At 41.7% G+C, this 143699-nt stretch overlaps 9 protein-coding genes and 1 long non-coding RNA gene across 17 annotated transcripts in view; 6 read left to right on the top strand and 4 right to left on the bottom strand.

Annotated features, from left to right (window-relative positions):
- bdkrb2 (bradykinin receptor B2) overlaps positions 1–2561 on the top strand; it is a 6915-nt gene extending 4354 nt beyond the window's left edge. Inside the window, exon 2 of the mRNA XM_058090039.2 lies at positions 1–2561. This exon is cut by the window's left edge and continues 663 nt beyond it. Within this exon, the coding sequence (XP_057946022.2) occupies positions 1–379 (379 nt within the window). The 3' untranslated portion in view covers positions 380–2561.
- Positions 2562–5037: 2476 nt separating this feature from the next.
- bdkrb1 (bradykinin receptor B1) lies at positions 5038–9372 on the top strand. The gene is made up of 2 exons (XM_058090038.2): positions 5038–5118; positions 8159–9372. The coding sequence occupies exon 2, from the start codon at positions 8162–8164 to the stop codon at positions 9245–9247; it is 1086 nt and encodes a 361-aa protein (XP_057946021.2). The 5' UTR covers positions 5038–5118; positions 8159–8161; the 3' UTR covers positions 9248–9372.
- A 1568-nt stretch (positions 9373–10940) lies between these two features.
- LOC131140010 (uncharacterized) lies at positions 10941–13527 on the top strand. Its single transcript, XM_058090043.2, has 2 exons — positions 10941–11377; positions 12271–13527. Exons 1-2 carry the CDS (start codon positions 11182–11184, stop codon positions 13047–13049), a joined length of 975 nt encoding a protein of 324 aa, XP_057946026.2. The 5' UTR covers positions 10941–11181; the 3' UTR covers positions 13050–13527.
- A 2018-nt stretch (positions 13528–15545) lies between these two features.
- On the top strand, positions 15546–17925 carry LOC131140664 (uncharacterized). The gene is made up of 2 exons (XM_058091298.2): positions 15546–15882; positions 16408–17925. Exons 1-2 carry the CDS (start codon positions 15687–15689, stop codon positions 17250–17252), a joined length of 1041 nt encoding a protein of 346 aa, XP_057947281.2. The 5' UTR covers positions 15546–15686; the 3' UTR covers positions 17253–17925.
- Positions 17926–18500: 575 nt separating this feature from the next.
- On the bottom strand, positions 18501–21106 carry LOC131140665 (uncharacterized). The gene is made up of 3 exons (XR_013629746.1): positions 21005–21106; positions 20819–20908; positions 18501–19665 (listed from the first exon to the last, which is right to left on the bottom strand). It is a non-coding gene; the product is annotated as an uncharacterized LOC131140665 (long non-coding RNA).
- A 6373-nt stretch (positions 21107–27479) lies between these two features.
- On the bottom strand, positions 27480–56759 carry kcnk10b (potassium channel, subfamily K, member 10b). 3 transcript variants are annotated; one of them, XM_078796371.1, is made up of 7 exons: positions 56566–56759; positions 47075–47496; positions 34576–34693; positions 32217–32377; positions 31934–32126; positions 31715–31857; positions 27480–29849 (listed from the first exon to the last, which is right to left on the bottom strand). In XM_078796371.1, the coding sequence occupies exons 1-7, from the start codon at positions 56615–56617 to the stop codon at positions 29223–29225; spliced, it is 1716 nt and encodes a 571-aa protein (XP_078652497.1). In that variant the 5' UTR covers positions 56618–56759; the 3' UTR covers positions 27480–29222. The 3 variants fall into 3 exon arrangements, with proteins under 3 accessions (XP_078652497.1, XP_057947389.2, XP_057947388.2); XM_058091406.2 differs by lacking the exon at positions 56566–56759 and adding an exon at positions 51644–51791; XM_058091405.2 differs by lacking the exon at positions 56566–56759 and adding an exon at positions 51155–51621.
- Positions 55487–59857, top strand: spata7 (spermatogenesis associated 7). Of its 2 annotated transcripts, XM_058091539.2 has the most exons (12): positions 55487–55714; positions 56099–56161; positions 56241–56330; positions 56413–56460; positions 56629–56732; positions 57324–57781; positions 57859–57904; positions 57988–58070; positions 58131–58187; positions 58263–58340; positions 58784–58841; positions 58910–59857. In XM_058091539.2, exons 1-12 carry the CDS (start codon positions 55675–55677, stop codon positions 59387–59389), a joined length of 1605 nt encoding a protein of 534 aa, XP_057947522.2. In that variant the 5' UTR covers positions 55487–55674; the 3' UTR covers positions 59390–59857. The 2 variants fall into 2 exon arrangements, with proteins under 2 accessions (XP_057947522.2, XP_057947523.2); XM_058091540.2 differs by lacking the exon at positions 55487–55714 and having other exon boundaries at positions 56143–56161; positions 56413–56536.
- A 561-nt stretch (positions 59858–60418) lies between these two features.
- Positions 60419–75347, top strand: ptpn21 (protein tyrosine phosphatase non-receptor type 21). 5 transcript variants are annotated; one of them, XM_058091536.2, is made up of 20 exons: positions 60419–60526; positions 61312–61593; positions 66060–66229; positions 66509–66606; positions 67348–67415; positions 67503–67573; positions 67986–68073; positions 68160–68248; positions 68478–68565; positions 68765–68844; positions 68933–69037; positions 69765–69825; positions 69904–69985; positions 70054–71594; positions 72087–72227; positions 72496–72714; positions 73084–73212; positions 74180–74414; positions 74493–74650; positions 74760–75347. In XM_058091536.2, the coding sequence occupies exons 2-20, from the start codon at positions 61414–61416 to the stop codon at positions 74886–74888; spliced, it is 3732 nt and encodes a 1243-aa protein (XP_057947519.2). In that variant the 5' UTR covers positions 60419–60526; positions 61312–61413; the 3' UTR covers positions 74889–75347. The 5 variants fall into 5 exon arrangements, with proteins under 5 accessions (XP_057947519.2, XP_057947517.2, XP_057947515.2 ...); XM_058091534.2 differs by having other exon boundaries at positions 60420–60611; XM_058091532.2 differs by having other exon boundaries at positions 60420–60621.
- A 149-nt stretch (positions 75348–75496) lies between these two features.
- fam98b (family with sequence similarity 98 member B) lies at positions 75497–80270 on the bottom strand. Its single transcript, XM_058091543.2, has 8 exons — positions 80081–80270; positions 79812–79960; positions 79623–79736; positions 78369–78544; positions 78227–78307; positions 78043–78159; positions 76985–77152; positions 75497–76167 (listed from the first exon to the last, which is right to left on the bottom strand). Exons 1-8 carry the CDS (start codon positions 80116–80118, stop codon positions 75913–75915), a joined length of 1098 nt encoding a protein of 365 aa, XP_057947526.2. The 5' UTR covers positions 80119–80270; the 3' UTR covers positions 75497–75912.
- Positions 80271–83815: 3545 nt separating this feature from the next.
- spred1 (sprouty related EVH1 domain containing 1) lies at positions 83816–125642 on the bottom strand. The gene is made up of 6 exons (XM_058091542.2): positions 124919–125642; positions 108001–108280; positions 98193–98361; positions 93482–93528; positions 88545–88700; positions 83816–87453 (listed from the first exon to the last, which is right to left on the bottom strand). Exons 1-6 carry the CDS (start codon positions 124948–124950, stop codon positions 86755–86757), a joined length of 1383 nt encoding a protein of 460 aa, XP_057947525.1. The 5' UTR covers positions 124951–125642; the 3' UTR covers positions 83816–86754.
- Between the last annotated feature and the right edge of the window lie 18057 nt (positions 125643–143699).

The following is a 143699-nucleotide window of genomic DNA, read 5'->3' as shown; positions in this document are numbered from 1 at the left end:
AGCGTTAAAGAAACAGTCTGTTGCCAGGTTCAACGCGGAGAAGAGTGAGCAGAAGGCCACGACACTGGTGCTGGTAGTCCTTGTGGCCTTCCTTATCTGCTGGGTCCCTCTTCACTTCATCACCGTGCTGGATGTGCTCCATAGAATCAACGTCATTAGAGGATGTCACCTTGAAGCGGCCATAGCAATTTGCAACCAGATCTTCGCTTACTTGGCTTTCTTCAACAGCGTCATCAACCCCATCTTGTACGTCATTGTTGGGAAAAATTTTCGGAAAAAGGTTCAGGAAGTGTGCAAGCAGTGGGCCGGCAGTACAGTGACTACGGCATCCACACGTTCAAATACCTCAGCAACACTGAGGACTATCATATCAGGGTAACTTCAGGTACAAAAATATCTTAGTAGAACTCTCATTCCAGTCACAGTGGTATGGGAAAAACTGGAAAACTGGAAAGAACGACTGCAAACCAAAAAAACTACAGTAGTCTTACAAATGTATATTCCAAAGTGCTAAACTATATGATTTATTTATCATAAGATGACACATTGTAGCAACCAAACAGGCACAGCAACATTTCTGTCGTAAGTTTAGGTGTTGCTAAGCGGAATTTCTGGGACTGTCATTAGGTTTCCTTGGCAGCAGAGAAAGGACTTGATTATCAGAAAATAACAAAAAAAAAAAAATTCTATGAAATTCAAATGCTATCCCTATTATAAATTGTCAGAAGGTGTGAATTAGTGGTTATTTGTCTATACGTATCCTGCAAAGTCAGCTGGAGTAGGTTCCAGCTAACCACTAACCCTTATGAGGATATGTAGTACAGAAAATTAATGGATGAAATATGGAAAAATCACAAATTGTCAAAATGTTAAAACTACTAACCACGTTATAATACTTCAATCTAGCAAATGTTCTCACTTTGTCCTGTCTCTTTTGTACCTGCTTCTTAACTTGTGGGGTCCAGAATGTAAATAGATACTGCTGTGCTAAAGTTAGCATGTTAATGATCTACTAGTGCGATGTAAAAGCTGCTTGGTTGCTGTAAAATACATACAATTTTAAGTGTCAAAACTACTAGCCACTTTGTAATACTTCAATCTAGCAAATGTTCTCACTTTGTCATGTTTTTTTTACCTGCTTCTTAATTTGTAGTGTCCAGAATGTAAATAGATACTGCTGTGCTAAAGTTAGCATGCTAATGAGCTACTAGTGCGATGTAAAACTTGCTTGGTTGCTGTAAAATACATACAATTTTAAAAGTGTCAAAACTACTAACCACTTTGTAATACTTCAATCCAGCAAATGTTCTCACTTTGTCCTGTCATTTTGTACCTGCTTCTTAACTTGTGCTGTCCAGAATGTAAATAGATGCTGTTGTGCGAAAGTTAGCATGCTAATGAGCTACTAGCGCCATGTAAAACTTGCTTGGTTGCTGTAAAATACATACAATTTTAAGAGTCAAAACTACTAGCCACTTTATAATACTTCAATGTAGCAAATGTCCTCACTTTGTCCCGTCTTTTTTGTATCTGCTTCGTAATTTGTAGTGTCCAGAATGTAAATAAATGTTGTTGTGCTAAAGTTAGCATGCTAATGTGTGATATAAAAGATGCTTGGTTGCTGTAAAATACATACAATTTTAAGTGTCAAAACTACTAGCCACTTTGTAATACTTCAATCCAGCAAATGTTCTCACTTTGTCCTGTGTCTTTTGTACCTGCTTCTTAACTTGTAGTATCCAGAATGTAAATAGATGTTGTTGTGCTAAAGTTAGCATGCTAATGTGCGATATAAAAGCTGCTTGGTTGCTGTAAAATACATACAATTTTAAAAGTGCCCAAAATTCCCACTTTAAATGGCATGGGTGAAGAAATTAAAGAATCAAAGGCCCACTCATTTTTTAAAAACACTTTTAAACCATAAGTTGAAAAGCAGAGAACTAATGACTGCTGTTTTTTTTGGCTTTTCTGACTCACTGTCCACTGACAGTTTCCAGTGTTGACGCACCATCACGTCTTTTTTTTTTTTCCTTTCAGTTGTCTCGTGTTGCTTTTTTTTTTTTTATTTCCCTGCACTACACCGCAAATAAGCAGCCCACTCAATGTTGACTCAGAGGTTTGTGGGAGGGTGCATACACAGACACACAAAATAAAGTCAAGACAGACCATTAAAGACAGCCAGGCTTTAACCACCACATTGTGAGTGTTTAAATTTGTACCACTGGTGTAGATAAGGTGACCTCAAACAATACAAAAATGCCAAATATATGTATTGTTTGTTTACTGCTGGTATTTTTGATTGTGCTAACATGCATTCTTCCTGTGTGTGTACCATAAAGTACAATTGTGTTTTAGTGTTTGTGTGAGATGAAATATTAAATTATATACACGTTGCAAGCATCCATGTGTGCAATTTAACAATCAGACTATTTATTATTCAAATCATGATGGAAATTAAATAAATGGATTCGAGCTGTCTGCACAATTTAAAAGGATATTTTGGATTTATTTGATTAATGTTCAAATTTGTGTATATCTGTAAAATAATTACAATAAAATGGTCGTGTTTTTTCAAAATAATTTGTCATTCATTTAGTGGGTATTATGGTTAATTATATATATATATATACAGTCTGGAATATAGAATATAGAACTGGAGGTAGCAGAGATGAGGATGCTGAGGTTCTCATTGGGAGTGACCAGGATGGATAGGATCAGGAAGGAGTACATCATGTTAGAGGCCTTGGAGATAAAGTCAGAGAGGCCAGACTGAGATGGTTTGGACATGTCCAGAGGAGAGATAGTGAATATATTGGTAGAAGGATGCTGCGTTTAGAGCTGGATTGGATGGAAGGGAAAAGCCATCAGAGAAAGAAGAAGAAAAAGAAGAAGATATATATATATATATATATATATATATATATATATATATATATATATATATTGTGTCATTACTGCCACCTGGTGAGCAGAATACTCCATATCACTTGTATTTCAATATGTTTTGAATATATGTTACATGAATATGTTTTCAATCTTACTGTGACATTGCGAGGGATGACCTGTATGTATTTTTAACATATTAATTAATTCATTCATTAATTCATTCTCACGAGGGTAGCGGGGGTGCTGGAGCCTATCCCAGCTGTCTTTGGGCGAGAGGCGGGTTTCACCCTGGACTGGTCGCCAGCCAATCACAGGGCACATATAGACAAACAACCATTCACACTCACATTCATACCTATGGACAATTTGGAGTGGCCAATTAACCTAGCATGTTTTTGGAATGTGGGAGGAAACCGGAGTACCCAGAGAAAACCCACGCATGCACGGGGAGAACATGCAAACTCCACACAGAGATGGTCGAGGGTGGGATTGAACCCTGGTCTCCTAGCAGTGAGGTATGCGCGCTAACCACATGACCGCTGTGCAGCCCAACGTATTAATTGATTATAAAAAAAGGATTAAGTACACCATACAGAGGTTATGTTTTTATCTGTTTGTGTTTGAAATAACTTGAATTGAAACATTTATTTAGAAGGCACTTTACAATGGAGCAAATGCAATCAATGCCATAAAACCATAAAACATATACAATCCAAGACTTATACAGTTAAAATAACTAAACAAAAAAAATGGAATTAAACATTATAACCAAGTTTTGGGCGGCTGCAGGCAGGGAGTTCTAAAGGAAACTAAAGGTTCTGTCGCCCCAGGAACAGCGTGTTGTTATTGAAGGTGGGGACAGGAGGTTAGAGTCAGAGGATACGGACGGAAAGTGTAGGAGGACATTGAGGTAGCCACGTTATGTAATAGTTTGAAAGTGAGTTGCAGGATTTCAAACTGTATACGGTATTGGACAGAAAGGCAGTGGAGGTTTTGGAGGTTAGGGGTGATGTGAAGTCTGTAGAAAATACTGTTAGAGTAATCAAGTCTGTGGTGATGAAAGCAGTAGAAAAGGAGAGGGATGAGTGAAGATGGGCGATGTTTTTTAGATGAAAAAAGGCAGCTCGGGTTATCTGTCTGACGTGGCATTCAAAGGACAGGGTGCTGTCAAGGAAAAGGCCAAGATTTCGAACACGGGGTGAAGGAGAAATGGAGGTACAGACGATGAGAGGGGGAAAGTCGTTGTCTGTATTGGTGAATAACTATGATGATATCACATTTGTCACAGTTTAATTTGAAAGAGTTATTTTATTTTGAAAAGGTGAGTGTGGTGATGCATGAAATTGGCGACCGTGACACATAACTCCACAAAAAATGGTCAGAGCCCTTGGAAAAGAAAGACAGGTTCTACAAAATAGCAAAAACTGACCCAAAAACTGTAGGATTATTATTTTGGTGTGAATGACAATATGGGGGAATTATGGCTCTTGGAGGAAGTCTGGGCTTTCAGAGTGCATCTCTACTTCAATCTATAATGAATAAATTAAATTAAATCAGCCATAATATGACAAATTTATTCATTGCATATATTAACTTCCTAAAAGACTCCTAAATATATTCAAAATGTTAGTATATTTAATGTTTTTAAATGCTATATTATTTTTAAGTACTGTATAACATATTTATACATTGTTTCATTACACCTAATTATGAATGAAAAGTTTGTTTCTATAAAATATCTTACAATTTTAAAATGTCTGATTTATAATGAATAACTGTAATTCTACATATAATATACATACAACTTTGGAAAATAGTTTCAATCTGCATTATCGCCACCAGATGTCGCCAACCTGCACACACTAGAGCACTTTAAACTGACAGTTAACGCACATTTCACATAAAGTGTTGCGCATTGACGTGACTGCAATGATGACCACGAGGAAAATAATAACTTCCTAATTGTCATAATAGTCAATACAAGCTCCAAATATTCTTGATGGTTTGTTTAAGTGAGGATTTGCACCATGAACTTTTTTTTTCCATTTAGGGGCCTGCAGTAATTCACTAGCTGGTTTAGGCCAGCTGGTCATAAACAAGCTGATGTGTTGAGGGTGTGCAAGAATGCTGCTCTATATACAAAACGCTCACAGCTCGGCTCGCTCCTTACACACACATACACACACACACACACACACACACATTTGAGCGCTGTGATCAGTGTGGACCACGGTAAGAACTTTAAATGTTACATTCTCGTCATTTAAGGCTCTCTGATGAGTCAGGCAGAGTCAGCATATTTATCTAAAAAGAGACGGCATGATTCAGTCATCTGGTAAATATTTTTAACTTCAAACTAGAAGATAATGTTGATAATGCTGACAGTTTCCTCCTATTTTTTTTCATGCGTGTTCTGCATGAAAAGCATATATTTTTTTTAAATGGCTGCACTGCGGTAGTAAAGCGCGGGTGTCCAAAGTGCGTACCGGGGCCATGTGTAGCTTGTAGTTGTTTTTTTTTTATTGGCCTGCGGCACATTATAAAAATATAACTAAACAAAAGAGCTAATCAAACGGGAAAAAACTAGCAGTGATTTCGCAGAATAATAATAATAAGAAGAAGAATAACATCAAAATATTAAGAGAAAAAGTTGTCATTTTATGAAAATAAAGTTGTAGTATTATGAGGAAAAAATAAAAATTTTAGTAGCATAAAGGTGAAATATTACAGAAAAACACTGTGATACTATGGGAGACAAAAAAACGACTTTTGGAAAATTCAGTTAGAATTATATAAAAAATAAAGTCATAATATTATGGGAATAAAGTCATATTATTACCCACAAAATTACAAATATCATTAAGAAGAAATTTCAAATATTTGAAAAATATAAAAAATAATAAATATAAGAAAAAAATACAAAAATGGGGAGGAACGTACGAGGAAAGTATGTTACCTGGAGATTACAGTGAACATGACAACATGGAATGTCTAAAAAATTTTGCAGTACAATGCTATATAGCTATTCATGTAAGAAATTAGCTGATTTTAGTTATTATCAAGAAAACCATGGAAATGACTAGATATATGTTCTGAAATTACAATCATACAAGCTATTTTCATTGTCATTGTAATTTGTTTGTTTCAAGCATTAAATTGAGCAAATAAACTGAAGAAACAAGGCCGGTCTAATCATTTTTAGATGACTGTATTCATAAACTGTAACTTCTTAGCACATCTACTAAAGTGACCCTTGCATGCCTTCATTTTTAGCTGGAAAAAGCCGCAACTGGAAAGTAACGCGCGATCCCCAGATGACCCCTCAGTCCTGCCAATGTATACTTCAAACAAAATGGCTCCAAACAGAGCACAGACCTCCTCCGAGTTTCTTTTATCTGGCCGTATGCTCCCTAGACACTTCCACTGTGAGAGCTGTCAAACAGCAAAGATAAAAAAAAAATCAAAAATCATGACGTGATGTATTTTTGCTCTACGTCCAGGGTAGCAGGGTAGTTTCTGTGTCATGGAAAATGATATAAGATGATAGGAATGAAGGGAAATGACTACCATTTTTATTCTGAAGTGGGAGGAATGATTCCCTCATGACTCAAGCGGTGAAAATGGAAAGTCATTTATTCAACAAAATCCCGAAAATTGCGTAGAAACTGATAGCAGAAACGTCATGGAGTTATGGATTTGTGTTTGTATGGGATTCTACCATTGCTTCCATTTCCAATGTTGTCATTTGGAAATTATTATTCAGACCAAAGTAAACCAAAATGGTGGAACAAAGTACAGTTGTCCCTCGCCACGTCATGCTTCCTATTTCACAGCTTTATTCTATCACGGTTTTTCAAACTATATTAATTCATAAATTGGCACTATAGTATTGGCATTACTAGTCCAAAAATATTCATTTTCTACCGCTTATCCTCACGAGGGTCGGGCAAGAGGCGGGGTACACCCTGGACTGGTCGCCAGCCAATCACAGGGCACATATAGACAAACAACCATTCACACTCACATTCATACCTATGGACAATTTGGAGTCACCAATTAACCTAGCATGTTTTTGGAATGTGGGAGGAAACCGGAGTACCCGGAGAAAACCCACGCATGCACGGGGAGAACATGCAAACTCCACGCTAACCACTCGACGTGCAGCCCTTCCCCAGTCAATATTATGTCTTGTTTTCTTGTGTTGTGTCTACTGTATTGGGTAACATAGGGGTGTTATTTCATATCTAGACGGCTCTAATAATGTTCAAAAACATATTTAGAAGGTCCCAAACAAGTTTCCAATATTGATTTTTAAATACGAAAAACAATTAACTGCGATAAATGAGGGGTGACTATATTTGTGTTGGTATATGTCTGTACTTAGCACGCTAGTTCCTAGACCAGGGGTCTCAAACTCAATTTACTTGGGGGCCACTGGAGCTAGGGTCTGGGCAAGGCTGGGCCGCATCAGGTTTTCCAAAAAAAAAAAACGCATTTATTAAAAACAGAAAAATATACAAACTTTTTCAGTGCTTTGGTTCCGATTTTCTACAAGAAAAGCTCTGATAAAACATTCCACTGTTCTCAAATATCTTGATTTTTATTTTTCTGCACAAAATAAGATGAAAAATAAATAAACAAATCAAGAATAATGAATATCAATTAATCAGTAATAAATAAATATAATAATAATAAAACAGCAAATAATAAAAACTTTACTAGACAAATTATTTTTTTCAGATTAAAATGAACAAAGCATTATTAGAGCCCTGTAGACATGACAAAACACGACTATAGTCACATTTATACTTTTTTTTATTTACAACATATTGCGCAACTGCAGGGTCTTGAGACATATGCTAACTCGCAAACTAGAGAGCTAGCGACCTAAACGGTAGCCTTCAAGTTATTTCCTTTAAACTTAAATAGCCAAAAACTTACCACTTCCACACGGATAGGGAGGATAACTATTAACAGTTATTTAACCTTTAACATGAACATTAATCAAACGTAATAATTTTTTCTGGGTACATGATACCATACAGCATCCATATCAAACTTGCGCGGGCCGCACTAACATTAATCTTTCATATCAAGGTGGGGGCCTCAAACTTGTGTCCTGCAGGCCACATTTGGCCCGCGGGCCGCGTGTTTGAGACCCCTGTCCTAGACGATGTCTGAAAATGGACACATTCTTGTGTTCATATTTGGAGTTCCTTTGTCTTTTCCTTTTTTGGTATAACATAATAACTGATGTTGTGTCATTCTGTAGAACATGGAGCCAGTGACGACAGTGAAGCTTGTGACAACAGAGGTTCCTCCGTGGTTTGAAAACAGCAGCTCGCCCCTCAAGTCAGACTATCTCACGTCCGGCGAGTTTGCCACCATCCGCCTCATGGTCCCGCCGTACATCTTCACCGTCTCTGTGTTCGGCCTCCTCTTGAACACTTTTGTCCTGTGCGTTTTCCTCGCGCACAAAGATCGAATGACCGTGGCGGAGGTCTACCTGAGCAACCTGGCTCTGGCCGACTTCACCCTCTTGTGCGGTCTCCCCTTCTGGGGCGCCAACATCCTCAACGGCTACAACTGGCTGTATGGAGACACTTTGTGCAAAATGGTCAACTGCATCATCACGGTGAACTTCTACACCAGCATCTACACCCTGGTCATGATAAGCATCGATCGCTATCTGGCGATTGTGATGACTATGAAGGCGAGGTGGCTTCGACGGACGCGGCACGCCAAGGTCATCTGCGTCTTCCTGTGGATATTGGGGTTCTCGCTCAGCACACCGACACTGCTGCACAGAAAGGTGACGTACGTTGAAGAATTCCAGATGACTGCCTGTGTGCTGGATTATAGCAGGTCCTGGAGGTTAGCCAATCATCTTCTTCTGAACATCGTTGGCTTTGTCACGCCTGCTCTGGCGATTGTCTTCAGCAGCAGATCTATAATCAAGTCTTTAGCTCGAAGGAAGGATAATGTAGGTCTTCATGATGTCAACGACACAAAGGCCTCCATGTTGCTCTATGCCGTCACTGTGCTCTTCGTCATCTGCTGGGGACCCTTTCAGGTCTTCACCTTCCTTGAAACACTCTGCGAAGTCCACGTGCTGGATGTCAAACTGTGGTCCCACACTTTGAACGTAGGAGGACAGATTTCCGCCTATCTGGGATTCCTTAACAGTGCCCTGAATCCTCTGCTGTACGTCCTATCAGGGCAATACTTCAGGAAGAAAGTTTGTGCCATCTACAGGAGGACACTACATCAGCGTAGAGGATCGGATATGACCACCTATCAACGTTCTGTCGTGTCCACGTACATTCAGAGACCTGAGCAGATAAAGCCTGTCGTCATTTAGGCTGTTGGATAAACAAAGCGCTCCGTTTTGGCAAATAAATAAGGATGCAAAATGACAGGATTGTAACGTCAACAAAACTCTAAATCACGGTGCAGCCTGACAATCGTAACTTAAAGGGTCCTTGACATGATTCATCAACTTTGTTGTACATTGTTTGAAATTATGTATGGTTTTTAAAACCAAAACGGACTAGCTATCGCAGTTCAGCCTCATTCCGGAAGTGAAACCATCAGGGTGACACCACTCAGCTTAAGTAAACAAGAACAAAATAGTAATCATGCCAAAATGTTGTGTTGCTGCTGGATGTTTATATTATCCCAGTAATACTGTAAGGAAGGTTTAAGTAAGTGCAGAGAGCAAGAGACAAATGGATGCCCACCTCAAATTCTGTCCTTAATAGTGATCACTTCACCGTTGATTTCTTCAAAAGCAACACCTTTACAAGAAGCATTTGGCTTCAAAGTACGGTATAAACGCAGTTTGAAAAGGGCTGCTATTCCGCTGATACAAAAACCAAGGAAGAATGTCCACTGCATCAAAGTCATGTCTTGTTTACATAATGTCTTCTAAACACTATTCCACTATAGCGACAAGGCTGCAAAGCATACATACATATACATACATACATATACATATTATATAAACATCTTTTCACAGTACAATATACTGTATTAGCACACCAAGGAGCCAAGTTTGCGCCACAAATATATGTAAAGTCATATGAAATGGGAGGGGAAAAAATCATGTTGTAGGATTTTCCTTCTAGGTTTGTCACTCCCAAAAATCAGAGCTGCACTTTAGTGTCTGTAAACTGTACTCAATAGTATTTTGTGTATTATTACTATTAACTTGCATGTTATGTTTGTTTGTTATGTTATGTTTTGGGTCATATACATTTTTGAATAAAAAATGTTGAAAATGAACATGCCTAAAAATGGACTGTTCTTTTCCAACGCAAATAGTTTACCAAATACAAAATAATAAACTACTTCCAAATTGCAACAAAGAGCATTCAGAGAACATTCTTGAGCAACTATAAGTAAAACTACATTGTGCAAACTGTATAAAGTTTCAAAATTTGATATTTTACTTGTCTGCATTGAGCACAAACTAAGACACTGAAAGGAAAAAAAAGGTCAGAATTAGGAGAGAGAATAGTCGAAATTGCGACTTAAATTTTTGAAATGTTTAAATAAAAAGACATAATTGTTACATATGTGCCATGTGAAGAATGCAGTTTTTTTCATAATTGTATCTAATGATTTAGACTTTTAACCCCATAGTTATGACTTTCCTATTTCATAATTATGAACTTTTTATATTGTGAGCACAATAGCAGAAAAAATACTAAATGAATTAAAATAGCATTCGTCATCATGGTGACAGTGAGGTAGTCTGTCGTTTGGCCACTAGATGGGAGTGTTGCTCATTGAGTGTGTGTCATTTGTGTGTCTATTGAAGTGGCTGGTTAGTTAGCCTGTCGGTTCGTGTTTAGCTTCTTTTATCTTTTCCTGCTCTTGGTCTGTCTATCACTACTTTTAGTTTACACAGAATGGGTATTGTCCATGTTTCATCTGTGTTGACATGAGTTCTATCTCCACACTCTATAGGTCAAGTATGTAATGACACTTCCACACCAGAGGAGACGCAGTAATGCACTAGAATGTAGCTATGTTACCGGAAGTAGTAAAAAAAGGAAAACAGTTAGCATGTAGTGTGGTGTCTTAAGTCGGCGTCAGTTCCTTCATTTTTGTGTGTGTACTTTTGTTTGTCGAATAACAAACTCCACATTATTCATTCCTAATGTCATGATAACATCGTCTCGATGAACGATGAAGCTTGTTCCGGTAGCTTCGCCAGTTAGCTGCTAGCTAGGAGGCGCGGACATTAGCCACACTTAGCTAAACAGAAAATCAGGTGCTGTGATTGAGTGAATGATGTGTAAAGTGCAAATGCTGAGAGCGTTGGTGAACCAACGACTAACCGCGGCTGTAGAAGAAATATTTGTAGTGTTAGAAAGAACGATAGCAGAGTACGAGCAGGAACTTTGTCGAACAAAAGAAGAGAACGAGCGACAACGTCAACTACTGGACACCGTTTTCAAGAAGCCTCGCGAGTTACACAGAACAGGTTTGTCTAATACATGCCTGCTACCATTAGCAACTTTACTGAGGAGAGGAGCATTGTCAATCATTGTATGGACATCAAAGAAGATGAAACGTAGACTGTTGTAAGAAAAACACGAGAAGGTATAACTGACAAGGATACAACAGATGTGATATTTAGAGGCGGTAATGAAAGCACAAACATTGGGAACACTGATGTAGGTCAGGCACACAGCAATCACAGAAAGCGACAGAGCCATGTTAGATGTCCAAGAAACGCCATACCTGCAGCTGTGTTGGTGTTACTTTCCTCAAGGCAGGAAGTGACTTGTGTAGTTGCAGGACCGGCAACTGCTCCTTAGGTAGTCCACTTAATCTGTGGTGGAATAAAATCACTTTTTGGGGCTGCATATTCAGCCTTTCAGTGCTGAATTAAGGATTTGAGTCTCGGAACATTCATTCATTTTCTACTGCGATGGTCGCAGGGACCGGGGCCTATCCCAGCTGTCTTCGGGCGAGAGGCGGGGTACACCCTGGACTGGTCCCCAGCCAATCACAGGGCACATGTAGACAAACAACCATTCACACTCACATTCATACCTATGGACAATTTGGTGTCGCTAATTAACCTAGCATGTTTTTGGTATGTGGGAGGTACCCGGAGAAAACCCACACATGCACAGGGAGAACATGCAAACTCCACACACAGATGGCCGAGGGTGGGATTGAACTCGGGTCTCCTAGCTGTGAGGTAGTCTCAAAACAGTAAAAACAAAAAGCCAAACCTGAATAAAAACACGGGAAGTCCAGAGCTCGAAGCCACCGTTTGCACATGCCCTGCCATCTTGAGCAAATGTCTGCTGTAGCTGAGCAAAGCTTGACTTTTCTAAAACTTGTTTGCCTTTTTGTGTCCTGCAGATGGCAATGAAGAACAGCAGGGGTGGAGCTCCAGGGTGGCACAAGAGGAGCCACAGTCCCCCCACATTAAAGAGGAAAAGGAGGATCACATTCAGGAGCTTGAAGTTGTGGAGGAGATCACAAAGATTGGTGTCCCTGTGAAGAGTGAAGATAAAGACAAAGTTCAAAGAGTGGAGAAGAGAGAGGTTGAGCCTCCGAGCAGCAGCTCAACTCAACAAATGACAACCAAAGCTGATGGAGACCACTGCGAAGGATCACAAGCAGAACGCCGCTTTGCTTCACAATCAGATAGTGATAACACATCACACTATTCTGACGCTGCTGATATGACATGTCACTCTGACAACACAGGCTGGAAATGCTCTCAGTGTAACAAAACGTTTAATCACCGTAGTTATCTGGAAAGGCACATGAGGAGTCACACTGGAGAGAAACCATTTGTGTGCTCGGTTTGTGGCACAAGATGCTCTCAGAAAGCAGATTTGAAAATACACACAAGAATACACACTGGAGAGAAACCGTTTTCCTGTTCAGTGTGTGGTGTAGGTTTTGTACGCAGACAGCATTTGAAAAGACACATGAGGACACACACAAGGGAAAATACATATTCCTGTTCAAGCTGCAACAAAACATTTTGTGAACGAACAACACTTGTGGTACACATGAGAAGACACACTGGCGAAAAAGTGTTTAGTTGCAGTGTGTGTGATGAAAAATTCTCTTATAAATACCAGATTAACAATCATAAGTGTGCTGGAGAGAACAGCAGCCATAAATAAAGCAGCAGAATTAAACGTCAAACATGTGATGGCATTTTGTGTGTGTGTGTGTAACACAAGCTTCTACTATTTAAACACAATTTAAATTTAAATGGGAAAAATCTGTAACAGATTTAATTGGAATGCAAGCTTGATCAAGAAGACACTGAAAAGCCGCTCTGTTATTAGCCATTAGCATGGTGAGCAAGCGAGTCTAAGTCTATTTCCTTTCAGCCGGTGAGTTTTCCTGCTCTCGTCCACTTTCCTCTGTTTTCACTGCTTTTGAGTTGTTGAGTGGCTCTTGCCCATGCATTTGTTGTTGATATAAGCTGGACAATTTTCATCTGGCAATTAACCAAACATGCATGTTTTTGGAATGTGGGAAGAAGCCAGAGTACGTGGAGGAAAAACCACGCACGTTTGGGGAGAATATGCAAACTCCACACAGAGATGCCCAACAGAGAGTCAAACCCAGATCTTCCTGGAAATTAGATCTTTTTTTTTTTTTTTCAAAATAATAAAACAAATGATGAACAATTAATTCCACAGTGATGATGACATGATAACAGGGCAGCAACTCATGATTATTTTTTTAGTCGATTAATTCAAGGCTTTTTGTTTCGATTAAACGAGTAACCGGTTAGGGCCATTCATTCATTCATTTTCTACCGCTTTTCCTCATGAGGGTCGCGGGGGTGCTGGAGCCTATCCCAGCTGTCTTTGGGCGAGAGGCGGGGTACACCCTGGACTGGTCGCCAGCCAATCACAGAGCACATATAGACAAACAACCATTCATACTCACATTCATACCTATGGACAATTTGGAGTCACCAATTAACCTAGCATGTTTTTGGAAACCGGAGTACCCGGAGAAAAACCACGCATGCACGGGGAGAACATGAAACATTTTATGTGTGTATGGGTTTGGCATTTTCTGCGTGAGGCCAGAGGGAAAGGTGCTCCTGTATTGGTGCCCATGGAAAGAGTGAAGATAATGAAGACAAAGATCAACATGAGAAGAGAGAGGCGAAACGTCCAAGCATCACCTCAACACAACACATGACAACAGAAGCTGACATAGACCACTGTGTAGCATCACAAGCAGACAGCCTCTTAGCTTCAGTATCAGATAGTGATGACACAACGTCACACTATCCTGAGGGTGATGATGACTACTCCACAGCTGATATGATATATGTCACACTGACAACAAAACCCGGAAGATTCTCTCAGAAAGAGGATTTGAAAATACACACAAGAATACACACTGGAGAGAAAGTATTTAGTTGTAGTGTGCATGATGGAAAATTATCTTGAGTACCAGGTTAACAATCACAAATGTGCTTGTGAGAACAGCTGTAGAACTGTACACAAGAATATTGATTATTATTAGAATATTTATTATAAATATTATTTATCTCTATCGCGATCACTCTCTGAGTTAACATAGAATAAGCTACATGGTCCTTGTTGAATACTCTAGTACAGTAGGCGGCGGTATGCACCTTAGTCCCACAACCCGCCATTAAAAAAGACGAATTTACCCTGGTTAGCAAGCCAGTCTGTTAGCATTTGTGTTCTTTTTCCTGCTCTTGTCCGCTCTCTTCAGTCTGTCTACCACCGCGTTTAGTTTACACAAAATTGAATTGTCCATTGATCATTTACCACAGGGGTCTCAAACACGCGGCCCGCGGGACAAATGTGGCCCCCAGGACACTAGTTTGAGGCCCCCGCCTTGATATGAAAGTTTAATGTTAGTGCGGCTCGCGCAAGTTTGATATGGATGCTGTATGGTATCATGTACTCAGAAAAAATTATACGTTTGATTAATGTTCATGTTAAAGGTTAAATAACTGTTAATAGTTATCCTCCCTATCCGTGTGGAAGTGGTAAGTTTTTGGCTTTTTAAGTTTAAAGGAAATAACTTGGAGGCTACCGTTTAGGTCGCTAGCTCTCTAGTTTGCGAGTTAGCATGTGTCTCAAGACCCTGCAGTTGCGCAATATGTTGTAAATAAAAAAGTATAAATGTGACTATAGTCTTGTTTTGTCATGTCTACAGGGCTCTAATAATGCTTTGTTCATTTTCATCTGAAAAAAATAATTTGTCTACCCACCAACTATATGTGGTTTCTTAAGTTTTTATTATTTGGTGTTTTATTATTATTATTATATTTATTTATTTATTACTGATTGATTGATTTTCTTTATTTTTCATCTTATTTTGTGTAGAAAAAAAAAGATATTTGAGAATAGTGGAATGTTTTATCAGAGCTTTTCTTGTAGAAAATCTGAACAAAAGCAAAGTTTATTCATTTTTCTGTTTTTAATAAATGCGTTTTTTGTTTTTGTTTTTTTTGGAAAACCTGATGCGGCCCAGCCTCGCCCAGACCCTAGCTCCAGTGGCCCCCAAGTAAATTGAGTGTGAGACCCCTGATTTACCACATAGCTCAAATGTGCCATGACACCTCCACACCTGAGGGAGGCAGTAATGCGCTACAAGGTAACTACCGGAAGTAGTCAGCAAAGAAAGGACAACACCGAGAAAGCAGTTTTACGTCCGCGTTGGATCTTCTAGGACTCTCTTCGCCGGTTAGCTGCTACGTTAACGGACGTTAACACATCATTCGGCTGGAGTGTAAAGTGCTGTGATTGTGTAAAATGGATAAAGTACAAGTGCTGAGAGCGTTGGTCTACCAGCGATTAACTGCGGCTGTTGACGAAATATTTGTAGTGTTCGAAAGCACGCTAGCGAAGTACGAGGAGGAACTTTCTCGAACAAAAGAAGAGAACGAGCGGCAACGTCAACTACTAGACACACTTCTCAAGAAGCCCCAGCCTATGTTGCACAGAGCAGGTTTGTTTACTTTTAACTCACATGTTTACTAAATGTTATTTGATCATTCACATGAAAGAGTTCAACAGTGCGGCACACAGTCAGACATGAGTCATTTAGCAACTGACGTGTGTATGTAGCCTTCCCCCGGTCAGGGGTCTCAAACTCGGAGGGGTGTGTCGCAGGACGTATTGGGAATAGGGCCGGGAAACCTGGTGTACTCATGATAATGAGGACCAGTGGTATAGAAAATGGGTGGAATTTTCCAGCATATTTTAACCACAATACAACCAGCAGTGCCGCACATAGAATGAGACTTCTTTTAGTTCAACATGCATGTCAACAGGATTTTAGTTTCGGTGTCCGACAAACATAACATCTCATGTCTCAGAAATCAGAAATAAACATTTAGTATCATATGATAGTAGTGACGTATTAACCGGAAAGAGACAGAGTAAGAATATTGAAAGTGGACACACGTTGCCGACTTGTGACTGAACAAAGCTGGACTTTTCCAAAGATTGTTTGTCTTCTTGTGTTCTGCAGATGTCAGTGAAGAAGATTCTCCCACCAAACAGCAGGAGTGGCGCTCCAGGGTGGAGCAAGAGGAGCCAGCGCCCTCCCACGTTAAAGAGGAAAAGGAACAGCCTCAGCCCCTCTACGTTAAAAAGGAAGAGGAGGAACTTGAAGGACTAGAGCAGTTCCCGGTAATTGGTGTCATTGTGAAGAGTGAAGATGATGAAGACAAAGGTCAAAGTGAGAAGAAGAGAAAGATGGAGCCTTCCAGCAGCAGCTCAACACAACACATGAAAACAGAAGCTGATGGAGACGGCTGTGCAGACGGCCTCTTAGCTTCACTATCCGATAGTGACGACACAACGTCACACTATCCTGACACTGATGATGAAGAATCTAAAGCTGATATGGCATGTCACGCTGACAGCACACGAAGGAAATGCTCTCTGTGTGACAAAACCTTTTTTGACAGGAGCACTATGAAAAGACATATGAGGAGTCACACGGGAGAGAAACCGTTTTGCTGCCTATTTTGCAGCAAAACATTCGCTCTGAAGGCAAATTTGAAAATGCACACACAAATACACACCGGAGAGAAACCGTTTTCCTGTTCAGTGTGTGGTGTAGATTTTGCACGCAGTCAGCATTTGAAAAGACACATGAGAACACACACAAAGGAAAAAACATATTCCTGTTCAAGCTGCAACAAAACATTTTGTGAACGAACAACGCTTCAAGTACACATGAGAAGACACACTGGTGAGAAAGTGTTCAGCTGTAGTGTGTGTGATAAAAAATTCTTTTATAAGTACCAGGTTAAGAATCACAAGTGTGCTGGTGAGAACAGCAGTAAACTGCAGAACTTGATAATATAGTCACTAATTATTTGATAACACCGTTTACCAGTGTTCACAATTTGTAACGAAAACTACAAGAAGAGAAGCATGAATGACATAAATATACTGACAGTCAATAGAAACTGTGATTTATTGTGGATCTTGGTGCTCGTGTTGTCACTTTCATTGCACATTGGTTGGTGTCTGTGTAAAAGTGGAGCAAATACACATTACGGATTACTCAGTGAGTGTGACTGGTTTTGGAAGCCTATAAAGCCCCAAAAAGGCCAGCATTGTTAGTCCAGTGAACGGCATCATGCCACATCTATCACGTCACCATGGGCACTGCGTACGTAGGAGGCCGGTTTGAGCTACAGTGATATATTTTATATTTTAAACAAATGATTCATATGAGGAAAAGTCCAGTTTCGAGTTTCAAAATAAACATGTCGAAAAATATTGTCTCGACATTTCTATTGACTGTCAGTGTACATCAATGCATTTTAGAGTGAAAGTTGTGATGGTGGTTGATGATTCTAACTCTTTGTAAATATTTACATGGTGCTCTATGAGCAAAATCGGCCATGGATGACAAAGCAATTACATAACGCTTGTCACAAAGGATTTTTTTTAAGAACAAAATAAGCAGAATATAAGTACAAGATGTATAATTTTAAAAAGTGGTTTATGAGAATAAAAGTGCATGAAAGAATACTGTGGTCAATTAAGAGCAAAAACAACATTATTGCAACCTTGGGTATCCTGAACAGCATCTTTATGAATGATTCTCAGAAGGCAAATACCTTCAATGAAATGTAAAAAAGGACAATATATAGTTATAGGCTTTTATAACTACCATGTAAATATTAGACCAAACATGGAAGAAATGATACCAAACTCTTTGCCGGATGTGGAATGGAATAGACTTGATCTCCCTTCCTGGCATGACAGATGAGGAAATCATTTGTTATATTTTATTTATTTTTGAGAGAGTGCAAATTATTGAACAGTCAGCTGTACTACAGCTACTGTAAACGAAATGAAACATTCATTTATTCATTTCTACCGCTTATCCTCTCGAGGGTCGCGGGCGTGCTGGAGCCTATCCCAGCTGTCTTCGGGCAAGAGGCGGGGTACACCCTGGACTGGTCGCCAGCCAACCACAGGGCACATATAGACAAACAACCATTCACACTCACATTCATACCTATGGACAATTTGGAGTCGCCAATTAGCATGTTTTTGGAATGTGGGAGGAAACCGGAGTACCCGGAGAAAACCCACACATGCACGGGGAGAAAATGCAAACTCCACACAGGGATGGCCGAGGGTGGAATAGGGTGAAAATGAATGCAAGTTCAAAATATGACACTGATGTAATGACAGAGGATTTTGATCAAGGATTATTATAGATTTATTTTTTTTGGAGTGACCAGACCGATGCAATAATTGCTGTGTGCAAATATCATTCAGTGTAGGAACATTTATCAGAATTGGTTTTCAGTAGAATTTTACTTGCTGTTTGCTGTGAGTTTTTTGTGTTCTTCAACTTGTCTACATTGTCAAGTTCCGCAATGCCTAGGAACATATTTGTCCACTCCAGTTTTATGTTGGTTTTTTTTGTTGTTGGTGGTGGTGTACAACAAGGAAATAGTTTTTTGTTCCACACTGGACATGCATGCAGGATTTAAAGATCCACTGCTGTTAGGGCTGATATGAGCATGGCTCAAAATCACATCTCATTTGACATTGTGATTAAATCCAAATAGAAAACATCGACTGATGGTCATGACATTGATTTGAAAAAAAGTTTCAAAAGACTGGAGACAAACACCAGTTTCTTTATTGCTACAATTTTCCTAAATCATTGAAAAGCTATCCAACAAATTGTTAGATTTAAAAATAAGAATGAATTATTCATGGACAGTCAGTATGGATACAGAGACAACATTTCAACTCTGATGATACTCATCGAAATAACCTAATAAATCGGATTGGGGTTAGTTGTAGAGGGCTATGGATCGAAATAACCAAATAAATTGCTATAAATCACAAACAGTGTGCAGGTTGAGTATTTATCTAACAAAAGCATTTGGTACAATCATTCATTTTCCTTATCCTCATGAGAGTTGCCGGCATGCTGGAGCCTATCCCAGCTGTCTTCGGGCGAGAGGCGGGGTACACCGTGCACTGGTCGCCAGCCAATCACAGGGCACATATAGACAAACAACCATTCACACTCACATTCATACCTATGGACAATTTGGAGTCGCCAGTTAACCTAGCATGTTTTTGGAATGTGGGAGGAAACCGGAGTACCCGGAGAAAACCCACGCATGCACAGGGAGAACATGCAAACTGCACACAGAGATGCCCCAGGGTGGAATCAAACTCAGGTCTCCCAAGCTGTTTGGCCTGCGCGCGAACAAATTGTCCGCCGTGCTGCATTGTCCTAAAAATCAATTGGTGTGGTATCAGAGGTTTCATTTTGAACTGAGCAAAACAAAGCAAGCTTAAATATATCTTGTGGAGTACCCCAGGGGTCAATACCGGGACCAAAGTTGTTCAACCTATATTTAAATGACATCCGTAAAGTCACATACGCACTAAAGTTGATCATATCTGAAATATTGTATAGAGATACATATGTGGAAATAACTACGTACATAAGTACAATTCATTCACTAACTGGAATACAAAGTATAATCCACAGTGGGAAACTGTGAGCTTCTGTGTAGTGTCTTCATCTTCCTGTTAATTTACACACACATGCATTATTGGCATCACGACAGAGGAGCCATGTTAGTGAAGCCACCTGTTTCATTCGTTGTCCATGGATTAAGGAATCCGTATTGGGACGCTGATGCATCGTGTCTACAGTGATACATTCAGGGAACAAGTCAAGGCGTGGCTAAAGGAAAGCTAACACGCAATACGTGACAATTCATACCAACCACCTGCCGCTATACAAAAACCTTTGTGCAGTACTTCAGAGCATCCTCCAGTGCCTTTCCCACCCAAAGTACAGGACATACAACATGATGTGCAACCTCCACCTCCTCCAAAAGAGAGCTGCTGAGAATTTGTAGGCTTTGGCTGCATGACAACAGTTTAAAGGAAACACTGAGCAGGAGGCGTGAACAATTTACATTGGACATAGTAATAGCTAAAGAAATGGCAAAACTGGTATCAATACACAAAGCAGCATTTGCAGTAAGTCCAGGTCAAAACTTTCAGATGGAATGAAACCACACAATTGGCTACTTTTATGTCAATGGGTGACACAGCAGATCCCAAATACCACCAGTTCCTAATGTATCCAGTCTCTTTGTAAAACACCCACACCATTCCCATGCGCAATCACGGAACATAAGGGACACAAAGAAAGAGCAAAATGCATTGATATTATATTACGACTTTTGTGGAAACAAGAGTCAAAATCCTGACTGATCCTGTATTTGGTAACATATGTGAACACCTCAATATGGTAATGACAATAAATCACAAGGTGCAGTTAGTTAAAGCTCCATGCCCCTGCTCTAGAGGAGGACACATTCAGGAAGCGTGTGTAGAGTTGGGAAAGATAGCACTAAAGGACCAGATACCTTTCTTGAAGTAGACCGCCTTCTGCTGTGGCTGTCTGCAAAGGGCACATCAGCAAGGAATGCAGAAGAGGACCTCGTTTTAAGTGCGGCCTGGAACATACATTGTAAATGATTTGGATCAGACAGAGAAAAGCATTGTATCTACAGCCAACACCATAGTTGCAAGTAGTCTTACACGGGCCTTACCTCAAGTCAATGCAGGGATCAACCTGTTGATGGGGACTAATATCCCCAACGCCATTGAGCCGCTGGTGGTAATTTGCAGCATGGATAATGGGCTGTACAATACGGTGACCCTGCAACAGTAAACACGGTGTCCATCATAAATCTGGATGAGTTGTGGCAACAGCAGTTCAGGAATGACTTCCGCGAGTCCACAATAGATGACTTTCCAAAGTTCCTGGAGTTGGTCACCACATCCAGGGCCGTTATAATTAAAATAATCTGAATGTGCCCCCCTCTCCTCCTAATACAGTAAGAAACAAAATAGCCACATTTTAGAAATTGGTACTCTTAATTGTGATCACCAGCATGATACACATGATGGTGTGCATTATGTAATACAGGCTTAGATATCTGAAAAAATATAAATACACACACTTATACATACTTCATAAATGTTCTAGTCGATTATTGTGCTAAAAATTATGTTGCACAAAATGGCTTAACATCCATTCTATTACTATAATGATATCTGTAATTCACATTTCAACCACTAGATGGTACTCAAGTATAGTGGACCTGTGTGAGACACATGAGGGAGACAGAAATTGCCTGTATGAATTGAGATAAGCCACCGTTAGCTTCCGAGTCAGACCACTGCTACACAAGTAATGATGACAATTGAAATAAATAACTGCATAATTATGGTGACTCCAAATTGTCTATAGGTATGAATGTGAGTGTGAATGGTTGTTTGTCTATATGTGCCCTGTGATTGGCTGGCGACCTGTCCGGGGTGTACCCCGCCTTGTTGCTTCTTCCTAACATGCATTAATATAGAAACACAAAATATTATGTCCTGTAACTAGCAGGCCCCGGTACACAGTGTACCCCACCGAAGCCCTAAGTTTTCTGGAATAGGCTCCAGTCACCCATGATTACTACGGAATATTATGATTGTGTACTGTGTCTCGGATAGGAGTGAGTAGTGATGGCTTGATAAGGAGGGTGTGTACATTGGTAAACCTCACTCCCTCGGCCTTAAGAGCTGACCTGAATGCAGAGTCAACAGTCAGGGCTTTTGGCCCATTCCATGTTAGACAGTTGGGTTACATGCAGTCATTACAGTCATGATATATTTATGATAAATGTACTTACACCGCTTTGACTCCTACAGTTCGATAATGGAATAGGTTGTCAATCGGTTGAGAGAAGAGGTCATGAAGGCGGGGTACCCTGGACAGCAGCCAATCACAGGCAGCTCTGCCAAAACACTTTTCTCACACGCACACAGAAAGGCAAAACTCATTTTGCAGATGTGAAAAGGGCAGATTATCTATTTCCCAGCATTCTTTGCTGTAGTTGAAATGATCACTTTTGAATGACTTGTGCAATTTAAGGTGTTAATTTGTATAGACAGGGTGTAATAGTTAATGTGTTGCTGTGTTTAGTTACATACAACTACATTATTTTGATTTTTGGGCTTAATCTGGCACCCTTATTATTTCGTGCTGTATATGTTTCCATTTTAGAGGAGTGGTTTATACCGGAATAAATACTTAATTATGCCGATCACTGAAAGCACTTAGTTTAATAGTGTCTGTGAGGCGGGGCCAACTCTATGCTGTTTTCCAAATGGTTATTTCCGTGTGCCGGATGAAATTCCATCACACACAGGCCAGATTTGGTCCCGGACCTGAGTTTGACAACCTCAGATCACGTAAACTTTTTCTGCAGATGGAACAGGGAAATGGTTTCTCGTCCATGTGCCTTTTCATGTGTCTTTAGAGTTAACCGGTTCCTGTGATCATGCAGCTAAAAGGTTTCTCTCCAATGTGTACTGTGTTTCAACAGTGAACAATGATCTGTAAAACATTTGCTACAGGCTGAGCAGGTGAAAGGTTTCTCCCCAGTGTGTATTCTCATGTGTGCTGTCAAAGTTGCCTTTTGTGAGGCGTGACAACAAACTGAGCAGATGCATGGTTTTTCTCTTGTGTGGACCCTCATGTGCGTTTCCTAAGATGACTTGCAATTAAACACTTTTCCACATTGAGAGCATTTCCAGTTTCTGTCAGCGTGACATCTTGTGTGTGTCATCAGAGATTTCTTGTCACCAAAAGTTTTGTCACACTGAGAGCATTCCCAGTGTTGTCAGTGTGACATGTAATATCAGCTCTGGAGTCTTCATCAGTGTCAGCACAATGTGACGTGTCACCATTATCTAATTGTGGCGCTAAGAGGCTATCTGCTTCTCATCCTTCACAAAGGTCTCCATGGGCTTCTGTTATGTTGTTGTGGGTGTGGGTGTGGTGGGGGGTGGTCCTTCACTGCGATCTGCAGGACACAAGTCGACATACCCATGCTTTAGAAAAGTGACAACTAAGAATGATACTGTATCTTGTAGGAACAATGGACAACTACAAACACTCAATACGTGTGTGGGTCCTACTTGCTAGCTGTGTACAAGACATATAATAAGAGAGCTTGTCGCTGCTAAACATGTGCGAATGAGAAGTCAACAAACCTGCTATATGTACCTTAAAGGGGGACTTCTTGAAAATAGTGTCCAGTAGTTGACGTTGTCGCTCGTTCTCCTCTTTTGTTCGAGAAAGTTCCCCCTCGTACTTTCGATAACTTCCGGGTCGCTTTGATAGCGGAAGCTAACAAGTATACTACTAGCCCGAGACGAATTCTGTACGAAAAATGTGTTGATTATTCTTTTACATGACCGATATGTGTACATAATAAAGAAGAGTGAACGCAATAATTGGGATTAATCAGCCACGCCATTTTGCTGCGGTAACCCCCCCACCCCCTCTTTTAAATGTACTGCCGGTATTGCAGCATTATAGTAGTCCCGCCTCCCTCAGGTGAGGAGGTGTCATTACAGTTTACTTTTCAGTTGAGCTGTCACTCAGCACACTCAGAATGTTCTCTTTTAATTTAATCACACATCATAGTTTTAATTGATAATATTTTGAACTCTCATTTTTATGATTTATGTTAATAAAAATAATAATTAAATTTATTAATTTTTAAAGTGTACTGTAATAGACTTTTTTTTTTTACTTTTTTACTGCAAGTAAATGTAATTATTGTTTAGATTTTTTTCTTTTGAGGGTCAAACTTCATGAAAATCTTAAGCAATATCATCAAATCCCTCTCTGTATCATACCACTACTTATTAATATATCACCTCATTCTTACCTTTCTTACCTTGTGTACCAATGATGGTGGTCTGTTCTATCTGCTATTTAGTCCAATGTCTTCTTCAGGTCCAATACCAGTTCACATGTAAGCGCACATGCTTTAGCCTCTTTCATAATTAGATAGGCTTGACAGAGTCCCGCCTCTACTCCCTCCATCCTTTCCACTCATCCATCTCACATAATGTGGTTCACTCGCCAAAGCACCTGCATCAGCACAACCTGGGGCCCCCACCTCGGCAGTATTCTCGTCACCTTCCACTGTCCTTGACTCTTCAGCAGACATCCATCTTTGTATGCGGAGATGAGAGATAAGCGAGGATCAATGCATTTTTGTCACGGAATGCAAGCGATCGACGGCATGACTGTTATCTCCATGTGTGACCACCATGATCCGTCTATGGAAACGTGGCTAAATTAACACTAGGATCAATGAAAGTAGTATTGTACTGAAACAAAACAAAGACACATCCCCACCATATGACAAGGATTCATCCAACAGGATGCTAGAAATGCAGACATGGACATTAACATTTTATTATAGGATAAGGAAGAGTCTTCCGATGGTGGTGCAATAAAGGAAAGTGAAAAGCTGTGACCATCATCAAGGATAAAGATGGTGTCTGCTCCTATGAAATGGACTGTGTATTGAGCCGTCGTCCTCCCGATAAACCTGTCTCTCCTTCCATTGCAACGCCCCTTCCAGTTCAGTGTGAAAGACTGAGATAATGGATAAAGTCTTTTTTATCTATCCGTCCGTCCCTCCCTCCCTCCCTCCATCCATCCATCCATCCATCCATCCATCTATCTATCTATCTATCTATCTATCTATCTATCTATCTATCTATCTATCTAGCCGTCCATCCATCCATCCGTCCGTCCCTCCCTCCCTCTCTCTCTCTATCTATCTATCTGTCCGTCCATCCGTCCGTCCGTCCATCCATCCATCCATCTATCTATCTATCTATCTATCTATCTATCTATCTATCTATCTATCTATCTATCTATCTATCTATCTATCTACTATCTATCTACTTGAGTGAAAGCATTTGATGTGCGATATAGATCATTCTGAGCTCCCTCCTCCCACCTGCAATCTGACATGCTCCTCCTGTCACTCACTGCATTCACACCTCTTCATCATCTTCATCTTCACACCAGCTGCTGGTTCCAGCACCGGAGCCTGCGGGATGTGAAAAGGGGAACGCTGCAAACGAAGTGAGAAGGCGAGTAATTTCGGCTCACTTTAGCTGCCTGTCATCAAAGTTAACACACTTTATAAAAGGGTGAACTTATTTTTACACCTGCATAACTTATTCAAAACTGCTTTTATGGTGGTACCGCTTTGTCTCTGGAAGAGATGATTTCCATCATTTAAGATGGGAAACCAGATGTTCAACCCGAGAGGTTCCTATACCTTAACGACCGAGCAGTCACAGGTTGATTAATGGGCAGATAGACGGACACAAAGCAAAGAGAGGTCACATCCACCTTGAAAGAGAATACATCCTTTTCTATTACTATTCTATTTATCATCCACCCTCCTTTGACCGTCCCTCCCACCTCCCATTTGTGGTGGGGTGCAGCCAGCTGGCTCTCTGTATGAGGTGCCTCGCACATTTGGGTACACGTGACCGTGGCTGCATGAAGACCTCACGGCCGGCCTGCTAATTACATAACAGTGAATTATGTCATTTTAGCAGGATATTGCATATTCAGAAAAATGCAATGCAATGCATGCAAAAATGGAACTGAAGTCTGCAGAAAGTAATAGTAATAAAAAATTCATTTAAATACTGTATTTTGTGTTCAGTCGTTTTGTCATTGAGTAATATTTAATTGTGATGATGATATGAAACATTTAAATGCGACAAACAAGTAAAAAAAAATAAGAAATCAGGAAGGGGGCAAATACGTTTTCACACCACTGTGGAACATATAATTAATATCAATTATATAACATCAATAAATGTTTCTTTTTGTGTGCTGGAAGACAACCAAGATGTTTTTAACTGACAATTTTGTTGTGTTGTTGGCTAAAATTGACTTTTAAAGTGAATATAAGCAAAAAGAAAGTGACAATGTGTCAACATTTACATTTCATTTTGCCATCTTTATTATTTAACCCCAAAAAAGGCACTGGATACATTTAATGTGAAATGTTCATAAAATATTCACCACAAATAATTGATCATCACAGGTCATGGTCAGGATGAGGTTCTAACCGTTAGTGTCAATTTGCACTTTTGGAACAGCAACAATCCAATTCAAATTGAACTTCCTTTTATGCGTATTTGGCCGAAGTAAAAGTATCACAATAAAACATAAAAAAATCTTCCAGTATAGGGACATTTGTATTTTCATACAAACGAGCAAACTAAGACAGAATCAACAGCGCCTCTGATGGCTGCAGTCAGTAGTGCACTCTGTCAATGATGATTATACCCAACCCTAATCCCGTATTAAACATAACACTGTGCTGAACTGTGATCATTTCTTTACAGTAGAATAAAAAAATGCAAGTGCTCGACTCATTAAAGGTCCCCTATTATGCAAACGTGACGTCATCAAGGACCCCATGCCCCTCGCTAGATGAGCCCACCCTGTTTCTACATCCGCCACTTCACTCACAGCTTTGTATAGGCCTGTCACCATCATCAAATCAAAACAAACTCTGCCTTTTATCGGCCTCTATATATCGACATGTGCATGCACGTTTGTTTTTCACCTCTCTAACGTACAGGGTGGATGACAACCTGGGCACATTGTTGGGTTCTATTGCGGAGTGAGTGAAACCTCCTGTCAGTCATTCAGTCTCTTTGTCCTCAGCCACGCGCTAGCGAGTGTACTGCTTACAAGTTTGTGTGCTACACAATCGAATACTTTCCTCATGCCTGTTGGGTATAAAACACAATCTATCAAACGCTAAGACAGTGAAATAAATAATACCAAATGGTGGAACTTAACATTTCAGTGAAGTACAACACCTCCTGGTGCATCAAACACATTTTGCTGCATCCGGCATATGTACTTTGATCAAACGTTACACCTCATTAAACGAAAAACAGCGTTGCCTAAAGTGATTCAATGAAGTGTATATTTGCAGCTGGCATCTGCATGGAAAAATTGAAGTCTATTGCTTTTGATATGGTGTACAGTATCTTATGACACATATTATCATTACCTTTAGTCGCCAGCCAATCACAGGGCACATATAGACAAACGACCATTCACACTCACATTCATACCTATGGACAATTTGGAGTCAGCATGTTTTTGGAATGTGTGAGGAAACCCAACCATGCACGGTGAGAACATGTTGACATATTATGTTGACATTAATATAATAAATTAATGTAATAATTTGCAATAATTTGGCTGCAATAATTTGTAGGATAATTATTGTCCAATTAGTTATCGTGACAGGCCTAGCTTTGTAAAAAAAAAATTGTTTTTAAAAAGCTTCACTACAGGGCGGCACGGTGTTCGAGTGGTTAGCACGCATACCTCACAGCGAGGAGACCAGGGTTCAATTCCACCCTCGGCCATCTCTGTGTGGAGTTTGCATGTTCTCCCCATGCATGCGTGGGTTTTCTCCGGGTACTCCGGTTTCCTCCCACATTCCAAAAACATGCTAGGTTAATTGGCGACTCCAAATTGTCCATAGGTATGAATGTGAGTGTGAATGGTTGTTTGTCTACATGTGCCCTGTGATTGGTGTACCTCGCCTCTTGCCCGAAGACAGCTGGGATAGGCTCCAGCACCCTTCACGACCCTTATGAGGAAAAAGCGGTAGAAAATGAATGAATGAATGAAGCTTCGCTACACATCTTAAAATAAATGAGAGTCACTTACAGATGTGGAAGCTATAAGTTTAATTTTGTTTTTCTTCAGCGTGATGTTGCTGTTAGCGCTGTAGCTCACATAACTATGCTAGTGTTGCAAACGCCTTAATGTTAAGTTGATGCCATATATGTCATATATGGTTTGAACAAGTGTAGCACTACAGTGTTAGTATATGTAAAAAGTGGATAAAGTGCTCGGAGGCGTGGACAAACAGTAGTGTTAAAGCTACAGACACACAAAACAACAGGGCTTACTTTTGTCTAAATTCCAGCATCATGGCTAGAATTCCATCCATCCATTCATCTTCCTCCGCTTATCCAAGCTCAGGGTGTGGAGGCAACAGCCTAAGCACCAAAGCTCAGACTACCCACATCTGTCTCCTCTCAATGTGGTTCAACTCCAAATTTCTCCCAATGACAACACTTGAACTCACCATCTTGTCCTTTCCATCACTACCCATAGCTAATGACCTAATACCTGAATATGGTCAAAGAAAGATTTGGGGCTTTAAATACACTGTTGTGAGACTTGGTTGAAAAATAGTATAATACGGGACCTTTAAGACAAAATAATAGACAAAAAAAACATGCTTGATAGTTGGGGCGGAAAAAAATCACATTCATTCATTAATCACATAAAAAAAACAATCTGAATGTGGCTGGTTAAAAAAGAAGCGTATTTCATACAGCGGCTCTTCTTGGATAACCAATTGGTGATTAGTGAATAATTCTTCATTTCATTGATCCATCCGTTTTTCGTCATTCCGCCATGACTTTCAGCAGTAGCAGTCTAAAAATAGACACACAAAGATGGACGCCTTCTTGCCCCTGTTTGTGTTTGTGTGGAAAAATGCTAACTGTGTGAGCAGAAGCTAGCTAACGTTGAGATGAAAGCCTGCCGTTGTGAGGTATTAAGACGACAGCCTCTTTACGTACATATGTCTCTTTTGGTGGTTTTGGCAGCAGGTTTTTCTTCCTATGGCTTTATGGCACGATGACTGAGATTCCCAAAAAGCAAACTGAGGAAACAAAAAGGCACATTTCTTCAACGGTATCTTATTGGGACTCCTCAAGGGTACGACTTAAGCACCCTTGATTTGTCCACCAGTTGGGAGCATACCTGTGTACGTTTTGGCCCTGGAATAGAAACAGTTTTTGGAGTAGTATCGGACTCCATGTGGACCTCCATGTTTAACCTCCAGTGTTCTCCCGCTGTTTGCACCCATTCAGTTTGGCTCGCTCCACAGAGTACTGAGACAGGTTGTTCAAACTGGTGTTGCGCTCTTTTGGTTCCTCCTCCGGCTCTCCGTCCTCTCCCACGTCCTCGCCTCGTTCTTCGTCCACTACGGCGCTCCCATTGCTAACGCTGACGCTAGCGCGTCTGGAGTCCCCCGGGATGTTCCTACGGATGTTCTTACCACGCCTGGCTAGCTTGGTCAGTGACCCAAAGCGCAGATTGAAGAGGTTCTCCTCCGAGGATGAAGACGTCTGCGGTGTTTGCTCGCCACCGTGGTGCTCGTACGACTCGCAGGCCCCCTTCATGCGCAGGTTATTCAGCTTGGTGTCGATGCTCTCCTGGGAAGAGGTCTTGAAGCGGCCCGCGTCCAGGCTAGCGAACACGGCTCTCTTCTCGGGGGACAGCATATCCAAGGAGTGGGCCCGCTGCTCCAGGCCCAGCTGGCGGCGTTCCATGCTGCGGATGGTGGCGGCCCGCTGGAGCTTGTCATGGATCTCCACACTCAGGCGCCGCCGCGTTTCTCGGAACTCTGCTCGAACGTTCGCTTTCCATTCGGCTGCGTGAGCTTTGATCTCTCCAACCTGGGGAAGATTTCAGAATCACTTTGTTAAACTGTGACCTATCTTGGGTTTAGTGCAATAAGGTTAAATTCAAAATAAAGTTAGCAGAATATGCAGGGCAATTATTGTTTCACCTTCTTCCTGGATTGATTAAGCTTTGCTTCTTCCTACTCCTTCTTGTGTGACGTTTACTGTGATTGTGTGCACGTTCAGGAGGAATTAAACCAGAACCATACATTCTTGCACCCGTTGCTGACCAATAAGAGATGAGAGCAAGTGAAACGGCCTTTGTTAGGTTTCTGATGGACAAAAGAATGAAAATAAAGTTCTTTTTTCCTCCACTTCTGCACCCCTCGTCAATGCCAACCACGTTGTGTGGCAAAGAGAGGAAGTGCTTCCAGAGCTGGGGGCAACTACGGAAGCCCGGGAGGAGCAGAAGTGAAAGGATAAAATAAACACACATACAAAGAAAGCAATGAAAATAGAGCAAACAACATAAGAAAAATAAATAACTCATTGAGATAAAATTCACACAATAACTAAATAATAATAAATTCACGCATTTAGAAAACAAATAATAAAGTGCATTTTTAACTCCGTTACACCAGGTCACATGGTTTGCCGTGACCAACAAAAAGCCTGCTACCTGCTACCATTGTCACTGGTCTGACAGTAATTCTGTCACGTTCCGGCTTGATTGCTTTACAGTTCGACCCCAGGATGCAGAGATGAGGACCCAATATCAGGTAAAAATGTATTTATCGGAGATGCAGCAGAACAACGCACTAGTATGTCCAAAAGAAAAAACAACAATGACCTAACAACAAAAGCAAGCGCGCACCTGAACTAAATAGACGTCACAGAAAATGGGAAACAGGTGTGGGGAGATAATGGAAAGCAACGGAAAACAGAACAGAGCAACACAGGAAGTAAATACAAAATAAGGGCATGAACTAGGAACTGAGGAAAACTAAGCTGTCACGAGGGGGTGAAGCCCAATCGTGACAAATTCTATACTGATGAGACAATAGCCGCTGTAGAAAGTGTGCTATCCAGAAAATCAATGCTCCCATGTGTGTCTAGTTATGTCTTATTTATGTCTACCATGTCATATTTTCTGTTATTATTTCTCTTATTTTGAACAATATGAGTGTATAGATGACTATAGGGTTGTTATTTCACAAAGCCAAAACAAACATGTCTGCCGTGTTACTTACCTGTCGTCGTGAGAGTGATATAGTTTAATGGTAATGGTAATGGTAATGGTAATGGTAATGGTAATGGTTTAATTTCATTTGAACATGCATCAGATTACAATTGAGTGCATCCCATAATCAGTTCACAGTTCCACATGTCCAAAAGGAGTAGGAAGAAGCAAAGCTTATTAAATCCTACCCCTCCATCTGGTACTTTTACAATCAGTAACTGTTACATTTGTTCACTTCCTGCTTTCCATAATACAGTTTAGGGTTTTTTTTTTATAATGCACCTCGTACCGAAGTACAAGGTGATATGAGCATCCAATGACATAATGTGTACCATAGTAAGTGTCAATATAGTGATATATATAGCACATCATGACTGGTTCAAGACTCTTCATCCTTGTATTTAGCAAACATCAACTGCTTGTATTGTTTCTTGAATTGGCTCATCGTTGTGCATTGTTTGAGGTCCTTACTCAATCCATTCCATAGTTTGATTCCACATACTGAAATGCTATGGCTAGCATAACGTAGTCCTAGCATAGAAGTGTTTCAAATGTACTTCTTCCCTGAGATCATATTTCCCCTCTCTTGTAGAAATAAAATATGTTTTGTTGTTTAGAAACAGTTCTACACATGAATACTGTGACAGGTGTGGTATAAAGAAGGGACGCAATCAAATACCTCTTCTTTGGTCTTTTTGGACAGCACTCGAAGCCAGTCCCCAATCATGCTGAGAACGGCTGCAAAGTAGGCCAAACCCACCAAAATCCAGAACCACACCAGTGGCTTGTACCACTTCATATACTCAATCCTGCGGTTTCCACCTGGAAGAAAAATGACAAAAAAAAACAGTGAAGATGTGATGACTGAGACGGCAGCGTCGGTATGTTGGATACACACCAGCCACATAGTCGCCTATTCCCACCGTGGTGAGCGTGATGACCACAAAGTAGATGGCCTCCAGCGTGGTCCAGCCCTCGATATGTTTAAAGATGACAGCCGGGACAGTGACGAAGACGATACAGCCGGCAAAGATGAAGAGGATGGTGGATGTCACCAGTATCTTTGTCTGGCTGATCTGTTTGTGTTTTTGCTGAGGAAGAAACGAGAGGAATTTGTAACTGTAATAAAAGCGTCACTCAAGCCGCCAGTGTGTTGATTTGCTTTTTGTTTGAATACTCACTCTGAAGATCTTCTCTGCTCTTAAGATACTTTTAACAAAGATGGTGCCGAGTTGGTCTCCGATCCCGGCCAGCAGGAAACCAAAGAGCGGGATGCCAAATATGGCGTAAAGGATGCAGAAGATCTTCCCGCCCTCAGTGCTGGGAGCAATGTTTCCATAACCTGTTCACACCAGGAAATCAGAAAAAAGTATAGTCACCTTTACTCTTGTATTACCCAATATAGCAAATATAATTAAAAACAGAAAATAAGACTAGTCTTACAGGTCTAGTGGTTAGCACGCAGACCTCACAGCTAGGAGACCAGGGTTCAATTCCAAACCCTGGAGTTTGCATGTTCTCCTCGTGCATGTGTGGGTTTTCTCCGAATACTCCGGTTTCCTCCCACATTCCAAAAACATGCTAGGTTAATTGGCCACTCCAAATTGTCCGAGTCCCGAGTTCAATTCCACCCTCGGCCATCTCTGTGTGGAGTTTGCATGTTCTCCCCGTGCATGCGTGGGTTTTCTTCCCACATTCCAAAAACATGCTAGGTTAATTGGCGACTCCAAATTGTCCATAGGTATGAATGTGAGTGTGAATGGTTGTTTGTCTATATGTGCCCTGTGATTGGTTGGCGACCAGTCCAGGGTGTACCCCGCCTCTCGCCCGAAGACAGCTGGGATAGGCTCCAGCACCCTCGTGAGGAAAAGCGGTAGAAAATGAATGAATGAATGAAGACATATCAGACATAATTGAGACAAAACATCAACTCACATGTTTTCCCCCATAAATGTAACATTACTGACATCTAGTGACCAGAGTTGTAGTTCATTGAAAAGGCATAATTTAGGCCAAGAATACGTAAAATTAACTTAAATGCATATTTTTGATGAATACTAGGATATGACAGTTGACTTGAATTGGCAATTTCTATTTATTTCTACAATCTTACACTCTTCTCTGCACTCTGTGTTTATGCTACCGGCCCCACCTTCACCCACCTGACAGAAGGTCTCATCAAAATCTGATCAAAATCGGCTGACACTGATCACATAGATCACAAGTGTCAATTTTTTTAATGTATTTATGATGAGTGCTATTGGCCAGGGGTGCCACATAAGGAGACAAGTTAGGCCGGTGCCAAGGGCCCCTGACTGCGAGGGGTCTCGCCAGGGTCTAGCCATATATTAATATTTTAATATATGACATTTTTCTTTTATATATAACCCAAAAAGCAGGATATTTCTATGTGCTTTCACACATATGTTGAGTACAAAATAGTAACAGGACAACACATCATGGCCGGAGAAGTGAATGTGAAGGTGTTTAACTTCTCACCCGTGTCCTTGCATTGAGGAATAACCTTACACACAGGCAATCAAACCTCTTGTCCAGCTCTGACACTACCTCCAAAAGACAGAAAAATAGCTGGCTTCACCAGCTATTCCGTATTATATGCTTAGTTTATACTTTTAAACTAAGTAAAGCTGATTAAATATTGGACTTTTTGTGCAAAACATGACATTTGTCTGGCAATAGCTTGTTTTTATGAAGCAAAATATCATATTTTAGTGGCAAAATATTACTTTTATTTATTTTAATTCATATTTAATTAATTAATTTAATTAATATTTACTTTTATTACTACAGCTCTGACACTACCTCCAAAAGACAGAAAAATAGCTGGCTTCACCTGCTATTCTGTATTATATACTTAGTTTATACTTTTAAACTAAGTAAAGCTGATTAAATATTGGACTTTTTGTGCAAAACATGACATTTGTCTGGCAATAGCTTGTTTTTATGAAGCAAATTATCATATTTTAGTGGCAAAATAATACTTATTTGTGTTTTTGTGGCAAAACTCGACATTTATGTTGTTAAAAATTGAACTCCGTGTGGAAATATGTGCGTGAAAACACTAATACTCTACACCAGCTTTTGCTGCAAGTTGTTTGTCTAACGCAGGGGTCACCAACCCGTCATCGCGAGCCACTAGTCCATCTTGGTCGCAAGAATATTATTTTAAAAATGCATTAGTGCCCTTCCCTCCAAGAGAGCGACTAACAAAGATAAATTAACTAACACAGTAAATTAAGAGCAATAAAAGGCTATAAAGGAGATGTAAAGGCGCTCTAAAAGGTATAAAACGTAGGGGGGCTATTAAGGCTATGATGATGTCATTATGCAACATCATCAATAGACGTACTTATGTAACAATTCCTTGGAGGAAATGGTCGCTGCTAAATAAGATCAGGGAGGTTAATTGAGTTGTCCTTAAGGACATTCATTGTTGACGGAGATATCAGCTAAACTTTTGTGATAACATTATGTTCAATACCAGGTTCATTGTCTTATTGTCTGGCTTATTTTACGTACCGATGGTTGTGATGACCGTTCCAGCAAAGAAGAAGGCACTGCCCAAGTCCCAATAACTGGAATTGTAGGACGTGTCTCCAATGGGACTCACGCCAGCACTCACGGCGTCAATGGAATGCTGGAAACACATAAAAAATGTATTGATTTGAATGTAAAGGTCGATAAACAAACTTAACTGCAGTTTATTGGAAGTAAGGCATTTATTTGTACAGATGTTTTGACTAATAGCTAGAATACATCATAATTTATCGCTCTCACTGCTAATACAGCCTTTGACAGGTACTTGTCAATCATCTAATGTGGAGCCATGAAATATTCAACAACGTACTAACGTCCGCGCTTGTGGTTGATTTGTGTGAACTTAGGTCTGGTTGCCTGTTTCCACGGCAACATACGCCTTGCCACTCAAGCTCAAATTAAATAATACTGAAATACTGCAATACTGTAGCAAAAGCTGCATTTTCAGACAAAATATTACAGTTCTGTGTGAAAATATTACCATTTTGTAGCACAATATTGTACAATATTACAATAATATAATATTATTTTGCATTATTATGGCAAAAAATTATTATATCTATTTATTACAAATTTAATATTATGCTTTTCTGTTGGAATTCTGTTGAAAACTGTATTTTATTTAAAATAAGTTGCATTGAATGGTAAAACATTACAATATTGTGCAAAAAAAGGATGTACTTTTCAGGGGAAGTGTTGCATTTTTGGACCAAAAAACCTAGCTTTGCATCGAAATATTCCAATTTAGTTGAAAACATTTCATTTTGTGGCACAATATTGGAATAGTGTGGCCAAATTGGGTATTATTAACACCAAATATATTTTGTTTGACAAAACATTTTCTTGGTGTATGCAATGCTGTATTTTTAAGATGAAATATAGCATTTCTTTGTTAAAGAAATGCAGTATTATTCTATTGCACAGACTATATCATTTAATTGAACGATATATAATGTTTGTTGCATGTCTTGCTACTAAATCTTGTGCCAATGTGATAACATTGAATGTACCACTCCCACACTCAGACAACCCCCACACATTATGTGCAAGCTGCTTTGAGAGATACTACATTATAAAATATGGATCTCCTCTTGTGACATACATTTCAAAGCAAAGAGTTAGCAATTCAATGCACAGTGCCGTACATGCCTACTTGTTATGCATATTATATATGCATGCCATGACCTCAAATCCATTTGTGTGACTACAATGAGCCAACAGCAGCAATGCTATTTTGTAGCTTAATTATATAATAAACCCCAAATAACCTATTTCTGGAGTGGAGCGAGAGCTATAAATAGCCTTGCAATGTATCTGAATACTTCATGAGGTGCTCTATTTATAGCCATCGTCTGTCCACCAGCCAAGATGTCAGAAAAAAAAATTCCTCCTCTATGCACGTGCACTTTGGAGGCACGAGGACTACCGAAGGACTTCTTGCTTTTGTTTTGCACACGCTGCAGCTCCACTTCGCACTCTTGTTGCCAAGCGATCACGACGTGCTGCTGGGGACTGTTGCGCTTGCCTATAATGCGGAGTATCAGAGTGTCTTTCTGGCAGCACAGTATGTCACGTTGGCACTGACCCAGCCAGCGCCGCGTGTCACCCTTCTACGACTCCCCGCCAAACACTTTCACTAATGTCTTTATCTTCGCCCTGGCCAGCTTGCAGCTAATTACTGGCTGACAACATTGCCTCCTTCACTGGGAAGCGTGAGCTAATGATAACACGCTCTATGATGATACATGATGAATACCATAGAGCAGACTTCGCTACCGTTGTTATTTTGTTTCGGTTCTCTACAGTATATGACAAGGAGTGCTCTGCTGTTTATGAGAAACTACACAAAGGTGATTCAAAGATCCTCTATGACAGCTCTGCTGTTTTTAAAAGCTGGTCAAAAATCCTCGATATGACAGGGTTTGTAAACATCTGAAAAAAGAAAAGTCAACAAGTCAAACTTCTCTGTGACAGGAGCGCTATGTTGTTTTTAAGCAAGTTCTGCAAAAACACTTGTCAAAGATCCTCTATATGACAGGAGAGTTCTGTTGTTTAGAAGCGCTGGTCAAAGATCCTCTTTATGACAGGAGTGCACTGCTGGTTTTATGCATCTTCTGCAAAATGCTAGTCAAAGATCCTCTATATGACAGGAGAGTTCTGCTGTTTAGAAGCGCTGGTCAAAGATCCTCTATGACAGGAGAGTTCTGTTGTTTTGAAGCGATGGTCAAAGATCCTCTGTAGAAGGAGAGTTCTGCTGTTTTGAAGTGCTGGTCAAAGATCCTCTATGACAAGAGAGTTCTGCTGTTTAGAAGCACTGGTCAAAGATCCTCTATGACAGGAGAGTTCTGCTGTTTTGAAGCGATTGTCAAAGATCCTCTATGACAGGAGAGTTCTGCTGTTTTGAAGTGCTGGTCAAAGATCCTCTATGACAAGAGAGTTCTGCTGTTTAGAAGCGCTGGTCAAAGATCCTCTATGACAAGAGAGTTCTGCTGTTTAGAAGCGCTGGTCAAAGATCCTCTATGACAGGAGAGTTCTGCTGTTTAGAAGCGATCGTCAAAGATCCTCTATAGAAAGGAGAGTTCTGCTGTTTTGAAGTGATGGTCAAAGATCCTCTATGGCAGGAGAGTTCTGCTGTTTAAAAGCGCTGGTCAAAGATCCTCTAGGACAGGAGAGTTTTGCTGTTTTGGAGCGCTGGTCAAAGATCCTCTATGACAGGAGAGTTCCGCTGTTTAGAAGCGCTGGTCAAAGATCCTCTATGAGTTCTGTTGTTTTGAAGCACTGGTCAAATATCCTCTATGGCAGGAGAGTTCTGCTGTTTTGAAATGCTGGTCAAAGATCCTCTATTTGATTAGAGTGTTACATAGTTTTTAAGTGCTGGTCAAAGATCCTCTTTATGACAGGAGTGCAGTGCTGGTTTTATGAATCTTCTGCAAAATGCTAGTCAAAGCGTCCTTATATGACAAGAACACTATGCAGTTGTTAAACATTTTCTGAAAAAATGCTAGTCAAAGATCCTCTATGTGATTGGAGTGCTTTGCTTTTAAACCATCTTCTACAAAAATGCCAGATCCACAGTAAGACACAACAATGTTGTGTTTTAAGGCTAGTCAAAGATCCTCTATGGCCGGAGAGTTCTGCTGTTTAGAAGCGCTGGTCAAAGATCTTCTATGACAGGAGAGTTCTGATGTTTAGAAGCGCTGGTCAAAGATCCTCTATGACAGGAGAGTTCTGCTGTTTAGAAGTGCTGGTCAAAGATCCTCTATGACAGGAGAGTTCTGCTGTTTAGAAGCGCTGGTCAAAGATCCTCTATTTGGTTAGAGTGTTCCATAGTTTTTAAGTGCTGGTCAAAGATCCTCTTTATGACAGGAGTGCACTGCTGGTTTTATGCATCTTCTGCAAAATGCTAGTCAAAGCGTCCTTATATGAACACTATGCAGTTGTTAAACATTTTCTGCAAAAATGCTAGTCAAAGATCCTCTAGTATGTGATTGGAGTGCTTTGCTTTTAAACCATCTTCTACAAAAATGCCAGATCCACAGTAAGACACAAAAACATTGCGTTTTAAGGTTAGTCAAAGATCCTCTTTATGGCAGGAGAGTTCTGCTGTTTTGAAGCACTGGTCAAAGATCCTCTATGGCAGGAGAGTTCTGCTGTTTAGAAGCGGTAGTCAAAGATCCTCTATGACAGGAGAGTTCTGCTGTTTAGAAGCGCTGGTCAAAGATCCTCTATGACAGGAGAGTTCTGCTGTTTTGAAGCGCTGGTCAAAGATCCTCTATGGCAGGAGAGTTCTGCTGTTTAAAAGCGCTGGTCAAAGTTCCTCTATGACAGGAGAGTTCTGCTGTTTTGGAGCGCTGGTCAAAGATCCTTTATGACAGGAGAGTTCCGCTCTTTAGAAGCGCTGGTCAAAGATCCTCTATGACAGGAGAGTTCTGTTGTTTTGAAGCGATGGTCAAAGATCCTCTGTAGAAGGAGAGTTCTGCTGTTTTGAAGCGCTGGTCAAATATCCTCTATGGCAGGAGAGTGGGACAAGGCATCCTCTATGGCAGGAGAGTTCTGCTGTTTTGAAGTGCTGGTCAAAGATCCTCTATTTGATTAGAGTGTTCCATAGTTTTTAAGTGCTGGTCAAAGATCCTCTATTTGATTAGAGTGTTCCATAGTTTTTAAGTGCTGGTCAAAGATCCTCTTTATGACAGGAGTTCACTGCTGTTTTTATGCATCTTCTGCAAAATGCTAGTCAAAGATCCTCTTTATGACAGTAGTTCACTGCTGTTTTTATGCATCTTCTGCAAAATGCTAGTCAAAGATCCTCTATATGACAGGAGTTCACTGCTGTCAAATGTGATTGGAGTGTTTTGCTTTTAAACCATCTTCTACAAAAATGCCAGATCCACAGTAAGACACAACAACATTGTGTTTTAAGGCTAGTCAAAGATCCTCTACATGACAAGTTTTTCCTGGTCTTCTTAGGAATACAAAAATGCAACCAGGTTTTGAAGTGTACTTGTCAGCTGGTCTGATGTCAGTTGTCATATAATCAATGCAATCAGTCCTCTCAATGATATACAGTAAAAACAATAATTTTTGCTATTTTTCATATGAAAACTGTGTACGTTTTCATATAACAAGGTTAGTTGAGGTGTGGTGATGTAATAGGGCTGATGGTGGCTTGTGTTAAATCAGGATAAAAGTGAAATAATTCTTGACTGCTGTCAACAATGACGCTGCTGCTTCCCATTGTGTCACAGCGTGAGTCAGTCTTAATGAACGCCGGAAAGGCTGCAACACATGGTGGGATCACAGCGTGTAGGTGGACACCGGATGGAGGGGAGCAAACATACAGACCGTCTCGTTAATGTGCTTGCATCCTCAATTTTTACACTTTTTCTGTCTTCTTTTTGGAATTCCCCCGCAAAACAGATAAGCATTCGTGAGTCACCACTGCAGTGCAGCACTGGGACAACACAACACATCCTTAATGGAAGATCAATGGAGCAGCAGTGTTGTCACTTCAGGACCAACGTCAAAACTGACATGACGCAACCCACCCAAATGATCAGCTTATAAGGTTTGGTTCCAAACGCATAATTTGGCATACCCGAAAAATTTAATAGAATCCAGTACCAGGGATCTATATGATTAATGACTGATTACTCTATTAATTGCAACAACAAGCTTCAGATTAATCGACTAAGAAAATGATCATGATTGCATTTTTCTGTACATTTATTGTTTTACTGATGTGACAAATTTATATTTTTGATGATTTAACATTATTTTAACAGAATATTTAAGCGGCCGGGCGGCACGGCGGTCTAGTGGTTAGCGCACAGACCTCACAGCTAGGAGACCAGGGTTCAATTCCACCCTCGGCCATCTCTGTGTGGAGTTTGCATGTTCTCCCCGTGCATGCATGGGTTTTCTCCGGGTACTCCGGTTTCCTCCCACATTCCAAAAACATGCTAGGTTAATTGGCCACTCCAAATTGTCTATAGGTATGAATGTGAGTGTGAATGGTTGTTTGTCTATATGTGCCCTGTGATTGGCTGGCGACCAGTCCAGGGTGTTCCCCCGCCTCACGCCCGAAGACAGCTGGGATAGGCTCCAGCACTCCCGCGACCCTCGTTAGGAAAAAGCCGTAGAAAATGAATGAATGAATGAATGAATTAATTAATTTAAGCGGCCACATGGTGTTTGTGCACTTATTTGCTCTGTCAGTTCAAACCCTCTATTTTTGAATAAATCAGAATTAATAAAAAAAATTAATCAATTATAAAAATAACCGTTAGTTGCAGTCCTTGACTAAACCACTGCTGGATGCTCTTTGGGCAACGCCGTTGTCGTTTTAATATTTGAGGATGCACTCCTACAAATGGCAAAAGTAAACAAACCCACTAACATGCTTTATGCCCTCAGTCTCCTCTTGGATAAAATGTCTGTTTATGATATCTCCTGTGTTGTTTTTAATAATGATGCATTTTATTTGTAAGCACCTTTCAAGGAACTTCCAAGGACAGTGGGGTGGTGTGGTGGATGGAGTAGGAGGAGCTGATGGAAATGTAGAGGATTTTCTATTCTATTCTGGATTGGATGGGCGGGCCAGCAAAGGGGCTACATGATTGGGGTGATGTGATGAAATTAAAAGAATCCTTGACCACTTGAAGCTGATGGAGGCATTTGTGGAGACCTACCAGAAGAGCGTTGCAATAATGAGACTATGAACTATGACTATGAACAAGAATAGAAGTAGTATGAGGGGGGTTTGGGCTGAGGGAGGGGCATAGGCAATTGGAAATACACAAAAACAAACACACTAAATCTCAGCTAACACCCTTTATGCCAAATTGAGCTTCCTGCAGTACCATGCAATCTTCCTCCTGTTCTCATATGTTCTCACATGTGTCTGAATAGGAATGACTTGTCTAACAGCTGCTTCTGCAGGAGGTATGTAGCAACTGGCCTGTGCGATGAATAATTGATTCCCTCTGGACCCCGCCAGCACACCACACTAAAGGTTCTTATTTCCGTCCTCCTCTTTAGGAGACGCTATCATTGATTTCTCCTACAAACTCACAGTAAAATCGCCTTTGTGTGGGAAGATAAGGAATGGATGTTTGTGTTAAAGGGAAGATAAGAGTAATATATTCAGCATTGCAGTGGTAAAGAACTATTCTCGTGGAAAGTGGAGCACTCCAAATTGAATGTGTTTGGTTCCCTCGCCGGGGTTATTCAAAGTTAACGAGGATGGGCGGACCCTAATTCTTGCATTATTAACGCATATGACAGTGGTACTTCCAAAGTAGAACATCCCAAAAGTCGTATGTTTTGGAGGTCAAACCTTCAGTTTTTGGAGTGAGTACAGTTTTTTCATAAAGAGGATGTTTGACTAGTGTTTTTGCTTTTACTCGCATTTATTCAGTAGGCCTTTAAAAATAGCAGTGCCCTCCTCTTGTGTTAGGGTCGGCACCGACCCGTTTTACATTTGAATGCATAAAAAGAATCACATAACATTTGTTTATTGCATCAAGGCTTTTTGACTTTGTCAGGAAACTCTATTTCAACAAAATAAAAACAAAAATATAATTTTTACTACATTTTAAAATTGTCTGGTTGAAATTATGACCACTGTATTGTTAGGGTCGGTTTCGACCCGGTTATAATAATATAGCAATATTTTGAGCCACAACTGAAATCATAAGTGTACAATTAGCCAACACAATGACAACCAGCTCCTCTTCTCATCATGTAAGCTTCAGGGGATTCTCATTCTGACCGCTTTTCCAGTATACCAGCAGAAAACATGTGAGGTGAATTCACTCATTTGACTGATGGCTGATTTCACTTTTACAATTTGGATCATGGAAAGAATGGCAAGAAGTACATTGAACCAAGATCTGGACCTGTTCTGCTTTTTCATTTCGCTTTATACTAAAGTTCTGTTGCTGAAAACAATCACTTTTTCTACCTTTTCTTGACATTAATATATATGGGTCAAAATTGACTCGAACACCATAGATGTTTCTTTAGTGATTAATACTAAAATGAGGAAATAAATAAAACTAATTGATTTAAGAGATATGTTCTATATCCCTCAGTAATAGCCAGGTAACAAAAGAATTCAATTTATTAATATGGTTCTCTTGAGGTTCATTTGACCATTTTTGGAAATTGAAATGGAGGGGTATAGTGACAAAAAAAGGCCTACATGCCCACACCAAAAGTATTAAAACCAACATTTTCATGGATGAGGAAGCCTAAGAAGGTAACCAAGACATGAGAAGCAAATTTGATGGTAACTTATTGTTTTTAGTGTATTTTATAGCTGATTTAATACATGGGTCAAAACCGACCCGGTAACATAAGAGATGATATCAGAAAGCTAACACAAGAGGAAGGTTAAGGAAACCTCAGAGCACCCCTAGCATATTGGGCATCTTCTGCTGGTGATTTTGTAGTCGATTCTTAAAAGAAGCAGCACATTCCTGTGATTTTGAGGATCTTTCAGTAGGTCCTTAAAAACATCAGCGCCTCTGTCATACAGAGGATCTTTGATTAGTGTTTTGGCAATATCCATCCATCCATTTTCTATACTGCTTATCCTCACTGTGGTCACGGGGGTATGCTGGAGCCTATCACATCTGACTTTATGTGAGAGACGGGGTACACCCTGGACTGGTCGCCAGCCAGTCACAGGGCACATAACCTAACGTTCATGTTTTCATAATGTGGGAAGAACATGCAAACTCCACACAGAGATGCCCAAGCGGAGATTTGAACCCAAGTCTTCCCGATCCCCTGACTGTGTGGCCTACATGCTAATCACTCTGCCCTATTTTGACATAATGTCCTTGAAAGCAGCAGTGCGCTCCTGCAGAGGATCTATGACTAGTGTTTTGGCAGTAGGTTCAAAAAAAGCAACAGAGCGTTCCTAGCATATAAAGGATTTTTGGCTAGTGTTTCTGCAATAGTTTCTGAAAAACAACAGTTTGTTCCTTTTGCAGTGCTCTTGTCGTCTATTGAATCTCTGACTAGGCCGGCAATATACAGTATATTTTTACCTCTTTGAAAATATGGCAACAATGGTATTTTTACTTTATTTTACCTTTGTGACACAGTGGCTAACTTATTTTTACACTTGTATGCCTGTTAGGATTGTTGAGCTGTTACTAAAAACATTACAATTTTATACATGTTTTTTTTATTAAAAATAACAAAATCATTGTTGGGCGGCACGGCGGTCGAGTGGTTAGCGCGCAGACCTCACAGCTAGGAGACCAGGGTTCAATTCCACCCTCGGCCATCTCTGTGTGGAGTTTGCATGTTCTCCCCGTGCATGCATGGGTTTTCTCCGGGTACTCCGGTTTCCTCCCACATTCCAAAAACATGCTAGGTTAATTAGCGACTCCAAATTGTCCATAGGTATGAATGTGAGTGTGAATGGTTGTTTGTCTACTATATGTGCCCTGTGATTGGCTGGCCACCAGTCCAGGGTGTACTCCGCCTCTTACCCAAAGACAGCTGGGATAGGCTCCAGCATCCCCCGCGACCCTCGTGAGGAAAAGCGGTAGAAAATGAATGAATGAAAATTATTGTTTTAGTTTGACCCTGGAACAGATACATTTTCCTCCTTTTTTTCCCTTATCTTATTAGCTGCTGTATCAAATTCCTGCTGTTCTGTTCCACAACATCCGCTCTCCAACGGTCCAAATGGCTTTCCAAATGTTGTCTACATTAAATTGACCACATTCCAACTGTTTTCTTTCATTAAGAATCAAATGTTCCTCTCAGTCGCCTCACGCCTCAATTAGTCCTGCTGTTGCTGCACGCCGTACTTCGCATAATGACTTGGTATGAGATTGGATGCTAAGAGACGCTGTGCGCTTCAATCGCCACTCTGTGTCACGGTTTTAGTTGCATTTTATGAGATATTTTCCAAATGATTCATTTTCACGGTTTTAACTTATGGCTTCCACGGCTGATATAAAACTATCATAAGGTCATAAAGTTCATTAAAAAATGGTTTGGATGGATGAGAAGGAACAGAATATACAGTGGGAAGTTACTTCAAAAATCAATTTGTGATTCCTGTAGCAACTGTAACCACATCAAGGAAGAAAGCCCCCCAAGACACCTTTTATCTTATATTATGTAATGTGTCACTGAGAATTACGGGTATCTCATTGGCTGAGAAGTTATTACCGTATTGAGGTTCCCGCTGACGGGGATGGCGGTGATTGTGACATTTTGCTGTCAAGCAGCCAGCACGGTGGGCGTACAGTACAGTATGTTTACTGCCCACCAAAAGCACTTCACAATGAAGTGAAACCATTATTCATTCACTCCTCAGTCACACACTGGTGGTGGTAAACTGCATCTGTATCCACAGCTGCCCTGGGGTAGTCTGAGGGAAACATGGCTGCCATTTTTTGCACCTTTCGCACCATTTATACACCAATACACCACTGCCGCCAATATGTTGATTCATTCATTCATTCATTTTCTACTGCTTATCCTCACGAGGGTCGCGGGGGTGCTGGAGCCTATCCCAGCAGTCTTCGGGCGTGGAAAAGGTACACCACTTCATGCTATTTTTTTTAAGCAGCTCTACATACCATGGATCTCAATGTATAAAAAAATAAACGCAATGTACAACAAGTCAACATTAGTAAACTGTCCATCAATGTCATCCATCTATCCATCTATCATCCATCCTCACTATGACTATCTTTGTTTACACTCTTATACACAGGCTACGGGATCTTTACAGGGAATGCCACCGCTTTAAGCACGAGCAAGCTACTGAGCTAACTAGTCCGTCTCTATTTAGTCTCACCTTAAGAAAGAGTTTGAAACTAAATTGGGAAAAAGGACATTGTAAGAAGCAAACAATTTACCACTTCCACACTGAATGAAATGACAACCTTTTTTCACTATGTCATGTCGAACTCTGCATCCATGGCTGCAAGATAAGGTAATGTCATGTAAGCTAATGTGTCATCAATGTAACATTACTGATGCCATATGACTTAATTCATTCATTCATTCATTCATTCATTTTCTACCGCTTTTTCCTCACGAGGGTCGCGGGGGTGCTGGAGCTTATCCCAGCTGTCTTCGGGCGAGAGGCGGGGTACACCCTGGACTGGTCGCCAGCCAATCACAGGGCACATATAGACAAACAACGGAATGTAAGAGGAAAACTGGAGAAAACCCAAACACACACAGGGAAAACATGCAAATTCCACACAGAGATGCCCAAGCTGGGAATCGAACCTGATTGGGAATTAGCTGTTTGGCCTGCGCCCTAACCACTTGGACCACTGTGCAGCCAAGATCATTCATTCATTCATTCATTTTCTACCTCTTTTTCCTCATGAGGGTTGCGAGGGGTGCTGGAGCCTATCCCAGCTGTCTTCGGGCGAGAGGCGGGGTACACCCTGAACTGGTCGCCAGCCAATCACAGGGCACATATAGACAAACAACCATTCACACTCACATTCATACCGATGGACAATTTTTGGAATGTGTTTTCGGAATGTGGGAGGAAATCTGGCGAAAACCCACGCACACACAGGGAAAACATGCAAATTCCACACAGAGAGCCTAGATCATTAATGAATGAATTATTTTTTCCAGTTGTGATGTAGCAAGGGACAAGTGTTCCAATTATGATGCCTATCACTTTATCACATTTGCCACACGTCATCAAAAGCCACCGCCGTGCTCTGGCCACTGACCGGCCAATTTAGCAGCGCCCATCAGTCTAGCATATTTGATGCAAATCTGGTAGTAATTCAACAAAATCTTCGGATGATTTCGTACTAGAAATTGTAAACAAAAAAAGACACTTCAAAATCCAAAATGGAAGCCTTCAGGTGTCTTTTCAGGTATGGGTTCTTGAGACTTATTTTTTGACTCTGCTTGACTTGACTCTACTTGATCGACGCGCCTACAAGATTTCATGTTGCAAAACCAAACTGGCTTCTGGTGCTACAATGCCAACATTTGGCATTTAATATAATCCAGTACCAGGGCTCTATATGATTGATGACTGATTACTCTATTAATTGCAACAACAAGCTGCAGATTAATCGACTAAGAAAATGATCATGATTGCATTTTTCTGTACATTTATTGTTTTACTGATGTGACAGATTTCTATTTTTGATTATTTAACATTATGTTAACAGAATATTTAAGCGGCCACATGGTGTTTGTGCACTTATTTGCTCTGTCAGTTCAAACCCTCTATTTTTGAATAAATCAGGATTAATAAAAAAAATTAATCGGTTATAAAAATAACTGATGCAGCGTTAGTTGCAGTCCTAGACTAAACCACTGCTGGATGCTCTTTGGGCACCACCGTTGTCATTTTAATATTTGAGGATGCACTCCTACAAATGACAAAAGTAAACAAACCCACTAACATGCTTTATTAACATTTGGCACCACCTACCAGCCAGCATTTTTTCTCCTAGATTTCCACTCTTGCAAAATGTGAATGTGGTGCGTTTTTAGAAGATGGTCAACAAGTCAAGCTTTCCAGTTGCTGACAAAGTAATTATTTTATGCTTCAAATCACAATCTAAGCAGCCAAAACATTTATTTGAACACTGGCACGGTTCAAATAAATAATTAATGACCCAAAATAAACATCTTATCACAACTGTATATACTGTAGAGTCGAACATTAAAAATACATTTCTGCACTTCACATTGTCCGAAATTGAATGGATTCTTGTGCCACCTCGTTACTGAGGAAAAGAGTAATAAGTAAGCAGTCGAAACAACACCTTTCACTTTGCACTTTCACTGATGATATGTAATCTTGTACATAATGTAACTAAATGTTAAAGCCTTCATTATCTCTAAGGGCAATAAAGGAAGTAAGCACTGTAATTTTCCAGGGGACATGACCAACCAATGAAACCAAAATTAATCACCCAATTAACTATCATCTATAAAACTACTGTCATGAACTCACCTTGATGAGAGCCTCCAGCTCATCTGGTGTAACACATGGATGTCTAGCCAGGAAAGAAGCCTTCTCCATGGTGATGCTTGTCTTCTGGTCGCTCTCAAACGGTTGCTCCAGCGCCCTAAACGCCAGACCCCCGCATACCAGGTACAGGACCACCACGACAAACACAGCCAGAACGGTCTTCCACTTCATGACCGAGTGGAGCGCCGCCACCCCCGTCGAGCCGTCGCAGCTGGCATCCATGCTTGCCACCACGCTGGCCGAGCGGGAAGAGATGGAGAGACGAGGAAGTGCGCAGTGACCGTTGGCCTTGGGCTCGCAACCCATGGGGTTCTGCATGGTGGCCACGCTGGCCTGGACCAAGCTGGACTTCACCAGGCCAGGCTGGGCCTTCTTGGGAGGGACCAAGTTGGTCTGGACTGCCACTGGAAAAGATAGGAGAAAAACATCAATACATGCACTCTAGTTATTTGGACCTGTGGATCACTTCTTGATTATAGTACCTTTATTATTGTATTGTTGGGCAGTCAAAAATAACGAGCATACATGTAACACAATTTTTAAAGTCATAGAATCATGAGACAAAAAGTTTGTAGCACTATGTGAGAAATTCAAAGTCAATCCAACTTCATTCATTCATTCATTTTCTACCGCTTTTCCTCACGAGGGTCGCGGGGGTGCTGGAGCCTATCCCAGCTGTCTTCGGGCGAGAGGCGGGGTACACCCTGGACTGGTCGCCAGCCAATCACAGGGCACATATAGACAAACAACCATTCACACTCACATTCATACCTATGGACAATTTGGAGTGGCCAATTGACCTTAAGGAGTAAAAATTAAGCGTTAAACAACAGCGCCTCCATGTATAGGATTTGTCAGAGAGATAATAGCACAGGCAACACAGCACGGGTAAACGTTTTCACCCTTTTGTGTGCAGCCATTGTGAAATAAAAGCATTGGCACACATGACTGTAGATCTCTTTCTTTACTGTAGGTCTATCAATAAAAAAAAGTCACTGTTTTCCCACTTATACCTGAAGCAACCTTTAAAAAGTCCTGACATCTGCTTTGGACTGTGAACATTAAAGCCATTAGTCATGTGGAATGGAGCCTCAAAAGCCTACAGTATATCACTAATGTGGGCAACCCACAACGCCGCTTATATGCCATTAAGATGGATGCCCAAGGAAACAATGCATTATTATGTAAATATTTTATGAATCCATGTGCATCACATATAAATAAAAAAAAGCTCCTAAGGAAATAATATTGTAAGGCGTGGACACGTCACTTGAGTGATGCTGGTGTAAATTGTGTTGGTCTCGAACAGCAGTTTAAGGCCACTTCCTGTCATCGCTCATTGATTACATTTGTGATAGAAGCATGTGGCCAATGGCAAGCTCTTTTTCCAGCGCGGTGCCCTTGAAGTTGCACAGTTGCACAAGATACACTTAAAAGATGGAGGTTTCCAAAGTGTGGCTCAGGGGCCTTTTGTGACCTGCTGCTTGTTTTTTTATTGCCACGGAGTACATTCTAATAGTATAAGTTAACCAAGAAAAAAAAACACAAAACAGCACAACAACAGTTAAAATAGAAAAATCAGCAGTAATTTTCTAAAGTAAAAATAAAAATATTATGAGGGGAAAAAAGGTTGTAATCCAAAAAGAGAAAAAGTTGTAATGTTATGAGAAAAAGGTAATATTGTGAGAAGTAATAATGTCATAAATATTACACAAAATGAAAATATTAGGTTATTTTTATTATGAAAAAACAAAACAAAACAAAATAAAGTGAGGTGGAAAAGTTCTAATGTTACAAGAATAAAGTCAAAATATTATGGGTTGTCCATAGGTATGAATGTGAGTGTGAATGGTTGTTTGTCTATATGTGCCCTGTGATTGGCTGGCCACCAGTCCAGGATGTACCCCACCTCTCGCCCGAAGACAGCTGGGATAGGCTCCAGCACCCTCCGCGACCCTCGTGAGGAAAAAGCGGTAGAAAATGAATGAATGAATAAATGAATAATGTCATAATTACAAGAAGAATATTTAAAACAGGGGGCAGCAGAAAAAGTTGCAATTTTATGAGAGTAAACCTGGAATCAAAGGTAGTATCACACCTGTAACAGAGGCGGGAGGATGCCTGTGTATAAGGGTATTTCACAATACCGCGATGAGACACTCACTTCTGCTGCCTTGCTGTGTTAAAAGCAATTGCAGGCTCTCTGTGTGAAAGAGGCGATCATCATTTCTAAGGGTACACGAGTTACACTTGCTTAAAAGTGCAATACATCGCGATGACTGGGCGTCAGCTTTTACAAAGGAGTTTGACCCTGGAACAGATCAATTCAATAACCATTACTCCCTATGAGGAAAATGGTTTCATAATACAAAAACAAACAGACCAGGTTGTATTCCAGGTTCCGCTGTATGTTTATCGCCTAAATGATCCCACTTCTCAATAAACAAAGGTGCCTCAGACCTCAGTGGGCTCATCCCGATAGCCACCCACAAACAATAACACACTTGTTTGAGAGAGGCGTTCTTGTGTTTGATGTGGTCCGCTTGCTTGCCACAGTGGGATGAGTCAAGGACATCCAGGAAGCATCCCGTTCACTCCTCCAAGCAGTTATGAATCTTGTTATGTTCTGAATCAATTACAGCTAAGTGATTTCTTTTATCCCCTCCCTTCCCAAATTGCACCATTTAATGGAAGCTATTTATAGAACATGAGATAAACCGCAATGTTAACAATAAGAATGAAGCAGCAGAAAGAGACTGAGCCTCCATCAGTATGCTGGGAGGTATCTGTGATGTCATTAGGTCAGTTACTGTTAGCACTGACCTTAGCTGACTGGCTAGAGCATGAGAGCGCTAACGTGAACCGCTAACACAGGCCTGAGATTAGCTAGCTAGCTAGCTAGCGCATGAGATGGAATGTTTTCAGCACCACTTCCCTGCTAGCAATATCCATACACGTTGACTGGCTTGCGCATTAGATGGAATGACTTAGCTATTAAGAATGTTCATATGTTACTTAAAACTGTTAACAAATGTTTTATAGTCGCAACAGATTGACCCTGGAACGGATTAATTTAATTTCCGTGACTTCCCATAGGGAAAATAGTTTTGAGATGTGAAAAAAAAAAATCAGAATCTAAATAGATTAATTCCGTCATTTGGCCTTGTGTTAATGTTGGCATGACGTACATGCATCCATCCAGAATTCAAAGCACTGCCTACCTATTGATTTCACTAATTGAATAAAGCTTAAGTGGAAAGCAATGTTTTCATCTGATACTATCTCTGTAGGATGAAAGCTGATCCTCATAAGAGCATTTGATCCATTTGGGCTGCTGTTAGTGATGTACAAATATAAATTCTATTTCAGAAATATATACAATATATAGTATATATATATATATATATATATATATATATATATATATATATATATGTCGCGGGTCCAGGGCATGGATGGTTGCAGTTATATCCAATAATAGTAAACATGGGGCCATGTTTCGGTGTTTTTGCACGTTATTCCCTGAGGGACAAGGCAGGTTGTGGGCGTTTAACTCGCCAGCTGAGCCTCATCGTGCAGCCCTGGCAAATCTACACAATAAAGGGTACTATTTCCGGTCAAATTAAAATAATGTCGACAATAGTCGTATTAATAAGTCATATGTTAAAAATTTATTCAATATGAAAGGTGAAATGTTAATCACTTACGATGTAATTGGTCTAATGAGTGCAAATCTGCCATTTATTTCGAAAACAGTGGCTTTTTATGCTCTTATGTTGACAACAACTTCCGCTTTTTCATGGGTATTTATTTTAGCATGACTGTGCTTAAACACTCCACTCCGGCATCTCTCCTTTTTCACATTTTAGCACAATATACATGCAGAATACATAACTAAACAGCAACAATGTATTCGTATTTGGAAGCATTTTAAAAGAACTCCAAAACAAAATATGGAAAAAGTGAGATAAACAACAAAATATGGTATTAAATCGACGCTTTGTGTTTCAATATCCTCATAAACTAGAAGAGCTGCGATTCAAATAACACATAAATACTAACCTTGCTCTGGGTCCCAGTTAACTTGTTTTCTTGGGTTTTCTATTGGGAATTTCATCTTCGTTTGTGAAATCTAATCGCTGGTTTAAGAAAAATGCAGAAAAGCACCAAGAATCAATGGGCTAAAAAAATTATATCCAGCATGTTTTCAAGACATGTTTTAGGATGGAAGCTGCTAAAGGCAACACAAGAGAAAGAAATAGCCGCATTGCCTGCTCTGGTCTAGTGTCCCCTCCTTTTTCTTCTTCTGCACCTCGTCTGGACTCGATACTTGAGAGGTTTTTTTAATGGTTTAAATACAAAAAGCACACCCCGCACGCACACACATTAGGGGTGGGTCCACAGACACGCCCGATGGGTGCCAACTTTACGCACTGCCTTGATGAGAGAGAACAACAGAAAAGGATGCTCTGAACAATACGAGTCCGCTCCTTCCTACAGCTTCTACATCACCCATAGCTCCACAGACACGTCATCTCTTTAAATACTCACTCTTGTCCGTGTTCTCCTTGGAAATAGTAAATGTGGATTTATCCCCTCATCGTTCCATCGCAGAGTACCGTGAGCACATGGTACAGGTATAAGGAGGCAATCAGAGATGTACACGCCCAACCATTGGTGGGCTTGCAGCATTACATCATTCATATGTATGAGACGGTGTGTGTGTGTGTGTGTGTGTGTGTGTGTACGCCCGCGCGTCCGTGCGTGCATTATTGATGAACTTCTACCCCACAGGGTCATCCCTGCAGACACTAAAGTATAGCAAGATGGAGCTTCAGTTTGATGGAGGGAATATAAAGCACACTACAGTACTGTATAGCATAATGGGCTGATGTGCCAGGTAGGTAATGTGGATAGAATGGAGGAAAAGGAGTAGGAAGAAACAAAGCTTATTAAATCCTACCCCTCCATCTGGTACTTTTACCATCAGTAACTGTTACATTTGTTCTGTTCCTGCCTTTCTAATAAAATGTAATTTTTTAAATTATTTTGTATTTTTATTACTTTTTTGTCACGTACTGAAGTACCAGGTGATTTAATGGGCCAGCCTTAAAAAGCCAGCTTAAAGGGCCAGCCTTAAAGGGCCAGCCTTAAAGGGCCAGCCTGAAAGGGCCAGCCTTAAAGCGCCAGCCTTAAAGGGCCAGCCTTAAAGCTCCAGCCTTAAAGGGCCAGCCTTAAATCTCCAGCCTTAAAGGGCCAGCCTTAAAGGGCCAGCCTTAATGGGCCATCCTTAAAGGGCCAGCCTTGAAGCTCCAGCCTTAAAGGGCCAGCCTTAGAGGGCCAGCCTTAAAGGGCCAGCCTTAAATCTCCAGCCTTAAAGGGCCAGCCTTAAAGGGCCAGCCTTAATGGGCCATTCTTAAAGGGCCAGCCTTAAAGCTCCAGCCTTAAGGGCCAGCTTAAAGGGCCAAAATTAAAGGGCCATCCTTAGAGGGCCAGCCTTAAAGGGCCAGCCTTAAATCTCCAGCCTTAAAGGGCCGGCCTTAAAGGGCCAGCCTTAAAGGGCCATCGTTAAAGGGCCCTCCTTAAAGCTCCAGCCTTAAAGGGCCAGCCTTAAAGGACCATCCTTAAAGCTCCAGCCTTAAAGCTCCAGCTTTAAAGCTCCAGCCTTAAAGGGCCACCCTTAAAGGGCCAGCCTTAATGGGCCAGCCTTAAAAGGCCAGCCTTAAAGGGCCAGCCTGAAAGGGCCAGCCTGAAAGGGCCATCCTTAAAGCTCCAGCCTTAAAGGGCCAGCCTTAAAGGGCCAGCATTAAAGGGCCAGCCTTAAAGGGCCATCCTTAAAGGGCCAGCCCTAAAGGGCCAGCCTTAAAGGGCCAGCCTTAAAGGGCTCTCCTTAAAGCTCCAGCCTGAAAGGGCCAGCCTTAAAGCTCCAGCCTTAAAGGCCCAGCCTTAAAGCTCCAGCCTTAAAGCTCCAGCCTTAAAGCTCCAGCCTTAAAGGACGAGCCTTAAAGGGCCAGCCTTATATGGCCATCTTTAGAGGGCCAGCCTTAAAGGGCCAACTTTAAAAGGCCATCCTTAAAGGGCCAGCCTTGAAAGGCTCGCCTTAAAGAGCCAACTTTAAAAGGCCATCCTTAAAGGGCCAGCCTTGAAAGGCTCGCCTTAAAAAGCCAGCCTTAAAGCTCCAGCCTAAAAGCTCCAGCCTTAAAGGGCCAGCCTTAAAGCTCCAGCCTTAAAGGGCCAGCCTTAAAGGGCCAGCGTTAAAGGCCAGCCTTAAAGAGCCAGCCTTAAAGCTCCATCCTGAAAGGGCCATCCTTAAAGGGCCAGCCTTAAAGGCCCTGCCTTAAAGAGCCAGTCTTAAAGTTCCAGCCTGAAAGCTCCAGCCTCAAATGGCCAGCCTTAAAAGGCCAGCCTTAAAGGGCCAGCCTTAGAGGGCCAGCCTTAGAGGGCCAGCTTAAAGGGCCAGCCTTAGAGGGCCAGCTTAAAGGGCCAGCCTTAGAGGGCCAGACTTAAAGGGCCAGCCTTAAAGGGCCATCCTTAAAGGGCCATCCTTAAAGGGCCAGCCTTAAAGCTCCAGCCTTAAAGGGCCAGCCTTTAAGGGCCCTCCTTAGAGGGCCATCCTTAGAGGGCCATCCTTAGAGGGCCATCCTTAGAGGGCCAGCCTTAGAGGGCCAGCCTTAAAGGGCCTGCCTTAAAGGGCCAGCTTAAAGGGCCAGCCTTAAAGGGCCAGCCTTAGAGGGCCAGCCTTAGACGGCAAGCCTTAAAGGGCCAGCCTTAAAGGGCCAGCCTTAGAGGGCCAGCCTTAAAGGGCCAGCCTTAGAGGGCCAGCTTAAAGGGCCCCCTTAAAGGGCCAGCCTTAGAGGGCCAGCTTAAAGGGCCAGCCTTAAAGGGCCAGCCTTAAAGGGCCAGCCTTAGAGGGCCAGTCTTAGAGGCCCAGCCTTAGAGGGCCAGCGTGAGAGGGCCATCCTTAAAGGGCCAGCCTTAAAGGGCCAGTTTAAAGGGCCAGTCTTAAAGGGCCAGCCTGAGAGGGCCAGCCTTAGAGGGCCAGCCTTAAATGGCCAGCCTTAGAGGGTCAGCCTTAAAGGGCCAGCCTTAGAGGGCCAGCCTTAGAGGGCCAGCCATAGAGGGCCAGCCTTAGAGGGCAAGCCTTAGAGGGCCAGCCTTAGAGGGCCAGCCTTAAAGGGCCAGCCTTAAAGGGCCAGCCTTAGAGGGCCAGCCTTAAAGGGCCAGCCTTAAAGGGCCAGCCTTAAAGGGCCAGCTTAAAGGGCCAGCCTTTAAGGGCCAGCCTTCGAGGGCCAGCCTTCGAGGGCCAGCCTTAAAGGTCCAGCCTTAGCGGGCCAGCCTTAGAGGGCCAGCCTTAGAGGGCCAGCCTTAGAGGGCCAGCTTTAAACCTCCAGCCTTAGAGGGCCAGCCTTAGAGGGCCAGCCTTAAAGGGCCAGCCTTAAAGGGTCAGCCTTAAAGGGCCAGCCTTAAAGGGCCAGCTTAAAGGGCCAGCCTTAAAGGGCCATCCTTAGAGGGCCAGCCGTAGAGGGCCAGCCTTAGAGGGCCAGCCTTTATGGGCCAGCTTTCAAGGGCCAGCCTTCAAGGGCCAGCCTTCAAGTGCCAGCCTTAGAGGGCCAGCCTTAGAGGGCCAGCCTTAAAGGGCCAGCCTTTAAGGGCCAGCCTTCAAGGGCCAGCTTAAAGGGCCAGCCTTAGAGGGCCAGCCTTAGAGGGCCTGCCTTAGAGGTTCAGCCTTAGAGGGCCAGCCTTTAAGGGCCAGCCTTAGAGGGCCAGCCTTAGAGGGCCAGCCTTAAAGCGCCAGCCTTAAAGGGCCAGCCTTAAAGGGCCAGCTTAAAGGGCCAGCCTTTAAGGGCCAGCCTTAAAGGGCCGTCTTTCTTTTTCTTGTATTATATTCTCTGCGTCTACCTTCAACACAGTTAATTTAACTAGAGTAAAGTCTATGGTCAATTTGATTACTAGTCAATTTTGAAAATGTAAATGTATAAATAAATAAATAAATGTGTATGTGTTCACACAAACATATAGTTTGTTGTTAATGCCACATTAGAGGTCAAAAGGTATATTAGACACTACCATATACTGTAACCTGAATCCAGTTATTAGGCAGGTTTAGCATATGCATTGTTGCTCTAAGCATTAAAGCCGAATAAGTATATTTTAATGCAACCAATCTTGAATGAAAGGTGTGCCTGCTCTGTTACATTTTAGCAATCATCTTATTTTATTTTTTAATCTGTGTGATTGGTACAAAATCAGATGATCCTTGTATAACACGTCATCAGCACGTTAAAATAATTAACAGTGAATAAAAGCGAGAAATACAATTCTTGAAATTTCGTCATCTTTGCAACACACTTGCATTTCCGGCTTTTGGGTTCATCTGCGCCTGCGCAACATGACGTCACCCACTCCTAGCAACCAGCATGGCGACGGGGAAGCTTTTCTTTGGTCCCCCAGCTGCTCTAAGGTCGCCACTATTCATCTGATTTCATCGAAGCACGTCGTTAAAATGTTAACAGTAAAACTCAACGAAGTTTGTTGGTGTGTTGGGACTCCCTCGTCGCGGTTTGTGACTAATTCTGGACAAAATGGGATACGTTGAAAGTATTGGCATGGAGTCGAGAAGAAGTACGTAACGACGGTTAGCATAGCATTAGCTACTCGTCGCATATTACAAATGTAACATATCGGTTTAAGAAATGTTAATTCTAATAATGTACACATTTGTTAATGTTGGTTATCTACATAGTTTGTGTTGACTACAATAATTTCACTAAGGACACAGTAGCACACATTTGAAATGAAATACAGTTTCTGCTAACAAAGTTAAGAGTATATGGACTGTTAATAGTTTACGTATGTGCCACATGAATATAATTTCTTTAACTAAAAGAAAATCTAAATACAGATACATACAAACCAACTCAATACCTCAAAATGCCAAATTACGAGAAATGTGATTATTGGTGCCAATTTATATTTATACCAAATTAATATATGTTGTCATTTTAGGGAGTGTGTTATCTGGCCCTGGCTCCAGCCTTGATATTAGAGGACAAACCTTGAAAAGTAGCCGTAAGTATTCATATTACCCAGTATGCGCACAACAAAACATGTTTGTATTCCACTTTTGAGATTCCTTGCTTTTTTTTAGCGTTTTGTCCTTGCACCTCTAACAAAGGGGACCAATCTTTAATTAAAGCGCACATGATGTCTCACTACAAAAGGATTTATTCAGCGAAAGGTAAGCCAATTGTAATTCAGGGAAATATTAATGGCACAAGGTGCTAACATATTATTCATGTTTTCCCCCTCCCCTCTCTCAGCTGTCATTGACACCACAGCACCCAAAAGCCTTACACTTAATGTGAAGTGTAAGTAACACCTCTCGCCGGTGATGATGCTAGTTTGTGGCATTGTTTTTGTTGAGTAGAACAACCATTCTAGCATGTAAGAAGTATTAAATAAAATGTACATACATGCTGTTTGAGAAACTGCTTCCGGAGGAAACGTTCCATGAAACTGTTCCATGCCATCAACAGATAATGACCGGATGAGGCAGGAGCGATTGAAGAAAGGGGGTCGTCCCCAGTCAGCACAGTCGCTCTTGCACAGAAACAGTAGAGCATCGTGCTCCTCGGCCCAGGTAAGAACTCACTAGCGGCGAAGTCTCGTTCCTGTAAAATGAGAAGAAACTGTTGAAAATTGCAACTTGAATATGCACTGGTATGAACTAGCTGTGCCATACGGTGGGCAAGTGGTTAGCATGTTGGCCACACAGTTTCACACTGCCTGTAAAGATAGGCTTTTACTATGTTGTACTTTTGTACAAACACCACTGACTCAGAATGGCGGATGTGGAGGTTGACCCGGCAGATTCACACCCTCTGAAATATTATCAGAGGCAGGACAGTGCCTGTGTGTAAGGTAATGCCAGCATAGGGGTGTGGTGTTTCATACCAAACATTCACTTCTCCCACCACAGTCGCTGAAAGCAGTTGTTGCTGCCCTACCAGATAACCTTTCCACATGTTTTAACTATCAGCAGCTTGCTGTGTAAAATCACACAGTTATTCCACTTATGCTAGGTTCTGTGTGAAAAGCTAAAGCAGGTTATTGGCTTCTGTTATGGCTATTTTGTGCGAGCGCTACTATACAACAAAGTAATTTCAATACATCAGTGTGTCATGCCTTACACGAGTAGGCATGCTCAGTATGCATCCATTTGTCTTTTCAGAGCCGCTGTTCTGTGCAATCTGAAGGCCGTCCCTACCTCTGCTCTAGAAGCTCCATGGTCTCTAGCCCCAGGTTTAGCCACTCCTTTTACCCCAAGGATCTCCCCTCTCCACCATTCAAAACCGCCCCTCAGAACCTACCCTGCCGTCCCTATTCCGCTACCGAACTCAAGCACAGGAGCCAAGAGCTGAATACACACCCATCGGCGTTTTCCCTGTACACCTCTGGGAATCACAGCTTCTTTAAGTCATTCCAGGACCCTGCAAAGAAGACGTACAGTGGAGACTTGCTCCAGAAACATTCACAGCGCTTCACCCAAGACAAACCCTTCACACCTAAGACACTGAAGTCGGAAAGGGGATCATATCTGTCCAATTACCGATACTACAGGGCTCCGCGCAGTAATGTGGCGCCAACTCAGGAGTCCGACGACTCGACGAGACTGAAGCATCATAACCAGTACTTACACAAATTGATCATCTGGAAAAACTGGTGGTTATGTGAATTTAAATAATTTTGTGTTTTTCTTTTCATAGCACAAAAACCGGGGAGCACACACAGGAGTTGTGTGAGCCACATCAGGTAATATTCCACTCACTAAGACTCACTAACACATTTCCTACTCTTACGTGCATTCATAATCCTGAACTTGAACTTTATTATAGGGCAAAGAGCACCAGTGGTCTGAAGACGAGTACAATGGCACATATTCAATAGCATCAAGGCAACAAGCAAACAAGAACCGAGAGTATGAGTCCTTTGACTGTTCCTCCATTTTTTTTAAAATAATGACATTGCTTTTTATCAGGGTCCCGCTAGAGGGTGAAAGGAAAGGATCACCAGTTATGAAGAATATAAGTGCAGAGTAGGTTGAAAGTGAAGCTCAAATAAATGATGTCCAAGTTTGTGCTGATGAAGTAACTCTTCTGTTGTTCTTCAGGGATGAAGAATTAATGTACCTCGAGTTTATTTCCGATGTGACAGAAGACATCCTGTCCAGAGGCTTCATCTCCAACAGGTTGGGCTCCCTTTTTCTCTCCCTCTCTGCTTTGTGTTCCAGTAGAAGTCATCATCTTTCTCATCTTTTCCGTCACTGCTCCACTTCTATAGCGACATAAAAAAAATAAAAAAGGAAAACATACTTGCCATTTGGCATGGAAAGGAGTAGGACAAATTCTTTTTCAGGCTTACTGTTCTGTATAAACAGGAGCGGCATGGAATAATGGAAGACAATTTCAAGGGTTCTGAGACTGCAACAGAGGCAGGACGCCACCTGTATGAAAGGAAACAGTGGAAATCTGCCTTAGAGGGCATGTTTTGTTTTTGTTAGCCCAATCTCAGTATGAAAGTGTCTCTAGTACATTCTCTGTTATTGGGGATAACCGATTTAGGATAAGCGTGGCCTTAGTTACGTTCTGCAAAAACACTGCAGGGTATTACATCTCTTATGTCTCCTCCAAGGGTTCTTGATCGCGTGATTCAGCGGCACATTGATATGAATCTGCATCGTCTTGACGAAGTGAGTATATACTGTATGTTAGATCTGCTAATAAACTTCAAGGGTTCAGCCTCTTGTCCTGTTTGCAGGCTAAAATGCGCCACCTTTTGGACATCCTGCGCAACAACCTCGACGAGCCCTCTACCCTGTCCTCCTACAGTGAAGAGCTTGGGAGAAAAGACGCATCTTCCCTACTCGATTCCCTGCTGGCGTCTGATCAGACGAAAACCGAAGACAACCACTTTTCTTGTGAGCCGCCAAGAAAATACAGCGACTGTCCAGAATGTCCCGAGCCCATCCTCAGCTCCACACCACAGTGGTCTCCAAAAATAAGCTCTCCATTTGCAAGTGAGGGGGATGAGAACTCCAGCGGGGACATTTCCAATAATGCAGACAGGAAGGACAATGAGGACCAGCACAAAGAAAAAACTGACGGTAGCAGTGAACCAGATGTTGAAGGACAATTCGAAGATCTTGAAGACCTGGGAAAGCAATTCTCAGAGTCTCTGCAAGTCAATGAAAACAATATGGATATTAATGCTATGGCTTCGGTCAACGATGACTTCTGAATTTGATGTATTATTCAGACATTGTGTTCTTTTGTTACCAACAGTTTGTAGCTTAAGGGAGAAACACGGTTACCTTGTTGAAAATGTATAGTTTTGTTAATGTAATGCGTTGTAGACTGGCTGTTTTTATCTTCCTAGTGTTTTGTAAATAGGTGTGAATGCGAGTGTGCTTGAAGTCAGATGAGATAGGTTCCAGTTTACCTTGACCTGAATTCGGACAGAAAAAAGGGATGGTCTTATAATATATTATCATATTCCTGTTGCTGTGTTTTGTCTTTAAAGTGTTTTGTTTTGACATACACTACTGTACTACGAAACAATTTGGGATATTTGGTTTTCAGGTGAAAATTCTGCATTTTTGCTTTTCAGCTCCTTGTTAAGAAAACAGCAAGATGTGCCAAAAGTACTGAAACGTTGTACAGTTGGATGTGTGTATTCAAACTTTTAGAGAAGTTTGAATTCAGCTCACCTGTAAAGTTATAGTACATTTTGGGTTCATCCTGCTATTTCGCAACAAAGCCGAATATGCCTATAACTTTTTGTGAGTAGAGTATGTACAGTATATAATAGCTACTATGAGTTGGCAATCAGACAGTATTTCCCAGTTTGCAATAAAACATTTTGTACTCTCATCTTGCATTTGTACAACCTATCGTTACCATTTTCTAAGAATGTGACAGGGGGGAAGCCAAATATGCATCCTTGCACAATGTGAGATAGGTGGAAGGTAAAGAGACAGGTCAGCGTCCAGCCGGTCCAGGCAGCTGTCCCATTTGGGGAATTCTCACCACTCGGCATTCCAGCTGTCTGAGCTCATGGCTCCCCCTAAAACCCTAGTGTATCCCTCCGCCACGCTGCAACTAATATACATTTTAACAGTGTATTTAAAGGTGTAAATGAACTAGAATACATGTGTTGTTTAAACACGTTGAAAGGATATTGGAATGTTTTGGCATTTATTTAGTTTAGAAAACGCAAACACAAAAGAGCTAGATCCGCGGATGGAGACACTTGTTGCGCATGCAATCCCAGGAAGCAAAACACGCTTGGAAGCCAAGTGAACAGTACAGCAGGCATGGAGTGGCACTTTCGCCCTGACCCAGGATCCACATCAACGCTACAAATACTACTTTTAATGTAGTTATTTACATGACGTTTTTTTTATCAAGTGGAATTTATTGGAACTCTGACCTTGACAACTCTCATCTGGCGGCTCACACCGGTAACGTCAGGTGGCCAAAATATTTACCGGCGACGTCAGCTCGTACTCACGGGTGTCGTCTATTTGCTGGGGATGTGTGTTAGCATGATATGCTAAAAGCTTATGGTTGTACACATAGATGGACATATTGTTTACTCTACTGAGTAAGGTTGGTTTATTTGAGGTTTAAATTGATGTTTTAAAGCAAAAGTCTACATTTAGCAAAGTTGTAGCGGAGTTAGGTGATAGTTCATTCGGACTCTGGTGGAACAGAGGGGGGCAGGGATTTCTACTGGCTCAGACTAATCACTTGACGGGGTATCACCGACTTTAATCAACAAACATTTCAGTCCTTTAATATGATTTCAATGAAGAAATCGCAATATTACACTTATCGTGCATACCTGGTACGTTTACATTTTGGACAATTGTTTAATTACGTTGTTTGGCATTATTGTTGTGGTTTGCAGCCTCAAACCACATACAAACCACGTTATTATCGTTATTTTTGACAATGTGCACACAAACAGCAATAGTAACTTGGTAAAACAGTATTTGTGTTGGATCTTTGAAGGGTATTTTTTGGTTATAGCTAATTACTTATCCCTAATTATTAATAAACAAATTTTATTTTTAGATTATACTGTGCTGGTTAAATAAATAAATGGTTATAGACCTTGCTTGTATGCTGATGGGCATTACCTGTGTCGCCTTTTTACAGGTCTGCCTGGACGATGATCCCCATGACATTGAACAACTATAATGACATAGAAGGGGCAGCGAGCAGAGTAATTTGCCAAGACTAGAAGAAGCGAGCGGAACCATGCCCCTGCCCTTCGGCTTGAAACTCAAACGTACGAGAAGGTACACGGTTTCCAGCAAGAGCTGCCTGGTCACTCGGATCCAGCAGCTCAATGGAGAGTTTGTGGAGTTCACGCTGTCAGTGGAGAGCACGGGCCAGGAATGTTTGGAGGCGGTTGCCCAGAGGCTGGAGTTAAGAGAGGTATGTTTGCACTAGAGAGGTGGGATTGTTCTTTCCTGTATTGCACTTTCAGCAAGAAGCTGACAAAAACGGTAACCACTTTTGTCATTACTAATATGCATTGACAATATTGCATGACTGAATGCAGAATTTAAACGCTAGATTTGGAAACCGACCACAAATTTTCTGGAGATATACGCTTCGGTCGAACTGTCATGCCAGACGTCAAGCATATCATGCAACAAATCTGTAAAGACCGAAGCGTGTGCCTGTGATCACATGGGTTCTGTCTGGCCACTGCTGGATAGATGTACTGGGGCGCAGTCTGGAATTTACTTTTTGTATGGGAGAGCCGATATTGGATATTTTAGGTGTAGTCAGATATAATGTTGGACCAATGTCGGATCGGGAAACCCCTACTTTCTATGGAGTTGCCACCGTTTTAAGGTTGGGTGATATGGACATGAGCATGTATCACGATATGATGATATAAAATTTCAATTCAGCAGAGTTGTATACAAAAGCTACAAACCATAACCCATATTATGAAATACACTCAAATTGTCTCAAAATTGTAAAGCACATTTATTCATTGGTAAGAAACTGGCTGAGTCAAAAGTCAATTGTCTGTCCAAAACATCTGTGCTTTCATTTAAGCTCAGGCTTCCTTTAGCACCAACCTGCAGCTGTTTTTCTGCTAAACTTGTTTTCCACCATATAGACTACGGGTGCCCTCAGTTCGGCCTGCAGCTCCGTTTTTGCCTTCTGCATATTGTAAAAAATAAAATTGATTCATTATTAATTAAGTCTTGCAGAAGTTTTCTATATCACCTATAACACAAAGCTACAATGTGGATGTTTTGTTCAGATAATTCAGCATAAGTGAATCACCACAAAGTAGGAATTCTTATTTGTAAATGAAATGTTTTCCTACTTATGTCATAAAACCTGTTTACAATCTTCAAAATATGTTTTAACAAAATTGCAGCCCTCTAGATATGAAATATTATAAAATAATAAATATTACCCAACATAGTAGTTATAATCTCACCTTGCAATGACTGCCACCTAGTGACAATGTAGAATCCTACATTCTCAAGTCAGACAAAAAACGATAGTATTAAAAACCAAAGCTACAATCATTACATGAACAGCTCTGTTGCAAATGCCTTTTTAAATGTCACTTTCAATGGGCAAAGGCGTTTTTCCCAGCAAGGAATTCCATTGCATCAAGGAGATCCATGTGGGGATATAGGTATATTTGAACTGGATGTTAAGAAATGAATTCTACCTTTCACTTTTAATGGGCTTATAAGGTGTTAAAGGGGACCTATTATGCTTCAAAAAAAGACTAGTTCTAGCAAGAAGGAGCAACATGAACAGGAGAGAAGAAGCCGTCATAACAAGAATGACAGCAGAACATTGTTGGCTTAACAGTACACCTAAAATTATAGGTAAGCATGAAATAGGACTGTGTAACGATTGCAATGTATTTGAAAGTATCTGTCATGTCTTAATAGATTGCAGTCAATACCAACAGGAGAGAAGTGCATTTGAGAATAGATCAAGTTCAATCTCGCGAATATTTTGCAATTAAACTCGGGACATGTATTATATAGACATATTTTCCTTTTTAAGAAAAACTGACTTACAGGTTATAGAAGAGTTAGATTCTGTTCCATCCTCCTGTTCAGGAGGTGGCGGTAATGCACACCAGAAGCTATTTGCCAACCGCCAAATAAACAAAAGAAGAAGAAGAAAGCGAGCATTCAGAACCATCCCAAACTTCAGGGTTCACAGAAAACGGCATAATTAATCAGTTTAAAGAATATGCACGTTAACACCAAACAGCCATCAACTGGCATTTTAATCTAGTTACGAATTTAGTTTGCATTCATATAATTATGCCTTACAAACCATGGTTTCATAAGACAATTAACCTGTATGTTACCGTAACAAATTAGGCTGGGATTTCTGCAGTCATTTGAATTAAGTAGCACGTATGATGCAACATCTAGTGGTGATTTGCGCCGTTTTTGGAAACAATTTTATGTATTATTTCAACAATGATTTGGAGTGTCTAATATGAAAAACACGTAGTGATAAAAGCTAGGTTCGCCTATAAACGTGATAGGATAATAAATCGGCATTTCGACATTGAATTCGAGTTAAGTTGGCGAAGGTGGCTGTTCAATAAAACTTACAAGCTAGCTACTGAGCATTATCACACGGCCAAAGATGTCGCCGTGGCGTAAATGTTCGAGCTTGGGCTTCACCATCGAACCATTTTGTTCTGGAAGACAGTGTTGCCATACTCGTATTAATCTGTTCAGTCATTCCGACACTAAGGCCCCGGAGCAACAGAGGCGAACTCTTCGCGGCAGCCATGCTGACCACGGCTCACATTCGATGTGCTTCCTCCGGGGAACTGAACACTGCGGAGTCGATGATCTCGGACTTTTTTGATCGTAGTCTAGGCGGAAACCTGGTAACCATCCCGTGGTTTGCTGAAAGCCCGAGAAAGAAAACAGCACCTATGTACGGGTGGTTCCTGCCATTTAGGGTTAGATGATTCACTCCGGTAAAAAATATGGCGTTCGGGGGCGTTTATATAGTACGGTATGGCGTCATGCCCATTCACTCATTGGCTGTTTTGAATTTGGGGCGGTCTGTATCCTAAAAGGGCGCATTTTATGCTGCACGACGTTATCATGCTAAGCGAAGGCTATCCGAATGAGAAAGTCCACAAATTCCCCTCAAAATGCAACCGACAAATGTAGTGGCTAGCTGGTTTATATTTTTGTCTTTTAGTGAGCCACTGCTGTTTAGTTGTGCTTTGTTTTGTCCGTGTGTTTTTTTTCTATGCCCCATTGTGCTCGTCGCACCATGCGGTCGATGCGCACATTGCCACTTTCTTTAGAGGACTTCCTTATGTGTGTTCGTCTTAGTTTGGAGCAGTTGATGTCGCTCTGAGTTTGTGCTCTGTCTCAACGGGCTTAGTGACGTCTGTAAGGGTATGCACTTTAGTGGAGGACCAACAGCAGTTTTACATCACACCTATGCACTTTTGCTTGGTCTAATTGGGAGGTTAGTGTTTGATTGAAAGTTTATTTTGTGTTGTGGGATTTGCCTTTGTTGGTCTTGGTTTGCTGTGTTTTCTTTGTTTGTTTTTTTTTATTTCCGATCCCCACCAAATTAGAGCCAAGTTGTGTTTAGTGTTTAAATGGTGTCTAGTTTTTTATGAGAAGCATTTTTATGAGAATCCCTTGTTAAATAAAAATAATGTTTTGTATCTGTCAACAATTCCCCTTGGTCTTTTGTATTAGTTTGTTACTTTGCTTACTTTTACTATTATGTTGTAATAAGACTTGCAGACCACAGGGCCTTACGCCCCGCCCTCACTGGCCATCCAGTTACATATATAACATTCTTTTTGCGCTTCCACTCAGCCCTTAAAAAAAGTCAGCATTACGGTGCAAAGCTCACCGAATCAAGCATAAGTATTAATTATTCATTTGTTTGTAAATCGTTAGTATTATTTGTGTAAGCAGAGATTGATGTGTGCAGCATTTGAATGTAATGCCATTCTTCAAAGTTTTTACAACATGGAGAGATTTGACTTTTGACAAAACTCATGTAAATGCCTAACACATTCCATTTATGAACATAAATGGAACAAGATAGTCATCTTGAACGTACCCAACAAGGAAATGTGAGGAAGGCTAGACCGTCTGAATTCACCAGGCTGATTCCCATCTGGAGAAGGAGCCTCCGAACGTCTGGCTTTCGTACTGGCCTGTAGGATGCAGACCCCGAATTCAAACACAACGTTTTCGCGGGTATGCCGGAGCCTATTTTTATTTTTAAAAGTCAGTAACAATAATATAGCAGCCAAAAAAACAAAAGTTATGGGATGTCAGCCTGTGCACACATTGTTACTAACTCTTCAACCACCTATTATGTCATTAAGGAAGATGTAGTCACCTATGCAATTCCAACTTTTTATGGCACTCTTGTCTACACAGACGGCAAACTTTGCTTTTGTTTTGAAGGTTGTTACTATGTCCTGTGTGTTGAGAATGTCTTGAAGATGGGTTGGGTACAACAATAGACGTGTCTCCCATCTTAACTCAGAACCTGCACGCTGTCACCCTCCATTGTGAAACGCCCCTTACATTAATCACACCAGCATGCGAAACGAAGCTAATCATGCTAGATGCCATTCACGCTCTGAGGTGCCGCCGAGCAAATACTTCCCAGCATTTCATTCAACTTATGTATCAAAGACTGCCGTGGCGCGCAACTCTCCTTGTGTAGGTTTATCATTTAAACCAATATAAGTATTTTTTTTTATAATTAGAAGACTCTATACAAAATATAGGGCTATATAAAAATATAGCCCAACCCTAGTTCGAGTATAACAATCCCTGTTTTGATGCTGTCCCTGATATGACATGTGGTGTGTTTTCTCCGCTGTGTGCTGGTAGATAACATACTTCAGTCTGTGGTACTTCAACAAGCAAAACCAGCAGAGATGGATCGACCCGGACAAGCCGCTAAAGAAACAGCTGGACAAGTACGGTGTAGAGCCGACTGTTTACTTTGGGGTCGTGTTCTACATCCCCAGTGTGGTGCAACTGCAGCAGGAGATTACAAGGTAACACGGTTCTTCAGTCCAAAAAGTATCTTTAGCCGAGATGTCTTTATCTCTCAAAAAGGTCAGCCTGTTTTGGGTCGTTGGTACAAGACAACAGAGGTACATTAACTGATAACAAGAGACAATGTGACTATCAGGCTGGCATTGGAAGTCGCCTCCAGTGCTGTGGCCAGTGCTACACCTTCACTATGCTGGTGGCATCTCAGCTTTTCCGGCCATAATCTTTAGTCACATTGTGTTATTTGACTGACTTCACGTCCACTGTGTTGTTCTGCACAGGTATCAGTATTACCTCCAGCTGAAGAAGGATGTTCTGGAAGGCCGAATCTCATGCACGTTAGACCAGGCCATCCGCTTGGCGAGCCTCGCCGTGCAAGGTAAACATGAATTGTTTCTCACGATTCTGCTTCGAGACAACCATGCTGTCTCAGCTGTCAGTCATCACTGGCATGACAAATAGTCATGCCTGTAAGACACAATGCCAACAGCGTCTACTCTAGACTGACATAATTACCACATTTGCTCAAACAGTGGCTACTTATTTACTCAATTGCAGAGTGTACTTAACGACTCTTATAGGTAAGGCGAGTTTGCCCACCTGGTGATTATTTGAGGCACGGCAACTGTTTGAGATGAGGCCACAATTTGAAGAAATATTGTGTTGTGTCTCTTCTGGCTGCTTGCTCAAAAATAAATATAAGTTGTTTGTTATATTGACACATCATTGGCTTGTGACTGTGTGTGTGTTCCACCACCACAATTCCCAAAATGCCGCAAAGTTGTATATTATTTTGCCAAAGCCTCCAAGATCACGGCACTTGTAGCATGTTCTATTTGTAAGCTTTTCCTTTAAAAATCACAAAACTGTGCATAAATCTAATGGTGTCCCTGGCAGAGACACTGGAGTGAAGGGCAGGCATTGCATTACAACATTGCTGATGCCGAGGATAGTGAACATAGCAGAGATTTGCCAACAGGCAGGCTGGAGCTTCAACAGTTGCTCTACACCTAAGCAATTCCAAATCAAAGGAAACCGCCAATTATTCTTCCATTCTTGAATGGGTGATTTAACTTGTTTTTCCGGTCAAATTTATAATAGTCTTTTCCTCTATCCACAGCTGACTTTGGTGACTTGGATAGCTACGATTCCCAGGAGTTCCTTCAGAAGTTGGTGCTGTTCCCTATTGTAGGCCTTTTTTTCTCTTTGTCTGCAATTAACTAATGCGGTTCTCGAGTGTAGTCGCGTTGCATCAGTGGGGTCTTGTTCTTTCAGGATTGGATCCAGGAAGAACGAGTGCCAGAGGAGGCTACTCAGAAGGTGGCCCTTCTCTATCAGTCCTACAGGTGAGCTTTAGCATACTTACATTTCAGCCACCATTTTATGACAGGATATGTTCTGTAGCAAGAATTTAGGCTATAGTTATGGGACCAAATTACTCCACATGATGAAAACACTAGTTATGTACTTACATGTAAAAAAAAAATTGTGGTGTCCAATCATCATCACTGTTATTGCTGACATAAGTGGAATTTGCCACTTTTTTATGGCATTGCACAGTTGTCTTATGACATGTATCTTTATACATATAGCTGTGATTGAACACTGCAAAATATAATCAAGCTGTGAATGCACCTTAACTTTAAATTTGGATTCCTTTGTTAGGTTTATAAAGTCAACAGGTTTGGAGAATGTCATTTACTCCAGAATCTCAGATACTTGTCCTAATGCTTGTTCTCCGATGACTTTCATTCTCAGGGGTTTGCCAGCCCCGGAAGCTGAAATGCTCTACATGCAAGAGGTGGAGAAAATGGAGGGCTATGGTCAGGAGAGCTACCAAGCCAAGGTCGGTTGTAGTGAAGAAGCTGGCGTAATGGCTAGCTACCGTACAGCCAGTGTGTCTAATGAGTCAAATAAAATGTCTTATTACAGGACCACACTGGCGCTGACGTGACGCTGGGATCTTGCCTTGACGGGATCTTTGTCAAGCACAAAAATGGCAGGCCTCTTAATTTATTTAGGTAATCTAAATTAACTATTACTATTAGAGATAGTTGCCTGTTACGTTCACTCATGCTGTTACATACAAAAAAAACGGCTAATAAATATTGCATCACTGTAGTGCATACGTGTATGAATACTAGAACTCCCTCCTGTCATTTAGTTTTAACTGCAATGACATCATGTGTTTTCTTCTCTCCCCCTGCCTTGTTATTTCCTTTTTTGACTGTGCTTTAATTGGCCATATAGGTGGAATGAAATTAACAACATGAGTCACAACAGGTCTTTCTTTGCCCTGGAACTGCTCAACAGAGAGGAGAGTGTTCAGTTCCAGACCGTAAGTCTCTTTCCTCTGGTGTTGCACCTTCTCAACATTGCACTCTTATTGGATCGTCTAGTCAGCACAACAATGTGCCTGTGTATGTGCCGTTATTTGGGTGTGGGCCATTAAAGTCACATAACATCAGCTGAATGTCAGAGGGCGATGATGCATTATCAACCACAATCCTAGCTCACTCACACTGTTCTCTCTGCAGGAAGACATGGAAACGTCCAAATACGTGTGTCGCATGTGTCTGGCCAGACTCAAGTTTTATAAGATCAACAAAAGTAGCCTGTAAGTTTCACACGTCTAGGCCAGTTCCTGCCTGGCAAGCGCCGGTCCTGACTCCTGTCCTCCTCCCCCCCTGCTTCCGCCTCCTCAGGGAGGAGTATGACTCCCGGCATTCTGGCTGCCAGAAGTCTCTTCTCACTCTATCCTTTCCTCGTTTTCCAATGCTCTCTCGCACCTCTCCGCCTTCCAATAAGGGGTGAGCAGTAGAAAGTAAAAAATTCTATGCATTCACTGACCAGGATATTGGGTACACCATTACAAGAGCTTTGTATTTATTTACCAACATGTTTACCAATGTAGCCAAATACTGAGCGCTGCCTAACAATTTTCTCATGTTCTTGCCATGAGGACAAAACATAATACATAATACAACACTGTTGGTGTATACCTGTGACTTTGAGTAGGGACACAACAAACCACACCCCTAAAACACCCCCCCCCAAAAAAAATAAACAGCTCTCTGTATTATGCAATGCAGTTGTACACCACTGCAAAATGCAAACACAATAATAAACATGTTAAACTAATACATCCTCTAACCGCGTGAGTCAAATCTGCATTATATATGCATAACATATTGGAAGTATTGTTAATGTGACATGAGAAGATTAATAAATCAGCTTCAACTTCTGTATGTGTACATTTTGATTAAATAAACACATACACATCTCTAAAAGCCTGTTAATAGTCCCATATTTTATTAGGTGTCTGCTTGTTATCTTTATTACAAAATGTAATGCTGCCCAAAGAAATTACACAGTGTTGTCTTTAAAACCGTAATAAAAGCAAGATGACAAGAACTGCACGAAGTTGTGTGGTGCCTTTCATTCAAAGGCAAATTAGGCCTTCTAGTAAAACATGTTCACACACGTCATATAAGTGCTGTTATTGGACTGTAGACTTATTTGTGTTTTTCCCACCAGACCAACGGAGCCCACAGGAGTCAACCTAGTCAGACGAAGATCATCAACAAGACTGTCTCTGGTAAGTTCTATGCAGACTCTTACATTACACATAAACATCACAGAAAGTAAGTCAAATATCTTTCTTGTTGAACTACAGCCAAAGCCTCAGGGCTACATGATGCCCCCATCACAAATGCACTACAACGGCCATTTTACAGAGCCCTACAGCTCGTCCCAAGGTAATGCCTTTCAACACAAATGTTTACCATTTGGCCTTGGTCATTCGAGTCTCGTTTCTCCATCATAGATAACCTGTACATGAACAGTCAGAATGGATATTACTACCACTCCCAAACCAGCCTGGACTGCCCGCCTATGGAGTATGGCAGCGGGGGGCGCTTACGCAATGGCAGTGTGTACAGTGCACACAGCACCAGCTCTCTGACCAACCCGCAGCACTATCTTCAGCCATCACCCATGTCCTCCAACCCCTCAATCACAAGCGACATCACTAGGCCGGACTACATCCCTTCACATCGCCACAGTGCACTCATCCCACCTTCCTACCGCGCCACTCCTGATTACGAGACAGTGATGCGGCAGAAGAATCGAGGTGGTGGGGGGATGCTTTTGTCCCAGGAACACCGGCAGAGCCACTCCATGAGGAACCTTAACATCGGGAACTCGTACGCCTACAGCAGGCCCGACCCTCTCGTTTACAGTCAGCCAGAGATCAGAGGGGAGCATGGCGGCACTGCCCAGCACCACCAACACCATCACCACTATCCTTTCCACATGGGCTCCAGCTTTCACGGCCCGTCGCCATATCACCCGTACCCCACTGAGAGGAGACCCGTGGTGGGGGCGGTTAGTGTCCCAGAGCTCACCAACGTCCAGCTGCAGCAAGCCCAAGAGTATCCAGCCCCCAACATCATGAGGACACAGGTGTACAGACCACCTCCGCCATACCCGTACGCGCATCCTCGGCCCGCTAACAGCACGCCAGACTTGTCACGTCACCTCTACGTCAGTAGCAGCAACCCAGACCTCATCATCACGCGCCGTGTGCACCACTCTGTCCAGACGTTCCAAGAGGACAGCCTGCCTGTGGCTCACTCCTTGCAAGAGGTATCAGAGCCTCTTCTGAGTGGACCTCTGCACAGACCTCCTTACCACGCTCAGAAGCGCAATTCCATCGAGATTGCTGGGCTGGCACAGAGCCTGGAGGGAATGAGGCTCAAAGAGCGGCAAATGTCTTCGTCAGCGGCCGAAACTGCCACGCCTCCTTCGATCCCACGTGGCGGTCACTCACAAGGTTCCCAACTCAATGTTTATTTGGAGCGCACAAAGACGACAGAAAAGGCTGACAGCAAGGAGGATGTGTTGTATGGACATAAGAAATCCCTCTCAGATGCCACCATGCTGGTGCACAGCAGTGGTGATGAGGAGGAATTTGAGGAAGACACAGGCCGCCACACGCCACTCTCTCATGGCACCATAGGCACCATCATTCCAGAAGAGCCGCCTCCACCACCACCGCAGCAGCAGCAGCAGCTCCATGCCGTTCACTCACCATCTGCGCAACAACAGACTCCCCTTGAGCCCCCTCCGGCATATCCGATCGGCTCGTCACTGGACCCCTCGCTAGCCGCTGCCCTCACTTACAAGGTTCATTCACTGATCCAAGAGAAGGAGCCTCTGTATCTGCTGCAACCCAGAATCATGCCCTCTGTGTCGGAGGGAGACCTGAGTGGTGAGGTCAAGCACAAGTCTAAGAAAGAATTCAAGAGGAGGCCGGTGTCGGACGTACCTCAGGCAAAGAAGACCATCGAAGGTTTACCTCCTCCGGTGAGTTGTCAGCATTCATTCATTTTCAGCCACTTACCCTTTTTAGGGTTCTACGTAAGCTTGGATCTTGGTTGTCAGCCAATCACAAGGCAGTAAGAGACAACTCACATTTCCATCATGCTGCCTGCCAACGTTTTTACGCCATAAAGCAGCTAAAAACAAGTATGAGTGACTTTTGTTTTTGTGCCATCCAAATATTTGTCATTCTCCCTGAGCAAATAAAATCCGGTCTTAGTTGGCCTTCAGTTTCCTATCACTGTGACATCAGCTTGCTTACCTAACCGCCATGCAATGATGCACTCAAGTTGTCCAACACACTGGAAGAATGCTGCCTGGACCGTGTCGGCAAACCGGGCGGGTGACATTTCCCTGCAGAACGTCCAAGTAGGATGCCATTAGCCCCGCCCCCCCTTTTGCGCGACTGGCTGTAAGAAACAACGCTAGACAGTCGACCGTACCTGTCTTCACCTGCTTGTACTCCTCCCACACCAGGGCATGAAGAAGAGCGTACGGTCGGACATGAGGAAAATGGGCCCTCTGAAGGTCGCCCATTTCAATGGCCTGTCTGTGTCCAGGCACCCGGCACAGAGTGAGGTCAAGGACGAGCCCGAACAAGCCTCCAATGATGAGCGGGTAGGGACAGCCGAACCAAAACAAACCAATCAACATGTGTTTCTATGAATGATGTTACGGGCTTAACAGGTTAGCCCCGTTCACCTATATGTGTGTCTCACTGTTAACAGTGAAGTGAATTCCAGTGCATTTCAAAATGGCAGCAGGGAAGATAGCTTAACTTCAGACTAAACAGTAATATTAGTAAAAGTTAAGTGAAACACGTGTTATTCTAAGTACATGGGGGCATGTATTGACTAAACAACGTCCAACCTACCCTGTCCTCTAGTGTAAAGTCCTGGAGCGTCACATGGAGATGGGCGAGCTGCTGAAGGAGTACGAGAGCGTCCCCAGGTCTCGCCCGTCTGGGGAGTGCACCATTGCCCAAATGGCAGAAAGCGCCGACAAGAACCGCTTCCAGGATGTGCTGCCATACGACGACACCCGCGTGGAGCTGGTTCCCACCAAAGAGAACAACACAGGCTACATCAACGCATCGCACGTCAGAGTAAGTGATAACCCACCGGCCACATCATTAGGTACACCTATACTGTTTACTTGGCTCCAATAGCGGAAGGGCTATTAAAGGGCTGAACAGTTATTGTTTATAGAACTGCACAGCATCATAATGATAGCTGTTTCTAATATTTTGCTTACCTTACTTAGAGGGGCACAATTTGACATTATTCCGTGACTTGTACCTAATCAAGTATGCAGTGAGCATTACCAGTCACAACAAATGGCACAAGTGTCCAGAAAACAATGCACGACATGCTGCGACTCCCACGCGGTGTATGGAGGTTTGCTGCAGGACAGGTTTTGCTGACGCTACAGTCAGTAGTGTTGTTTGTCTTTTAAAAGTCTTTGTTCTACACAGATAAATGTAGCTGGACATGAGTGGAACTACATCGCCACCCAGGGGCCCCTTTCCAACACATGCCAAGACTTTTGGCAGATGGTGTGGGAGCAGGGCGTTGCCATCATTGCCATGGTTACGGCCGAAGAGGTGAGATAACATTTTTAAAAGCTGGTTTTGTACTGCCGTTTTCCTCCCACAGGGTTTGGGTAAAAATGGCACCAACATTGGACTTTTGATATTAATACCGACATCAATTCAATAACAGCGCAAATCTTACATACTTTTCTTATTTTCTTGCTCAATAAACGCGCTTAAACTCGACACTACTCACCTTGGGCGGGGGCCGCAGCTTTTCACTACTTTTTGCCGTCCCTTGGATGTTTCAGGAGGCCACGGTTGTTGTGAAAATCCTGCTTCAAATGTGTGACGATGTTGATCGTATTAAACTTCCCCAGTTCTGTGCCACCACAGGAAAAATGCGCACAACAAGTTTTGAACTGGGCTGCAGGGTCTTTTTCGGACTTCAGTAAAAAGTACTATTACGAAACACGCTAGCACATGCTGTTTTTGTCATCACGTGTGGGCTGCGCGATGAAAAGAAATGCAGACAGATATAATTTCATAATTTAATTGGGGGAGTGGGAATGTGGGCTTATATTCGACCGACACCTTTATCAGATCAGGACACCTCTCAGAAATCCAAGTGTGACATTTAATCAAAGAATTGTAACATACAGAACCCAGCCAAGACGGAATACTGACTACAATTGCATGTGGAAGCACATCAGCATGCTGACATGTGACATAAAATACTTGTCATACAGAAGCAGTACCAGGTGTGGAGTACTATTACACACAGGGCGCATCCTGCTGGTACTACCTCCACTATACAAAACGACGACGCAGGGAAAAAAAGGGAAAATGCCAGCTCTATGGGCAGCATGAAGGGGCTTATTTGGGAATATGGGCCAGGATTGTCTGTCTCACTGTGTGAAAGTGAACACTGGGCTCTGCGGAAAAGGCACAGGCAAATAAATGTTGGACGTACTGTTGAGGTTATTGTGTGGCATAGCTGTGCAATTGAATAAAATCAACGCTGAAATTTCGGTGACAGGAGAGCGGAAGAGAAAAGAGCTTCCGCTACTGGCCACGGCTCGGCTCGCGACACAACACGGTGACCTACGGCCGCTTCAAGATCACCACGCGCTTCCGCACAGAGTCGGGCTGCTACGCCACGACGGGCCTGAAGATCAAACACCTGATGTCAGGCCAGGAGAGAACTGTGTGGCACCTGCAGTACACGGATTGGCCCGACCATGGCTGTCCTGAGGATTTGAAAGGCTTCCTCAGTGAGTTGGACACATTTGGGATCCCCCCCCCCCCACCCTCATCTCTTGATTGCTAATGTTCCGTTTTGATCTGAACAGCGTACCTGGAGGAGATTCAGTCTGTGAGGAGACACACTAACAGCATCAGCAACACAAACGCCAACCTACCCGTGCTGGTGCACTGCAGCGCCGGAGTTGGCCGCAGCGGCGTGGTCATCCTGTCCGAGATCATGATCGCCTGTCTGGAGCACAACGAGGTAACCAGATAGCACATTGTAAGAAATCCAGCGCCCCTTTCCCGGGTCTGGTTTCAATCCACTTCTCATGTGAACTCATTAAATCAAGCCGGAGTGTGTTTTGTTTCAGATGCTGGACGTCAAGAGCGTCTTGCTGAAGCTGCGCGGCCAGAGGATGATGATGGTCCAGACCTTGTCCCAGTACAATTTCATCTACAAGGTTCTCATCCAATACCTCCGCAATTCCCGCCTCATCTGAGACCGCCCCGATAACCGGGAGGAGGTTTGTTGCCAAAAAGCAGCTCAGCAACAAAGCGTCCGCTGCAAAAATGTGCTATTAGCTGGGCAGAGTGAAGGACCTCCACTTTGAAACAGTATTAGAGTTTTTACATTCATTATTGCCTAATAAAGCACTTTTGCTGTACAGTACATGATGACCCAACGTCAAGCTGCATCAATACAATCTTATGGACAACTCATTTGACCAAGATTGTTATTGTTATTAACCTTACTGATGACAACTGTATGAAGTAACACAAGGTGGCAATTGAAGGCGTGTGTGTGTGTGTGTAAATGCAATGATTGGATTGTTGTGTGAAAAGCACTGCCAGAAAGTCAGTGGTTAAATGAAGTCAAAAATGATGTGAAATTATCATTTTATATGCTATTTTTTTAAACTTAAAAGGTCTTTTATTAAAAATCTTCAAGTGCCAGCAAACTGTATGTTTTTTTTTTGCAGTGAAAGTTACTGTGTGTGGTTTTTTTGGATAAATCCGAAGTAGGTCATTTAGAAGAAGATGCATGTGTATGGTTTAACTGATTTTTTTTAATATTTGACTTTGAATCCCTATTGAATTTGATTTGGGGATTTTGCTTGTTAAACGATGGAGTCTTAGTGCAAAACGCATTTTTTTTAAAATCCATGTACAGGTTGTTGATAATGTACACAATGTAAGGTTGTTATGTGCACTGTTTATTGTAAAAACTGTATAAAGTATCTATTGAGCAACATTGGTGTATTTAAACGCACTATAGACTTTAGATGAATGATGGGGGGAAAATAGTGCATGAAGGAGAGTAGAAAAGTCATCCATATTTATTACAATCATTACGATGTATGATCGCTGGTACAAACCAATAAAATGTACAAGATGCACTACAGACCATTTGGGTTTCTTAGGGGGGTTGAAATAATTATGAACATCAGTTAGTCATCTGGTTTGTTTGGTCATGTGTTTTTTTTCAATTCATTAAAAAAAAAATAGTAGCAAATCAACAGCAAATCAATATTTGTACCGTCCTCTCTTTCCACCGTGTCCCCCGTGGTTCTGTCTGCCTCCTTGCCAACTTCCTCCTCCTCCCCACCCTCCTCTTCCGCCACCTCCTCCCCAGCTACCACTGCCGCCGCCACGTCGTCGCCCACGACCTCCCCAATCACCCCCTCCATCTTGCCTTTTCTGCCAAGGGGGCATCTCCGGGAGCGGGGCTTCTATCTCTGAGGGGCGACCTCCTCGGTCGGGAACTTTTCCCATTTGGATCTGAGCCCATTGGAAGGAAGAGAAATGATTGAGTACACAATAATTATTGTGGAAAAAGATCAAGTGGATCCATTTGATGACGCAGTCCTTTGAAAACTTTTTCATACAAAAACAATTTTAAAAATATTACAAATTATAAATAATGAAGAACCAACTCATGTAGATATGCTAACTAATTTGCTAATTTAATATCGTTAAAGAAAAAGCAGCCTGCATTTAGTTGACGAAGCATAAAAACTATTTCGCCTTACAATTTTTTTTAAACAAATATTTCCACTTTATTCCTGTGAATAAAATTAAATATAGTGACTTCGTTCTCTGTTACAACTTTGGGGGAAAAATCTGTAGTTTCAACTTTACGTGTAATATAAATACTTCATTCATTCATTTTTCCACCGCTTATCCTCACAAGGGTCTCAGGGTGTGCTGGAACCTATCCCAGCTGTCTTTGGGCGAGAGGCGGGGTACAGCCTGGACTGGTGGCCAGCCAATCACAGGGCACATATAGACAAACAACCATTCACACTCACATTCATACCTATGGACAATTTGGAGTCGCCAATTAACCTAGCATGTTTTTGGAATGTGGGAGGAAACTGGAGAATAAACAGACAAAACCTTTTTTTTTTTTTAGAATGTCTGAGGGCCATTAAAAAGCAGTATAATAAAATAAAATAAAATAATTAAAAACAAAAATAAGTAAACTAGAAAATAAAAGTAACAGAACAAGCCCTCATGTTTATACATTTGGAAATGTAGAAATAAAAAAGTAAAGAAGTAAAAAGATGGAAGACGAAGATGTTCTCATTGTGTGTACCTTGTTGACCGCGCACGCCGTCTTCTCTCTGCTGGCACCACTGCTGGTCTTGACCACATTGCAGATGTCCTCTCTGGCTGCCAGCAGCATGGCCGCATCCACGGTGGACTCGGCCCTCAGGGTGTGCCTCTTGGGCTGATAGGCCCTGGCCATGCTGTCCACCTTGGCCTGAGTAGAAATAGCAAAACTGAGTAGACCAGGGGTCTCAAACACGCGGCCCGTGGGCCAAATGCGGTCCGCAGGACACTAGTTTGAGGCCCCCGCCTTGATATGAAAGTTTAATGTTAGTTTGATATGGATGCTGTATGGTATCATGTACCCAGAAAAAATTATTACATTTGATTAATGTTCATGTTAAAGGTTAAATAACTGTTAATAGTTATCCTCCCTATCCGTGTGGAAGTGGTAAGTTTTTGGCTATTTAAGTTTAAAGGAAATAACTTGAAGGCTACCATTTAGGTCGCTAGCTCTCTAGTTTGCGAGTTAGCATGTGTCTCAAGACCCTGCAGTTGCGCAATATGTTGTAAATAAAAAGAGTATAAATGTGACTATAGTCGTGTTTTGTCATGTCTACAGGGCTCTAATAATGCTTTGTTAATTTTAATCTGAAAAAAATAATTTGTCTACCCACCAACTATATGTGGTTTCTTAAGTTTTTATTATTTGCCGTTTTATTATTATTATTATTATTATTATTATATTTATTTATTACTGATTGATTGATTTTCGGTATTCTTGATTTGTTTATTTATTTTTCATCTTATTTTGTGTAGAAAAATAAGAATTAAGATATTTGAGAACAGTGGAATGTTTTATCAGAGCTTTTATTGCAGAAAATCGGAACCAAAGCACTGTAAAAGTTTGTATATTTTTCTGTTTTTAATAAATGCGTTTTTTTTTTTGGAAAACCTGATGCGGCCCAGCCTTGCCCAGACCCTAGCTCCAGTGGCCCCCAGGGTAAATTGAGTTTGAGACCCCTGGAGTAAACTGTATCCTACGGCCACCTCCATGTTAGCGGAAAGCTAACAATACGCAAACAGACGACAACATAAAAGTACCTTGGCTCGGTCGGACCACCCGAAAGATTGAATGGTGACGTCCAGACGCTTGATCAGCATCCTGCGTCGGCACTCGTACTCCGATGACATCACTGCGTTGATGTTGTGTAGCTTCTCCTACAAAGCGCAGTTGTCAGTCTACACACGGTGCTCAATATAAGGAATAGAAATGATAAACACGCACCCACTGTTCACTGCTGAGGGATTTCTTCAATACAGGCTTTGCCGCTAAACCACCGGGGCACCTTTTGACCAATGTATCCACCTGTAAAGACACGACACGTCATTTTAAAGGTCGCCGTCCGTTGCGGCAAATAAGACATCACCTTCTTTTGGATAAGAGACAGGACATCTGCAGAATCCTGCCCCTCCGAATGCGACACGTTTAAGGTCTTGCAGATTTTCCGCAACTCCCGGGAAGTGAAACTCTCGTTATGTCCTGTAATGCAACCTCCTCTGCTGCTGGCGATCTGCGCCGCCTGAAGCTCGGAGCTTAGAAACACTACACAAGAAAAGACAAAACTTTGAGTGTATATGCAAATCATCTGTTCCAAGGTCAAACTGTGGACACCATATATAATGATGCTATAATAGCATCCTCCAGCCTTACTTTGTGTAAATCGGTCAAGTGAAACCTGAGTTATTATCAGTCATTGGCACCATAATTTTATCATTACGTCATCGTTATTTCAATAAAACATGACACCACTTTTTCTCTGGTGGAAAAAAAACTTGTCATCAGTCAAACAAAAGTGTGGAAATATGGGCTAATAACTATAAAAGCAATCTTCACTCGCTAAATGTACTGCAAAAAAGGTCAGTAAGGATAATTCATAATGCCGCCTACAGAGAACATACCAACTCCTTATTTCTAAAATCACAAATACTTCAACTTGCTGATATAGTTCATCTTCAAACAGCTAAAATAATGCATAAGGCTAAAAACAACCAATTACCTAAAAATGTCATCCAATACTTCTCTACAAGAGAGGAGAAATATGATCTCAGGGAAGAAGTACATTTGAAACACTTCTATGCTAGGACTACGTTATGCTAGCCATAGCATTTCAGTATGTGGAATCAAACTATGGAATGGATTGAGTAAGGACCTCAAACAATGCACAACGATGAGCCAATTCAAGAAACAATACAAGCAGTTGATGTTTGCTAAATACAAGGATGAAGAGTCTTGAACCAGTCATGATGTGCTATATATATCACTATATTGACACTTACTATGGTACCCATTATGTCATTGGATGGTCATATCACCTCCTACTTTGGTATGAGGTACATTATTAAAAAAAAAAAAAATACCCTAAACTGTATTATGGAAGGCAGGAAGTGAACAAATGTAACAGTTCCTGATTGTAAAAGTACCAGATGGAGGGGTAGGATTTAATAAGCTTTGCTTCTTCCTACTCCTTTTGGACATGTGGAACTGTGAACTGATTATGGGATGCACTCAATTGTAATCTGATGCATGTTCAAATGAAATCATTACCAAAAAATCCTAAGAACTTGCACACTTGTGGGCTTGAAGTCAACACAGAGTTTGCACTTCCTGAGTGATGACTTACACAGAAACTTAAGATGATCTCTCGTGTTCCCCCTTACTATCGCTGAAACTTCATATGGACAGCAAAGTTCCTTCAGCAAGCCCCTCATGTCCACCTCAAGGCTGTCCATATCCTCTGGGTGGAGACACAGCTTTAAATGAGACTTGTAGTGGCAGTCATGAAGGCGTTTTGACCGTCATTCTGACTCACCTGGACCGGAAGTGATGCTCTCCTCCAGGTTACACAGCGGCTTTAAGAGGGACACCAACCACCGGCACAAGTCCACATATTCCGCCGAGGACAGACCACCTTTGGCGGCTTGGAGTAGCACCGCTTCCTCCTTTATCGGACCGTCATAGCTAAAGTAGACCAGAACTCATTAGTAAAGAGCACACCGGAGGTTACATTTGAAGCGCTTCAGGGCTGAAGACAAACAACGCAAAGCTACATGTTAGCATACTTGCAAAGGTTAAACTCACCCGAGCTGCTCCAAAGAGTCTAAAATGTCACACTCCATCGCATAATATTAGTTTAAACCAATCATAACCTGACACCTCATTTAAGAATGAAAGTGTTTTTACGAAGAAAACATATAAATAATGAACGTCCATTCATTCCCGCATGCAAGTCGGGTTAGCATGTTGTTCCGGTTGCTATTCGGGACCGATCGGAAACAAGCACTTGTGTGTTACAATATTCTTTCCGCTTAAGAAAATACAAATGGGACACAATAGAATTGATCACACGTTATATATTGTTCTAAATTATTAATACGATACAACCAAATAGTTTTTTTTTAAATGAATTAAATTACTTCTACCGCCTTTATGTTTTCTATGTGGGGCAATACCTCATGTGTACTGTAGGAGGCACTCATATGAAAAAGAGAACCTCCAAAAGCGCTTTAAACATAATTTTAATATCTTATGTCAATTATTTTGTTGATATTGTTAGATTGTATCGGTGTATTATTCTCTCTTGTTCAAAAATACTGCCTTATAATAGTAAACATTTACATGTTACTATGTTTTTTTCTTAATGTGTTATGGTTTAGGCTGACACTGTACTCTGCTTGCACGTAATTGGTAATATGGTAGGTAATCCCTAATTTTGAGGCTCCACTCTACATAGTTTTTCATGAATCATTCCTTTTATGGTTCAATATGGATTATTATTAGTAAATATATGTGCAAATTTCAGCAAATTTGACCTGCTACTGTTGTGACTGTTACCCTCGGCAAGCTAAAATTCAACTCTAAACCCCCAAGGTGTTTTCTTGCCCCCCTACCATTGGAATACATTTCTTCACAGACACCTGTGGTTTGTTTCCTCGGTCTGGGCTGACCCACGGATGTCTCCATGGCAACAGCAGTTTTATCCCAATGACATTCATACTATGCCGTTGGAAAAAAAGCTGGAATTGTATGACAATAAAGTCAAAATATTAAGAGAAAAGAGTTAGAATGCCATTTTACGAGAATAAAGCTGTAATATTATTGGGAAAATACTGAGGTCTGATGAGACCAAAGAAATTCTGCAAAGATGAGTGGGACAAAATTCCTCCATAGAGACTCATTGCAAGTTATCACAAACGCTTGATTGCAATTGTTGCAGCTAAGTCTGGCCTAACCACTTATTAGCTTTAGGAGGCAATCACCTTTTCACACAGGGCCATGTCGCTTTGGATCTTAAATAAGTAAGTAGAATATCTAATGTGTTAATTTCTAGGCCTTATTTATGGTACATTTGGATAATTATGGCTTTTTTATTCAGCAGTAAAATAAAAAATGAAAAAAATTCTGCACAGCCAAAAATTAAAACTCACAATTTTATTATGATAATGTTATTTGATATGTCAAATTACAAGTGTATGATGTAACATGAAAACAGTTACAAACATATGTATGCATATTTACATTATAATATTTTATGAAAAGTAACAAGCTACATCTGTATAAAGAAAATACAACTATGCCATGAGTTATTTATTGGGACTCTCCAATTTTACATCATATATTCGGTATTGCCCATAAGAAACAACACCTAACAAATTGTGTGGTAAGTAAGAAGGAAAAACAAAACAATAGAAGAGGCAGAAGAGAGTGAGATGTTAAGAGTGTAAGATGGAAACTAGGATGGACATGAGGCACTTTTTGTTGTTGTTGAGGTTGTCAGGATGGGAGAGCGGATGGCACTAGAAGGAACTTAAATTACAAAAAAATATACACAAGGAAGAAGAAAAAAAAAAAGAACCAGGCAGTGTTTACAGAATAGTTAATAGTACCATTTATACTGCAAGTTTTCAAAAAACACAAAAATGTCTTCCACTATTTTAAGAACTAATCACATAAATGTTACATCAAGCGCTGTAAGATGTCCAAAGCATACATAGAGTAGTATCAGTGCACCAAAAGCATCGGGGGGGTCAGGGGGGGGGATCCAAACAAAAACACTCAAAACTGCTGTGAAAAAGTAAACTTTTTTCTTTTGAAAAACAATACACTGAAAAGTAAAAGTAAAAATAAAAATAAAACAAACCGGGGGTTTATAGAGCTTTTTTTTTCTTCGTAAATCTACACAATGTACATTTATTTTGTATGCATTCCCAAACTTTTTCCAAGATTGAAAGGAGGATAAAAGACTAGCAGCAGAAGTGGTTAAAACTGAAGTCTTATATATCTATATTTATATATATATATATATATATATATAATGCAGGTCAAAAAATATATATATATATTAAAGCGGACAGACATATGTTGCATATATAATACAGTACATGACAGGAAGTTGCACTGTGCTGGTTAATGCAGAATGACAAGTGTTATATTTTTGTTGTTGGATATATTAAAAAAAAAACAAATTAAAAACCCCACACATCCTACATTTTGCTCGACAGCCAGCAAGTTTTAATCAGGTTCATTCATCTTGGGAGCCATCCAAAAAAAAAAATATGGGTGAACAACCACACACACACACACACACACACACACACACACACACACACACACACACACACACACACATTTTAGATAAGGGTTTAACAGTCGTTCATAGCTAATTTTCTCTGTCAGCACAATAAAATTAGTGATTGTATCTAGCAGCCTGTATATTATTTATATATATTCATATAGAAAATTTTCCAAAGCGAGTTGACTGCCACTACTGTACCATGTTAGCACTATCCTTCTTTCCTTCCTTCCTTCCTTCTACCGTACAAAACTAGTGAGAATCTCTTTATTAGACGCTCAAGTTACAAATGCCCGCTACTTTTCAATGTGAAACAATACAATAAAAAACAAAAATAGGTGGACCTATGTACACAGTAATGCTGTCAATAGAAGCTACCGTATAGAACACTGACAGCCACGATAAATACAGCTCTATCTTTAAAAGAACCAACAAGCTGGGATTATTATTATTATTATTATTATCATCAGTACTTAAATACAGTGTTAAGTATTTACAGGTGTTTGGTACCAAGGGGTGGGGCGCTTAATTATCTACCGAGCTAACTAAGAGGGGTCTTGCAGAAAGTCCCGTCAGAGAGGTCTGTGTCAAGTGTCAGAAAGTTTGCATAGAAATTTTAAAAACAAAAAAAAAAATATTCAAAAGTAAGGGAGCTCCGACCAGGTGGTACACATACAGATTTGGTGAAGTTATTGCAGCTTTTTGTCACTTTTAAATAAAGTATCCGCAACTTTGAAGTGGGTCCCAAATAAAGGGTAGCATAATTAATTGTGGATGGAGTGCACGACTACCATTTAACACGCCTCAAATGAGCATAGGCTAAATTCAATTTGCCCTGTAGTCTGCAATGCTGTTTAAAGATTAGATGATGATGTGTTCAAGGAAACTGGAATATATGACCCACTTGGGAACTGAGGGTAGCCCAGCTTTGCAGAAATCTGATGTTACGTAACAATGGTGGCAAACAATAATAAAAAAGGGGGGAAAATGAGAGAATATGACAGTAGAGCAGGGGTGTCCAAATTTTGATATGATAAATAAATAGATTTATTTTCCTCAAACTTTGTTGAAAAAGCCTGTTAATATCAACTTTGGTGCACCGCAATGTTGTATTTTTTTTATTTATTTATTTTTTCTCAAAATTGTTCTACAGTGTTGGTAAATGTTTTTCCTCATAATATTATGATTTTATTGGTTTTTATTTATTAATATTTTGAATTTATTTCCATAATATTATAACTTTGTTGTTTGTTCTTCAGAATATTGCAAATTTAAAAAACAAAAATGTGGTAATATTTCAATGCTGCCAAAACATTTTTTCCTGCAAAAATTATGAGATTATTGCCATAGAATTGCAACATTTTTCTCTTTATATTTTGACTTTCTTGTAAAATTACAGCTGTTTTCTGTTCTTATCTCTTCTTGTAAATTTTCTTCTCATGTTTTGACTTTATTCCCTTATTATACCCAACCAAATTTTCAAAAAAATTAAAATTTTTTGTTTCTTCTTGAAACACATTTTTCTTACTACAAATACTTCAACGTCATGCCTAATTAAAGTACAAGTTTTTTGTCTTATCATTGTAACATTCTTGTAAAATTACTGGCGGTTTGTTAGCTTTCTTGTTCAATTCTACTTTTACAATGTGGAGATAAAAAACAGCCGTGGACGCCCCTGAAGTAGAGTTTCAACAAGCAAATTCACAATTCAGTTACCGCAGCCAAACAAGAGCCCAGTTGATTATGACATATCACCAATTAATCAATATCGGCGAATACGTAACCGATATATCAACTTTTTTTGTTGTTGTCGCTTCCTTCCTGTGTGTCTCCCCAATTAAGGTGTCGCTCTGCCTCACTCACAAGGGTGCAGTAGAGGAGACGGCTTCTCTTCTAGATGAAATAACAGCCCTATTGTCACCAGTACACTCGTATTACCGAAGAAATATAAGACATAAGAATCCTGATCCTTTGTGGTGCTGTAAATATAAATGTAAATGTGTTCTGGTGCTAGGAAACCTGTGTAGGGGGCACACAGGAAGTGATGTCAGGCGTTCAGAGTTGAGTTTCAGCTTGGCGTCGCCCAGGTTGGGGATTATTGTTCTTGTTGAGAGATGATTCAAACCTGCATTGAAAGTACACTAACATTACATTGGCGACTCCAAATTGTCCATAGGTATGAATGTGAGTGTGAATGGTTGTTTGTCTATATGTGCCCTGTGATTGGCTGGCCACCAGTCCAGGGTGTACCCCGCCTCTCACCCGAAGACAGCTGGGATAGGCTCCAGCGACCCTCGTGAGAATAAGCGGTAGAAAAATGAATGAATGAATCCATAAAATGTGCTTAAATATGCATATTTTCCACTAATACTAGGCTGTATTCAACCACTAAACAGCATGAATGCATTCATTTATTTTTCAAAAATGGCAAGAGTGAAGAAAACACAAAGTCTGCACTGAACAGAAACGTATAATTTATAATTAGGGAATTTAGAACGGCGATCGACCTGGCAGGTCGGCGACTCCTGCAGTATAACAATATTGCATATTTTACGTTGACTGTAATGTAGCTCAAATGCTGAATGACAACTTCCCAAGTCTGGAATACGGCGGATGTCAGACGGGGGGAATAAGCACGTTGGAATATGACCAATAAACGTGTGATTAATCTGCACAGAAATTGATCTGTAAAAAAAAAAAAAAAAAAAAAAACACCTCCTGGTAACTTACCTGGTATTTCAAGCACTCAACAAAACAGTACTGTGCCCCAGGAAGTTGTCTCCCCCCCACACTTTTTTTTAATGGATTATTCCTAAAGTGTGCTCATAAATAGCTTGCTAGCTTCCTGGTGGATATAACTTCCAAAAACAACCAAAACAAGAACAAGAACTATTCCTTTACAAAAATGGACGCTGGTCAGTCAAAGTCACTAAGTCAAAAGGGTCGTCAACGTCAGGACGTTACCAGTGCATGTGAAGACCTACGCACGCACGCACGCACGCACACACTCACGCACCATCTGTATGTATTTAATAGCCGAGATACTCAACATTCCTGAAACAATGCACTCATTCATCCAGGGCTTATTAAACGAAGACACATGAAGGAGTGGACTCGAGACATGCAAAAAAAAAACAAAAAAAACTAAAAAGAAGTGATTGTGGAACAAACACGGGACTTTTTTTTTTCTTTGGAGAGGGTGCTGCAACCGAAGCGTTGGAGGGTAGTGCTTTCATTTAGAGACTAACTTTTAAGTGCCTGGTCGTTTTCCGAATAGGAGCACTGTCACCCTTTACTCACCAAAACAAAAACTTGCTGGATGAGCAAAACTTTGAATTTGAGCAGGAAAATGAAACTACAGCAGTGTAAAATTGAGCAAAAAAAAAAAAAAAGGTATACTGATCTTCTAATCTACATGTTTGTACGTTTGAGGGAAAGTCAGTATGGTAAATTACCATTTTTCCCTTCCAATAATGGAATGAGTCCCTTTGTTTTTTTTTTTTGGAATGCAATCAAATGGTCTATGTGAGGTTTGTAGGAATGAAGGAATAAAGTGGCCATGGATCCACTACACAGAATGACACCTATTGGGAGGGAAGAGGTTTGGATAAACGCCAAGTCTAGGGTGCATATGTCCTATGTCCTGCCTACTAATTACACCGACATGAAGGGAAAGGCCACTGTTACCCGACTGCAACTTCACACAAAAAGAAAGCAAGAACGAATCCCTTTTAGCATACTTAAACAGCAAGTTATTTTTCTGGATAGTTTTGTTGTAGTTTTGTCTGTACAAAAGACAAAGATTCCTTCATAAAGTTTACACATTTCTTGTAGTAGAGTTCAAACCTGTGGTTTGTCAATGTGTGTGCGTGTGTGTGTGTGTACGTGTACAGGTGCGTTTAGTAACATCTCCAAGTCTGTTAATCCTCGTCTCTTCACGTCCTCTGAAGAAGCTCCTGGACTTAGCTTGACGCCCCCCCGCAAAAGCTTAAGTTTGTCCTCCGCTGCAGCTCGTCGGCGACAAACGCAAACTGAAATCACCAAAAGCCCCCAGAGCTGGCGATCAACATCGCCCCGTCTGAGAGGGGAATGAAAAAAGGATGCCGGCTTTGAATTGATCCGCTTTGATCCGCTTCCTGTGTTAGCTAGCTTTGAGGGTGTCCCAGAGGGCAGGCACGGGGGGTCACCCGGCTGCCTTGTGCTTGCCCCCGCAGCAGCGGCACGCCTCGCCGCAGTGGTGGCAGGCGCGCAGTGGCAGGTAGCAGCACATGCAGGGCGCAATGAAGGAGAGCGCCACCAGGGCGAGCCAGCGCAGGCAGAACTGCTCATCGGAGGTGTCGCACGAGCACGGGTCCGAGAAGTCCCCCTCCGAGTCGGACATGCAGTGGTAGAGCATGCTCTCGGCACACAGCATGCAGCTGACTTTGTAGATGCACTGCTTGATGGGGTCGGGGGCGTCCTGGCACTGTCCCCGCCAGTTGTCCTCGTGGTTGAACATCTCTCGGCAGTAGATGCAGCGCGAGCGCTCGCCATCCTCCCGCCGCCGCCGCCCCTTCTTGGATTTCAGCAGCGGCGAGGGCTGAGTCTTGATGGCCGTGTCCTTGCCCAGGCCGAGCCCCATGCCCGTGCCCATGCCCAAACCAGGGCCCAAGTGGGAGTCCCCGCCGGGGCCGTCAGGAAAGAGGTACTCACACTTCTTACTGTCCAGTTTGTGGAAGGTGGCAGGGAAGTCCAGGTCCTCGCGGTCCGACTCCTGCTTCCACATGACCGGGTGGCGGTAGTCCTCATAGCCGCGGATGAGCACATCCTTGCGGGGGTTGATGCGGACGATCTCCTCTTCATCCATGTGAAAGCTGACGTGGCGCGTCGACTTGAATGACACCTTGGTGGAGAAACCAGTTACATAAGTGAATAAAATAAAAAGTATTCAGGTGTGTACATTAAAAACAAAAATGACTTGCCCATGGGGAATCCTTAAGGTGAGAACTACTTGCCCCATGTAAAATGAAAAGACTGCCATAATGATATCATCTCATTTTTGTGGCATCACATGAGAATCTCAAATAAAGATTAAATGATTATCAATTGTGGAGATGTATATTAACATGACATGCCATACTACCTTACACATGGTAGTCGTAGTAAGCAGTATTTAGATATTTATAAGTTGTGCACCACAATGAAACATTATTGAACAGACACATTTGTGTACTAGTAAAGTGTTTTTAATCCAGAAAAAAAGCTCAATGGTCAAACAATAATTTTTGAAGCAAAAGGTGAGAAAAATCCACAGAGAAATGGAAGCGCTAAATTTTGTAGCTTGTGCAAAATCAGCACTTGGTATTGGATCTAATCGGTGGTGTTTCATTGTGACCACTTCAAATTGTCACAGCAATGTGATTCACTCACCTGTGCCATCATTTGATTTGCTGCCGCTAATAAAATACTTGTTTAGGAGGCACTGGTTCATCACTTTTTGCTGTTTTCCTTCACAAGTTGTTGAAAAATTAGACCATGTTGGCAGGGACGCCATGATAGATGTTTTCCTAGTCAAACCATTGCTGATTGGTTGACCGCGAACAAGAACGGGTGTGGGTAAAACGCGGACTGTGGACTACAGACCACGGTCTAAATAAACGATTCTGATTGGTCCATTTCAAGATTTGCAAGGATTGGTTTGCAAATTACCACCGGAATTACGCAGTCCGTGTTTTTTTTTACCAACACCCAACAAGAACCGCTTTTAAAAAAACTCTTGGCAGTATGGCATGCCAAAGTGCACTTGCCCGACGGGAATATCACTGATTGGATTTACTTGCCCCAATTTTGTTTTAACTTGCCCCGGGCCATCGGTACATCTGATTGTTATTATTGAGCTCTGGTATTGCTATAATACATACGCATGTGGGAAATCCTGGAAGACTGTACAAGATCCAAATGTTTGTCCCTTCAGACTTTATAGTGGTGGTTTACCTGGGGCGGCAGGTAGCGGCGGTTGCTGGAGGGAAACTCATCAAAGGGCTGAGCGCGTACATAGCAGCCTCGGAAGGGCTCTGTGGAGACGACATTGTTCAGTGGGGAGAAGGGCTCCTTCATCGGGGTGCAGATGGAGGGAGGCTCCTCACAGGCCTGCAGACAAGAAATACATTGCTATTGTTTCACAAATAAAGAAACACAAAAAAAAAACTTCTCTCATTATTGCTTCATGTCTGTTATCAAGGCTATGCCTGCTCTGGCTTTCATTCTTAACCACCAGGGGGCACACTGCACCGATGCCTGACTAGGCTACTGCACTGATGACTAAAGGCCCTTCAGTGGAAGAACTCAAGAGTTCCAAACAAACCAAACATTCCCACAAAGGTTTTTATGTCATGCACAATCTCCAAAAATAAAGAGACACTGGAAATAAGCGAATAATTCCAAGAACATTCTTACGCCGTCGTCTCACAAGAAAAACAGGTCTCGCCATTGACAACAATCAGGCTGGAGTTTCTATAAATAGCACCTGGCCAATGCCGCAGACTGCATCAAATAGGAACGTATGCACTGTAGGGGCAAGTGTACATTTCAGGCGCATGCAAGGTAGATAAAAAAAAAAACGGGACCTCATAAGAAAGTAACTAACATGAGGGCTATTTCGTGATTCATGAATGCAGAGGTGCAGGAGAGAGAAAAGAGCAGCGGGGGAGTATGTTACATCAGGAGCCAACATTATGTCACCAAACATCAGGGATTCAAAATCAAAGATGGAAGTATGCATTTGGTTTGATTCATAAAGCAGCTAAAAGAAGCTAAAAGAAAACACAGTGCAATTTAAAAGGTTTGTTTGGATTTATTTCTTATTAACTTATTTCTTGACGTGTGAAATGCCGTTGACAGCCATTTCTTTGGCTGGTAGGGAATCATGAACTCCCACTACTTGGACCTGATGGTGGCGTTTTTAGGAATTGTAAACAAATGTGTCTTTCTTGTACGCACTGCTAGCAAGTAAACAGAGGAGCAGCGCTTGGGGGAGGACAGAGAGTTTAAATTGAATATTTTCATATATATAGAGCATAGATAACCTATTTTAAGACCTTTTAAATGTAGTTTTTAGCATTATTAGAGCCATATAGACATGAAATAACTCTCCTATTGTCACTTTTACACTTTACTATTGAATACAGTTTACTTAATAATGGACAATAAGGCGTCTCGGACATAAATAATACATTACATAGGCTCACATGTTAGCAACAACAGCGTCATTGGTGGCTATTGTGTCAATGTAATGTTCCTGCCACCTAGTGGACAGCGACTGCAATGGCACAGTGAACATTCACACAGCAGCTGCTGTCAGCGACAACTCACACTAGTCATCGGCACTCTCCACACTGCTACCCATGCTAGCAGTCAGCATTTCCACAGTAGATAGTTGACATCACGCACATCACTTCACAGGCCTCGCCTCTTAAAGGCGCGCACAATGTCACAGCTATTCCTCGACATATGCTATGGCGACTCTGGAATCAGGAAAAACCCGAGAGAAACATCTTCGAAATATCTTATATTTCTATTTTGGCTCATTTAGCCATTGTTATTATTGAAAATGCTTAATTTTGCCCAGGAATATGGACAATTTGTTTATATATTCATATGTTTTGACTTGGCGGCACGGCAGTCTAGTGGTTAGCGCGCAGACCTCACAGCTAAGAGACCAATGTTCAATTCCACCCTCGGCCATCTCTGTGTGGAGTTTGCATGTTCTCCCCGTGCATGCGTGGGTTTTCTCCGGGTACTCCGGTTTCCTCCCACAATCCAAAAACATGCTAGGTTGATTGGCGACTCCAAATTGTCCATAGGTATGAATGTGAGTGTGAATGGTTGTTTGTCTATATGTGCCCTGTGATTGGCTGGCCACCAGTCCAGGGTGTACCCCGTCTCTTGCCCAAAGACAGCTGGGATAGGCTCCAGCATCCCCCGCGACCGTCGTGAGGAAAAGCGGTCGAAAATCAATGAATGAATGAATGTTTTGACTAATAATAGGGTGTATTCAACCACAAAATGGCGCTCATTTATTAATTAGTGAAAAACCACGAAAGAATGAGGGAACGATATTTGAACTGCAATGTAGTGAGGCACAACTGTACATTACATATATGATAAACAATAAGTTACAATTTATAAATTGGGATAGTGGGCCAGCTAGCACTTGCAGCTAACTGCAACACTCTCTGACTGCTGCTTTTAAAATAAACATTGTAAAAAAAGCGCCACAATGAAAAAGCACAACAAAATCTTTCAACTTTTTTTTTCTAGTGAGGTCTCGTGAGATTTGTTAACATCTTACATGATGACAGTTCAACGTTTTTGTGCAACTACAGACACAAGCACCTGCAAAGATCAACCACGGTCCGAGCATCCGAATCCTACCCTCTCCAATCAACCACCACTACTGCCCCGACCTCATCAAGGCAGGGTTAGTCTTCCTCTCTCTTCCTCCCCCAGTGGCATGTGGGGGAGGCTCTGCTGGCTCTGGTTAGTCAGTGCCGTGTGTAAAGTAGCCCACGCCAGTGAGCTTTAACGCACAGCGGAAATCTGGTTTGCTCCCAGCTGCTGCAACAGTAATTACTGTCCTGTGGTTGCTAAGAGATGCTTCCTTTGACTTCTCCCCCCGCCCCCCCTTTTCTTTTTTTTTTTCCTCTCCTTCTCCTTGCACCCTCCCTCCGTCGTCCCCTTGGGCTGCACACATGGTGCATGTATGGTGTGACTTTGCTCTCGCTATGCCTCTAAACATACCAAAGTGTCTGCAGGGGAACGTGAGGAGGAGAAGTCAGTGGAAGGAGGGGAGAGAAAGAGCAGAACAGGAAAAAATGAGTTGTGTGTGTGTGTGTGTGTGCGCATAAAACAAGAAAGAAAGTGAGAGAAAGAGAGAGAGAGGCCAAAGAGTCTGCAGAGAGAATGTCATAAACTAGCTCCAGCTGGAGAAATGCAGCAGAGAACTTAAAAAGCCAGATGACAGCTGTATGTGTGCGGGAGGAAGACAGCACAAAGGGGTGGAGAGGTGGAGGGGGCGGGGACTAGAAAAAGAGAGAGCAAGAGAGAGAGAGGGAGCGAGAGGGAGTCGAAATGGGAAACAGATTTGGGCTTCCTTTTTGAAGCCCCCCCCCCCGACCCGCCATTCAAAGGCATGCGTGGGGGCCAATCTGGAGCTGATCTGACCCCAGAGAGGGTGAGGAAAGAAGAGAGGAATGGAGGATGGTGGAAAAGTGTGAGAGGAACATCAGGGAACATCCTCAGCATTTCCATTGTCACATGGCGTCACGATACAGCAGGGGTGTTTAACATTCAAATGGGTTCTTAAGCTTGGGTATTTTTTTAACAGACAGGTTAAGGCAAAATAAAATGTTGTGCTACAATTAAAGAGATTGTCAGACGTGTGCTATTTTGAACTCAAGTTAACTTTTGAGATGAAACTGATTAATTTGATTAAAATTTGTAATCATTTGACAGCCCTAGTCAAAACAAAGAAAAGTACTTTGCTCTAGCAGAACCATTAAAAGAAATATTCTACCACCTCTTTGGCAAGATTGACATCAATACTGTGAAGTTCGATACTGTGGCAAAGAGATTTGCCTTAAATGTTAGGAACTTCACAAACTGCTCAAAAGTGTGTCATGCAAGAACATTCAGCCACTCGACACCAAAATGTCAACAAAACCTTTACAAACCAAAGCAATACATAACTTCCTGTGTTAAAGTTCTAAATTGCATGCAGAAGTTTTCTGGGTATTTTCACCGAGGTGCTAGCAACAGTCTTGGCACAGTATGCCCACAGCTGAGTTGCATGGAACAAGTCATTTGTGCGTACAGTTGAGTGTACATGCTGTGCGGGTCTGGGCAAGAGGAAGAACGCGGTTTGTGGACAGGAAGAAGGCTGATGGATGCTTGAGCACATGTGCATGGCGGCATGCTACAATCCTTGTGTCAAGGCAAGACCCGTTGGTGCCATTTTCACCTCGAGCACATAACTACGCGTGTATTATAATGTCTTCACGAGGCTTTGTGTTGCTATTTGCTAGCTCACTTCTCTTTCTCTGCAGCCCAGGTCTCCGACCGCAACATTCGGATGCCAAATCACCATGGTGACACGCTCGGTGGCTCACGCGCTGAACCTTGTGAACACCCCCCTCCATCCCCGACACCCTTTTCCCCGTCACAGGAGCCCCCACCCCCCCTTGCTGCCTAGCAACAGCAGGACCACTGGATTTCCTGTGTGTTCAGACTGATCCCTCTCTAAAGAGGAACTTTGCCACAGGAACAGGAACGCTGCTCCCTCCCTCACCTCTCTTCTGGATAGTTAGTGGGATGGGGGAGTGTGTTTGGGGGGGTAAGTAGTCAAGTGCATTGAATGCAGGTGTTGAGTACACAGATCTGGTAAGTATCGGGAGGTAGTGTTGATGTCAAGAATATCACATGGAATATACAGTGGAATGTGCCATCATAATGTGTGTATTAATCACGCAGAATTGGGGTAGACTAAAACTGAACAAGGCTGACAGATGATTTCCGTGTTTGTCATCATTGCATGTTTGCATGAATCACCAACTTCACTCAGATCATTAATAAAAGAATTACTCAATTCTTACACATATACACAGTACACATATTGAAATAATAATAAATATAACAACCCATGTCAATTTCAGACTTAAAATGTGCATATGTAAGCCCTACACATTTCCAGTGAAACCATGACCACCTCCGGTTTATGCCCCGCCCACTCCGAGTAGCAACACGGATACTAATAACTTAGATGGGAACAGATACAGATAACTCATCCCCACCAAAAACCTACAGTACTGTAACATAGGTTTCCCTCAAACACACAAATCATATCTATTAAATCAGGAAAGAAATAAAACACTCACTGGTATTCCGTCTTCAGGAGCATCCCCTTCACCAAACGGCTTGCAACCTGGAATAAAAAAAGAAAAAAAAACAATAAATTAATGGAGGGAAGGAGACCAGGGAGTGAGGAGGAAGTGACGTTGCCTCGAGAACCCATCCCACACATTGAATATATTGTTTATTCTCTGCGTATGCTTGGGGCCCCGCCTACACCCACTGACACTATATGATAGACAAAATGGATCACTGGTTAGGTGCTGAAACCAATGCACCGAGTGAAGCTTCTTCCTGCCTGTTTGGACGCAGGAGACAAGGACAACTTTCTTCAACTTTCTTCAGTCCAGACCAGAGATGAAACAAATACTGACACAGTTGGACACAAGATTACGACTTTGTTCTCTTAATATGTTGACTTTATACTTGTAAAGTTGCTGTGAAAGGATTTTTCCATTCATACTGTTTTTCTTGTTAAATTCTATTCTTAGAATGTGTCGCGGGCCAATGACAAAACAGCTGCCTGTTCGACTTTGGACACCCCTGGCTTAAGCAAACAGATAGGGTCACCTCAAAAGGGTCCCTGTGAATTAATAAAGTATCTATCTATATCTGTCTATCAAGTCAGAATTAAGAGACAAGAGACGCTGCCATCCGCCCTGCCGCCTAAATGGGGAAATGAAAGCTGCTTTGTGTCAGTGAGGCGCACGGAAGTTCATGAAATATGCATGCTTAGATTAATGTAACCTGACCTTGGCTAAAACCACGCCATGCGTCATTTCCACATCCTCCCCCAAAAATAAAACAAACTGTTTTCAGGTTATCGGGGTAATCCGGTTTGTGCATTTTTTTTCTTCTGAGAATCAACCTGACTACGATGATGATGTAAGGCCATGCTTGTGCGTCCACGTTGAGCTTCTTTTTGCTTGAATATGTTAACACATTCACAACTATTCCAAGTGTGTACAACTGCAGGGTTGAACTTAGCACTCAGTTAGACTGCAGATAATCAATTTCACTTATGCTATAATGTCCTTTCTGGACTAATCAATTTATTTTTCTCACTGCAAGTGACCTATATTGCATTTTTTATGTAGGACAATGCACAAAACGTGGGAGGAGAAATAAGTTGAACTGCTTGCACAAACCTGCAAAAGCAACAATTGCAAATATTTCATACCAAATATTAACTATATTCTTGAAATGTATTTACTGGAAATATTATACATATATTATTTTATGTCAAAATTTCACATAATTTTGGGGGAAACTAACATTTTTACTCAATAAATTGAGTTTTGGTAAATTCGGTTTTCCTCAAACACTCTGAAATGCACAGTTCGCTTGGTCATCTCATCAGCACAGGGTGTGCAGTGCTAATGAGATGTTCCTACAAAAACCCAGATATATTTTTGGCAATAATTTTCATTGAAAACCAAGGCGTATGAAAGAGAGGTTGAACTGTATATTTTCAACAGATGGGACTTAATCGGGTGTGTCCAAACCTTTTCCAGCGAGGGCCAAATACTGAAGAATGAAACGATACCGAGATACAACGCTGCCGTAACTAGCTTGCCGTCAGGCAGCGTCAGACTCAGATGCAAACCATCCCAGTAAACGCTGAAGGTCACAGCCCGAAGAGCCCATCAAGACCACGTCGTCTGCAAATAGCAGAGACGAGATCCTAAGGCCCCCGAATTTGACTCCCTTACACCTTGGCTGCGCCTAGAAATTCTGTCCACACGGAGGCCAACATTCACTGGAAAAAGCCTTGGCGGAGGCCAATGTTCACGGGAAACAGGCTCCGATTACCCCTGTCCCCACTGTTAACAGCGTGAACCAGGCACTACTTCCCATTTCTGAGGCTGACCAAAAGTCATGCTCCGTGGCCTCAAAGAACGTCTCCAACAACCAAGTTTTTGCCTCAACCAACGCCGAAGCCACGCACCGCTTGGCCTAATGGTACCTGTCGGCTGCTTCAGGAGTCCTACAAGCCATCCAGGCTCGACAGGACTCTGGCCCTGGCCTCTGGTGTCCACCATCGGGTTCAGGCCCCGCTGCCACGACTGGCACTGACCACCTTGATCAGTTGACAGCTCAGCCCCTCTCTTCACCCATGTGACTAGAACATGATGATACGACTACAAAGTCAATCAACTTGTTGCCTCTCCCCTGGAGAAACGCCAGAGTAGAACAAGGTCTAGCCCCTCTCAAGGAGTTTGGTTCCAGAACCCAAACTGTGGGTGGAGGTGAGTCCGACGATATCTAGTCAAAATTTTTCGCAGTTTGGGCTCCTCCCAAGAACCAGCAAAGACCAGGTCGCCTAGGAACCTGCCCTCGACCGCCACACAAAACGCAATACACCGGATAACCCTGCAGGTGAAGGCCCAACAACCAGGTGGTTGGCTGCGAGGCCACGGTATCCCACATCCGGGCGTGGTGCGATCTTCACCCTTGCCTTTGTTCATAAGGGTCTTCTGAATCACTCTGGGTCTGGCCTGTCATCTACGACCTATTTGCCTTGGGAGACCCAACCATGGGCATAAAGCCCCAGACAGTATAGCTCCCTTGGTCACTCGGCACTCAAACCCCTCCACCAGGATAAGGTGGTGATTCAAGGAGGAGTTGGATTTTTTTTGTTCAATTAAATTTAAAAATGAAATGTGCGATAGGTCAATTTGCTTGTTATTGTATTGCCCCTCGGGGCTGCACTTTGGACACCCCGATCTACGGGTATGAACTCCTATTTCAAGCCCATGTCGATGCCCCAAAGCTTCTTCAGACAGCAAACTAGCTTAAGTCAAATGCTCATCAGAGCAACACACAAGATGGAATATACATCATTTTTGTCCAAGAATTGCAGTATTCCTTTGTTTAACCAACAACTGCACCAAAAAAACAAACTATTTTCTCATTCCAATCCCTTCATTGTCACGTCTTATTACTCATCAAGCCTGAATGTTGTCTGATCTCCTTATGCCTGTGTCACGCAAAACCGGCGATGTGACCTGATTAAAAAAAAAATGTGACAGCGTGCATATTAAAAGTCATTTCCGCGTGTTGCAAGTCTTGGAAGGCGGTTGATATAATTTGCACATGCACCTTATGTAACTAAAAACAAAAAAATATCTTTTGGGTAAGCAAGACAGCTCCACTTTCTCCACGCCTCATGTTTCATTCACACCAGGAGAGTTGGAGTGTGGTCCATGCACCAAATCAGCAATTTAACTCAAAGGGCATCTCAATACAAGCCCGTCTTCATTCAGCTGGAAGACACAGCAACACATGACAGAAGATTTGTATGTGGCTTGTGTTAGCCACAGTATGAATTACATGGAGAAGGTATTCAATACTGTGGGGCGGGGGGGGGGGGGGGGGGGGGGGAGAGAGAGAGAGAGAGACTTTTCAGCACGACTCTGGAAGCTGCCTGAGCCATGTGCCCGCTGTTACCATGGCAACAGAGGACTGCATAACTCATACACACGCATGTGCGTGCACATTCACAGAGGGCGCAACATCTTCTCTTGCCTACCAACACAACACAACACAACCCCCCCTTGCCCACCACCTCCATCCCTTGCCGCCGCCCCCAACGCACACACGCACACACAAAATCACAGAGCGGTCCAGCAGCGCAGCGATGCAACAGGAATACAGAGGAACCTGTCTGTCTGTGCTGAGGAGAGGCATTACACAACAATGGCAGAATACAGAGGATGCCAGGACAGAGGACAACAGAGTGAGAGGGAAAGTCAACTTCGCCCTGTTGTAGCTGAGAGTGTTTACCGTGCAGGTGTACTGTATGATATAATAATACAGAGCACCCTTATGAGAACCTATTTTAATCCAGAGCCTGATCCAGAATCAGTAAGAGTTCAAAAGCCCACAGGTGCTCGTGTTTACGGCATTCCGTGTCAAGTAGTTCAGTGGTTACGTACACGCTCCCATAAATTTATTCAAAAATAATTTCTGGACCGTTATGTAAGCAGCACCCACTGAGTTTAAAGAGGAAAAAAAGATTTGTACATATATAGGCTACACCTCTCGATAAGCCACAGGTGTCATAATATGGTATATTTACTACATAGAAAGATGTAACTTTTCATAAAATAAATGCTTCTTTGTGCCGAACAGTGACTGTAATAGGTCTAGTTAAGCAGTAGCCTACCAACCATCCCCATCCTCCTGGGAACTAAAGCCACTCAAGTTGTCTTGACAAGCATCATAATTGAATAGCCTCATAGTTCCTTCATCACACACTTTGTCGGTCTCTCTCTGTCTCTTTCGTTGTCGCTCTTTTCTGGATGCATAATTGGAAATGTCATTTTTAGCCATAAATTAGCAGCATCACTGTACAAGCCACAGGGTGAGTAACTTAGGAGTTAATTTAGGTAGGAATTTAGTTAATTTAGGTAGTCTAGGAAGGGAACTTGAGGACCACCTGTACTTACAAGTGGATCACATGAACAATTTATCATTGAGTCACACCCCCAAAAAAAGTCTTTAGCAATAAAAATACAAAAACTGTCCCTTGTTTTGGTACAGGAAGCAGCAGGTTTGTATGGGCAGCTGATGCGAATAAGATCATTCATGAGAGATCATGCCTAGCATACTGAGAGATGTATAACTACGAAGCCGCTCATTGTATCCTTTAATGGGATGGACGTGACTTGCGGACAGGGAACATGTATTCGCCAGTGTACATATGTCATGTATGCAAAAAAAAACAGAACCCACCTTGGCTGATGTCCTCTATGGCCCTGCGTATACCTCGATCAAAGGCCCGAGCATCGGCAGGGCTCTGGAAGGTGAGCCCGAACTTCTTGTCATTGATCCTCCAGTGGTGGAAGATGGGGTTGACCTTGTTGTATACTAGGCCTTCCTGCAGGACACACTCCAGCACCACCTTAGAGAAAACACACACAGAGTTAGTCCAAGACTATAGGCAATGCTTAAAAAAATAAAGAAAAAAGATAAGCAAATTATTACAATTTTAAATCAGATTAATTAGTTTTCAAAAGAATTCATCAGCTCCAAAAAAACTTAAAATTGAACTCAAGCTAAAAGATACCACTCATCTGAAAACGTTTTAATCTTGCAAGATCTTGTGACACCCTTGTTTTTAGTGTGCAAAACGCAAAATAATAAACCATGTTCCGTCATGTCTGGCTATCAAATCTGAATCAGGAGCAAAAGAACAGTAAGGCTGGCTCTATTTTCAGCTTCGCTCGGAAAGAATGCCATAAAATAAGATTTTAGTTGAATTTCCTCTATCATTGATGCTTACCATCCTGACTGATCCTGTTGCATCTTTCAAGCAAGTCTTAAACACTTAACAGTAACTTTTAGGAATACTTGGTCACTTAACTGCATGTTTGAAGATGTGTTAGCTAACGTTTCTGCTCAAAATTCCAAGTCATCTGAGAACACAGATGTACATAGTCACTTTGTGTGGCTTAAACATGCCATATTCAATCATTCCCATGGAACAAGAGTGTGGTAGGAATACTCTTAAAGTTTCTGAAACAAAACACAAACCAAAATATTTGAAGATAATTTGTAAAGCATTCAAAATGTTGGGTTTTTTATTACAGTTGGAAGTTGGAAGGCAGCAGTCGGGGTGGGGAGGGAGCTCTGAGTTGGCTTTTCGACGCACAGGCAGACAGTCAAAAAGTGTGCGGTAAGAGAGAGACTGTATTTCCAAATCCTATTATTAATCAGGGCTACTGAGCTGCCTCCTGGCCTTCCTCTAGGGCAGATTAAGTGAAATGAGAGACAGCCATTACAGCCTTTTGAGGTTTGGACGAACGTGCAGGGAAAAAAAAAGTTGCTTAACCGGGTGTGAATGGTGCGGGGCTTCGGGTGTGGCTCCATGCGTGAGAGAGACAGATGAAAAGCATCCGCAACCCGATGGGTATCTTGTCAGGTTCATAAATCAATGTTATATTCAATGGGAGCTCTTAAAAACAACAGTATGGTTTAGGAATGGTGATATTTGGCTTAAAATACATAAACATAAACTCAATTTTGTGATAACGTTACTGTACATATATATATATATCAAAATATATATAAATGATCACACAGCCATTTCAAAAGACATTACACATTGCATAATTCTCTCTGTAGATCAGTGTCCAAAATTGTTCCATCAAGGGCTACATACTGCAAAATGAAAAAAAATGATGCACCTTTGATATTTTTTAAAGCATGCTAAGAAGTTTACAGGTATGTGTTGTAGGCTACACGGTAGGGCTGGACGAAGTGGACTAGGGCTGGGTTATTATTTCTGTAATCGATTAATCTAGAAAATACTTTTTCAATGCATCGATTAATCCCTGAAAGTCCCTGAAAATATAAACCACAAACACAAGCACAGGTTAATAAAAAATATATTTCTAGATTATCTGCCCATATCAATAAAGTATAATAACATGAATAATACTACTACTAATAATAATATTAGAAATAAAACTAACTATAGCGTGTATTTGAGGAGTGTGTGTGTATGCAAGTTAAAAAAAAAAGTGTCAGCAAGACGCAAGTGTGTGAGGAGTGTGTTTTTGTGTGAGCACATGCTCTGTGTGTGCGAGGCTGGAGCACAAGTTACGTGGTGCGGTTTGGATGAATGACGGGGTTAATCGTTGCAAACAAGGAAATAAAAAAAGTTGAAAACGTACGGCGTCTTCTCCTCACAAGCAGCTCCCGGGTGCTTCCTCAATAGGTGCTGGTGCATCGCCGTCGTGTTTTTGTGATATGCCATCTCAATTTTGCATAAGCCACAAACCACCGCATCATTACCTTTTACCCATACTCACTGAAACTTGTTGCCGCGGCGGCCGCCATGTTTTGTTTCTGACTAGTGGTGTGGCGTTCGTGATCGAACGGGTCAAAAGAACTAGTTCTTTTTTGCAAACGAATGAACCACCCATAAAATACCAGTTCAGTCCGCCGGCCTTTTTGGTGAGCTGTTGAGTCGGAACGAACGTGAATATGAGTGAACGGACTGACTCGACACAATGACCGGCTCTATGCACGAGGGAGCTAGACCAATTGACCAAAATGAACGGCTCTTTTTACTGAATGAAGCGGAATGATCCTGTTCACTGAAATGAACAGTTTTGCCTACCACTAATTCTGAGTGAAGGCGCATCGACATGCAGTTCTTGTGTCTACCTATTTTTGTGTCGATGTCATCGACACGTCGTCCCAGCCATAATGTGGACCAAAACTCATATCCCGATATATTTAGGTTGAATATAAATATACCAAACATATCCCCATATTTTTCCCACAAAGTGTGTTATAAACTATCTTATACCATTTTATTTCAGCGGCTATTGTGTTATATTATCTTTAAATATAGAAAAAAGTTCATATAATGTTCAATCTTCACTGCAATCATGCCGCACTGACTGTGGTTTCTCTGCAGCAGGGTTAGCACTGTTAGCACTTCCATCTCACGTTCCAGACGGTCAGACGGTAAACCATGGTTGATACAGTCTTTATACAGCAACCTTTATACCGTCTTTTTGCTGTTGACTCCCGCTAAGCAATCTCTCCTTCACATTCCCATAGGAATCTACGGTCGCACGTGTCGCGAAAGGGTGCTCAAAGTTAACAGCTGCTTCCGAGTGTAAACAATAGAGCACGCGGCAGGCGACAAACGTAACATGAACATCCATAACGGCACACTTGCTTAAGGGGTCTGTATGGCACAAAACAAATAATAAATAAATCACTATTAAACACTAAAAATGCAGCAGAAGGCACAGAGCTGCCTTAACTAGCTGGCCCTCGGGCTTTGTCATCTTGAAACATGAGACCTTTGGGGCAAACCCCATCTTGTTTTTGATATGGTGCTTTAAAGAAATATCGATATTTTAAAAATGGCGACATGTATCGCCCAGCCCTATTACATGCATAACAATCTTCAGTCGGATCATAGGAACTATCCTGGCCCCTTATTGGTTACTTCAGTGATTAAGAGACGTATTGAACACTTCAGTCCATATATGGTAAGTCAGCTTCACACAGGGAACTCCAACACACAGCCAGGGATTCTAGCTAGGCCTATGCCATCAGCGGAAGTGTACCTCTAAATGGCTTTCTCTCCCTTCTAAAGAAAAGAGAAGGCCAAGGGTTAAGCTGGGAGCAGAGAGGGTTGGCCACCGAGGAGGACGGGGTGATAAAAGGAAGAGGATCAGGTGATAAAAAGCAGAAGGATGGGGTGTCTGTGCCTTTGGGGGCTGATTGTGGAGGCGAGACTGAACGGAGCCGGAGCAGGTAAGATGAGCGGCACGTTTAAGGCCCATGACCTGACATAGGAGAAAGTATCACGTGTTGTAAAGCCAGGACAATACTCAACGCCACATTCCACGGTGGACGTGGAGAGACAAGGGAAGAGGAGCCGCGCTGGCCAGAGGGGGGGGGGGAAATGATGGGAGGCAGGCCATGTTGGGAGTGGGACAGAGATATGCAGAGGTGAGCTTCACAGGAGTGCAGGCATGGTGGAAGATAAAGATGAGAAAGCAAGGAACACAAACCCTGTTAGCATCTTTGAATGCTGATTACATTATTTGGTAAATGTGTAAATATGTATACATAATCAGTGAATGTCATTTTGAGGATTCTTTTTCAATGTAGTGCGTGATCATTCACGATTTAAGCCTGGGAATTTCTTGAACCAAGATTTGTACACAAAATGCACAAGACACTGATTGTGTTTACAGAGTCACAAGATTCCATAGATAAATGTGATATTTACGACATTCATGGATACTGATTTACAAGCTGGGTGACACTGATAGTCTCACAAATATTCAACAACGTTTGGCCATCCAAGCTGAACAAACAAACCAAGAAACAGCAAAAATAACCATGTATCAAGAGTCCTTGCCCAGAAGGAAAGCTCATTTCCATCACAGCTGTGAGCAATTCAAGGGATGCTGAGACTCGCGAGGGAGGGAGGCTCAGCTCCAGATCCAGTGTCGTAAGAACTTGTCAACCAATTAGGTCAAGCTTTTTTTTTTTTTAAAGCAAGTTGGAGTGACGGAAGAGGGGAGAGAGAGAGATTGGTGGCTATATGGAGAGCCAGCTGAGTCATCACCAGTACACTCTGTGCCGCATCACTGCGCTTTACAGTCAGATCCCCACCACCTCTCTTCGCCTCCCATTGATGTTCGCTGTAACCAAACCCTGATCTCGTTTCCAATCATGTCACTGTTACCACCGCGTAACACCCGCTCGTGTTCTCTCAAGTTATTTAAGGTTACGGTCATGGATGGGAAAGATGTGATAGCTTTCCTTCCAAAGATTAGCCTCTCTTTGATTAGACAAAACAAACGGCATCAAACAGCAACATCAGCGATATTTAGGGAACATATGAGCACTCGGCCAAGGCTTAAATCAATGAGTCAACACTACAAACTTGGATCTTGATAGCTATGAAAGCAAATTCATCGAAGATCCCACATCCAATGTGTCTAAATGTAGTACGAGCCAACATGAACGCAAATTTCAACCTACTTTAACTGGATTGTTTTTAACAGTTAAATCTGAATTGATGCCCAAAGCACAATCTGGATCACATTTGATTTGATATGAGAACCACACATCACAAAGCAAATCACACAAAACAAATAAGCCCTTTAGCTTAAACTGTGGTCTTCATCACGCAGTAGTCCAACCTTTCCAAACCCATTGGTGATAGGTTATTGACCTTGCAATCTTCCGTGTTACTCTTTAGCTCAGATTCAACATCTGCCATGGCTCAAGGAGTCCAAACAGAAGCTATAGTACTTCTACACTTGATCAAACTTATTGAAGATTTGTTGTTAGAACAACACATGATCGCTCCATAAGACTTCATTATAGTACTCCGGGAAGATATTAGTTATTTTAGCCGCCATAAATGTACAGTGGTATGAAAAAGTATCTGAAACTTTTGGAATTTCTCACATTTCTGCATAAAATCACCATCAAATGTGATCTGATCTTTGTCAAAATCACACAGATGGAAAAAACAGTGTCTGCTTTAACTAAAACCACCCAAACATTTATAGGTTTTCATATTTTAATGAGGATAGCATGCAAACAATGACAGAAGGGGGATGAGCACATTTGATGGTGATTTTATGCAGAAATGTGAGAAATTCCAAAAGGTTCAAATACTTTTTCATACAACTGTATGTATGTATGTATGCAACTGTATAAGACAGGGTTCAAAGCAAGAAAAGTAGCACCTTATACAGCAAACATTACCTTGTGTGTTTAACATGCTTTGTGAATAAAGATGATTCCTATTTGCTCTGATATTAAAATTTTCTTAAAAAATATATATCCTTCAGTGTTGATATTTCAGGACTGTAACCAGGAAGTTGCACATAAACAAATAGAGAAACCCACACCAAAGCAAACAACTTCCTTGGCAGAGGTAATTACAGTATTTCATTGACTTATGTAGTCAACCCACTGATGGTTTACAACAAGAACAGATAATGCTATGCTTGGGTGTCTCACATGACTAACATTAGTCGTCTGTGGGTTTGTCTGCGGTTGTTATTTTACTTGGACTCATCACTCTGTCGCTCTGATGCCCTCAAACGGTCGTCAGAGCGCTGCGGTCCATACCAGGCACCCTGGCACTGGGTGGCATCTTGACAGACCTACATATGGCTGACTGTTTGTTGTGGCGACTGGGGTTGGAAAGCAGGTTAGACGCTGGCGGCAAGCGGGTGTTTTACCACTTCCCAGAACAGTCGCCGGGGTCTCTGAGCCATGTGTATGCCCATGCCTGTACGAGAGCATTCCCGTCACACCCTTTCCTGTGCCACACACACACACACACACACAGGCATGTACACAAGCATAGTAAGGCCTTCAGAAGCCTTGAACACAAAACACATAAAATGTGCTCAGTCAAAGGCAATGCTAGACGCCAGGCAGCCTCGAGTTGCCAATGTCAAAGCGTTAAAAGGCCACCAGAGTCTGTACGTCACGATGTTTGCCAGTGTTCTGACATCACTGCACTTTCACAGCCAGATTTACGTTTCAGTATCCCACAGCATCAACTAGATGACTTTTAGATCTACAATGCAACATGTTAACATGGCTGTGTGAAACCAGGGATATCCGCGGGCCTCGACAATGGAATTACATACAAGTTCAGTTCAAAACTTAGAGCAATGAACATTTTTACAGCAGGTTCCTAAAAACAGCTGAGCGTTGTGGCATATATGTATCAAACATTTGACTAGTGTTTTTGCAGTAGGTCCTGAAAAACCACAATGTGGTCCTGTCCTATAGAGCAGTGATTCTCACCTTGTGGATGTTTGCCTGCGCAAAAAAAAATATATATATATTGCAATTTTATTCTGAAAGGAATTTTTTCATGCAACACCTTAATTGTCTGTCTTGTTTGAGCCCGAGAAAGTGTTTAATACAAGCTGTTTAAGTTATCTGTTTAATTCTCATATTTAGAGGTGTATCAGTGGTTCAAAGTTGCCATTTAAATGCTAATCGCTAGGGTGGGTATGAGATTTTCAGCGTGAATTATGCAACAGGCCAGCACAGTTGTTCAAATGCATTTAGTTTATGTTGAATGTCTGAGATAAATTATTTTCTATCTTATGTAATTATAATTTACATGCTTTATTTCTGTGTGTTCAGTTTTACAGTGCTTCAAAATAAAGGCTCTGAAATTGTGTCTTTATTTAGAACCTATTATCTGGCTGCAGGGACCAAATGTTAGTGGTGGGAGCAGGATAGAAAACATTTTTGTTGGCCATCTTGGCTATGACATTATGGCGAGACCACGTGCCGAGAACCAGATTCAAATGCATGCAGCCATGAACTCACACCAAAGGCAGGAGAGTGACGTATTCACAACAATAACATTCACTCATATTATGTTGTGATAACTGTACACAGTCAGTAATAGCCCAATGCACATTGCAAAATACAATATATAGGTGAGCAATGATCACTGCTTATTTAGTCCTGGCAGGAAACCACGTACTATTATTCTAAGATTTAAAGAATAGATTTGGATTTACTTACTAAAACTGAGACATCGACTGAAAGATAGGCAAGAAAAATGAGTGACAGGCATCCATGTTTTGCTACCAATTAATGTCTAGAATGGGTACACCAGCAACTAGGTGCAAACAAGCTAGCAAAGAATGTACGCAAAGTGACACAGTCAACACAATAATAACATTTACTAATTTTGTGTTGTGATGAGTACCGGTATATGTTTTACTGACAGTGATAGCCACCATGCACATTGCACAGAGATGAAGAAAGCAATTGTTGTTTCGCTTGCAACTTGCCATGAAAACCCATAATATTCATAGTGATCAAAGGTGACGCTTTGTTGTTGCATGATTCAACAGATAGCCACCTAGCTAGCACATCATAACAAGCCAGTTACAAATCAACACTACATTAGCCACCAGCACTAGGCTGGGTCCTACTGACAATAATAGCAGAAGAAATGTGGATTGACATATTACCTCCTCTGCACGCTTTTCCACGGATGAACGTCTTGTGGGTTTTTGACTTTTTATTTCCATCTGCAGGGCAGTATTGAAACATGTCTGACAAATTTTTCTGGTGCATCCGACGAGGCGAATCGTGTCTTTTGGAAATGTCAACCAGCTTACTCTGTCTCCTCGAGTGTTTCAGCACAAGGCTTTCAACACAATGAGCGGGCATAACATAAAAAAATCTTATATAACAAACACAGAAAATTCCCCCAGAACCGGACTACAACAGAGTGAATTTCCGGGTGCAAATGTTAAAACATCACTTGCTCCTCCTCCAGTCCTGGAAGATGTGCCAAAAAAATTTCTAAAATTTTAAAAATTTCAAAATTGGAGCACGTCTAGCACAGGAAGTATGCCAATCAATTATATTTTCACTGCAAAAATAACAAGATTAACAAGTGTTTTGGTGTCATGAGCAATTTAAGGGGTGATGCAGTTGATATGGACGATCTTTGGACAAGCGGTTTTGGCAGTAGGCCCTTAAGGACATGTCATAGAGAGGATCTCTGACTTGGGTTTTTGGCAGGTGGTTCTTAAAAACAGCAGAGCACTCCTATCAGTATAAACCCATTGCTTGTGTTTTCATTTATGACTATATTACACTTCAAACTCATTTGGTTAAGAGTGGAGGCTAGACTACATTTTGGTACAGATCCAAATATTGCTCAATGAGAGATAAGGCGTCAGTTGACAGCCTTTGGTTGATGTCTTACAGTGAGTATGGGAGAAGGCGACTTAAAGACAAAAATAACATTGTTAAGTAAAAAATACTGTGAGTCAAGAACTGTTGAAACAAACAGGACCAACCAACAGGAAATGGAATAAGCACCCTATCAAAGTCTATGTAAAAAGGGGTAACTGGAACAACAGGAAAAGCTCCTTTTGGATTCTGATAGTGCGGTCTTACATGTCCCGCCTCCACCTCGGAACATCAAATGTTGTCTCACATCCAGGGCTAGGATACTGCAAGTGTACAATCCATAGCACATTTATGAGTGACTGTCATATGCTGTCAGTCTGTGCAGATTCTAACAAAATTTTAATGCTGTAAACACACATGTACAAGTATGTATGCTAATCACAAGGGTGAATTTCATTATACATTTAAGCCTCTATCCCTTCCAAACTCTGTTTCCCACATCCTTCCATCCATCATTCTCGGCTCCTGAGTAATCTGTCCTTCTCCCTGATGATGTAATCATGCATCATACCGTCACGCAGTTTGCTCCTATTTTCAGATACCTGTGCCACGGAGGAAAAGTCGAACAAGCGCCTCCTGTGCCAGTGCGTTTGAGAGCAATAGAGGTGCAGATAATCAACACACTATCAACAAACTAATAAGAGACAACAGTTGTCGTTCCACAAAACTGTAATATCCACTTTTAAGACGTCATTGAACTGGCAAGCTACAGGATTTCACAAAAGCGCACAACTCACAGCAACCATTTATCTTACAGTCTATCTTCTTCAGGGACAATACAAATGAGACTAGTATAGTCTAGTATAGATTAACAAATATTGTCTTAATAGAAGGCAACACAAGTGAGGAGCCAACATGGTAGTGCTAGCCTCATGGTCAGGGGGCTGCATGAGTGCCACCATCACTGGTAAGCTGTGGTTCATTGAGCAAAACATTCATTCCGATATGTACCGTCACACTCAATTAGGAAACTGTGCTATGTGGCAGTTTTTGATAATGAGCCCAACCACACGTCTCCAAGAGGCCAAGTGCCTTTCTCAGGAAGCTGAAGGGGATGGAATGGCCAGGAGTGTCTCCAGACTTGAACCCAAACCACAAAACATTCCGAAATCAGAAATATAGCACAACAATACACACTCCCTTCCTTCGTTTCTGATGCATAAAAATCAGCTGCATGATGGCATCTTGTCAATATGGACCCATATTTGTAATGAATGTTTCCAGCACCCTGTGGAGTCTGCAAAGTGTAATCTAACCATCAACTACTTGTGTCTATGCATCACTGAGTGTTCCTTACCAGTTTGTCTTTGAGCCTCTCGCCCTTTATGTAGAATTCCACCGCTGTGGGACTGGGGCTCGGGCTGGGACTGGGGCTGGGAGTCGGACTGGAGCTACAGGGGCTAAGGTTTCCGGTGCTCCCTCTGTTGTTGCCGCTGCTGTGGGTGCTGCCGCTGTCCTCAGCCCGGTTGACTTTGTAGACGGTAATGCAGCTAAGGCCTCCACCACCCAGGGGAAGCCATCCACCGCTGGAGTCATCCCGCGTCAGGACCACTGCTCTCACACGCGCATAACTGTCACTGGGGGGGAAAAGGGAGAGGATAAATATTATATCTCATTAAATATTATGCATGAAATCAATGTTCACTCTAGTCATGAAGGTGGCGATGATAATTAACATCCTGGTTCCAGCAAATGGTAAGTAAATACAGCTGCTTTTTACTTGGTGGCTATGACAATAATATTTCTAGAGGGGTTTGTACTCAAAGCTGTTCAATTAATGTTCCATCTTTAAGAGCAGGCTAAAAATAGAATATAAAACAGCAAGGTCAAAGACTCATCGCAATCAAATATATATATATATCCTGTGTGCGGCCCATAGTTACTATTCCTGATACAGTGATATAACAAACTGACTTACCTAAATTGTAATTGCGTGTAGTGGGTGAGCGATCATTTGTTTAAAAGGGGGACCTATTATGATTGTCCCCCTTTTCTGAGCTATAAAAGTAGTTATTGTTACGTTGTATTCTCATGTTAAACGATGCCAAAGTTACAGATAATGAGGTTTGCCCATTTGGAAGTGAGCTCTAAAAGAAGTTTGCGATGGCTCAAAACGCTGGGTTTGAAAAGAAGTGGGAAAACCGTTCCATTGTGACGTCACAGAGGGGCGGACTTCCTTATATGGTTTATAGTTTGGAAAGCACTTTGGGCATGTGACCAATCAGCGCAGTGGGCATGGCCAGAGGCAGAATAAGGGTCGAATAAATTAAAAGACCGTTTTGGCAGGAAGGACAGAACAAAGGAAATACAGCTGGAATAGATTCAGATAAATCTAAAAAGTTTTCTGTGCACGTTATTGTGTGTAGCTACTCTATAGGAGACCACAACTCAATTCAAAGAGTTGCAAAATGAGCATTATAGGTCCCCTTTAAGCTCTAAATAAACTTGACCTCCAATCCGTCTCCTTATACCTGTAGAAAAAAAATCAATGACATATACAATGTTGTCAGAAAGAAATGTGTATTTATTTAATATTTTGTACGTGGAGCGGTCTAGTGATTAGCGCGCAGACCTCATAGCTAGGAGACTAGGGTTCAATTCCACCCTCAATTCCACCATCTCTGTGTGGAGTCTGCATGTTCTCCCCGTGCATGCGTGGGTTTTCTCCGGGTACTCCGGTTTCCTCCCACATTCCAAAAACATGCTAGGTTAATTGGCCACTCCAAATTGTCCATAGTTATGAATGTGAGTGTGAATGGTTGTTTGTCTATATGTGCCCTGTGATTGGCTGGCGACCAGTCCAGGGTGTACCCCGCCTCTCGCCCAAAGACAGCTGGGGTAGGCTCCAGAAAGAAAGAAGAAAAAGCGGTAGAAAATGAATGAATTTTGTACGTGACCCACGTACGTACCCAGGTCCCATTGTAATCACCAGACTGTAAAAAAATCATTAATCATAAATCCTAACTGCACGTCTCTTCTTGCTTTTTCTGCTTGCTCACCACCACTGTAGCCTTCCCTGCCACTTCACCTGGAGTCAGATGTTTAGCTGATTAGATAACGCAACATTAGGCCACCGGAAATGACAAAGGTCAGGGTGTGCTGAGAGCAGCATTTTTTTTTTTTTTGCACAGACTCCTGGTAACATATTAAAGAGGATCTGGATGTCCACCTTTGACACATGGTTGAGTTTCTGACAGTCGTGCAATGAGGTCATAACCTAATATGTTATTTGAGTTTCCAAAGCCGCTGACTATAATACTTTGCATGGTTAAGAAATGGTTCCTCCACAAAATGCCAATGTCTTAAACTACCTCACCTCTCTGGATCTCAGTACGGGTAACCTTTGCTCACCTGCCTTCCACACCCTTGGCAAAGTTTGGCTCTGCGATTATCAATAGAGTCGGCGAGCATTACATTAGAAACTTTAGAAACATTAGAAACTGAAAACATCTTGACACATGACCAAAGTCCTGATGACATTTGTTGCCTCATTTCTACAAGAAAAATCTGCACACATGTGCCTGCCAGAGGCTTATACGGAAATATGTTCTTTATTAATCATCAAACAATGCAGTTCTGTCTTCATTTCTAATCAATGAAATAACATAAGGGGTGTCCTGATACAACTTTTTCACTTCTGAGCAGATACCAATATTGCGACCTTGAAGATTAACACTAACACTGTTATCAATCCGATATCAGCACAAATCATACACTTTCATTACTTATTTTGTAGTGTGGAATATTTAAAAAAAACTTGGAAACTTAGTCAAGTGATGTCTTTTCTTCCGTGATTGTCATTAATTTGCGGACCTTGATGACTTATTTGAAGTTCTTTTTCCCAGGTGGAATGATTATTTCAAATCTAAATTTGGGTGGGTGTACGAGTATGAATTTATTTTCAGGGTCAAAATTCAAAATATATACTACATACATACAACAGTTGTGATGCTGAAGGTTTCTGAATGTCGTAACTTGACAAAGCCAATCCCCACTATCCTCTCGATAATAATTGACTGCAGCTGGCAGTTTCTATCCCAGCATATATTTTTGGACAGCACTCACTGGAATCAAACAAGACGAACTGTTGAATAATGCCATCTTGAAGTATCTAAAGCTTACAAATGGAGTGAACTGTCTGGCTGCAACCACCAGAGGCACTGTGTCTCTACATCATATCAACGAAGGTAAGTTGAGCTACACAAACCAAAAACATTGCTTCTGCACATCTCCACCGGTAGCGTCAGCTCAATAACATAGGTACATACAAATAGGAGTTTGCAGCATTCGCCTCCTGTGGAAAATATGATAAAAATATGAATTATAGGGACTCTATCTTCCTCCAGCTGCCTAGAGGGCAGCAACATTCCAATGTATGAATAGCACTGTATCCCGCCTTTTCCTGTTTTGAGTACGTAAGACGTAACACACACACACCTGGTAGTTATGTTTGACGTGGCTAAGTTTAGTTACCAACATCTGCCTATGTATAGTCTATAGTAACCACGCAATGACTGATTGTCGTTTCTCTCTGACTGCTTTTGTGTATGTGCACATGCCGTGGAATTGTCCATGAATACAATTTTAGTAATGACCAACATTGGAGGTTTGAATGCAAAAACATTCAAACTAAATTCCACACCGTTTTTTCATCCCATTATTCTTATTCCACCATTTTTTGTGTCATCTCCTTCCTGAATCGATTCAAAACATTCCAACATCATTTATCAACTTTGCATTCAGTGTTCTTTCCATTCAATCAACCGTTGCGTGCCACTGCTATGGGTAAGGATTCGGTTTCCCTTGAGAATCTTTGATGCCTGATGTAAACAAGACAAGCCTAACCTACCTTGTAAGTAGTTTAAAACTATGCTATTCGGCAAAAAAAACGTGGGGATGCATCTGTACTTAAAACCATGGTTTCTAAACATCATCTCTCACTGTATTCATATTTAAATGTGTAGGGTTTGCTGCCTCATGCTCCCCCAAACGTGAACAGCATTGGCTCATGTTGGTAGTCAAGAGAACAAATTCCCCGCTGACAATCTCCCAGCACCACCCTTTCTGGTCACACCTTTTACAGCACCAGAGAAGCTGTGTTCAACTTTACACTCAAACGCCTGGTCTCACCATAGTATAAAAAAAACAAACATTTTGGACCAATTTACAAGCAGGAAGAGACGGAAATACGGTGGCTGTTAAACTCCCCCAATAAAGGATGTGGGGGTGATGGGTGCAGGAGGGGCTGTCAGTCAGGCAGGGGTCCCTGGGGTGAACAGAAGGCAGGCGGTGGTGTCGCTCAGCCATGACCAGGGCACAATGACCAAGACCTGACCCTTCAGAAGTACCATCTCGCACATGCCAGCACTGGGACGGCTCACAGGGAGGAGGGGGTTTGGACCCAGGGAGGAAGTGGACTCAGGTTTTATTTTGTAAGCATCCTACAAAACCTCACTGTGAAACAAAAAAATCAGTTTATGTGATGTTAAAAGCAAAGAGGCTACTCATTCATGTGAGCCTTCCTTATGGTCCAAACAGCAAGTGGTCTAAAAAGGCACCTAAGTGCAACACACACACACAGGGAATTTTCTCCTGGGATGTTTCAGACAAAGGCTGTCCTCCACGCCCCTTGCTGGGAGAACACAGTCCACTGGACACACAATCAAGAGCGGAAGCACATCAGCTGGCTTGGGCCTGTGAGCTGCAGTGAAAGGGGGTGGGTTGGGGTGGGGGTGAGGTGGTTAATAGAGAGAAAAGAGTCCCCCATTCCAAATTATTCCAAGTTATTCTGCTGGATGACTGACTTCATTTCCGACCAAAAGCAGGAGAGAAAAAGAGAGGGAGGGGTGAGAATGTAATGGAGGACTGTGGAGGAGGAGGGAGGAAGAGTCGGATGGGAATAGGGTGGAGACCGAGGTGACAGTCAACAGCTCCCTACTGCATCTGAATAGGGCCTTTTCTATTCACAAAAAAAGGATGTGCGCAGGCTTTCAGTGCCTGTATAAAACAGGGCGTTTGCCACAATAAGGGTATATTTTTGACTATTTCAGGTCTTATTAAAGAGTTTGAAAAAAAAACAGATTTGGAGTGGAAGAAGGAACACAAAGTAGGACGTTGTGGTGGAGAAAAGGCGTGATGGGGGAAGCACGTGCAGACCGGGCAGGCGTGGGCCTTGAGGCCGGTTGCTCTAGTGTGTGGTGGAGAAGTGGGATCCTGGGACAACCATTTCCTAAGTGGACAAAGTGGCCGTTTGTCTACTGCTCTGGCCCATGGCTCACTAGGCTCCAGTATGCCATCATGCTTTTGCTTGTGTCTCAGCCTTTGGCTTCCTACCCCGATGAGGAGTGGTGGCGGTGGGGGTAGGCTTGGATGGCAAGGGGGGGGGGGGGGGGGGGGGGGCACTGAAAGAAAGACACGAAGAGAAGAAGAAGAAGGAAGAGGAGTGACGAATGAGAGGGGAGAGAAAGGATGTGGCCTGAGCCCTGGGAGCCAGCCAAGTCGCCCTCCCTTTGCTGCGCTCCGTCTCCTCCTTCTACCAAAATAAAAAAAAAACCCTCTCTGCCTGCCTCTTGCTACACAATGGCTGCTTCTCTGCTGAAATTTCACGTTATTGGATCCCTGGCCCGGAGTTTTGTACTCCCACAATGTCCAAGCAGTGGAGCATGCTGTAAGGAAGAGACACACTCTGCAAGCTAAAAGCAGGAAAACCATTCCTCTTCTCATTAACATCAGAAAAGGGGAGAAAAAGTCTCCCCCTTTGACTTATTTTTTTTTCCATCGCCCCAAATCTCTACTCAGTATCAAACAGAGAAAGATTGTCAAGCTCCACTAGACAGATTTGGCTTGTAGAAAATAATTAAAATATCATTGACAAAATAAACACAAGCTACTTACCCCAATCCGATTGTTTAGCTTATCCTCTGTTAGGAAAGTAACAACTAGCAATAGCAGAGGGGGTGAAAATGTGTAACAGCTAGGTTAGTTTCATGTTTTTAAAAATCCAACAAAATTTCCCAACTGAGCCACACAGTTTCCAGCGGGGCAACACATATGAACGCCACAAACCAGCCTGCCAATTAGCCACGGTTCAAACACTCAGAATAAGTGAAAACTAGAAGGGCACGGCTAAAGAAATGACAACAACGCAACATGAATGCAGAGCAAATTATGACACGAGGGCCAGGAACAGAGACACGCACTGGGGGTGCTTTATGTTAGACATTAATAAAAGGCCAATCGTAAATTCGGACGACGCCCACAAAAACAGCTCGCGTTCACACGCCTGCTTTATTAGCTGCAGTGAAAGCCAATACTTAGCCTATGGAAGGAGAAGTGAAAGAGATTTTTTTTGCAGTATCTCCTTGCAACACCTCAGGCTGCTGGTGAGTCATCTGCCTCACAAGAACATTTGGCTAAGCTACTGACTGACTCAGGAAATCACAACAACCCTGCAGTATATAATGTAGCTACATTTTATACACATCTTTTGACAAAACACAGACAAATATGGCAAAAAACTAACTTACAATCATCACATGTGGTGACCATAATAGCGTGTGAGCAGACAAAACTGAATTTAACTGATAACTGGTATTTGCGGTATGTCCTTAGGTTTGGTTTTTATCCACACACTAAAAAAAAAAAAAAATCTAGGCCATTCAAAATGCGTGACAACAAGTGTCATGTGATTGTTCTCTTCTCTCATTGCTGGCAAGGAAGAAGGTTTGGTGTACATTTGTGAGTCAAACAGGGCTAACAACAGACCAAATGTGTCCATTGCCACACGCTAACACAAACATGCAAGTGTAAACACAGTAGAAATTCATAGTTTTGATTCTCTTGTTGTTGGCATGGCTATCGCCAGAGTTCAAATGAGACATTGCTATATAAACGCTCCCTTTGGCAACATCACATTCTAACACTGATTTTAACACCTATCCCTTCAGATAATTCCAACCAAATATTCCATTCTTGGATCCTCAATATATTTTTAGGTACCATTCAGCGCTAGTCAATACGAATCAGATTACCAACTCCAAATGACATTACCAAAACAAAGAAGCATTGGATTTGGCTGATGCAGCGTCTGTGGCCTGCTTTGATATGAAAAGGAAGCACACCAAAATATAAGCCACAACCAGTAAACTTCAAAAAGATCTATAATTATGTACATATATAGTCCACACCTGTCCATAAACCGCAGTTGTCCACGATGCAACACTGGATATTTAGTAAACAAAAAGATGCTACACCCAAAGTCTTTTTTCAACTTTTGACAAAATAAACGCACTATGCCAAACAGTGCGTTGCAACATGCCTAGCTGAACAGTGAGTGTAAAATAACTAGTTAAATAGTAGTCTACCAAAAAAGTAATTAATCGCTGTCCTCCTCCTCCTCCTGGGAACTAAAACCACTGAAGTCGTCTTGACAAGCATCATCATTCCTTTGTCTCTCTTTCGTTGTCATTCTTCGTTTTCATTAGGCCAATAGCTATTTAGCTTTAGCTGTCCACTTCATTTAGTCCAGCCTTTCGAAACCCATTGGTAATAGTTCAGAGTTGGTGGTTCACACAGTCTAAACCGAAGGTAAGGTACTGCTATACTTGAGATACGTCAGACATGCAAAAGTGATATTAGCTTCCACTTCACTAGTCCACGTCCCTAACGGTCTAAGCATCACGGAAAATGTATTTTTAAGCCATAAATTAGGCACATCATTGTAAAAGGGTTCAAATTCAAAGCATGAGAAAAAAGAAGCGGCTTATAAAACGAAAATTATAATAGGTACTTTTAACTATTGAAGTTGGAAGGACAAAGCTGGAGGGACCAGGCATCGATCTACAAGCCATATCAGACACAACCCAACCACTGTAGCAGCTTCTACTATGGTTTGTAGCAAAAATATCATTAGTATTGCAGGGGTCAGAAACTAGCCTCTCTTACAACATTTAAGGATAGAATTGTACACCCCGCTAGATTATGTTCCAACAGTACTAGTCCTGTTCGAGTGTATTCCAAAAAAGGGCGGACAAGCAATGCTATAAACGCTTGATGTTGCAATAGCATTGCTATGTTAAAGGGATATAGTTGTCTATCCAAATATTACTGTTTCATTACTGCTCCCTCACTGTATCATTGTTTTTGTTTGCTGTTTCATGTAGACTATGGATACTATATGTAGTATTCTGGTCACTAGGCAGCAGTAATAACACAAAACATTGATGAGATATTACATTACCTTAACACTGCATGAGGTCAGTCATAGTCTGTCTGACATAATAGAATGAAAAATTTTCTCCTCCTATTCCATGTGAAAGTTTTTGGCTCTTAAAGGGTCACTGACAAGTTCATCAACTTTGACCAAATATGTTATATATTGTTTGTAATTATCTTCAACATTGTTTGATCTTTGAAAGCAAAAGTTAATTCCCAAAAATTACATTTATAGTTTATAGCTCTCGCAGTTCAGCCTCATTTCTGGAAGTGATGCCATCGGGATCACACCTATCAGCTAAGAGTAAGCAAACGCTTCTCGAGGTAGATCGTTGACTTGGTTCAGTATATTTTGAAATAGCAGTCATGCCAAAAAGTTGTGTTGCTGCTGGATGTTCATAGTATTCAAGTGATGCTATACACTTTCTTTACCAAAAGAGGAAGGTCAACAATGATCAACTGCAGAGAACAAGAGACAGATGGACGAGTTCTGTCCTTGGCAATGATCATTTTACTGTTGACTGCTTCAAAAGGAACACCTTTACAAGCAGCATTTGGCTTGGAAGTATGGTATAAACACCGTTTATGTCATAGTTGTCTCAGAGCAAGTCATGTCTTGTTAACATAATGTCTAAACACGATTCCATGATAGTGGCAGTGACTTAATACTCTACCATGTTTTGTCCAAATTGTACATTACTTCTGTGAAGACAGTAAGTCATATTTATTATAACTTGAGTCTGGTCATAGCTAAAAAATATGCATGTATAAACTTCCAATATTAAATTTGAGAAGGAAATGACTAATTTATTGATTTACTAAATTAAATTTAACAGGTTATTATGAATGCCCATCGCACAGAAAAACACACACCAGTGAAATACATTTGTGGCATGCACAAAAACCCACTTCCTGTTCCCAAAGGCTTTGGGAACGCCATCAAAGACACAAGGTTTATGATTTACATCTGTGCTCTTTTATGTCTGCGGCCTCGTCGGAAAGAACAGTCTTGGGCCAGCTGCAGCCAAGATCTCGCAACAAGGCACAGCCTTCACGGTCCCACATGCCACACAATTCCAAACAATAATCACGATTAAGATAAAGTTATTCTCTCACAAGACTCGCGATAATGTCTGTGGACATCATAGCCATCGCAGGAGAAAACATCTCGCTCTGCTGTGCTTCGTTGACTACCCCAAAATCTGAAATTTGCCCTGAACTTGGTTGGGTACTGATATTTAAACTGCTCAAAGAGAGCTCTTGAAATTAAAACTTAAAACTCAAAAAGGAAATGAAATGTGTAAGAGGAAGTGGCTCAGCCTTTACATGCAGGCAAAAATCCAGGCACATTTGTAAAGCATGCGAGTGGGACAATGTCTGTTCCCTCGGTCGTCTTGTCTCCGTCACAGGCAGTCTAAGCCGTCTGGTTACTCAGAGGACCGTCGCCATTAATCACCCAAACAATCAAGAGGACAGCCTCTAGAACAAGGAGACGCTGGTTCATAAATATTGTGTCTGCCAAGTCACTTTATAAAACTCTCTCCCTAATCATTCTGCATCTTTGGAAACCTGAAAAAACGCATGCATGATGTCAAATAATAATCAGGTAGTTTATCTGATGTCTGTGGCTACTGAAATTTAATTGCTGTGATCTGCTATGCTTGCTTGCTTAGAATTAAACATTGTGCAGTGAAAGGTCTTCCCTCATACCATCTTTGGATGGACAACAATCCGGAACAATACGAACAAGCTAGCCTCACAGTAAAAGATTCGATGATGGTGGCAACTAGACAATGGATACGAGTCCCCCTCCCCCCAGTATTTTCAATGGGACAAATTATTTTGAAAGATGAACAAAATGGAAGACTGGAATGGCTTGCGCTCCAACTTAAGTTTCCAGGAGTGAAGAAGGCCTTAACCCTAGCTGCAGGCTCACACTGAATCCGGTGCGTCTGTTGCGGCCGTACTGCGTAACGGAAAGAATCACTTTGGGGTCTGTCTTTCCCCCCCCCCCAAAGAATCACTTCGGGGTCTGTCTTTTTTTCCCCAGACACCGGAGCACTGGTAAAGCTGTGGGTTTCCGCAGCCGTAGTCTACCAGAGTCAGTGTGAGTGGCACTTGCGGCAAGCCGGACTGGATCAAGACCGGAGCTGCAAAACATTCATTGTGAGAATGGGGTAATTTAGCAGGTTTCACACAGAGCTTACCAAAAACTCACTTACTTACACCAATCCAGTTCAATATGCTCGACAAAACATTTGAACCAAGGAATTTCACCAAATGGAGATCCAAAGTTTGACAGGCCGACAACAAATCGCCTTATTGGGGGAGAGACTTTGCAGTTCCTTTAAGGCTCTATGTTTAGGGTGGAATTGGCCAATAAAAACGGAATCCACTGTTAAACGAGAAAAACAGAAACTGACAACAAATGCTGTTCAGTAAAGTTGAGGAACTATTTCCCCAGAGGACTACTTAATCGTGGCAGCGTATCGTCACAATGACTAACCTTCCCCCTTCAATCTAAACATGCCGAAGCGGCCACTTGAAACACTGGCTAAGCGGGTAGAAAAACTCTTCTCTTTGCTTTCACCGTTTAACGGAGCATGCTAGTGCGGCTGTCTGTGTGCGACTCAGGCTGTATGACTGTGTTTACACCGTGCATGTTGTGTTTTACTGCTTGTTAATCAAGTTTGCAACTAGGGACGGGTACCGGTACTTTTATAGGCACCGACTGAAGTACTCCTGGCATAGTACGACTACTACAACCATGTTCCAGTTCAGTCTCCATGGAGTGTCATGGCGCTGCCGCTAATGACATTCAATTCAGAAGCAAAGACGAAGTCAGGCGGAGCTGGCAGTATACAAGTATAACAATAACAGGTCGGTAGATTGCATAGAACGAATGTGAGCAATATATTCAATAATTGCTTTTGGTGACATGACACAGGAATACTAAAATACGGAGTAATTTAAATGTCACTAACATGTATCCAGCTATTATAAATAATCTAATTTCAATCGCAACTTTTACCGATGCCAATACCGATACCGATACACTAGAAAAAAGAACAAAATTAGATGTCATTCAAACATTACCTACCACACCAGTTATATTATTCGACCAGCAGCCTCTGTAAGGGCAGCTCCACAGCATGTAGCTAACCAGTTATGTGTGGATCAAGATGAAAATATAAATCCATTAAATAGCGGATCTTCTGGCTCAAAAAATCTGGCTCTAAAAATCGATTCAAAATATCGGTACTATGAAACTTGAGTCATTTGAGGTAATAGTGGAAAGCAACTAAATTATTGACACCTGATCTAAATGATATTCCATTGTTGAAAATAAATGAATACATTACTTTGGGTTATAAAATTAATCCTATACAGTATGCTGTGATTTGAAATGCACTACTTTTTTTAAATTTACCTGACACGTTCGGTATATTTGCACCAAGTATTAGTATGAGATCGGTATTGCCAACACCAGCATGTTTAATCATTTTAATCGGAAAAGAAATCAGTGGTATCGCACATCTCTACTAACCACTTTTTCAAAACTCAAAGCAATTCAGGGACCATAAATGGCATCTTGTGTTCTTGAAAAGGAAGTTCACAATGAAGGAAGACACAAAAGTAGCTCATAGAAAAGTAGGTCACATTTGTTACCAACTCATTGGACTCATTGACATATTTTACCAATCATTATAAATAAATATGGCTAATCTTCATCATCTGACCAGAGCCTTTTGCTAGAACAGCCAAAGAAATTGTCATGACCACAAAGTAATTGCCTTGTTTGTTCCCGTGTACCCAGATTCTAGTAATGGATTGAAGTGTAACAGACCAAGAACAGAAGTTCAAACTGCTGAATGGACACCCAGTTCAGGCCTGATACACATGACAATCTACTCTGAATAATTCCACTGCGCTTGTGTACACATTAACAAATAACGTGTCATTTGTTTCTGTAAACCACTGTAGTCACAAGCAGCACTTCCCTAAAAGTTGCAGAAGCAAAACCAAGCATGTGTTTAACTCAGCAGACTTTGTGAAAAGGGAAGACGTGTCTAGCATAGATTAGCCACTAAAGGTACGTGCTCAAGGTCACATCCAGTCAATCGTCCCAGAAATACTATCTATAAAATAGTCCAGGAAATTATTTAGCTTAACATACGTAAGTGCCACGGGATATCAGCAATTACCCCTGCCATAAAGCACGAGACCCTAACAGCTGAAGTAGCTGCCTTCCCTTTGTCATTTCATGACCTGATGAGGGCTGTTTAGGAGGAATGCGTTTGAGAAAGCTGTGCCACAGGAATGGGAGTGCAAAACAGCCCTCAGGTGATAAGATCACAACACCCACATGGCAGATAAAAAACGCTGAGCTGTCAAATCAATCACGTAGATAGGAAAAGGACACAGTTGAGAGAACGCTGGGGAATCACCTGACCGGCAGCAGACAATGGTGAGGCACAGCAGGAGTCTTCAAACAATGCAGGGCCGGACCCTTGTATACATGATTGTTTCACTGAGTGGCCAAATGACCCTCACTCACGTAAACAATGGAGGAACACTTTATAAGCCACGGATGACAGCAATCCACCAGCTTGATTTCTAATTACCTTGTACAACACATGTCTAAATCCTTGTATTTCTGAAGAAAACTGCACTTTATTGGTGTCATTTTGGTCAAATGTGCAGTAAAATATTCTATACATGTGGAGTATGACAGTATCATTAATAATGCTCAGCAGAACTACTAAAGTTCTTATAAAACATCAGTGAGGTTGCATGCACATTCAGAAAATTCACGATTACCCTATTTCATTTTGCAAAAGCAAACAAAAACACAGCAGCAGAGTTTTTGTTGAAGAATAAGCAACTACTAGTTACCCCAGAGGGTGATGCTTTAAAATTATGCATGTATAGTCATCTCTCGCAATATCATGGTTATATTATAGCTCCCTCGCTACATCAAGTTTTTTCAGAAATTATTTCATAAAGAGTCACTGTTTACAAATGTAGTATTCTAGTCACAAAGACTACAGTAAGGACGTAAAACATTGATGAGACATTACCTTACATTACCTTAACACAGCATGAATCCAGCCATGGCGTGATCGAGTGGAAATTAAGGTTATACTCCCATTATGTGTGGAAGAGGTAAGTTTTGGCTTCCTGCAGCATAAGAGTTGCACAATGTGATGTGACCAATGAATAGTAGGAATGTAAAGATGTCTAAAGGCCTGTTATTTCATGTTTATAGGACACTAATAATGTTTAAAAAATAATTTATAAAGTTTTATATAAAGTTCAAACAGTTTTTCTATGCTCCAACTACAAAAATTAAGTATTTATTAACACTGACTCCTATTGCTGGGTTTCAACCACGTGACTGAGAGGCTGTTGCGGAGAGCAGACAGATAATATTATCTCGTAATATTAATTTCATAAATTTTCAAAAAACATATAACTTCATTGTTTTCTATAACATTACTAATTAATCAACTTTATACAGCTAACTAAAATGAAATTTTCCACATGACATTATTCTTGTAATATTCCGACTTATTTTTATTTCTGATTGACAAAGAGTGATTAAAAAGGTACTCCTATTAACTTATACATTAACTCCTATGATAACGTAAAAAACAGGGATCAATCTTATATCCCATTTATGTGGACAAACAAAAATTAAATAAAGGCTTATGTAACAAAACCTTATTAAAAAAAATCCAAACACAACAAAAGGAGTGGATATGGTTGCAGCAAACCTCAGTATTCAGCTCCCTCTGCGTTTCTATGAATCATACAGCAAAGCAAGCAAGACAGGTGGTGGAATCCTAGCAACAATGTTTGGATCGCTTCGCCATCTTAGCTGCCGCCACCATGCAGAGAGGAACAAACCCGGCAGCACATCATGTAGCTGTATTTCCCAATGTGGGGCCTTGTGGCTGGAAAACACTGGATTCAAAACAAAAAAAATACAGGTATGCTGATGTTGACGACACCACATGTTGATAAACAACAACAAATGAAATGTGATGGAGAGCAACCAATGGTAATAATAATGCACAGCTTGTTAAAACAAATCTCAATCCGCAACAACAAATACATTCACCAGAAAAAGTAACAGCATCTGCACGGCAGAGGCCTGTTTGCGTGTATACACTGCAAGATCCTGAATATAAGACGACCCCTTGTTTATGCCTTTGTACGTTGATAAGCATTCACGCCTGGGCCTTCATTTCTATACTGTATTACAGCAATTTCCCTGACTTATTTTTATTCTGTGTGTTTCTATTTTGGAAGATGTGCTTGAAGGTGTATGTTATTACTTGCGAGGGGAGCGATCACACTAATTAAAAAGGACACCGGCCTATTGCACCCTTAAATGTACTCGCAGGTTACATTATTTTGAGGGTTCCTATTTATTTGTTATGAAATGAGCCAGTCATCATCAAGAACTTGTGAGGAGCGATCACATTGCAGTCCTTATATGACATGCAATTATGCCATGCCCTGGCATAATTATGTGGAGTGTGGAGTTTACATGTTCTCCCAGTCCATGGGTTTTCTCCAGCTTCCTCCCAAATTCCAAAAATATGTTATCCGGGGACACTAAATTGCCCATGAATGTGCGTGTGAATGGTTGTATGTGCTGGCAACCACTCCAAGGTGTACCCGGCGTCCTCCCAGCTACCCCGATGTTAGCTGGGATAGGCTCCAACATACCCCAACACCTCCAATGAGGACAAGAAGCATAGAAAGTGAATTAATGAAAAGAAGTCATGACCACTGTTTTTTTAAAAGAGGCGTCCTGATTGGCCGAAGTGCAGCATTAATTGTTCCATCTTGTACCTCTGTTCCTATTCTCTACTGAACCATCCCGGCACACTGTTTTCTTCGTACCCACTAGTCTGTCGTTTTCCTATTTCACCAGGAAGATGAAGTACTCCCAAACAGGAGATTTTAACAACAGAAACATGTTTACAAGCTCTGGCTTCTCCTTGGCGATATCATGAACCAAATACTGTGCTGTGCTGTATTTCTTTACAAAGAAGATGCGAGGCAGTTCCACTTTCTTTTCTTTCCGCTATGAATGATCATTTTAAACAGAACAGAGCAGAGTTGATTAGGTGTTTTTCCTGCAACCGTGGCACACTTTATTGATGCATTGGCGCCTCACGTCTACCTCTACCTGGTCAATAGCAGAGACAAGAAAAGAGAGGGAATTAGCATGACTGAAGGCAGGAGAAGTGTACAGACGAAGAAACAGGGAGGTACCGCTGTAATACGGAAGTCATTTGGTTACCATAGAGCAGAAGTGGAGCAAGAGACCATAATATGCACAATTAGCAAAGCAACGGTGAGGAAAAGGTGGGAACACGACAAATTTATCCTACCATCTCAAGAGCAAACAGAGTTGAGCACGAAGAGTCTGCCATCCACAGCATGTCTACACTTATCCAGTCAAAAACACAAAACACTTTTGCTCATAGCCTTCCGTACGACAAGAGAGGTAAACGACAACATAACTGATGCAGTGTCGTATTATTTACCCAAAGACGCATTTATTGTCAGTCAAAAAGGACAATATTTACTTGTATTACTGCTATTAAACTGTAAACATGAATTCTGAATACTTTGCACTGATCGAGTTTGGTAGACACTAAATTCAATTGCTGTATTGTACAGTTTGTTACCAATGAATCAGCTTTACAATTTGAGACTAGTGTATTTGATTATGTGGGTTAAGGTTTGTAGCTTTTTATATAAGAGTCAGCTGAATTTAATGAAATCATCATATTGTGATACATCCCAAAAATATAGTGATACATGCTTTTTGCCAACATTAATTACAAATACCCCCACCAATCATCGTGAGGTTACAATATTTTGGAGGTATGTCAGAATTTTGTATACGACGTGGAATCGACACAAGCATGAATCAGCCTTTAGGTGGCAAGTGCAGCTGAGATGCACACAAACCCAGGTATGTTCTGTTTATTATAAAGACAATAGCAAATTAAATACGCCGACCCCCTGCAAGGCACCAAAGTTAGCGTCATGGTGTGTTTCACACATTAAGAAAGCATGACAGTGTAAATGGCAAAAAAGAGGGAGGGGAGCACATGACTTCCTCTGTGACAAACACATTATCAAAGACACAGTGGCTAAATGAATAAAAACACCCATTCCACGAACAGGCAGTTTTAAGTGTTCAAGAAATGCAGAGGAAAAGGAAATGTGATCATTGTGTGACCGTGGCTGCAATGCGAAACAGTGTACAGTGCTGTGTGAATGGGCCTGCCAGGTACTTTATGAATGGAAGGGATCATGTGACCAGCAGCACCTCCCGAAGCAGATATTTCTCACTGACTGTCAACAAGCGCACACAAGGGATCAGCGGTGTAAAACAATACCCGCCACCCATTTTCACCGAAAATGTTTCTTTTAAAAACCACCTACGGACAATGTTTGTCATTAAACACATTTCTGACACGCTCGGATGCGTTTAATGGGTGCTTTTGTTGCATGGGAGCGTCTTTTTTATGAATGGAGATTGTGATATGTAAATGAGGGCGATTGAGGAAAAAAAATGGCATCTTCCGCCTTCAAGAGGCTTTTCATTAACGAAAAACGCACCTCTTTGTTGCGTTTTTAACCATAACAATGCGACAACATGTCAGCATATCCATATTATCCTGAAATATGCACGCATGCTAATATCGTCATGTTACCGATATTGTCGAATACACATAGTAGGGTGGATTGTACGTTGTTATTGCACACATATGCTACAAAAATGAGTTAGATACGGACCTGGTGTTCTAATACTGAGTCTCAATTGACAAAAACACACATACACATGTTAATAGTGGGATTTTTTTTTACCAAACATCGCAGCAAATTGCAAGCATCGCGGGGTCACAAAGATATGATTTTCTGCATGCTGACGTCAAATATGATGAGTTTTCGGGGTGATTAATACTCACTCGTTGTTTGGATTTGTTGAATCTTCACTCATTTTCTTCCTCACGGAGATCCGAGTCCTAGCAATAGCATCGACGGCGCATTGCAAAATAGCACAAAATTCACCATTTTCCTTCACATGTACAAACAAGCCTTGTTTAGTTTAGTTTGGTATCATATGTGGTAGGGTGCGAGGTTTAAAAAGAGACAATACGAGAACGTAAAAAAAGTGTTGCTAGCCTTAGCCGCCGATCGCTAAGAGGAATGACAATTTCTCCTCCCTGGAAGTCAAATCCGACACAAAATTAGCCATCTTCTTTAACAACCACAGCCCCCAAGGCGGTTGATGCGGGTGAAAAAGACGTGTTATATCCTCAGAAAACGCAGAAAATGTTAAAGCCTGTAATGTTTGCCAGCTTATTAGCGTCGGGCTGTCGAGCATCCATTCGCCAAGTTGATGTCCGCCGCCGGGACAACACTTGAAAAAGCGTCCTTGTTGTTAAAAGAGAGAAAAAAACAGCCTCGCTCCGCCAACGTGTCCGAGTAATGTCCGCGATAGGAAAAATGGAGGAAGGGAAGAAAGGAGGGAGGAAGGGAGGGGGGGTGAAGCCACGTTTGTTTTTAATCCACAAATGTTGACCGACGATGTTTGAAATATTTAAAAAGCAGTCCGTTTTTGTAACTCTGAAGTTAGCGGACATCTGCTTTAATCGAACTCCATTTTCAACAAGGGGAGGGGAGAGAAGAGGAGGGAGGGGGGGCATCGGAAAACTGGGCGGATGTGTCGACCGTCGCTGGAGAGAATTAGATCCTTCCGCGGCGTAGTAAAGAAATGTTGGATTTAAACGCTTTAACGCGCCCATTCAAGTGATTTGGTAGTACAGAAACCAACATTCTGATAAATAATACATCGCTTGAACGACAAACGTATCGCAAAAAAGTGTTTCTTTCCGGAGTCGGCTGGAAAGTAGTCCCTGCACTCTTTCCAAAAGAAGTTTCCCTTCAATCACGCATTGATATAAGAGTGTAGAGGTGGACGATACTGCATATTTTGTGATCGATCCGATAACATGTAAATACAGGCACATAATCGCCGATACCGATCATTTTTACTTGACTCTTTTTCAAGAACTAATAGAAATACAGTAACATTTTAATGTCTTTTTGCACGAATTGGAATGTGGTATTTTTCTAACATACAGCAGGTAGAATATATAAAAGTGAGTTGGAGCTCTCATTAGAGTAGGAAAGAAATTAAAGAATAGCGACTCTGTAATCAGGAAAAAGCAGAAAGAAAGTAACAAACAAAGGTCTCTAAAAACATATAGAAAGTGTAGACCTCCACCGAGTGGATTTTTGGCATGGACTGTCCTGTTGATGCCATAGTATCTGCACAAGGGATGGGCATAATCAACTTATCAATTAAGAAGTTTGTATTGTGTGTAATGGATGAATTTTGAAGCACCCGAAGCAAAATGTAGTGCACTACTGGGTTTCCACCAGCAGAGGAGCTGTCCATTCAGTCTGAGTTCTAGTTTGTTGTCACAGCAAAATAATATTCCTACATTTTTTGGATCAGTCTTTCATATTTTGTCAAAACTTATTCGTCCTGTGGGACCATTTTTTGTAGGGTGATATGCACAAATGCCCAAAATGGTCTCCCAATGTTAAAGAATCTTTTAAAAAAATAATTCCGGGATACAGATGTGATCTGGATTACCCCCAAAATGTAATCAGTTCTTCCTTATTGAATTTCCGACAATTGCTGAAAGTTTCATCCAAATCCATTCCGAATTTTTCCATTTATTCTGAACAAACACAAACAGATAAACGAACCAAAAACATAACCGATGTTTGCACTTGGTGGAAGTAAAAAAAACCTTTTAAATTAACAAATTAATACAGTAAAGTCTCGTTATATCGATATTGTCGGGAGTCGGAAAAAATATCGATATAACCGGACTATCCATATATCCGATCCTGCGCCGAACTGCATTAAAAGTGGGCAATAATGCACTTTTGCATGTGTTTGGCCAGCTATGTGGGGCGGGTTGAGCATGACCTGTGAACCAGGAAGTGCGGGAATAGGTGTGTGTGCTGCGCTCTGGTGGTGGAAGTGTGAAAAATAAAGTTGACTGGAAGCAGCCGTTCGCCGTGTTCTTTTTTGGTATTGAAATCCTTAAGCAAAGATTGATTTAAGCTGCTTTTGTATCGATGTAAGCAGACCAAATTGGCTGGCGGGAGATGAAAAGGGCATCGTAGTAACCGGATTATCATAATAACCGGGTATCGTACTAACGGAACTAATTATATCATAAAAGACTAGAAATTTGCTGGGAAATGAAAATAGTATCGTAATAAGCAGTACTTCGATATAACCGATATTGATATAACGAGACTTTACTCAACTTGGACTCAAGTCCGACTTGAGTAACAAGTTTGACAATGTCATCAGTACCTGCAACCCGACTTGGACTTTGACAACAAAGACTTGGGAATTGACTCTGACTTTTTTCTGGTGACTTTCAAATGCTTGAGATTTGCTTGAGTGAATGTATTGAGTAAAGCGTGTCCCCATTCAAAGTATTCCACTTCCGTGATTGTTATTATGTCATTTCCAGCAAGACAACATATTTTCCCTTTGTATCTGCCTCATGGAATTGCATCTATTAACGCCTAGTCAGGTTTAAGAACAAACAACGAGTGTGTGGCTTACATTTCTATGCACTGACTATATCAAGAATGCTATGTCACCAGCTCCCTTATTCTGTGACTATGTCTTGTCAAACTGGTCATATTTCATTTTGAATATAAAGCAATTCAATATGCATTCACTATATTTGTCAAATGTAATAGATTTTATTTGGGAGACATTCAACAGTGCCTATGATTTCGGACTTGACTCGACCTGTCTTGTATTGACCTTGACTTGGATTTGCATAGCTTTACTTGAACTTGACTCAAGACATGAGATTAATGTTTTATGAATTTTGCCTCTATTTCTTGCATGTGTGTTACTGTTCACGGCTAAAACCATCCATTTCCATCATACTCTCTCAAGCACATGGTTATTGTTCACAATAAGAACCACTATAGAAGTCACCATAAATCCCCGTATGGACCTACAAATGTCTTATTTTATGAAATCATTTAATATCTTTTGCAGTTGAGCCTGAATCGTCGGCCTGGTTGCATAATACTCAAATGTTATTGGATTTCTGTGCTGTGTGGAATGGCAAGAGATCAAGCTAAATGATTCTGCCTGGTTGTCATAGTGACAGCATGTTGTGTGAGAACTTTTGCTTTGTACTTCTGCAAGGCTTTAAAGCAGGCTTGTGCCACGTAAAATATATATTAGAGAGAATTCACAGGACTGTGACATGGACACAAATATCACTTTAATTTGCACTGTGTTGTACTGTGTTCTGTTCTTTTTTGCTCCTATTCTTATGAGTCCTAAACACATATTACTGCAGGTGTAAGATTGATATGAAACATGATTGTTGTATGTACTTAAAAATAATGTGCACAAAGGAGCTGTTGTCACAAAGAAGGCCGTAGTCAAAGTAGTAATATATGCCAATCATGAAAAAAAAACCTGAATTGGCCTTGAAACATGACTGTGATCTACAGGTGACTTTCTATGGTCTGAATACTTAAGTGGGTTTGTTCTGTCTCCCCCCTGCTGGTTTGGTTCTTTTTTTCCCCCATAAATCCAAACAAAACAATTGCAAAAAACTGTCTTTTGTTGTTGTTAAGGTAACAGGAGAGTTTTGTAGATGGAATAATGAATGAAAAACTACTAAAAGATGAAGCAGCCACTTTGGTGACACAGGCAAGAAAAACTTTGAACAGAACAGCCTGGGCAACCATCTACCTCGACCCGCTGATAAAAAAAAAAAAAAACAGAACAAATGATAAACAATGTTCATAACAAACATTTTATCAATAATGAAAGTAATGCGTAAGTTGGTAGCAATAATGATGGAGGTCTATTTTTGGTGTTACTACTTCAAAAATAATTAGAATAGACTTAATGGGGTTGTTGTTGGCTGCACCTCTGGAAGCAGGAGCACCTACTACAGGACAGAGAAAGAGACATGGATGGAAATGACAGAACACTAGACGTAGGAAAAGCTTTAAAGGGGACTTATTACGCTTTTTCCACTTTTCTGACCTATAAATGTAATTAGAGTGTTGTATTCTCGTGTTAAACGATGCCAAAGTTTCATATAATGAGGTTGGCGCATTTGGAAGTGAGCCCTGAAAGAAGTTCAAGATGGCTCAAAATGCTCGGTTTCAGAAGGCGTGGTAAAACTGTGCCTTTGTGATGTCACAGAGGGGCAAGCTTTCTTATATGGGCGTGGCTGTAGGCCAGATAAACTAACTGCCCTCTCCAAAGCTCTGCTTTTCTTTTTACATTGATAGCATTGGTTCGTAAGGGAAAGCCACATTTGTTTACAATTCCTAAAAACGCCACCATCAGGTACAAGTGGTTGGAGTTTCTGATTCTCTACTAGCAAAAGAAATTAATCTTAATCTGTTAATGGCATTTTACATTGGACCGGTTTATGAATAGCTGGACTAACAGACAAACCCGCTGAGGCCCTACGCCTTTCCAACAGTACTTGGTCATGTGGAAGAGTAAGAACAGCAAGCAGTTAGTAACAATTGCGTCCTCACTGTGTTTATTTTATTAAAGTAATGGAGCAAAAACGCTTGTCTGTGTAACATTATAGACTGTGCACACAGGGAGTGTGGTTGCTAATAGCCTTTTCCCACCACAATTAGTGGCTCTAACCAAGTTTTTTACACACTTGTAGTCCCACAAAACACATTAGATGTTACCGATGCTGAAATGCTGATGCTATTTACCATTGAGATACGTCTTGAAGTAATCTATTTTCTTGAGAAACTTTGGACAGTCCAGTCTCTAACATCCAGATATGATTCAGGATCCAACACATCTATCTATATATTAAAAGTGGACAGTTTAAAAAGATACATCACCGTTTATTATCAACTCCCATGCTGTTTATCGACTCCTATACCAATTAGGAACTCTATCTATAAAGTTGCGTTCACAGCTAGTGGCACTGGACAGTGTGACTAACCACAGCAGAGTGGCCATGCCTGCGGGCGGGCCGTGGGTGGAATACATTAAAACAAACCATTTTCACAGGAAGTCCACAAAATTCAAAGAAATACAGCTGAATAGGTGCAGATTCTGGAAGACCTAGAAAGCTTTCTGTGCTGGTAATCGTGTGTATCGTGTGGGAGTACACAACTCAATACAAAGGGCCGAAAGATAGGTCCTCTTTAATAATATTAACTCTGAACAGGACATGACTGTAGTTATTTGTTCCTATATAATAATAATGTAACTTAACAAGGAAATAGAATATTATGGGAATAAAGTCATAATATTATTCATTCATTCATTTTCTACCGCTTTTTCCTCACGACGGTCACTGGAGCCTATTCCAGCTGTCTTTGGGCGAGTCGCCAGCCAATCACAGGGCACATATAGGCAAACAACCATTCATGGACAATTTAGAGTCGCCAATTAACCTAGCATGGAATGTGGGAGGAAACCGGAGTACCCGGAGAAAACCCACGCATGCACTGGGAGAACATGCAAACTCCACACAGAGATAGCCGAGGGTGGAATTGAACCCTGGTCTCTTAGCTGTGAGGTCTGCACGCTAACCACTAGACCGCCGTGCCACCTCATAATATTATGAAAGTTGAAAAATTTAGAAAGTAAAAAAAAAAAACAGCAAAAATCATTCTCATAACACTCTTTTTCCCCTATATCACAAAGCTGAGATGTATTTTTGTTCATGAAATATATGTACAGTATGTAACATCTTAGCATATTTACATGTGTTGCTATACAAAATATCAAACTGACCCTTGAAACCGTTCATTTTTCAGTCTTTGGACTGAAAAACCTTGAATACTTGTGTTTAGGGTGATAGTCGAATCACTACAAAATTTGGTACACACCTTTATGGGACTGACAAGCACAAAAATTGAAAATTTTAATAAAACTGGTCTCACAGCTAGGAGACCAGGGTTCAATTCCACCCTCGGCCATCTCTGTGTGGAGTTTGCATGTTCTCCCCGTGCATGCGTGGGTTTTCTCCGGGTACTCCGGTTTCCTCCCACATTCCAAAAACATGCTAGGTTAATTGGCGACTCCAAATTGTCCATAGGTATGAATGTGAGTGTGAATGGTTGTTTGTCTATATGTGCCCTGTGATTGGCTGGCGACCGATAGGCTCCAGCACCCCCCGCGACCCTCGTGAGGAAAAAGCGGTAGAAAATGAATGAATGAATGAGTATACCAGGATTCGACCCTTTTTACCAACCCATGGCGATCGCCGCAAATACCCCCCCCCCCCCCCCCTCCCACCACACCGTTGTACTTACGCTGGTAGCCTCCAAAAACAGTGATCACAGCATTGGGTCACATTAACATAAAACTGGAATGTTATTTTTGTACACTTTGTGTTGGAACTTTGGACATGACTTCCTGTTGTTTCAGTGGATGTTCCTACCGTATTTCAGCTTGTAGTGCCCAATGTCAGTGAACTTTTGCCAAGAGGTGTGGTTTTTCGACAAAAGGTGCTGAGTCCCTAAACTCAACAGTCTACACCTATGATTAGCCAGCGCCTGTCCTCACAAGGCTGCAATTTTGAGGCATCCTAATGGTAGGGTGGCAAGTAGTAAAGGTGTAAAGGAACAGGAAGTGCGAGAGGGCCTCCAGGCATGGTTGACTGGTTCTTACTGTTGTACTGTTAGGCCGCAATGAAACCTCACATGTTCATTGATTTCAGAATGCTAGTTATTTCAGTCTTTTTTTTTTCTCTCAATTTGATGGTTATATGAGAGCACTAAGTTTCCCTTGTGATTGCAATCAAGGATGTTAGTTCAGATGGAAGGTCAACACAGTTACAAAGTCCTTGAGGAAAACACATATTTCGGATTGTCTTCGTCTTTTAAATGGCCAGAATGTAAACTATGTGAGAATCTGAATACCACAAAAAATGAGCCATTGTATTTTACAAACTTCCTACATAGGTACGCTAAAGCTAATATTACGAATGCGGGAAATACAGACAGTATTGTTTTATCGACTGTGTCAACGCTTCAGCTTCTGTTACTACTCCCTATTGTTTGCATTTTGTGCGTGGGTTTGATGGAAACCTGATCCAGCCGGTGGAAGCTGGTGTTTAGGGTGAGGTGGACAGACCCCGGTGCTGCCTGAGGGGTGTTTATTTGGGCGGCTTCAGTTGGCTTCCCTGTAATCATCGGCCAACCCCACAGGATAGAGGGGATAAATGAATATGTTGGAGGGGAAGTTACTGATGACTATTTACCATTCTCATGGGGACAAGAAGGAACAGCATGGGGAGGGGATCAGCATCTGGGGTCGGGGTGGGTGGGGGGTCACATGCAAGCATTTGCAGATGTTTGTGTGATAGTGGAACATTGAAACTGGGGAACTCTGACCACTGTTCATCAGTGAGACCCCCTACAAGAGTCTACAGAGCGTCTTGATTTGAACAACACGAAGGGGAATTCAATATCAACACTGCCCAAATTTGAGGGTACTTTTCAAACGCGTCCTTCTTTGACAAGTATTTTGCATGAAGTATCATTGCATATACTGCAAAACTTCTCATATTCAAAGTGTAACCTTCTTTTCCATTTTTCAGGATATGTTACTACTGTCCATCACAGTCTCTCAATTCAAAGGCTCCTCGGACTTTGCACCCGGGTGCTTGCAACTGCACCCTTCTTTTCCAGGATGTATAGCCATTATCTTGCAGAACCTGTCATATCCCAGTCATGGAAAACATTTCTGGTTGCTTGGACAGATTAATATCGACCTAATATCGAGTAACGTCCATGGTTTTCTTGATAAAAAGTCACCTAAGTTCTTACATCAATAGCTATAGCTTTCTAAATGTCATTATTGTTATTATTATTTCCCAAAATTGTACATTTAGTTGTACCAGGGATTAAATGAACAAGAAACTGAAGAAACAAGGGTGGTCTAATAATTTTTTCCATGACTGTAGTTTCCTGTTATTTTTTAAGGAGCCATATTACGAGGATTCTTCAAAAGTGGCATTCTTATTAGCAGATGCAGATGGGATTTTATTTTTGGTTGAAAAAAAAATTGTGTCCAGTGTTGGGGCTGGAAAGGAATAACTGGGTGAAAACGATGTAATAGAATACACCTTTCTTTTTGTTTTTTGCAAGATATATCTCTATCCTATTGAAAGTCTCCTTCAAGTGCAGCCTGCCTTTCCACAATGCATCACTAATATCCTTCACCGCCTCCCATTTCTGGAAGCTCCTTAAAATTGCAGAGTGCATTGCATTTATCCTTCACAGTCTTCCCGTATGACTCCTTCAAATACGACCTTTCATTCCGGTTGTCTTACAGGATGAGTTGCTTGGATCTTTACTGGCCTCCTGCTGTATATCAGAAGGTTCCTTCCCTTTTTGACAGAATGTTTGGCCGCTTCAGATGTAGTTCTCTTTTCCAGGATGTGTTGCTTCTGTCTGTCAATACCTTCCATATCCAAATTTAGCAGATTTTTGTCTTTTCTAATTTTTCGGTGACATTGCCTTTCAGCTGCACGGTGGCTTAGTAGTTAGCATGCTGGCCACATGGTCATGAGATATGGAAGATATGGGTTTGAATCTCTGTTGGACATCTCTGTGTGGAGTTTGCATGTTCTACCCGTGTGTGCGTATGCTTTCTCCGGGTACTCCTACATTCCAAATGTTAGGTTTAGATTCCAAATGCATGCTAGTTAATTGGCGACTCCATATTGTCCATAGGTATGAATGTGAGTGTGAATGATTGTTTGTCTATATGTGCCCTGTGATTGGCTGGCCACCAGTCCAGGGTGTACAACCGCAGCTGGGATAGGCCCCAGAACCCCCGCGACCGTCGTGAGGATAAGCGATAGAAAATGAATGTTCTGAGACTCCATCCATCCATCCATTTTCCTCCGCTTATCCGGGTCGCGGGGGCAGCAGTCTTAGAAGGGAAGCCCAGACTTCCCAGTCCCCGGCCACCTCCTCCAGCTCCACCGGGAGGACACCAATGCGTTCCCAGGCCAGCTGTGAGACATAGTCCCTCCAGCGTGTCCTAGGTCTGCCCGGGGGCCTTTTCCCGGCTGGGCATGCCCGGAACACCTCACCAGGGAGGTGTCCGACCTTGGTTTGGAGAACCAGATTTGGCCGCCGAAGACCAGGTCGCCTACACACCCGCCCTTGACCGCCACCCAACACACATTGCACCGGACCCTTATGCTTGCCCCCGTAGGTGGTGAGATCCTGTGTGGCTTCTTCGGGCTGGGCCCGGCCGGGCTCCACGGGTGAAGGCCCGACCACCAGGCGCTCGCCTGCGAGCCCCTCCCCCGGGCCTGGCTCCAGGGTGAGGCCCCGGTATCCCACATCCGGGCGAGGTACGTTGTCTCCTCACGTTCTTGCTCATATGGATCTTCTGAATCACTCTTGGTCTGTCCCGTCACCTCGGACCTGTTTGCCTTGGGAGACCCTACCAGGGGCATATAGCCCCAGACAACATAGCTCCTTGGATCACTCGGGCACTCAAACCCCTCCACCACGATAAGGTGATTCACAGAGAGGTGTTCTGAGACTCAAATCCTTAATTCATCCAAATGAATGAATGTGTGGTTAGCATGTTATCCATGTAGTCAGGAGACCTTGGTTTGAATCGCCGCTTGGGCATCTCTATGTGGAGTTTTCATGTTCTCCCTGTATGTTGTGGTTTTCTCCGGGTACTCCGGTTTCCTCCCACATTCCAAAAGCATGCTAGGTTAATTGGCCACTCCAAATTGTCCACATTGTCCATGTGCCCTGTGATTGGCTGGCGACCAGTCCAGGGTGTACACTGGGTCTTGCCCAAAGTCAGCTGAGATAGGCTCCCCCGTGACGCTAGTGAGGACAAGCAGCATAGAAAATGAATGACTATATTTTATGGCCTTGCATATTCCCATAGGGATGAGGCCATTTTTTGCTGCAATACTATGCGGCCTTGACATTTCTGTAAAACGTTAATTCTAATACTTAGCATCACATGTAAAGTGTGGAAACATGTGACACAACAAAGAACGTTTCCATAGGCAAAACTTCAAAAACTAAACACATAAACATCCACTTCTGTATAACCCCCCCCCCCCCCTCTCCTCCTCAGCTACGTGGCCCCCCTCATCTGTGTTCCTCTTGCTCTCCCCTATTGGCCTCCTCCAACCTAATCCTCCGGCTCATCTGGGAACCACCAGGACCCCTCCATGAAGAGATGCATTGTGCCCAGATTATTTGATTGTTTTCAGATGTCGGAGCTTTTCCAACACAAAAGGGGACCGGGAGGCGGGTGTTTGTTGGTGGGGGTGGGTGGGCGTGGCAGCTCTTGTCCAAAACGCTCAAAGCACAGACACCCTTGGAAGGGTGGGGACCAGCGACAAGAGACGATAGACGCAGGACGCACGAGTCAGGAAATGACCCCTGCAAAGCTAGATTACCAACAATGTGCTCTCTAAACTTCGGCGGTGCTTGCTGTGGAACATACCATTTGCGCCACAGGCGAAGGGGTGGTAGATAGGAAGGAAGAAAGGACGGTAGGACGGTGTTAGCCCTGTTTTTCCACTCACCCCTTTTCCTCTATCCCTAATGTGGCATCCATTCATTGAATGGCGGAGGGAGTGAAGTAGGGTGGCGGCGGTGGTTGGGCCAGGAAGGCACTTCACTGATGAAAAGTCGCAACATGAAAAGGGGTGAGAAGTGGGATGAGGCGGGGGGAGTGGGAGGAAGGCAAGAATCGGCTGGGCAAAAAGGAAGAAATGCACGAATGAGAAGGAAAGAAAGGGTTCAGGAAAGCGACGGGGAATATGAGAATCGAGGAAGGAAGCGTAACGGTGAAGGAGTGTAATGGTTTGATTCAGGTCTTGTCAAGCATGGAGTCCCGTGCCTGTCAAATAAGCATGCGACCACCAACTTGTGTGCAAAGGGGGAAGCGGCGCATTAACACCACAAAATGGCACTTTTGTTCTGGGGTTGTTGAGCCACACAAACCAAACTAGATGACTTTGAATTTTTAAGGCAAGAATCCTCACAAATTTTTCAACACGACCATTTTATTCTCGGCAAACCAAAAGGGACGCCCAACCTGCAAAGCGCATCGCATCTCCTGGTAAACGAAACAGGGTTTGGAAATGCGAGCGGCACATCCACACATCCACACCACCCCCGTCTGCAGTGTCATGTGTGACTCACCGTGCAATCACAGCACGGTATGAACTTCAAAACGAGGCTATTGCTGTACATTCATGCCGCGTGCAACCAGCGTGCTATAAATAGCCCTCCTCCCTCTGCTTGAGACCAGATGAAATCCATGTATTAAATAATAAAAAAAACATACATACACTACTTCTGACGGTACTGGCATTAGATCTTCTTCCTTCAGTGGCGCTTCAGGTTGTGTAGGGGTGTCAAACGGCAACTGGCTATGTGGAGATGTTGCTTGTGACTGAAGGCTCTCGTTTATGTGGTAATGACTGGCTTTTTTTTTATAACAGGACAAAGCCGCAGTTCACAATGCTCACCTGACCATGGGAAATACCTATTTTGACGCTAAAGCCCTCACAAAAAAAACAGTTTCCATTTACATAACTGACCTGTATATTAACCAAGCTACAGCCATATCATTATTGTAATTCACTACTACTAACACGACGCCTTGCTAATCGCTATAGTCTCAGACGGAAGAGTGGATACCTCAAGATTCTCAATTTCGCTAGACTCAACAAGATGCTCGTTGTGCTATCAGCATTTTTTACCTGGACTGGATGTGTGGTCCTGCAGGACTGGAGCACTCGTCTTGTGCTGGAAGACACAGCCAGCCCAATGAAAGAGGACATTGTTAGTGTTGTTGCTGCTGTTGTTGTTGACAGAACTAGCATAAGTATGAGATGCGCTGAGAAAATACGTTTTGGTGGTGTTTTAAATCAACAATATAAGGGAAGATTTATTATCGTCAAACTTTGCAACGTTGTTAGAGGTTTTTTTTAGAGGGCTTCATAGACAAAAGAGGTATATCCCAATGACAGCATTGTAAGCTTGCTCATATTAACTTGTTGTCTTGTGTTATAATGCACAGAAAATGGAAATAAATATGTGTTCATGTTTCACAAAAGAATTGTCGATGATGGGCAAAAAAGTGCTTTTTCTTTGGGTTTTGTTTTTTTGTGCTTTTTCTTTGGGTTTTCATGTATGCCATGCCACCATAGACACATGTCAGTGATGCCAAAGAGGGAAAACTGTGATGACAGCCATAGAACCAGAAATGCGAGAGAGGAATTAGTCTGGCTTCCCTCTCCCCTTGCTGAGAGTGCTGGAACACAGTTGTACCTTAGGGTGGCCACAATAAAAGGCCACTCCACAATATGCAATTTAACTGACTATTCTGGGTCAGTGGTTATCATCACACTTTTGTACTACTTCTGTGACGGCATCACAGAAAAGACAAATAAAATGGTAATGTAATGGTAATGTTTTTATTTCATTTGAACATGCATCAGATTACAATTGAATGCATCACATAATCAGTTCACAGTTCCACATGTCCAAAAGGAGTAGGAAGAAGCAAAGCTTATTAAATCCTACCCCTCCATCTGGTACTTTTACAATCAGTAACTGTTACATTTGTTCACTTCCTGCTTTCCATAATACAGTTTAAGGTGTTTTTTTTTTAATAATGCACCTCGTACCAAAGTACAAGGTGATATGAGCATCCAATGCCATAATGGGTACCATAGTAAGTGTCAATATAGTGATATATATAGCACATCATGACTGGTTCAAGACTCTTCATCCTTGTAAAGGCAAACTACACTTGTGGATTTAATCATTTGGATGCTTACAGAGCTGAAGTCTAATGAAATGATGCTTTGAATGCCAAATTTGGAATATATTTGAGCTGTCCTCTAAAGATCCAGTCACCAAGAAGCGACTGCATGCACACATATTGTACATGCTTACACCGGTAATATTTACCAAAGTAATGGTACTTTATGTTGTAAGTGTGTGCTTAACAGAGTGCATGTGTATACTGTGGTATGCACCTGGCCTGATATGCAGGCGGTGGAATGTTAAATACCTTCTCTCGCCCTAGGAGGTAGGGCTGGAATGTGGCCCGGGCCCTATTCTTCTTTTTCTTGAACACACACACAGAGCCAAGGTTCTGCCACATGCACCTGTGTGTGTTTTTTGTTAAGGATGAAGGGTAGGTTGGTCCAATTCATTTTTTCCTTTCATTGTTATTCAGCTGGCCCCATTACTGTTCTAAAGAGTCATTTTCTAACCTTGTAATTTTAATTTGCGGCCAAAGGGAAATGTAATTTTGATGACGTTCACCCCAAACCACGCCAGTGTGTACACAAGTGCTTCCTAGAAACAACATAAACAGGGCCATAAATTTGAATTCAGACATAAATAGGAGGATGTCATGTTCCTACGGTGGTTTTGAAGACGTGCTATCCATTCTATCCTCGGCACTTGACTGAGCTCACACCAGGGCCACCAGATGAAGGAGTAAATTATAGAGCATAGGAAGTAACTGGCGGTTTAGATGTCTGTCAGCAACCAACACACACATGCACAATTGAAGACTTTCCCTTTTAATTGATCTTAACTAGTCATGCTTCCTAAATGTGAGCTCATTACAGCAGCTGACGTCTCTCCCAAGAAGCCAAATAGCCTTGTTCTGGCCTTTGGAGAAATGAACTCGATTGCTGGTTTATTTATTTTCTTTTTTATAAAAAACAGGAAGCGCATCAGGAGGAGACACATACTGCCGTCATTCACAGCCAATTTACTGCATGGCGATCTTGAGACTCTCTAGAGCCAATTGATTATTTTGCATTGCCTTTTTGATCTCTGGGACTCTGGATTTCCTTCTCAAGAAAACAAAACAGGACAGGAAGTGTGTTTGTGCAGTAAAAGGGAGAATTCAAAGCGGGGTACACAAATTGTCATGGGTGTCAGTGAATAAAAATTAAAAACAGCGTGACGACATGGTGCCTGAAAGCCCAACACTTTAGAGTTAGCAGTGTGCTTGAACGCCTCATGATGTACAAAGCTCAGGGATTACAGTGCAGAAGAAAGGAGACAGACGCAAATTTGTTCATTGCTCTGTGCGCGTCATATGAACAAGTATGTTTGATGATGACATTTTTTTTTCATACATGGTTACATATTTTTTTTAAATATTATGCCTGCTTTTTGTGTTGAAGGCTTTTGCTGGAATACTTTTGGAGACTTTGGGACATTTTAGGAGTGACCAGGATGGATAGGATCAGGAACGAGTACATCAGAGGAACATTATATGTTAGAGGCCTTGGGGATAAAGTCAGAGAGGCCAGACTGAGATGGTTGGGACATGTCCAGAGGAGAGATAGTGAATATATTGGTTGAAGGATGCTGCGTTTAGAGCTGCCAGGTAGGAGGCGTAAAGGAAGACCAAAGAGGAGGTTTATGGATGTAGTGAAGGAGGACATAGGGTAGTTGCTGTGAGAGAGACAGATGCAGAAGACAGGGTTGGATGGAGGAGATTGATTTGCTGTAGCGACCCCTGAAGGGAAAAGCCCAAAGAGAAAGAAAAAGAAGACATTCAGAGACGGCCTTGCTATTTGGGCAAACTTTGGGGGACAATTGTTTTGATACTGCCCTGCAGATGGAAATAAAACATCAAAAAGTAACACTCACTCTTTGAAGACGCAGCAAGGTGAGAGGGAAGTCAGACCATTTCCTTACTCGCATTTCTGGTTCTATGGTTGTCATCACACTTTTTCCTCTTTTGGCATCACATACATTTTTCTATGGTGGCATGGCATACATACAAACATACAAAAAACCCAAAGCACAAAAAAATTGTTCAAGTGTATGATGTGACTCAGGTGAAATGATATATGCGTGACTGACCTGGCTGCTCAGTACAATATGGCTGAAGACAATGGAAAAAAACAATAAGTTAAGCACTGCAAAATTTAAAAACGTATTTATAAATGTCGAGTGGTTAGTGCACAGACCTCACAGCTAGGAGACGAGGGTTCAATTCCACCCTCGGCCATCTCTGTGTGGAGTTTGCATGTTCTCCCCGTGCATGCGTGGGTTTTCTCCGGGTACTCCGGTTTCCTCCCACATTCCAAAAACATGCTAGGTTAATTGGCCACTCCAAATTGTCCATAGGTATGAATGTGAGTGTGAATGGTTGTTTGTCTATATGTGCCCTGTGATTGGCTTGCCACCAGTCCAGGGTGTACCCCACCTCTTGCCCGAAGACAGCTGGGATAGGCTCCAGCACCCCCCGTGAGGATAAAGCGGTATGAATAATCACATTTTCAAAAAGCCAGACCCCCCAGTGGTGTTTTATAGGTACTGCTAAATTGTGTATTAGCCTATAATAAGTGTATTTAATCCAGCATGAGTGAACTTGTGCATTAATTTTCTATTGCATATTGTAACACATCAGCGTTAATGGTGTCAAAAACACCAAAAACATCAAAAACAGCACAAAAAAACCCCAAAGATGACGATGACAACCACAGAAGAGAAAACGCAACATAGTATTAGTATCCCGATGAAAGTGCTGCACACAATCTTCGCCCTGGCAGCTGAGTACAATATGGCTCAAGCAATTAATAAAAAAGAACAGACTGTTCAGTGTGAGACGTAATTAGACAGGCACACACATCCCTCTGCATGATATATTATCAATAATTATCTTGAATAAGTGTCTTGAAATGGGCTGTTCCACTGAAGGATGTAGGTCAAGTATAACAGCGTGAGATAAGGTGGAGTCCAAAGTGGAAGAGCCGAACATCCACGTTGACCCTAAAGAAACGTTTGTGTGAAAGTGTCTTTTCATGTAAAGTGGGCCATATGACACTGAGTCACATGCACACCTCTCTTAATGCCGGTGACTGTTCCATCATATATTGCTTTCTCACTTGTCTTTAACGCCATTGTTCATTGTTTATATAGATACAAAGAGGCCTGTTCAGTTTCGCTGCGTGTGCATGTATGTATTGGTGGCGGTCTTTTTGTGCCTTGCATGTATGCGGGTATATACATTTATGGTATGTAAGACGGTCGATATGGACGCGAGTGTGCATACTGTATGAATGAAAATCACTCATTGTGAAATTTGAACCGCCATGTTGTTGACTTTATTTTGGTGTACACTGACACCATGTGGATTAAAATTGAAATGCAATTTAGAGGAAATGACAAACGAGTGAACAAAGCAGTTTTCAACCACTGTGTCGCGGCACACTAATATGCCGTTAGGAATTGTCCAATATATATGTTTTAAATTAACATTTATTAAATTTTTTCTGCAAATATTATGTCATTGTCGAGTGTTCGTGGTGTAAAGCCTGGTAGAGCAATGTAATATCCGTCCGTGTGGCAACACGTACTTGGTTACTTCGTTCCTCCAATCGACTGAGCGATGCACGTGAGGTGGATAATTATTTTTAGTTTTTCAAATGTAAAAAACGTGCCGTGGCTCAAAAAAGTTAGACAAATACTGCGTTAAAGCACTGTAAAAGATTATGATTTAAATGTGATGATTTGACAGAATGATATACAATACAGGCTGCACGGCGAACGAGTGGTTAGCGCGCAGGCCACACAGCTAGGCGACCAGAGTTCAATTCCACCCTCAGACAACTCTGTGTGGAGTTTGTATGTTCTCCCTGTACATGCGTGGGTTTTCTCCGGGGACTCCAGCTTCCTCCCACATTCCAAATACATGCTTCCCAGGAATTGTGTACAGAACCTTAGTTTATGTACCGCCAATTCCAAGTACAGTTGCAGATACAGATAATTTTGATGGGTGATACAGATACAGATACAAATACAGATAGCGGTGTACTTGCTCATCCCTAGTCTCAGATGAATGGCACAACAATGGGCCTCGGGAGCTCATCCCGGGATCAATAAAAAAAACACTCTTAGGTTTCTGCCATGATATTTGCACAGGAAGTGTGCAAGTTCAGCCATTTTTACCTAAGAAAACCTAAAAAAACGATCGGAATCATCACTCAATACATGTTAATGGCCATTTTTTAACCAACAATGGTCATACGTGTCTAAAAAGAACAATTTCAAACAAAAATTTGTTTACAAAATTATATTTTCCTGTTCTATGGTCATCATCACATTTTCCTCCTTTGCCTGTTATTCCTGGTACCCACAAGAATAACCTGAAGAAAAAGTGTCAAGTTAATTCAGTGCATGCAAGGCTTTTGTCAAAGTAAAACTATTTTTTTCCCCACATTTTAAGCCTTTTTCATCTATGTTCAATTCTATTTTTAATTGCCTTTTTAAGAACTATTCTTCTTGATTCTTTTAACAATAGAATGTTCTCACCTTAAGTTGACTTGACCATAAATAGAAATGCTATTTTCATGTTTGAAGACCGAGATGGAAAAAAAGCAAAGTATCCTTTCTCACATTCTGATGACTATAAATTGTTGGCTTTCATCTGTTCCCAGTTGGTTTATTCCTTGCTTTTATCACATGATTTAGTGTAAAGAGCTTTTGCAGTCTCAGAGGAGGGATCATTACTTACAATGACACTTTGCATATTGTGCCAGGTTTGTAATGCACTTATGCACTTAAAAGGCAACCTAACTGTAGATGCACAACCCGCTGAAACACTGCAGCACACAATAGCACACACATATACTCTATATACTTTATACAGTCTTTTCGACGTTACACATCGAGGTGGAGTTTACATTTTCTGAAATCAGTGTCCAATTGTGCCAAGGAGTGTACTACACTTGGCACTAAGAAGTGGGGATGGGGGGTTAATTCTGCCATAACACGTTTGCTGGTTAAAGATAATTAATTGATCCGTTATGTGGAATTCATAGTTAATAGCACCTTTAAAAATAGAGGGGGATGTGCTGTGCTTAGTAACAAACAGCAGAGGGTGCTGTTCATAATATTATTTGTTCATTATATGGAATTGATAGTTGATGAATCACAGTTTGGAACATTCATTCATTCATTGTGTGGTTCAATTCTCTATATGTCCAGTAGATGTCACTCTCACTATGCTTCCCTAACTTCTTCTTCTGTGGGTATTTTTACGTGGCAACGCCATCTAAGCAGCCTTCAATTCAGTTTGGCTGGCAATTTAGTGCAAACGCCATTTGGACTCAAACCCGGAAGTATTTCCATGCAAACAAATAGAGGGTAATCCTTGGCAAGACATAATCTGTAAGTATCTAAATAAGTGTCTATGGACCCTTTAAGATAATTTCTGGATAAGAGAGCAAGCCACTTTGAACCAATGCTAACAAACTAGTTTTGTTTGGTGCCACATATTTATTAGCTTGCATGCTAAGTTCTGTTTTTACATGACTACAAATGCTATTTCCTGTATCTGTTTTGTAAATGGGTTTCAGACATGACGCTGTATAAGTTCAGTTAGAAACACTTACCTAAAGGCAGAAGATTATTGATTAATTGCATTTGCACAAGTGATTGTGGAAAAATGGAGTCCACTACTTGGCTGCAACCAGCAAAGGTGTTGATGAATAAGTCTGCTTCTGGCTTTGAAGTAGGAGTTCAGAACATTCAGAAAGAGATTCTCCCATTCCATTACTAATACGTACAAAACCCCTCATAAAATCATTATAGTTGACCAAGAAAAATAGGTTACAATATTATCAATTTCGT

Source organism: Doryrhamphus excisus, linkage group LG14 (assembly GCF_037039965.1).
Source record: "Doryrhamphus excisus strain RoL-2023G ecotype Guam linkage group LG14, RoL_Dexc_Guam_v1.1, whole genome shotgun sequence".
In the NCBI taxonomy this organism is placed as follows: domain Eukaryota; kingdom Metazoa; phylum Chordata; class Actinopteri; order Syngnathiformes; family Syngnathidae; genus Doryrhamphus; species Doryrhamphus excisus.
Note: the sequence above shows the minus strand (reverse complement) of the source record. Positions and strands in the feature narration are given on the sequence as shown.

Excerpts from the sequence above, each read along its gene's own strand:
- bdkrb1 (XM_058090038.2), top strand. The coding sequence starts at position 8,162 with ATGGAGCCAGTGACGACAGTGAAGCTTGTGACAACAGAGGTTCCTCCG.
- LOC131140010 (XM_058090043.2), top strand. The coding sequence starts at position 11,182 with ATGATGTGTAAAGTGCAAATGCTGAGAGCGTTGGTGAACCAACGACTA. Across the intron at positions 11,378-12,270 it reads TCGCGAGTTACACAGAACAG|ATGGCAATGAAGAACAGCAG; the intron begins GTTTGTCTAATA and ends TGTGTCCTGCAG.
- LOC131140664 (XM_058091298.2), top strand. The coding sequence starts at position 15,687 with ATGGATAAAGTACAAGTGCTGAGAGCGTTGGTCTACCAGCGATTAACT. Across the intron at positions 15,883-16,407 it reads GCCTATGTTGCACAGAGCAG|ATGTCAGTGAAGAAGATTCT; the intron begins GTTTGTTTACTT and ends TGTGTTCTGCAG.
- kcnk10b (XM_058091405.2), bottom strand. The coding sequence starts at position 51,209 with ATGAAATTCCCAATAGAAAACCCAAGAAAACAAGTTAACTGGGACCCA. Across the intron at positions 34,694-47,074 it reads AGCTGGAGGCTCTCATCAAG|CATTCCATTGACGCCGTGAG; the intron begins GTGAGTTCATGA and ends ATGTGTTTCCAG. Across the intron at positions 32,378-34,575 it reads AACGGTCATCACAACCATCG|GTTATGGAAACATTGCTCCC; the intron begins GTACGTAAAATA and ends TGGTGTGAACAG.
- spata7 (XM_058091539.2), top strand. The coding sequence starts at position 55,675 with ATGGGATACGTTGAAAGTATTGGCATGGAGTCGAGAAGAA. Across the intron at positions 56,162-56,240 it reads ACAAACCTTGAAAAGTAGCC|CGTTTTGTCCTTGCACCTCT; the intron begins GTAAGTATTCAT and ends GCTTTTTTTTAG. Across the intron at positions 58,188-58,262 it reads ATGAAGAATATAAGTGCAGA|GGATGAAGAATTAATGTACC; the intron begins GTAGGTTGAAAG and ends GTTGTTCTTCAG.
- ptpn21 (XM_058091536.2), top strand. The coding sequence starts at position 61,414 with ATGCCCCTGCCCTTCGGCTTGAAACTCAAACGTACGAGAAGGTACACG. Across the intron at positions 69,038-69,764 it reads TCTCCGCCTTCCAATAAGGG|ACCAACGGAGCCCACAGGAG; the intron begins GTGAGCAGTAGA and ends TTTTCCCACCAG. Across the intron at positions 69,986-70,053 it reads GCCCTACAGCTCGTCCCAAG|ATAACCTGTACATGAACAGT; the intron begins GTAATGCCTTTC and ends TCTCCATCATAG.
- fam98b (XM_058091543.2), bottom strand. The coding sequence starts at position 80,118 with ATGGAGTGTGACATTTTAGACTCTTTGGAGCAGCTCGG. Across the intron at positions 77,153-78,042 it reads GGTGGTCCGACCGAGCCAAG|GCCAAGGTGGACAGCATGGC; the intron begins GTACTTTTATGT and ends ATTTCTACTCAG. Across the intron at positions 76,168-76,984 it reads CGGCGTGCGCGGTCAACAAG|ATCCAAATGGGAAAAGTTCC; the intron begins GTACACACAATG and ends CAATGGGCTCAG.
- spred1 (XM_058091542.2), bottom strand. The coding sequence starts at position 124,950 with ATGAGTGAAGATTCAACAAATCCAAACAACGA. Across the intron at positions 108,281-124,918 it reads TCAACAAATCCAAACAACGA|TGACAGTTATGCGCGTGTGA; the intron begins GTGAGTATTAAT and ends TTTCCCCCCCAG. Across the intron at positions 93,529-98,192 it reads CATAGAGGACATCAGCCAAG|GTTGCAAGCCGTTTGGTGAA; the intron begins GTGGGTTCTGTT and ends TTTTTATTCCAG.